The 141064-nt window shown below is 33.6% G+C and overlaps 15 protein-coding genes and 1 non-coding gene across 32 annotated transcripts; 9 read left to right on the forward strand and 7 right to left on the reverse strand.

Moving 5' to 3' along the window:
- Positions 1-243: 243 nt before the first annotated feature.
- LOC129874084 (plant UBX domain-containing protein 1) lies at positions 244-5740 on the forward strand. Its single transcript, XM_055949309.1, has 7 exons — positions 244-405; positions 1840-1936; positions 2057-2131; positions 2478-2545; positions 3236-3365; positions 3477-3581; positions 5347-5740. The coding sequence occupies exons 1-7, from the start codon at positions 328-330 to the stop codon at positions 5547-5549; spliced, it is 756 nt and encodes a 251-aa protein (XP_055805284.1). The 5' UTR covers positions 244-327; the 3' UTR covers positions 5550-5740.
- Positions 5741-8507: 2767 nt separating this feature from the next.
- On the forward strand, positions 8508-16432 carry LOC129872032 (glucose-6-phosphate 1-dehydrogenase, cytoplasmic isoform). 5 transcript variants are annotated; one of them, XM_055946877.1, is made up of 17 exons: positions 8508-8528; positions 9106-9326; positions 9644-9863; positions 10113-10198; positions 10508-10562; positions 10640-10826; positions 11479-11636; positions 11722-11790; positions 12471-12529; positions 13209-13245; positions 13900-13971; positions 14259-14406; positions 14562-14657; positions 15393-15463; positions 15744-15859; positions 15969-16014; positions 16100-16432. In XM_055946877.1, exons 3-17 carry the CDS (start codon positions 9696-9698, stop codon positions 16265-16267), a joined length of 1536 nt encoding a protein of 511 aa, XP_055802852.1. In that variant the 5' UTR covers positions 8508-8528; positions 9106-9326; positions 9644-9695; the 3' UTR covers positions 16268-16432. The 5 variants fall into 5 exon arrangements, with proteins under 5 accessions (XP_055802852.1, XP_055802849.1, XP_055802851.1 ...); XM_055946874.1 differs by lacking the exon at positions 8508-8528 and adding an exon at positions 8553-8788; XM_055946876.1 differs by lacking the exon at positions 8508-8528 and adding an exon at positions 8553-8683.
- Positions 16433-19124: 2692 nt separating this feature from the next.
- Positions 19125-23277, forward strand: LOC129873127 (F-box protein SKIP14). Its single transcript, XM_055948150.1, has 2 exons — positions 19125-20721; positions 21559-23277. Exons 1-2 carry the CDS (start codon positions 19792-19794, stop codon positions 22126-22128), a joined length of 1500 nt encoding a protein of 499 aa, XP_055804125.1. The 5' UTR covers positions 19125-19791; the 3' UTR covers positions 22129-23277.
- Positions 23278-27430: 4153 nt separating this feature from the next.
- LOC129874940 (ankyrin repeat-containing protein ITN1-like) lies at positions 27431-31365 on the forward strand. The gene is made up of 3 exons (XM_055950334.1): positions 27431-27515; positions 27996-28826; positions 29849-31365. Exons 2-3 carry the CDS (start codon positions 28116-28118, stop codon positions 31142-31144), a joined length of 2007 nt encoding a protein of 668 aa, XP_055806309.1. The 5' UTR covers positions 27431-27515; positions 27996-28115; the 3' UTR covers positions 31145-31365.
- Positions 31366-47230: 15865 nt separating this feature from the next.
- LOC129874110 (lysine histidine transporter 1-like) lies at positions 47231-51427 on the forward strand. Its single transcript, XM_055949339.1, has 8 exons — positions 47231-47569; positions 48836-48993; positions 49114-49506; positions 49592-49985; positions 50088-50193; positions 50797-50888; positions 50965-51033; positions 51114-51427. The coding sequence occupies exons 1-8, from the start codon at positions 47531-47533 to the stop codon at positions 51210-51212; spliced, it is 1350 nt and encodes a 449-aa protein (XP_055805314.1). The 5' UTR covers positions 47231-47530; the 3' UTR covers positions 51213-51427.
- A 6023-nt stretch (positions 51428-57450) lies between these two features.
- On the forward strand, positions 57451-59306 carry LOC129874158 (lysine histidine transporter 1-like). Its single transcript, XM_055949403.1, has 7 exons — positions 57451-57518; positions 57617-58003; positions 58098-58491; positions 58575-58680; positions 58780-58871; positions 58948-59016; positions 59110-59306. Exons 1-7 carry the CDS (start codon positions 57466-57468, stop codon positions 59206-59208), a joined length of 1200 nt encoding a protein of 399 aa, XP_055805378.1. The 5' UTR covers positions 57451-57465; the 3' UTR covers positions 59209-59306.
- A 997-nt stretch (positions 59307-60303) lies between these two features.
- LOC129874064 (lysine histidine transporter 1-like) lies at positions 60304-62855 on the forward strand. 2 transcript variants are annotated; one of them, XM_055949289.1, is made up of 8 exons: positions 60304-60313; positions 60929-61067; positions 61212-61598; positions 61678-62071; positions 62170-62275; positions 62365-62456; positions 62579-62647; positions 62725-62855. In XM_055949289.1, the coding sequence occupies exons 1-8, from the start codon at positions 60307-60309 to the stop codon at positions 62821-62823; spliced, it is 1293 nt and encodes a 430-aa protein (XP_055805264.1). In that variant the 5' UTR covers positions 60304-60306; the 3' UTR covers positions 62824-62855. The 2 variants fall into 2 exon arrangements, with proteins under 2 accessions (XP_055805264.1, XP_055805263.1); XM_055949288.1 differs by lacking the exon at positions 60304-60313 and adding an exon at positions 60480-60509 and having other exon boundaries at positions 60910-61067.
- Positions 62856-63345: 490 nt separating this feature from the next.
- On the reverse strand, positions 63346-78083 carry LOC129872122 (transcription factor GTE8). 11 transcript variants are annotated; one of them, XM_055947005.1, is made up of 18 exons: positions 77715-78083; positions 72700-73975; positions 72548-72596; positions 72318-72449; positions 71219-71286; positions 71039-71102; positions 70560-70640; positions 70318-70433; positions 70160-70226; positions 69924-70054; positions 69086-69833; positions 68596-68708; positions 66723-67706; positions 66417-66530; positions 66022-66178; positions 64601-64726; positions 64200-64434; positions 63346-63633 (listed from the first exon to the last, which is right to left on the reverse strand). In XM_055947005.1, the coding sequence occupies exons 2-11, from the start codon at positions 73915-73917 to the stop codon at positions 69564-69566; spliced, it is 2196 nt and encodes a 731-aa protein (XP_055802980.1). In that variant the 5' UTR covers positions 73918-73975; positions 77715-78083; the 3' UTR covers positions 63346-63633; positions 64200-64434; positions 64601-64726; positions 66022-66178; positions 66417-66530; positions 66723-67706; positions 68596-68708; positions 69086-69563. The 11 variants fall into 11 exon arrangements, with proteins under 11 accessions (XP_055802980.1, XP_055802979.1, XP_055802983.1 ...); XM_055947004.1 differs by lacking the exon at positions 63346-63633 and having other exon boundaries at positions 63635-64434; positions 66723-66912; positions 67629-67706; XM_055947008.1 differs by lacking the exon at positions 63346-63633 and adding an exon at positions 63635-63976.
- A 10585-nt stretch (positions 78084-88668) lies between these two features.
- Positions 88669-88881, forward strand: LOC129875407 (small nucleolar RNA U3). The gene has a single exon (XR_008763194.1). It is a non-coding gene; the product is annotated as a small nucleolar RNA U3 (small nucleolar RNA).
- An 11789-nt stretch (positions 88882-100670) lies between these two features.
- On the reverse strand, positions 100671-103816 carry LOC129875078 (uncharacterized). 2 transcript variants are annotated; one of them, XM_055950509.1, is made up of 2 exons: positions 103733-103816; positions 100671-102254 (listed from the first exon to the last, which is right to left on the reverse strand). In XM_055950509.1, the coding sequence occupies exon 2, from the start codon at positions 101870-101872 to the stop codon at positions 101003-101005; it is 870 nt and encodes a 289-aa protein (XP_055806484.1). In that variant the 5' UTR covers positions 101873-102254; positions 103733-103816; the 3' UTR covers positions 100671-101002. The 2 variants fall into 2 exon arrangements, with proteins under 2 accessions (XP_055806484.1, XP_055806485.1); XM_055950510.1 differs by having other exon boundaries at positions 100671-102241; positions 103733-103814.
- Positions 103817-106160: 2344 nt separating this feature from the next.
- Positions 106161-110866, reverse strand: LOC129873095 (cytochrome c1-2, heme protein, mitochondrial). Its single transcript, XM_055948100.1, has 8 exons — positions 110704-110866; positions 110345-110419; positions 109441-109661; positions 108430-108709; positions 108254-108325; positions 106869-106985; positions 106691-106756; positions 106161-106610 (listed from the first exon to the last, which is right to left on the reverse strand). The coding sequence occupies exons 2-8, from the start codon at positions 110402-110404 to the stop codon at positions 106494-106496; spliced, it is 933 nt and encodes a 310-aa protein (XP_055804075.1). The 5' UTR covers positions 110405-110419; positions 110704-110866; the 3' UTR covers positions 106161-106493.
- A 1372-nt stretch (positions 110867-112238) lies between these two features.
- Positions 112239-115113, forward strand: LOC129872447 (kelch repeat-containing protein At3g27220-like). Its single transcript, XM_055947436.1, has 7 exons — positions 112239-112600; positions 112670-112861; positions 112948-113177; positions 113671-113841; positions 114133-114238; positions 114408-114614; positions 114787-115113. Exons 1-7 carry the CDS (start codon positions 112406-112408, stop codon positions 114952-114954), a joined length of 1269 nt encoding a protein of 422 aa, XP_055803411.1. The 5' UTR covers positions 112239-112405; the 3' UTR covers positions 114955-115113.
- Positions 115114-115426: 313 nt separating this feature from the next.
- On the reverse strand, positions 115427-121146 carry LOC129872445 (COP9 signalosome complex subunit 3). The gene is made up of 11 exons (XM_055947435.1): positions 120845-121146; positions 120245-120360; positions 119906-120152; positions 119054-119111; positions 118838-118927; positions 118329-118394; positions 117123-117212; positions 116801-116959; positions 116596-116717; positions 115952-116024; positions 115427-115858 (listed from the first exon to the last, which is right to left on the reverse strand). Exons 1-11 carry the CDS (start codon positions 121039-121041, stop codon positions 115790-115792), a joined length of 1287 nt encoding a protein of 428 aa, XP_055803410.1. The 5' UTR covers positions 121042-121146; the 3' UTR covers positions 115427-115789.
- Positions 121147-122221: 1075 nt separating this feature from the next.
- Positions 122222-128914, reverse strand: LOC129873830 (sister chromatid cohesion 1 protein 2). The gene is made up of 13 exons (XM_055949019.1): positions 128567-128914; positions 126850-127135; positions 126672-126709; positions 126526-126569; positions 125818-125876; positions 125189-125745; positions 124810-124921; positions 124186-124322; positions 123616-124109; positions 123399-123435; positions 123273-123294; positions 123006-123123; positions 122222-122703 (listed from the first exon to the last, which is right to left on the reverse strand). Exons 1-13 carry the CDS (start codon positions 128688-128690, stop codon positions 122581-122583), a joined length of 2151 nt encoding a protein of 716 aa, XP_055804994.1. The 5' UTR covers positions 128691-128914; the 3' UTR covers positions 122222-122580.
- Positions 128915-130653: 1739 nt separating this feature from the next.
- LOC129872177 (transcription termination factor MTERF5, chloroplastic) lies at positions 130654-134005 on the reverse strand. Its single transcript, XM_055947063.1, has 4 exons — positions 133638-134005; positions 132691-132740; positions 132344-132559; positions 130654-132195 (listed from the first exon to the last, which is right to left on the reverse strand). Exons 1-4 carry the CDS (start codon positions 133715-133717, stop codon positions 131087-131089), a joined length of 1455 nt encoding a protein of 484 aa, XP_055803038.1. The 5' UTR covers positions 133718-134005; the 3' UTR covers positions 130654-131086.
- Positions 134006-134289: 284 nt separating this feature from the next.
- On the reverse strand, positions 134290-139303 carry LOC129872176 (uncharacterized). Its single transcript, XM_055947062.1, has 4 exons — positions 138703-139303; positions 136782-137057; positions 136226-136363; positions 134290-136029 (listed from the first exon to the last, which is right to left on the reverse strand). The coding sequence occupies exons 1-4, from the start codon at positions 139030-139032 to the stop codon at positions 134500-134502; spliced, it is 2274 nt and encodes a 757-aa protein (XP_055803037.1). The 5' UTR covers positions 139033-139303; the 3' UTR covers positions 134290-134499.
- Positions 139304-141064: the final 1761 nt, after the last annotated feature.

Consider the following 141064-nt stretch of genomic DNA (forward strand, 5'->3'; position numbering starts at 1 on the left):
TTAATTTTACATAGTCGTTCACTCAGTTTTTAAAATTAAAGTTAATAAAAAAAATTGTATATAATTAATGTATAATCTATATATATTGACTTGAAAATAAATAGTTGCGGAAAGATCCGTTACTTTGTGCTCCAGTCTGACAACAATGAAACTGGGCCGGGCTTATATAATCAAGCCCATTAGCCCGTATCCCTCATTCGGATTTATTATTTAAGCCCATTAGCCCCACCCACCGAATCCCGGTGAAGAGAAGTAGAAATATATACATAGCTGTAATCTCAAAAGAGGAAAGAGCAGAGGCGAATTCGTGAGTTGCTTCTGTGGGTAATGATAGTTGATTCTGCACAAGCTATAAAGCGCCAGAAATTCACCGCCGTTGATCCAATGGAGTTGGAATCAGCTAAGGTATTCATTTTAATTTCATCTTTCTTCTGTTGTTTCAATAAAGATTCGCTTCTTGTGTCTTACGGTACGGGTTCGATTGAACTTCTTGTTTGTACCCTTTCCCCCTTTTTGTGTAATTGGGATACTGATTGGAGTATCCAGATCAGTACGCACGTTTTGGCTATTTTCTTGTTTTTCTTTCTTCAGAATCTTTTGGAAAGAAGTTTGTATAAAGAATTAGTCCAGTTAAAGCAATATTTCCAGTAAAAATCTGAACATAAGAAAGGCACCAGTTGTATCTACTACTTGTTAATCTTTAAACCCTAAATGCATTCCATTGTTTTAGAGTTGCTGTGTATGAGAATTATTGTTAGAAGATCAGTAGATGCATATTATGTGATCATTTGTCTATCTGTCTCTGGGTGCACACACATAACAATTAAAGTATGCCCTACTTTTCATTTTCTCTGGTATTATATTGAGCAAATCAAGCATACAAGTGTGAAATTCGGGCATGTGATTGTTGCACTTCTCTTTTGTTCTATATATGTAATACACCCCTTATTAAAAAAATATCAGACTAGTGAGACATTTAGCTATCTATGAGGCCCTAGATATATGGTCTCCAGGGTTGAAATTCAATGATTTTTTTTTGGAGTTCCAAGTATACTAAGTGTTTGAATACTTGGAAGGATTTTCAAATGTAGAGTCCCCGGTGGTTTCATTGCTGAAAATGAATAGGATTTCGAAGAGTCAACCTTGGTAGGGAAATAGACTACATTCCTCTATTCCTCCCTATCCTAGTTATGAAGGAACAGCCTGAAACAATGTGATAGTTAGAAGAGGAACAACTAATAGTTTAACTTCTTAACAATCAAAAAGACAGTAGAGATGTGTTTAGGCCATAAAACTTCCGAAATAAATTGTTAAGATACTAACTTGAGACATTGGTAATAGTCTGACTTGTGTCTAGTGGGAAAAAAGGGCAATTGGGTGCACCAAACATCTGCAGAGTTCAGGGGCTGGGCCTCTCCCCAAGGAGGTGTCAGTGGTTGATACCATGGCTTGAACCCGTGACATGTAGGTCAAATGGAGACAGCTTTACTGTTGCACCATGAATCCTCTTCATTTTACAGGAAAACAAAGTAAAATATTAAATTAAAAAATAAACTGCTCAGGGGGGAGAGCATAGATTAGCAGTTCCTTAAAATTATTGAACTTGTAGAAGCACCGTCCACAATGTGTTATAGTAAAATCTAACTTGCAGCTGTAAAGGTAAAGAATGATAAACAAATCCCACAATGTATTTACATTTTGTAAATACATTCGACTTTACTTCAGCTACATCCTCGTAAGCTAAAATCGTGGAAAGCTCTGTCTGTTACTCAAGCATGGAAATACTTTTTTTTGGGGGGTAGTGAATTGTAACTTTTTTGTTTTATTGGGTAAATTCAGGCGAAGCTTGCTGCTGCAAAAGAAAAGTTTGGACGTGAAATCCGTGTATTTGAAACAGCAACAGCTTCTTCAGCGCCTCCTGATGTTTCCTGCAATGGTACTTCCTACTTGATATAGACAGTATCACTAATACAACTTCCTAAACACGAGTCTATTATCTGTTTTTCATATATGCTCATTTTATTTTGCTGTGGCCCTTCCCAATCGTCTTCTGCAGTGTCAGAGGAGCCCGAAGACTTCTATGAGTTCACACCGGAGGATTATTATCGACTTTTGGGAACAAAAAAAGAAGGTCAGATACACTTGTTAGTGTAGACTTTCAGATTAAAAATGACTTCAAGTATTTGCTAAAGTGACATTTCTAGTTGACCTGACCTCTAACAGAATAATAAAGAAACATGTCAATTAGTTGTCTGTCGAGTTAATTGACAAATTACACTAAAACTCCAGACACTATTATTTTTCTTATTTTCTTGCAGTATATTCAGTCTCTTCCCCATTTTTACCTTCTTCAATGGTTCTTTCCTTTCCTTCTGACTGTTCTTGTTTATTATTATAGATCTGCGGAAAAGTATACAGGTGTTTGGTTATTTTATGATGCTGCTTATTCTAACTGGTATTGGGGAAAATTTTAACAGAGAAGCACTTGAAGACAAAGAAAATTCGTGAGGCAGAAGAAGCTGCACGCAGAGCAAGGATAACTAAGGTTTTCAGTCGATCCTTCCCTCCAGATGATCCTTTCACTTATATCAAGTCTGAATATTTTTGGTGTTAGATTTTGTAAATTAAGTTTTCATCATTATTGTTAAAGTCACGCTTGGAATCTGAACGTTCGTGTAGCTGAGCTGCTGAGGCTGAATGTGTCATCTTACTCAGGCAGTTCTTTAGTGCTTAAATAAGGCTCTAAAGCGTGCCCGTCCCTGTGGGCTCTATCTTGGAGAGGGCGCGGTAATAAACAATAAATGCAGCTGGCGAAATGATACATTAATGGCTTAGAAAATATTGTGAATAAATAATCAGTGATTATGAAGAGGAAATTTAAAATTTGCTGAAGAAAGCTAGGCAGAAAGATTTAATTGTAACTTAAAACTACTATTTATCTGAGTTGGATGTTGAAAATGAATTTCGAACTTAATTGACATGATTTTTGATCCATATGTTCACTCAATTGCAGTTTTTTCAAAATTTCTTTCCCCATACAACTTCTTGCCCTTGTACTGATTTTTCTTCATCATACACGTGTTTTCTGATTTCTTTCTTCATCTGCACCTTCCTTCGGGGCATTGCCTTTGATTTCAGCTTTGCGCTTAAAGCCCCAGGGGACCTTGACACTTCTCAATGCCTTTGCATTTGACATTATTGATTGTTATGTCACATGTCGGTCTGTGTTTTTCAGGCTGTAATTAGATTACGGTTTCCGGATAATTATATATTGGAGGCCACATTTCATCCATCAGAGACGATCCAGAGTTTACTTGACCTTCTTGTAAAAGTGATTGCTCACCCTGAACTGCCTTTCTATATCTGTAAGAGTATCCTAAACATTTGTTACATTTTACTTTTTCCTATATTGTACCCGCAAGAGCAGTTTATAATTATCGTGTTGCCGAAGATTTAATGCTTGTACGTCATTTCAGATACTACTCCTCCTAAGAAGCAAATAAAAGATGTATCTCAGGATTTCTATTCTGCTGGATTTATTCCTGGTGCTGTTGTCTATTTCTCTTACGATCTACCCAAAGGTTAGTGCAAACTGTTGACTGTCTGAATCCTCTGCTCTTTTGTAACTTTAATTTTTGAAACCTCTGTTATATATTTGGGCATTGAACCTGCAATGACTTGCATACTTAATATACTTCAGTGGTGATTTAATGATGTTGAATGTTTTTGGTGATCCTTCTAAGAAAACCTTGTGACAGGAAGGTGTGAGGGGCTAAAGTACCTTTAACTTAAGAGAATCTTTCTCCTTGATATGATGAATATACTTCTACTTAGTCCTTGCTCTTTTTACAGGGAAGGTTTGTATATTTGTTAATCAATAACTTGCTATGTCATATCTTTTCATCTCTGGAATCCTGAATCTCATATTGATTGCAACTGTCAGCCTGTAGATGCTCATGTCCATGCTCTTTTCGCATACTTATTTATGTCATTTCTTATCTGATGGATAAACATCCATGTGGGTACATGTATTAACCTATGAATATATGTAAGACACCACAAATTTTTGCTTTACCCGTGCACCAACAGGCACTTGTTGTGCTAGATAGTGGTTGTCCATTTGGAAATAGGAGGCTAGAGACTGATGTGTGCTCACATTCATTTTGCGATCAAGTAAACAACCCTTTGAGAGAGCAGCAAAAGAAGTTCCTTCCAACAATCTTTGTTTTTCATTTAACTTGTCTTTGGTCTTTAGGCTTTTAGCATGCCTTTTCATTTCCAAAAATTCTGTACACAATAAGCACATAAGGTCGCTATGCTTGGTCAAGCTTACATAAGCATTAAGTGCAAGAGCTAGCTCTTAGGTGGCGACAATTTTCTGAGAGGCTGAACTTGGTTTTTGAGCTTCCCTTGCGTCTTTATGCTGTTAGCATGCTTTCTTATTTCCAAAAATTTGTGTACACAATAAGCACATAAGGTCACTATGATTGGTTAAGCTACGCAAGCGTTTAAGTGCAAGAGCTAACTCAACGGCAACAATAATTTTCAAGAGGCTGAACTTGGTCTCTACCAAGACGACAGTTCATAGAAGCACAAGCTTTTGAGAGTGTCCAGGAATGTGAGGTGTGGCTCTACTATGACACTTAAATTAGATTCTATTTCCACATTATGGAGGGGATTCTCTTTTCGCCAAAATGGAGATTATTTTTGCTGGTTTTAGTGTACAGGAATAATGGAACAGGAGAAGTTTGTTGATCAGTAATAATGGTAGGTTGGAGTTGTTAGATGTAAATGGTTTTAGGTTGGGTGACAGTTGAGGTTATCTTCTCTCTTTCTTCTCCTTTTACTGGGGTTGTGGGAGGCATGCAGTATGTTGCATGGCTGGGATTTGTGCTCTTGAGGAACTCTAGAATCAAAGGTTTTAGTGTAATTTATAATTTTTTGTGTACTTTCCTCCTGCATGTCTACTCCATGGAGAAAGACAGCATGGTTTTAAGTAAACTTAATTTTCTTTCTTCATTTGTTCCTTTCTTATGATCAAGTCCACGGCATAGGTTCAGGTATAATTTCCATGTGGATACAGTCATTGTTTATGAATATCTCACTTTGAAGGATATGCCCAAAGTACCCATACCGGCAGTATCCACTGGCAGCTATCTACTGCTGAATGTTCTTCTGCTCTTTTTTTTTTGTTGTTGTGTATATATGCCCCAGTTTTAATGGATCTTCTGCTGGCCTTATTCTATTTTATTTTTTTTGAGTTCTTTTTTTCCGGTTATGCCCTCACCTGTCTCTTAGTTATGTAATTAGTAAAATTGATCATATGGGTGGCTCGTCTATTCTCAGGTGATGATGGTGCTGCAGCATCAGGATCCTATCTTCAAGAAGAGGTCATGTCTTTGCAAGGATTGGATTCTATGATAAAGAAGATGGAGCCTGGTGAACCTAGCAGAGATGAATCTCCGACAAGCAACCCCCCTGCTTCGGTACCAGATCAAAAGCCTGCTGCTGATAAGAAGAAAATTAAGCCGAAGTGGTTGAAACTGTAATATGGTTGATCTTAGGGTTATACTATACTCTAATCCGGTGTTATCTGTAATCTTTTGCTTGTTCTGTATGTAATCACTTGTCACTTTGCTTCAGAAGGATTGTCACTTGCTGGAGTTGTATGCCAAAATAGGAGGTTTGAACTTGGAAATATGTTGTTCCTCATTCAAATATAGATTGAAAATCAACTTTAGATAGTATGTCTTTTACTTGATCTGTCGATAACCAAATATAAGCTTTTTACAGTGCATTACTTCATACGTCTAGCAAGAAGGAATTAGAGAAATTAATCAACTGTTAGGTTCAAAGTCAAGTAATCATTCATAACTTTGTTGATAATTTGATATTAATTAGAAGGTAAAGCTGGTTTAGAATTTAGAAGACATTTCCAGTTTCAAAGTCAAGTGGTCTCCCCTTTGTTGACGATTTCTATTAAAAAGAAAATCTCCACAAAATCTCCTTAATCTATATAGTGTATGTGGAGAATTCCTCGGTCAAAAAATAAGCTGCCTCTGGGTGTGTTTGGTACCGAGGAAAATGTTTTCTTGGAAAACAAATTGGTTTCTAACTTATTTTTTTATGTTTGATTGGTAAGTATCAAATATTTTTCAAAAAATATTTTCTATCATTTGGTTAGTCAATAAAAATATTTTTTTAGAAAATATCTTTTATTTTTGGCTAGAGAGTAGAAAATATTTTTTTAAAAAATAGTTTCTGACATGAAAATCAATCCCAGTAATTGATTCGGGATCCGACCCCGACACTCGATTTGGAACCCAACTCGATTTTCAACCAAAGATTCGAATTTCAAATTTAGACTCGATCCCGACTTTCGAACTGAAATTTGACCACATCCGACTCCACACCTAACTTTCAAATAATTTAATTTTTTTAAAAAATAGTTTTTAATTTTTTTTGGGGAGTGGGGGCAGGGGGTCGTGGTAGGTATAGGGTGAAAAAAAAGATTGAAAATTTGAGATATTTTTTAAAAATAATTTTTTTTTGTGGGAGGGGAAGATGGGGTGGGGGATGGTAAGGGGTCGGGGCGGAGGTGGGGTAAAAAAATGAAATTTTTGAATTTTTGAAATATTTTTCAAAAAAATAGTTTTAAATTTTTTGGGGGGATAGGGTGGTCGGGGTAGAGATGGGGTAAAAAAAATGAAAATTTCAAAATGTGAAATATTTTTTTAAAATAAATTTTAAAATTTTAATTTTTTTTTCTGGAATGGGATCATGGTAGGAGTGGAGTAAGAAGAAAACATTGTAATTTGAAGTTTAAGAAAAGTTTTGGAAAATGTTTTCCTTAGTTTTTGGATACAACAACAACAACCCAGTGATATCCCACAACGTGGGTCTGCGGAGGGTAAAATATACTAAGACCTTACTCCTACCAAGCTAGGACGGCTGTTTCCGAGAGGTCTTCGGCTCAAAAGAAGCATAAAAAGAGGTCAGATATGGCTAAGAAGTTCAAAACGATATGGGAAAGCAAATAACAAATAACGAATAACGCAAATAACGAAAGCGACACATATAAAATAAAGTAATCAAAGTACATAAAGTAATAGAAAGATAATAACAGAAGTCAGAGCACAAGAAATTATAGTGCGCTAATGCGTCTACTAATACGGAAGAATAACGAGACTATGTACTAGCATTCTACCCTAATATGGGTCCTCCACACCCTCTTATCTAAGGTCATGTCCTCGGTAAGCTGTAACTGCGCCATGTCCTGTCTAATCACCTCTTCCCAATATTTCTTCGGGCTACCGCTACCTCTTCTGAAATCATTCATGGCGGACCTCTCACACCTCCGCACTAGGGCATCTGTGTCTCTCCTCTTCACATGCTCAAACCATCTTAGTCTCATTTTCCGCATCTTGTCTTCCACCGAGGTCACTCCTACCTTGTCCCGAATAGCCTCATTTCTAATCTTGTCGCTCCTGATATGCCTACACATCCATCTCAACATTCTCATCTCGGCAACTTTCATCTTCTGAACGTGAGAGACCTTAACTGGCCAACACTCCGCCCTATATAACATAGCCGGTCTAGCCACCACTTTGTAGAACTTGCCTTTAAATTGTGGTGACACCTTCTTGTCACATAGCACACCGGAAGCGAGCCTCCAGTTCATCCACCCTGTTCCAATACGGTGGGTGACATCATCGTCAATCTCACCGCTGCCTTGCATGATAGGCCCAAGGTACTTGAAACTACTTTTCTTTTGGATGACTTGGTCACTAAAAGACACTTTCCTTAAATTTAAGAAAAATAAATTGATTTAGAAAATATTTTTCAAAACATTTAAGCCAATCAAACATGAGAAAATTAAAAAACATTCATACCAAACACACCCTCTATCGTGCTCAATATGAGGAATTAAAGATTTGCTTCGACATTAAAATCAGATCTGTACTGACACAATGTCTTCAAATCTCCCCAATTATTTTATTGTAGGGCTAGAAAATGAGAGCTATATATTCAATCTTACAGACAAATGGGTGACCCAACGGTGACATCAATTATTATACTTCCTCTTTTTTAATGACAAAGTTAAAAAACATTTTAGTACATTTTACCTATTTTTATTTTAAGAGTATAATATTTTAAATTTTTCTTTAAATTCCATTAAATTAAAATTAAATAAATAATTTAAAATAAAAAAAAACTTTTTTATTAAAAATATATATTTTAAACTGTAGTAAAGAATTTATCGAAAAAAACTCCTAATTATACTCCATTTTGTTGTATTATCAAACAAAATGGAACACCATAGTGCCGACTTTAAATGTTCTTTTTAAAATTAATTATGTAATTGGAATAAAAGTCATAAACTGGTCTAGAGTGGTGTCGTACTGTTCTCAGTAAAATATCTTTTTAGTTTCTGTCAAACCTTGGAAACATCGAATGGTCTACCCACTCTGGACTCTCTCCGGTCTTGATTATCGCGTTTCAATCAATTGACACGTTTACTAATAGTAGTTGAGTAATTACAATAATTAATTTTGTTTACTGTTCCAAATTAGATGTGAAAAAATGTAAAACGGAGAATGGCGTTAAAAAAGTGGTTGGTCGGAAATTAAACGACTACGGCGGCTCCCTAAGTTCGTATGCAAGTCAAAGAAGGTGGTAGTAGGTGAAGGGCATTTCCATAATATTACCCCTAAAAAATCTTTACTAAAATCACCAAAAACATCGTTTTGCCTATTGCCTTTTTTTTTCCCACTCATAATTTCTTCAGGTTTGATCCAACCCCTTTTCTGTTTACTGCTTTCTCTCCTTTTCAATACCTAAAAGTTGGTTTCTTGTCGCTGTTCTGCTCACCTTTATGCGATCTTGTTAGTTTATTGGTTGCTTAATTTCGTTTAAAACTTGTTAATTTTATTGAATCTTTCGCTTTCTTGGTAGAGTAAAGTTAGCAAAGTTGATTACTTTATGCAGACTCCGTAAATCTTGTTAACTTCCCAATTTTCAGAATCTTTTATGTTAGTGATGGAATGAATACTGTTGTTTTAATCACTACTCACAGTGTTTGGTTTATTGATTATTGATTTATAGATCACAACTCACAAGTTTGGATTGAGTTCAAGCTGGTTGTGGGGGCTTAAGGATGGCGGCATCATGGTGCATTGAGAAAAGGGGTTCTGTTAGGAATGATTCATTTAGAGACAATGATAATTTACCTGAAACTGGGTGTCTTTCTAAAAAATCTTTACTAAAATCACCAAAAACATCGTTTTGCCTATTGCCTTTTTTTTTCCCACTCATAATTTCTTCAGGTTTGATCCAACCCCTTTTCTGTTTACTGCTTTCTCTCCTTTTCAATACCTAAAAGTTGGTTTCTTGTCGCTGTTCTGCTCACCTTTATGCGATCTTGTTAGTTTATTGGTTGCTTAATTTCGTTTAAAACTTGTTAATTTTATTGAATCTTTCGCTTTCTTGGTAGAGTAAAGTTAGCAAAGTTGATTACTTTATGCAGACTCCGTAAATCTTGTTAACTTCCCAATTTTCAGAATCTTTTATGTTAGTGATGGAATGAATACTGTTGTTTTAATCACTACTCACAGTGTTTGGTTTATTGATTATTGATTTATAGATCACAACTCACAAGTTTGGATTGAGTTCAAGCTGGTTGTGGGGGCTTAAGGATGGCGGCATCATGGTGCATTGAGAAAAGGGGTTCTGTTAGGAATGATTCATTTAGAGACAATGATAATTTACCTGAAACTGGGTGTCTTTCTATTATTGTTCTTGGTGCTTCTGGTGATCTTGCCAAGAAGAAAACTTTTCCTGCACTCTTCAACCTCTATCGGCAGGTGCAATTCACACCTCATTACTTTTGCTCCTAATTAGGTTGACATTTGGTGTTTGCTTTTTGTGGTAATCTGATTCCCCCTCCCCCCCTCCCTTGAAGTTCCTTCATCTCTTATGATAAAGCTATATCTATAACCTAATCATAAAAAATAATAATCTAACTAATCAAACCTAGTTATACTACTAGTTAAAAGTTTATGGAGTTCATTCGAGTAATAGGCTAACTCTGGCATTGGGCTGTGAATTCTCAGGGATTTCTGCAATCCAATGAAGTTCACATTTTTGGTTATGCAAGGACAAAAATTTCTGATGGTGACTTGAGAAACCGTATCCGTGGGTGAGTACCATATCTGTTTCATCTTCATGTCTCAAATTCATGATGAAATACTTTGTTGTTCGCGTTGTCTCTATTGATGTCAATTTCATCTTCATGTTTTTTTCCAAAAAGAAAACAAAAATACTCGTATATTCATCTTAGTTTACCATGCACCCCTGACTTTTCCCCAAAAAGAAGGATTTTTTCATTGTAGTTCACCTGCTTTCTGATTAGAGTACTCATCCTTTTTATTTTTCGCTCTACTTCTGTTCACATCTCTTGCAAACCTGGAAAGAGTGCCTGGGGCTTAACACCCTTCTTTGATTGCAGGTATCTTTCTCAGGGTAGAGAAAATGAAGAAGAAGTATCAGAGTTTCTGCAACTGGTGAGTCGAAAGCTTTTTCATGTTCTTTTCACCATTTAACTGATGTTCTATTAGCTTACTCGTCATTGCTCTTTCAGATTAAATACGTCAGTGGTTCTTATGATTCTGGGGAGGGCTTTTCGTTACTGGACAAGGCGATATCTGAGCACGAAATTTCAAAAAACAGCACAGAAGGATCATCCAGAAGACTCTTCTACTTTGCTCTTCCTCCGTCAGTATATCCTTCTGTTTGCAGAATGATAAAAAGTTATTGTATGAACAAATGTATGTATTTCTTCTTATAATGAGTACAACTTTACTGATTACTAATGCAATCCTCAATCTTTTGGTCTTTCATCAGTAGGCTTCAAAGACTACTTTAAACATTTCTGCATGGTTATATTAGATATATGCTACTGTCCAAGTGTGAACAAAAATTCCGAACCTTCATTTCTGGATGGCTTTGTTTTTTGTTTTTTTAAATTTTTTTGTCCCTTTTCAGCTTGAAGAATTGTCATACAAAATTAATGATAGGTAATACATTCTTTAAACAGGAAGATCAGAGTTGGTGCTATCGTCATCTATAATTTTGTAGTAGTAAAATGGAGTGAATAAACTTGACTTGTGCAAGAAAGAAAATTCTCCTTTTCAACGAATAAATAATTCATTTTTGGTGAAAATTGGTAAACCCTTGTATTAAGTTTCCATTAGTTTGTGATTTTTACAGTTTACAACTTGGATGTTCTGTTAAATTTTTACATTCTAATTTTGATTTTGAGAAAAAAGAATTGCCAGCATACTGCATCTTACGTAAGATGTCCTCAACTCACTATACTTGGTCAGATTGCGAGCGAATAAGTAGCTGTTTTTTATTTTTGCTTGCAATGTTTTTGGATACTCAACAGAAATTGTTAAAGATTTTCTTGCACTATTCCAGCTGATCTTGGTGGTTGGACGCGCATTGTTGTTGAGAAGCCCTTTGGCAAGGATTTAGCTTCAGCTGAGCAACTAAGTTCCCAGATTGGAGAACTATTTGACGAGTCCCAAATTTATCGCATTGACCATTATTTGGGGAAGGAGTTGGTTCAGAATTTGGTACTTCCCAAAATACACTATTTTGTTGAGTATGAGTTCACATGAGTATGTGCATTTATCTCATATTGTATGAAATCTACTGCAGTTGGTGCTGCGTTTTGCAAATCGCTTCTTTTTACCGCTCTGGAATCGTGACAACATTGATAATATACAGGTATATTTCTCCTTCTAAGATACATGGTGCAATACTAATTTCTTGCAATATATAACCTATAAAGAAAATTAATGGAGTAGGACGATCTTCCACCTTTAAGGTTATATCAATCAATACTTGAACACCTACTCTTACTGCTCTTCTCATCAGTATCATATTTGAAATTATTACAAATTAAAACAAGTTAGATACTCATATCACACTGATAATGAAAAGACGAAAGGTTCATCTGCCTACAATGTAGGACAGGAGGCCTTCCTCTAACTTCTAGGCATATAACGAGATATATCTGCACCACTTAAGTTGTCAGATTTGCTTAGTTTGTTACTCAAGGGTCAAGTTCTTGAACTATTCGGAACTACCTCCAATTACATGGCTCTCACTAATCCTAATGAGGGAATAATCTGTTATGTAGAGTGAACACCTTACCTGGTGGTTAAGTGTCTTGTTACCATCTGATGTATGGAGAAGACCAACATGCTGATCCAATACGATGGCTGAGATCATGAAGCAAAATCTCGGTAGTCAATATTAGATCAATGCTTAGATATGGATATCAGCTAACTTAACACATTAGTTTCCTGTTGCCCTTTCTGTTTCTCGCTCCATGTTTGCTTAGAGTGTTTTAGTTGTTATGTTCTTCTCTTCCAAATGGTCACTTTGTTTCTCCACTTTTGCAGATTGTCTTTAGAGAGGACTTTGGAACTGAAGGTCGTGGTGGATATTTTGATGAATATGGGTATGCATATGGGCTATGTCTCCTAGATGAACTTCCATTTTTTTGTCTGTGTGCCTTTTCTTATTATTGGATTTTGAAGATATTCTGTCTCCAATGTAATCCTTTGAAATATAATAAAATTGAGTGCTAGATGATTGATGACTAGAGTAGTTGTCGATTGCCTATGAGCTCAGGTTAGAGGGTAGAATGACCTGCTGGAGGCAGAAAGAGAACAAAATTCCACCATAATATGTCGAAGGATGATCTCAAAATTTAGCTAGTCACTTAATTGGCACACTGTTCATATGGGTTGTGTCATGACGTGGATTACGGAGATGTGCTACTTGTTCTTTTGGAGAGTGGCATTGAGTTTGAACAACAAAACCATCCAAATCTACGCTGTTGGGTACAGACTATTCACAGGTTCCTCTGGATTTTAGCAGGTTTACTGATTTTTAATGCCAGTGGAAAGTGATTCGGTATTACCAGAAAGAAGGCATATCCAACTTCCAGTTGAACTTGCTCTTCTTTTTTTTTCTTCTTGAAAACAGTGGCTTCTGCTCCCCTAACTTGAAGGATCAGATATAGTCTTAGCAGATGTTCCTAAATGAAGCCTAGAAATTTCCTTCTCTGTACTTCACTAAGCTGCATTTTGGAAATTCTTGTAATAATTAACCTTATCTTTTCATCCATTTTGCAGGATTATACGTGACATTATTCAGAACCATCTATTGCAGGTGACCTATAATTATTCTGACTTTAAAGCTAATAAGTGCTATCTACCTTTTTATTTTTATTTTGTACTCCTATAATATTGGCCTGAGATGAGTTTAAATGTAGTAACATGGTCGTTGAGGGTTCATATAGCAGACTCCAAACTTGTTTGGGATTGGGGCGTAGTAGTCGTTTTTGAATCATCATATCAATACCTTTGTTAGGTAGAAACTCAAAATGTGGGGTTTACTATACTTCACAGGTTCTCTCCTGGAAGCACATTACAACGAGCCAGTTCTTGATTATGTCTCAGGATTGTGGTAAAACCAATGCCTGCCCATATATTAAGATCTGGAAAATCCATCAACATATTAAACTTTTGATAGATACAACTATTTCCTTGCCCGTAGGAACTACGAGATCACCCCAAGGACGCCTTCGGCATCCAGGGGTCACGGACCGCCAGACAAAAAGGGACCACTAGCCTAGAGAATCAAATAGGGAATAGGCCCTAAGTTCACCCGCTTGCCCGAAGATGAAGGGGAATGTATTAATTCAAAACATCGGGGGTCGGGGTGGGGGTGCTGATTTTCTATTTCTTTAATCATTGAACAGTTGAACTCTGCACTATGCTTGGGTATGTTAATTCTTACCATTAGTGACCTTCCCAACTGCAGGTCCTTTGCCTTGTTGCCATGGAGAAGCCTGTTTCTCAGAAGCCCGAACACATCCGGGATGAGAAAGTTAAGGTATGTATCAGGTTAACACTGCAACAGACTCAATGTGATTGCTTGATTCTTTGTAGGATTAATAAGATAAGATAAATCACTGTTACTACACTTATCTCTTTCTTCTTTCCATCTGAGCATTAGTTAGCTGAATCTGAGGTCTACCAGGAACTAAAAATAAATATGGGAAAAATCAATACTCCATTCCACAGAATTGTGCAGGAATTAAAATAAATGACTTGAAGAATCAATACTCCATTATCACAGAATTGTGCGTGTTTGACTTATTTGTTTTCTTATCCATGCAGGTTCTTCAATCAATGCTTCCCATTAAAGATGAAGAAGTTGTTCTTGGACAATATGAAGGCTATAAGGATGACCCAACGGTTCCTGACAACTCAAATACTCCTACTTTTGCAACTATGGTTTTACGCATACACAATGAAAGATGGGAAGGTTAGATAAGAATTTCACAAGTTTAAAACTAGCATTTTAATGTTTGATCTCAGCCGTAGACTGCTTTTTTATCTGTTGTTTCAGAGATATACTTTGGCTACTCCTTTTTATCTGTATCTTGGGTATCTTATGTATATGTGGCTTACCTGCTGCAGGTGTTCCCTTTATAATGAAGGCTGGAAAAGCACTAAATTCAAGAAAGGCAGAAATACGAGTGCAGTTTAAGGATGTTCCTGGTGATATATTTAGATGTATGTGTCAGGATCTTTTTCTAAGGATACCATCATTTTTGTCCTTCTTTCTAATATTTTTCTTAGATGTTTGATTGTTAGCCATGTTACAAAGACTATCAAATTTCATCACTTATACTAGCAAATTGCATCACCACTAGCATGTATCAATTTACTTTAGCCAGAAACAGAGTTACTTCTGGTTGATATGTGGAGGATATCTCAAGAAGTGATGCAAACTTGGGTTACTGTTCTTTTTTTCATATAGTAATCACCTGCTCTTTGATTTCATTCGTGAAGCATGTCATTTGATTATGAGAGGTAGTTGAAACTTAAAAGATGAACTCTCTTCTGTTGACGATATATATGCATGAAAGTCGGAAGCTTTTCCACTTGAATAGTTCCTTCCAGTATTTCCACAAAGGGAGCTTATCTTAAAAAGTGTTTCTACAAAGGGCTGGAGCTCTAGGTTAGTCGTCAAGGAGGCTGCAAAGACAATAGTATCTCAAGCTCGGGATAGAACTTTGATGTTCATAGGTTAAATCGTAGTTGCTGCTTTTAATTCTACCAATTGAAGTTCAGCATTGCTAGGCCATTTAATACCATGATTTCATTTTTGGTTTTCGATCAATTCTTTATGCATTATATGAAACTTCACCTACTTGGTCATCTGTTCCCTTTATGACTTTATGCTGCGTATCCGATTTTCAGTCAAGTTCAATGATGGAAAAATACCTTTTGTGACATATTAAACAGGTCAAAAGCAGGGGAGAAACGAGTTTGTGATACGCCTCCAACCTAAAGAAGCCATGTACATGAAGCTTACAGTAAGAATGATTCTCTGCTACTTGTTCTGTTCAAGCTACTATAGTTTTATTATTCATCAAATAGTTTCTGAGCTGTCATGGCCATGAAGTGTTCAAATTACAATGTAAGATATATTGAGACCGAGAGGAGGAGCCACTATTTTGTTCATTATCTTAATTTAAGAGAATAGGGAGGTTCACCTATTTATTTATTTTTTATTCATTTCAAGAATAGAGAAGAAAAGGAATCCCTCTTCTGTTCATGCTCCTTGGTGACACATCTTTTGTTTCTCTTGTGCAGGTCAAGAAGCCTGGGCTTGAAATGTCAACCGTTCAAAGTGAATTAGACCTGTCATATGGGCATCGTTACCAAGGGGTTGCTATTCCAGAGGCTTATGAACGTCTGATTCTCGACACGTATGCTTCTCAGCCTTTGTGTATTTCCTTAGTTTTGACTTGTTTGGTTCTTGCATTACACATACTGACAGATAACATAGTGTGCTAACAATATTTTCTTATTTCACAGAATAAGAGGGGATCAGCAACATTTTGTGCGCAGGGATGAGCTCAAGGTATGTAGTGCATTTTCTTTTTTGGTATATATTGTACCCGTTGCATAAACACGATTGGTGATATCTCTTATTCTGTTAAATATAGGCGGCTTGGGAGATTTTTACCCCTCTTTTGCATAGAATTGACAATGGAGAGGTGAAGCCAATTTCATACAAGCCAGGCAGCAGAGGCCCTGCTGAAGCAGATGAGTTGTTGCGAAATGCCGGTTACGTTCAAACTCACGGCTATATATGGATCCCTCCCACACTATAAGTTTGCAAAATTATTGCAGATGAGTGTTACCTTGTCACTTTTGCCATGTAGTATCCTGCCTATGTGCAAACTCATCGAGAAGTAACAAATAATCGGTGTATCACAAATATATTTGCATGTAATAATCTCATCTTTTTTAAGCTAATAAATGAGAGTATCTGAATATTCCTTGGGTTTTTCCTAATAGTGAATAAAGACCCCCCCCCCCCCCTTAAAACAAGTTAAGTGTTCATGACACATTATACATCTAAACGTACTCGTGTAGCCTAGCGATATTAAACTAAAAATGTGAAGTGAGGATTCATATTACTAACTCTAACTAGTTTGGTATAGAGACATAGTCGTTCTAATAGGTTGATAACAATAATTCTTTTGAATCCTAAAAATTGGACATAATGGATTTAAATGGCTCATATAGTTGACAGAATTGTAATTTGGTACTAAAACGTAGTTAATGAACATAGTGTGTAAACGGTATCATAATAAGCAGCATTCTGTCACCTTTTCAACTCTCTAAAGACAGTGACCATTACGCTAAATGGTCCAAGAGGCGTAAGGAATCCATATTTGTTTTCAAGACCATTTGTCAGTTTCATTTCCATCCCTTTTTCTCCAAAAGTAGTTTTGTGAACTACTCCATTAAGAAAGCATGTGTTGTGAGTGGTAGAATTGTCAAGGAAAGAACATCTTGGAAGCCAAGTTTTTACCCCACATGTCACTAGTGTAGAGAATGAATATTCCATTATTTTTTTTTTAAAAAAAGATCTTTTATGATAACTTTGATCTTCTTCTTACCATAGATTCCCTAGGCATCAATTCCTAAAAGAAAATAAAAGTATTCCTGAGTCAATAACTTTGAACGTGTTTGGTATATTTCTCTTGTTTTTTATTATTTTGTAGCATGTCAATTGTCAAAAAAATTACCCTTCCGACATAAAACAAGGCCTTATATTAAATTGGTATGTGAATTACACGGAGATGTGATAATGACGAATATAAGAGATAATTAGTGTAAAATTACCAACTAAATTGTTAATGCCAATGTCTTTGAGAAGAAAATAATTATCATATTGGTCCCCTACAACATATATAATATATTTAGGTGATAGAATAGCATACACCTTTACAAATAATTTGAAATGGATGAGAAAACGACTAAATAGAAAATTTGTTTAGAGAGAAAGGTGAATGAGACATGATTGGATCTTTTCTTAGATGTATAAAAAACTTCTTCGCCAAGAAATTGCCCCCTTTTAATAATCAAACTAATCATTTTTTTTAGTAATTTTTTCAAGTTCAATTTCAAATCTTCAGTCGTATAACTTAATAAGCGCCACTTTAGAACCATCCAACAACCAAAATAACTAAATTATGTTTAATTGAAATCATAATTGTGAAAATGTTACTTTGGAAGCAATTCAAGTAATTGGATTATTTATGGAGTAAAAATTCAATATTTAAGCGATCAAGGAAACAACCTTCAATTGAAAACTTCAAGTGTCATCGATTCTCCCGAGAGGTCACAATTGCCGCGAGCAAAGATATTAATGACGAGGAAGGCTTTTTTGTTATGCTACTAATACTTGCTCTGCTATTCTGCCCAAGCCTGGCTGAGGAAGAGTTACGGGGCGTAAAACAAAAAAATACGCCGATAAGGCATACTATGTGTAATGATTCCCCCATTCACGATAAATAAAAAGATAAAAAACATTAAATCACACAAATAAGGAAACAATCTTTTCAATTTAATTTATTTTTCAATCATGTTATAATTATAAAAAATAATTGAAAAAATTGAGAAAATTAAAAGAGCTGACTAAAATCAAAATCGAAAAAAATCGATGTTAGGTTGGTTTGATTTAGACCTACATAATTGGCTTAGTTAATTCTTAAAGAAAAACCAAACCAAATCGACTTACGTACACCCCTAGTTAAAAGTTTGGCGCATTTATGTCATTGCCGTTTGAGAAAAAACTCATTCATGCCATTATTTTTAAATCTGATTTTACAAAATTACTTTTTACACATGGCCAATTATAATTCAGCAGCGTAATAATAATAATAATAATAATAATAATAATAATAATAATAATAATAATAATAATAATAATAATTATTATTATTATTATTATTATTATTATTATTAAAAAGTTAAAGTTCTAAAATCATTTGTGAAATTAAAAAAAAAATCCATCCGTATTAAAAAAAAAAAAAACTGCTATGATTTGTGTTTATGTTGTTGTTTTTGACAATGGATCTTTGTTTCCTAGTGTTTTTTGAATTTATGTTCAAAATTTTGAGTTGTGAAAAAAATTCTGAAATTATAGAATGATGAAGTTTTGAAACTTTGAAAAAATTTCAAGCGGTCTTGTTGAGTTAGATTGAATTTAAGCTCAAAAGATATTAGAGAAGCTACTCTTAAAATTTGAGGTGATTTAGTGAAGAATTGAGGAAGTTGGAAATTTGCGAGTTCTAGGTATGGTGTTCTTGAGGAAGAAGGAGCAAAAAAGAGTAAATTTAATCTAAAACCTCAATTGAAAATTGTTAAAAGTTGTTTGGAGTCTTGTTGAGTTATGTTGACCTTTTTTTGTAAAAAAAAAACTAATGACATGATTGATTTATAATTGACCATGTGTAAAAAAAAAAATTGAATTTTTTTTGGTGTAATAAAGAATAAAAATAAATATAGTAGGGGAATATGTATAAAAGGGTAATTTACCCAATTTTAATACCATATATCAAAGTTTTACCAAGCAAAGTAAAACCCGGATGAAAAATCCAGGCCCAAATAAAGCCAATGCCTAACCTAATTTATATATACGGATGTAATTGAAGTAACACAAAAGATCCAAGTCTCTCGCGCTACATCAATCTCTACCAATCGACACCTATAGTTTGGAGAGACACATATACAAAAACAAAAACACACACTCTCTCTCTCCTCTTTCACCAAAATTAATGATTGTCGATTAGAGAGAGTATGTAGATACAAGAATACCGATACATATACCTAGAGAGAGACACACTGTATAGGTTTTATTGTACATAACTGCGCCACTCTGATAATTTCCATTTTCTTTCTTTCTTTCTTTCTTTCTTTCTTGGGTTTGTTAGATTTCTTTTATCATCACCGCCCTCCTCTGATTCTTATTCTTGTTGAATCTCTCTCTCTCTCTCTCTCACACACACAATAGTTTCCATATAATCCTATTAGATTTGTGTAATACACCGTAAATATGTTTCTGTAGTAGCTGGGTATTTGTTCTTTCTATTGATTACTGTTAAATATCGGAATGTGGGGTTCGATTGGGGTGAATTTTGCTTGATCGATTGGAACAATTTGGGGAATTTTGGTTGACCCTTTTCGGCCCTTCACAGGGAACCCTGTGAAATCTTTGGGTGCTTTTGTTTTAGTCTGCATTCGAGAATTGAGGGTTTTCTTGTTCAATACGTTCTGCGCCTAGGGCACGGCTTTTTTTTTTCTTCTTCTTGGGGTATTGGGTTAATATTTAGAGTAGACGGTTATGGCCTTGAATCGAGAAGAACGATTTTTAGCTGGGACCGAGTTTGATAATAGGTATTTCGACAAGGAATGCCCTAATCAGAATCATTATCGATTTGGTGATTTTTGGGGTTTGAATCGTGAAATCGACAAATTTCATGATTACAAATCTGGAAAAAGTGAGATGGTTTCTGATGATAGTACTGATTTTTGGGATTTGAATTGTGAAGAGGGCAACTTTCAAGACCACATACATGAAAACACAAAGATGGGTTCTGATGATATTGTTGATCTGTTGCCACAGGATCCTTTTGATATGGATATTAGTACCAAAATCACTGGTTGGTTAGAGGGTATTAACAAGGATTTTGGGTTAAAAGATCTTGGTTTCTGTACAGATGAGATTGAGGTTGATGTTCAATTGTATCCGAAATTTAATATTGTTCTAAAAGGGGCTATGCGAATTCACCAGGATGTAGGGGTCCCTAAAATAGGTGAAAACTCCTATATGTCTGAGATTGATGTAGGAGAGGGATTGCATGATTCCTTTGGTTGTATGGATGTTGAGATGGAGGAGGTTATAAATTCCAGGTATTGGGCTTTTGGAGATGCAGCTCATGAAGATCAGTCGGGCATGAATGATCATTGTGATGGGGATGAAGGCGCTCGTTCAGATGCGTTGTATTTGGCCCTTAATTATCTTGGCTTGAGGGACCTTCTTTCTATTGAAGGGGTTTGCAAAGATTTAAGAGATGTGGTGCGCAGTGATCCACTTCTGTGGAGAAATATTCACGTTGATCATCCATTGAGTAATAAGATCACTGATGATATTCTTATAAAGTTGACGGACAGGGCTCAAGGCCATCTTCATTCTCTGAGTCTTGTGCACTGCCCAAGGATCACTGATAGTAGTTTGAATTGTGTGCTTGAAAGGAATTCTAGCCTGAAAAAGGTCAGCTATTCTCTTTTGCTGCTTATCTAACTATGTTTGTTACTTAAGCTCATTCTAATTTCTTATAAGATGTTATCATGTGTTACTGAAAATAGACTTACCATGATTTGTTTTGTCTGATGATGAATGTAAGACTTGCATAGCATACGGGTTTGGTATTCTTGTTATTGCGCTATTACTTGTTGTACTCTCACCTTATTTGCCTCACTTAGTAACTTTTCAAGGGGTTAGTTTTGTTGTTCAAAAATGTTATTGATTGGACTTGGCTAAATGTGACAGTATTTCAGTTGCAATAGTAGCTAACCCTATCTGAAAAGGTGGATATCAGGATCCTTCACTGTTGAATTCCTTTGTTTCTTCCCTTTTGAGTGCTCATGCTACTATAAAACATGTATTGCTGAAAAATAAAACATGCATTGCTGAAAAATAAAACATGCATTGCTGAAATTATTAAGTGAAATTCTGTATTGGAAAACAAGAGAATTGGTGTAGTGAAAAGACCTAATTAACCTTATATTACTGCAATGAGCCAATGGCAATTCTTGACTTTTAGATTAGACCAATAGATTCTTGGAGGTTGGGATATATTCATAAATTTTATTGGTATAGATTATGCACAGAAATTTAATGGGCTGTGACAGAAATAATGAGGCATCATGTCTATCATTTCCCTAGTTTACCAATCAAAATATGCTATGCCTTTTCAGGAAGTTCATCAAAGTATGTGAATGTCTAGTATATTCTTCATTGCCTAGTTTTTTTTTTAAAAAAATAATGTTTCATTTGTTTATTCTTATTATATTTTTTGATGTCATGTATTTACTTTCATCAATGCAGCTTAGTGTCCCAGGATGTGGGAGACTCACAGCTGATGGTATTCTCTGGAACTTAAAGCTCTTAAAGTTTGCAGGAAAACCCAAACTTAAGTACCTTGGGGTTAATGGATTATTTGGTATGACACACCAACACTTTGAAGAGTTCAAGGTCTTGTTAGGTGTCGATAGCAGCAAGCTTCTATCTACTCGTAAACCACGGTTTCTCCAAGGTGGCCAGTTATCTGTGTCTTCTGATGATGATTACACTATTGATATTGAAATATGCCCGAAATGCGAGCAGCTTAGAGTAGTCTATGATTGCCCCTCAGAGAGTTGCCAAAAGAAGAAATCTACTGCTCAGTTGTGCAGAGCTTGTACTATCTGCATTAAACGTTGTATCAACTGTGGGCGGTGCTTAAATAATTGTGAGTATGAGGAATTATTCAATTTCGACTTGGTTTGTTTAGATTGCTGTAGGGATTGCTATAGGGAATTTTTGGATCACCAAGAGAGGCAAGAGAGAATTACTGTTCCACTGGAAAATCCTGTTCCTCATAAGCAGACAAGCTGCCATTTCTTCTTTTGTGGCTAGAACATGCAGTAGGCAATGCTTCTTTTGCCTATAAGCATCAAATCAAAAGGAGTCCTTGAGTATTTTATAATTACTGGCTATCTCCTACCAGGCAGGGTTTTGTAAGTAATGATAGTGAAGTGAAGGAAGTGCGGGCAGGGTGGGGCTCGCAGAGGGTTCGACTCCTTACACAACTCACACAATAGTGACACACTGGGTGTTGAGATTGAGAGAGCGGTGAAATTGTATGTGTTTGAATACAACTATTCCCACTAGGCGATTGAGAGGAGGAAGTTCAGTGAATGGTGAATAACTACATTTATGGCTGAAATATAGCCGGGTTGTGCTGTATGATGTCCCCAATTGTGTTTGTATTTGGACTAGGCCATCAATCGCCAGCTAGATCCACAGATCCAGAAAGTAAACACCACTTCTTGGTGAAGCGAAGGAAGAAATTTGGCATCAATGTTGAGGTGGAGGGAAACACACCTTCCGTTGGTGCGTTAGCAATTAAGAACAAGGGAAAAAAATGTTGAGGTGGTATGCATTTGCTTCCTGTTCCTGTGTATTCTATATCGTTATTGTAGAACTGAATTATCTGCTGTTGCTAGTGAAGTTTTCATCATCAGAGCCACCCGTAATGCACTCATCTTCAAATCCTTCAAGAGAAGGGTGAGGAGAGTACTGTGGCTTTTTCCAGAAGATCATATTTGATCTTTGAGTGATCTCTCATGCTTGAAATCAGATCCACTAGTGTCAATACCAAAACTTGGCACAGTTCTTGCATGCGTATCTTCCCACATAACCTGCAACTACACGCCGTCACTCCATGCTTCCTCTTGCAGTGGTTTTGAAGTGTTCTGAAGTCCTTCAATGGCTTTGCTCGTCAGTGGTTGATATTGTTCTTAGAGCCTGGAGCACAGCAGTGTGAGTGATCATATGTTATCTGTAAGCATAGTTTATATAGTTCTGGGTTATCCCAAACCATATTACAGAAAATTTGTTTGCTTATAACAAAAAAAGGAGTGCTGTAGCTGATGTGCATGTATTTTTCAAAGGCCTAGTAACATATGCTTCTGTAATCAGTTACGGCTTATGAAGCAGTTGGTAGTCCAACATTTTGACTTCCCGGTTACTGAATACTAATACTATATTGCTATTGCAAGTCCAGTGATTCTTCTTGCTTGGATTTTCAGTTATAAGTATAAAATCTCCAACTGACCATATAAGAATAAGATTTGCTTGCAATTAAAGATAAGAAAGATCATGATTTGCTTGCAATTACTTAATAACTGATTTGATTGTGTAAAGAAGTAGAACAACTGTTTCAATGCTGTACTGCCCCCTAACGCAACCCATACAGAGGCAGAATTTATTGAACTATGTTTGGTCATCAACTCTACTGGAAAAAGGCAGAATTTAAGAAGAGTTGCAAATGGTGTGGGCTTTTGATTTAGGCCCATAGGAAAAGAAAGAACAAACAAGAAATCCCTAGGATGCCCAAATATATTGATATACTGGGAGTGAATTAATATGGGACAAAATCATTTTTCCCCGAACTTTTAACAATAATCAATTTTCCCTCTTATTCTAATTAATTTTTTAAAATGCCTATTTTACTTTTTGTATTATCAACCTTTATCTTTTTATTTTTTACTTATTTAAAATCATAATTTTTTTTATTCTAGGTAACAAATTTTTTATTAAAAACAAAAATTATTTTATCTATTCTAAAAAACTAAAGTAAAAAAATCCTAATTGAATATATAAATTATTGACGTTCTATAATAAAATAAATGAGTAGAGTAAAAAGTGAATATTTTAATAATAATCAAAACTCTAATGTATACTATTTATCTTTCTTAATCTAAGTATCTATAGATTTTTATTTAAACACATTAAAATTATAAGTAATTATTATTTTAATATTACATGTATTTAATATGTATATGTATATAAATGCATGTTCCAATTCTCTCTTATTCTTAAATGTCTGAATAGATAAATGATTTTTATTTGTCAATAATGAAGTATTTTTTAAATTAAAAAATAAAAAATTACTTACAATACAAATAGATAATCTTTTAATTTTTTTATAGGATATACCTTTATTTTTATTAATATTTTTGTATTAATTTTGAAATATATTTAAAAGCTATTATATTATCTATTATTTTTATTTGTATAAATAGTTTCTGGAAGATAGAAAATCAAGGACAAAACAGATATTTTATGGAAAAAGTTGGGGGGAAGCGTTTGATTTTTAAACCAAACTTCGGAGAATGATTTTGACCCAATTAATATTACTAGTTCACAATGCATCCATATTTTTGGTTGATTAAAGTTGATTAAGTATGAGTTTTCATCAAAGTCACAAAATTAATGTTATTATCGCTTTGATGAGTAAGAATTTTTTTGGCACCTACATTCGCTATACAATTCTGTGCAAGAAGGAGTATTTTGGTTTGAATACCAGTTATGATGGATTAGTTATGGCGGAATAAGTTATGATGAAATTAGTTATGGCGGAATAAATTGTGATGAGATTATTTTTTATTGAGTGTTTGGTTTGTTGCGTTCAAAATAATATGCATTATATAAATTTTAGAATAAATTATTTGTTTATAAAAATACCCTTTATGAATGTGAAAAGAGATATTTTTGTCATTTACTTTATCTCGGAATAAGTTATCTCGAAATTACTATACCACTCAAAGGGAAGAATAACTTATCCCAGTACTAATTATTAATCCTAAGATAAGTTATACCACACTTTGTAACCAAACAAACAATTGAAGGTTACTAAAAATTTATTCCAAAACTATTTTACCTTATTCACTACAACAAACGACACTTAGATTGGATACTTGGATTTTTCCAAGCAATTTCTTTGAAATCTTGTGGGGATTAGGTTAGGTGAGTATATAATCCTTATATATATTAGCTAGCCAGTAGTGTTTATGCCACATTGCACTACTAGTGCATATAAATAAATATAATTGGAAATGAAACATTCCATATATATATTTATATGATGTTGAACATTGCGGTGATATGCACTACATATATAACTTTCTTAGCTATCCCTACAGCTACTTGGTGGGCCGCAGTAACATTAATTTGTCGTTGCATTACATGTGAAAGGGTTGCTGCTATATATATAGATGATGTATTTTTGGTGTCAAGAAGATCCAGCAACTATACATATACTACTACTAATTTATTAGAATACATCATCGGCCCGTCAAATTCTTTCATTTTCATTTAGATATTTGAACTAAGATTACGATTTATTAGACACCTAAACCAAGCTAAAGTGTTCCTATTACTCTATTAGATATGATTCTCACTCTTTTTTAAAAAAAAATATGTAAGAATCTATCAGGTGAATAATTTACAGCAAGAAGAGAATAAAAAGCTATCAATTTTTTTTTAATTAACTGTAGTGTGCTCGTTTGGTCAAACTATATAAAATAATGAATTGTTGTTACTTGTTCGCCCAAAAATGGGAAAAAGACGGACATTAATGGCGCAAAAGATAGTTCATTCATTTTTAGGAAAGTGTCTGTTTTGGTGTATGTTTTTAGAGAGGATCCGTTTTAGTACGTTGTGTCAAAAAAATGTCTGTTTTGATGTTGATCTCCACTCTATTCTCTTGATCAGATTCCACTAATGAAACTACATTGGACATGTTGTCATAGCTCTAACATAACCTTTTGATGGTGGACATGCCTTAAGTTCTGCTTTCCATTCTTTTTCCATGCTATGATTTTGCTTTCTAACTGAACATATGGAAAAAGGAGTTGTGAAATTCAACAGTGGACGGAAAAGGACTTGAAATTGGAAAAAAGTAGTATAAGCACTGAGCTAAATTTTGGGCAATCACATGCATTATTATTACTTGTAGAACCATATAAGTATCTTTTTCCTTCAGGAAAAAAGCTATATTAAAAAGCTGCTTTTTCACATGGGCATATCTCTTCTTTTTTAGAGTTTTGATAGGTATTGCTATTTGCTGGTCCCTCTCTTTGTTCACTTGTCTCAATTCTCACTTTGGCTATCAAGATTCACAGGTTAATGTCTCCCATATTAATGTATTATCAGTTGATGGTAAGAATTACTATTGCAAAGTGTATCGAAGCATTTATATATTACTTATTGATTATCAACAAAGCGAATCATTGATTCTTAATTCTTATTCATTTGGGGCTATTTCTATCCTAAGATAAACCGTTTCGCTCCTAGATTGGAGAATAAGCTAACTGTTTCAAATGAAATAATGATTTTAATTCCAAATCTTGGACTTAATTCATGTTCAAAAGTAGCAATTGTGAGGTGTAATTGGAATTTTCGAAGGTTTCTTTCTATATAAATCATCTTTCACTGTGTGATTATCCCAAAAGTTAATTTACAGATTCCTATTCATTTTAACTGCGTAAAATTTGCCCAAAAGAAAAGTAAAAGAGAACCTAATATCAACTTTGTATGCAAAGGGAAACTACTTTTGGTTAATGGGTCACCTTGTCTAGTAATCAAATAAAATTCACCTTTTTTTTTAAAAAAGACCACAAATAAAAAAAAGACAGATCATCCAACAATTAATGCCACAAGCTCAATTTTAGTGCATTGATTATATAAATTATGTACTACTCCCTTTGGTCCAATATAAAAGAATTATTGACATTTTTTTATTTTCCAAAATAAATAAATTTTTCAAAGTTGAAGAATGTATTTTTTTTCTAGAATTTTTCATTCCTTTTAATGAGATTTTCAACTACTTTTAAATCCTAACTAATGACTATCTCAACTTTTTAAAAAGAGTTTGGGAAAAATTTAAAGAGTAATATTGACAAATTACTCCTTAATTACTGTTTTAAAATATTTTTTTTAAGAAGTGTGTCACATTTTAATAGTTTATGTATATTGGACTAAAGCAACTATCAATGTCGAAGACAAATAAGGAAAGAGAGTGTAAAATTTGGAAAGAAATCTTTGAAATTTACTCATCTTAATTACTGTATTAATTACTGCACTAATCTTGTTTATATAAATATTAAATATTACATGCATGGAAGAAGTTAAAAAAGGGGCATGACTTTGGGATATATTACCAATTTACCACAGTTCCGCAGAATCAATTTTGGCGCCTTCATTTTACTTCTGCATGCTGTTTCTGATTTAACAGCTTTTTCACTCGATTGAAAAAGATCTATCACATTCAATATTTGTATCAAATTAATAAACATAAAAGTTAACATATATCATCTCATTAAATTATATGCATTTTAATTTAATTTATGACGTTTAATGTAAATTATTTGATGTGATATACAAAAATTAGGTGTACATAAATACATGAATCTCTCTTCTCTCTGAACATTTTGATTGTAAGAAGCCATTTCTTAGTGGTAAGCAAATTTCCTTTTTAGTAGACAAATGATGGGCTCAATCTTTCTTCTCTCTCATCAGTATCAATCTTTTCTGGTTTTGTCTTCTCTTTTTTATAACTAAATCATGTTTTTCCATGTGTTTCTCCTGTCATTCTTCACATTTTTGTACCATTTTCTTTGATTGTTTAGTTGTTATTTCAGTATCCTTGAAGGTACTTCAACTATTGATTATTGTGTCTACTCTAAGCTTTAACATGACTTATTATTTGAGTAATATCTCTACACTTGTTTGAGTATATATTAATTCTTCTCTTTTGAGTACATATTTTTCTGGCCGATATACAAAGATTATATATAATATTATGTATGCACAAGCTATTTTTAGTATCACAGTAGGGATTATTATCTTTAAGTGTAGATGTTTTGTGGGTCAAGTTACTTTATGTCATTCATTCCTATCTCTTTGCGGTTGTTAACTGTGAAGTTTTCTTGTTGCAGAATCTTTAATTTTCCCTCTGGAAGTGGTTGAAAAGAGCGGTTTGGTAAAAAAAAATTCACTTGGAAAAATTTGAGCTTTGTTGCTCAAGTTCTCTGTATACTCATAATCTATTTGTTAAAATGCCTCCAACGTATTTTCCTCTTCGGTGGGAAAGCACAGGAGATCAATGGTGGTATGCTTCACCAATTGATTATGCAGCTGCTAATGGTCATTATGATTTGGTCCGTGAGCTTCTTCGATTAGACGGAAATCACCTTATTAAGCTCACTTCACTGCGTAGGATTCGGAGGCTTGAGTCTGTTTGGGATGATGAAGAACAGTTTGATGATGTGGCTAGATGCCGCTCTCAAGTTGCAAGAAAATTGATGCTTGAATGTGACACCAAGAAAGGGAAAAATTCACTTCTTAAAGCTGGCTATGGTGGGTGGCTTTTATATACTGCTGCCTCTGCTGGAGACCTGGCTTTTGTTCAAGAATTGCTTGAAAGAAACCCACTTCTTGTGTTTGGAGAAGGGGAATATGGTGTCACTGATGTATTATATGCTGCTGCTAGGAGTAAAAGTTGTGATCTTTTTAAGGTTCTGTTTGATTTTGCTATCACTCCGAGGTTTCTGCCACGCGATGGTGGTGAGATGGATAAACACATTGGTGAGGTTCCATCTGCTTATAAGTGGGAAATGATGAATAGAGCAATTCATGCTGCTGCTAGAGGAGGTAATCTGCAGGTACTGAAGGAGCTTCTTGCTGACTGCTGTGATGATATCTTAGCTTATAGAGACATTCAGGGTGCAACACCCTTGCATGCAGCTGCTGGCAAGGGGCAGGTTGAGGTATGACTTGCTTGCTTACCAGTTTGAGCCTTTTGCATTGTTTGTTTACCAGTTTGAGCATTTTGGAGACCTCTTTGAGTCTAGGTGCATTCTAGTTGCCAAGAACGTCTAATGATTGGTTCGAAGAATGTATTGGGATTCAATCAATTGCGGATGATATAACTAGTAAATACATTCCTCCCCACGTCAATATATTTTACTTGTTTAGGAGGAGTTATGCTCGCTTGTTTTTCTAGTACAAGTAGCTATTGGGCTTGCTATGACTTTATGCTAGCGTTTGAATCAAGGGTTTGGTACTTGTAAGTTTGTTCTTTTGTTCATCATATATCTATGAGAAGAATCGGATATTAAATTTAGAGGTCTACATGTCAATTAATCTAAAGCAATTTCTTTCTCAGCCAGCATTTTTCTACTACTGAGTACTGGCTGTATGAGGCTCTTGTACTAGCTATTGGAGGTTAGCAGAATGTGGTAGAACTTTGCTAATCATCTGTTTTCGCTTGTTTCTCAAGTCTTAGATAATGTCTACGTTAAAAAGTTCTCCTGTTCAGAATCTCTTTGCAAACTTTCCATAGCTTGCCCACTTCTAATTTGAGATGGGAATATAACTGAGATATTTGATTGTGTACTTGATCTATACTTAAGAGGTGAGATAATTAACTTTTCTTTTCATAGATGTTTGTTTATCACCTGATCTGAGACTTTGGAAATACTCTGGTCAGGATTTACTCGTCTATATTTTTTAAAACAGAAAAACAAAATGAATCAGCTGGATTTTTGGATACTATTATTATCTAGTAATAAATGGTTGATCTCTGATTTGATGTTACCTCCTTTTTCTATGTTTCTCGTGTTGAAGATTACCTCGAACAAGCTTAGATGTTGTAAACTGTTGTGATCTCGAAATCTAAAGTATCTGAAAGAGATAATATTAATGTTAGCAGTTAGGATAGTATTTTTGCAGTTCCTTAATTCAGTCTGATTTTATTTTGTGCCTTATATCATTCTGTTAATGGTTGCAGGTCGTCCAACATCTTATAAAAAGTTTTGATATTATCAACTCCACGGATAATCAAGGCAACACTGCATTACATATTGCTGCTTCTAGGGGCCAATTAGCTGTTGTTGAAGCTTTAATTGTTGCATCAAGCTCATTGGTCTATTTGAGAAACAATGCCGGAGAAACATTTCTCCATGTTGCCATTACTGGTTTCCAAACTCCTTGTTTCCGCAGATTGGACCATCAAATCCAGCTCATGAAGCAATTAGTTTGTGGAAAGTTCTTCAACATTGAAGAAATTGTTAATGCTGAAAATAAGGATGGTAGAACCGCACTCCATTTGGCTGTCATTGGAAATATTCATTCTGAACTTGTGGAATTACTAATGAATGTCCGCTCTGTTAATGTCAATACTCGTGATAAGGATGGAATGACAGCACTTGATATCCTTAGGCAAAGGCCACATTCTGCTTCATCGGAACTCCTCACAAAACAGTTGATCTCTGCTGGGGGAATTTTTAGTCAACACGATCATTCAGCAAGGAGAGTAGTAGCATCCCATTTAAAAATGCAACATGTAGGTAGCAGTCCTGGCACTTCCTTCAGATTCTCTGACACCGAAATCTTCTTATACACGGGCATTGAGCATGATGGCAATGAAAGTGCAGAGCTGAGCACCTCAACTGAACAGAGTCAACACAATGTGAACACTGAAAACGATTGTCCCAGAAATGAGGGTAAAACCAATTCTGCAAATAATGCTGCACAAAGGCTGAAACGCTTTTTCCATTGGCCAAAAATAAGGAAAGGAGATACTCAGAGGCTCAAGAAATTGGCAGATCAAAGTTCTGCTAGAAATTCAGAAGCTGCACCAGTTCCTCTTCGACAGAGATTCTCCAAGCCGTCCTCTCTTCCAAACAACAAGCGGACACTCTCTGTTAGAAGTAACCTTCCAAGTCCAACAGCTAAAAAGAAACTTGCTTCAGGGCTAGTAAATGGTGTCATGCTGGCCATTCCACATCTTAATGTCCGTCGTAGATCATCTTGCTCTAGTTCATTCTCAATATCATCGGTGTCTTCACACACTTCGTTGGACCAACAAAAGGCCACCCAAATTGAGAATGAGCTTGCTAAACCTTCTTCTTCTAATCACGTACGAGCAAAATCATCAGATTCGATATACAAACAAATCACAGGAAACAAGAGTTTGGTGAACCAGTACTTGTGTTTTGGTGCTTCAGAACAAACTGTCAAAGCCACTTCAAGTGAGCTGAGGCCATATGAAATTTACGAGCGTTCTGTTCTATCCACGGCCTGATCTTCTAGATTGCAGTTTAAGATCCGAAGGAATTCTGGTCTATATAATCAGAAATGGAAATGATGGTGATGGCTCATACAATGGACTCCAATAATTTGGCAGGTCAAGTGAGCTCTTAGTTCAACTCATCTACATGCCCCCATAGTTTAATAGCCTACTAAGATTTCCAAGAAGTAGAAGAAATGTAAATTTGTTTGATGTTTTATTTACATTTTGTAACACTTCCGTCTGTTGTAACTTAAAGAACTTGGGAACTAATTTGTCAAGCTTTCTTAGTTTTAGTTGCGTGCAAGTTTTCCTTGAAGAAGGATGTATAATAAAATATGCTTTTAGTGAGTTTAAGCAGAAAGTTTACGAGATTATGTCATTACTGAAACTAACAGTGTTGTCAATCCTTAAGATTGAAGTGTCAATGACCTTGAAAATATGTGGTTTTGAACTTTTTTGACCTCTGCTTGCTCCGTGGCAAACCTTCGTAGACTTGTTAAATTTGAAGTTTTTGCCTAGCCAGCCGTCAAAAGTTCAACACCATCCACCTTTGAGGCCATTCTCGTAAATCACCCACTTTTTGGTTTGCTTTATGTTCATTAAAATAAGGAAAAAATTATCTTTTTGACAATCTAGTTTACAAAATATGCCGTATACAGTGGATTGAACCAGAATTTTTATTCAGGAGTTCAAAGAATACAGAAGAAGCTCAGATAGTAATGCAAGTGTGCGGTACATGTAGTAGGTCCTCAGCATGTTCTTTGTACAAGCAGCCATAGGTATTTCATTGGTTCAAAAAAGTAAACATCAAACTAATCAAAGATATTGAGAACAAAACACGTTGATAAATTTTTTTTTAGTGGATCGGTTATATTACATAAGTTAAATCCTAAAGCACGTGAAAATTAAAGGATGAAAAAGGGAGCGAGATAGGGAAGAAAAATATTTACTTTAATCCGTTAAATTTAACTTATTTTATCATACCGCACTAAGTATTTCTTCCTACTTTTACCCTGCTCCATCGAGCATTCTTAAATTTTTTTGTGATTTTTATAATTTTATTTTGTAATGTTTTACTTTATTTTGCACTTTTTTAAAAATATTAAATTAGTATCAATTCAATCACATATTACTATGAAAATCGTCAAGATTCTCTAAAAGTGTGTAAGAATAGAGTTACTAATATTATAATTCATATTTAGAAGATATTTGGCATCGTCAATTTTTTTAATTCATATATACTTCAATTTACTAGGTTAATCATCATTTGTGAAAAAAGACAAATAACGAATAAATCAATCGTCAATTTTTTTAATTCATATATACTTCAATTTACTAGGTTAATCATCATTTGTGAAAAAAGACAAATAACGAATAAATCAAATAGATTTAGTTTTTTCTAAAATAGAATTGAAAAAACAGAAAAGAAACTCCATGAATTCTATTAAATTGATATTGTTAAAAGGATATTGACGATTTTTAAGTTTCTTCATTACTTACATCTAATTTACCTTTTTTTTCCAAAAAATATTATATTTCTATCTCAATTTCAAGTTTAATATAATTCTTCATTTTTTGAAAGAGTTTATTCAAGTTTGTACATGAAAAAAAGAGTTATGTTGAAATAAAATGAATAATAGATATAAGAAGACTAAAAAATAAAGAGAAAATTATGTGGATAAACAAATATATATTAGTTAATTAGCTTATATAACTATAGTTTGAATTGATTATGGCTCGCGGCAAACATCTAACTGTAATTACAGTTTGACTTTTGTATAATTCGCGCGATTTATACAAACGTTGTGCGCGAATCAAATTGTATAGGAAAATATACAAACACTACAAATTGTATAGCGAATTATATAAACATTATGCATGAATTTTATAGTAAAATATACAAATGTTATACAAAAACTGCGAATTGTATAGCGAATTATACAAACATATACAAATATTATGCGAATTATACAAACGCTGCTATAACTATAACTACAAATTGTAATTAGCAAACTATAGCTACAGAGCATAATTAAAGTATTTTGGAGTGGCTATATGCGAAAATTTCCCAAAACAAAAGATTCAAGCCCAAAATTGAGCCCAACTAATAGTCCGTTTGGATTGACTTATAAGTTACTTATAAGCGTAAGCAGTTTTTCAACTTAGAAGTTACTTAAAATAAGTCTATCCAAACAGGCTCTAAGTCTTTACTATGAGACTTTCCATTTTCCAAAGCATTTAAAAGGGGAAAAAACTTATTGTGCGTGAGACTTGATCCACTAAGCTAAGCTTCTCACTTGTTCTCAAGGGGTTCATTTTAATATATGTACTCATAAAATCAAAATTTGACCTTGTATATATAGTGTAACTTTTCGACAAAGGAAGTTCGGGTGAATTCCCTGGGCTCCACATAAATCTGCCCCTGGCTATATAGGTAATATATAATTTATATCAAAATACATATTCTATGCATGCCTATACCCAACATATACGGTCGAAATAAATAGATAACGTATAATTGATCATGTTGGTAAACTAGATGGCCGAAGTATACATGTACGTAAGTTTCCCTTACGGTTGAGGGCGTAAAAGAAGGTCCTCTGATAAATGGGCTAAATATTTGGGCTGAACTATGTTTTTTGTTTATCTTGATAGTCAATTCCAAAGAAATAGGATTTCGTTCTCTAGTAAATTTAGTTTATAGGATTTCATATTTACAAACTAATTTCAAGCAGGTTATTATTAAAAAAAATTCTAAATGATCGAAATTGTCCTTAAAATTAAAAAAAAATAGATATCAATACAAGATATTTAGGCTTCATTTGTTTGCACTTAATGGAGGTCTAAATCTTAATCATTCATATTCAACTCATTAAGTGCGTTTGATTTTAGGTCTAAATCTGAAACATTCAGACTCAGCCCATTAAGTCCATTTGTTTCTTTTTGTTTAAAAAGCCTCTTAATGGATCTGAACGAATCAGATCTGTAGGAGTGTCTTAACAACATTCAGAGCTATTAAAACGTCATAAAAAATAATGTGCCTTGGCTCTCTCCTTCTTTGCACGACTTTGCTCTCAGTGCTACAAATTTTCTTCCTCTTTTTTCTCAATCAAACACCAATTTCTTCCTTTAAACTGGTAAGTTTTCATAATCTTTACAAGTATTTCTTTAATATTAACAATTTTTATAGGGTGTATTGATGTTTGTCAAGAACTCTTGTTGCAATAATATTTTTGGTGTATTGATGTTTATTAAGGTTTCTGAGTGAAAAAACACTAACTATGATTAAAAACAATAACTATATATACATATTTGAGGTTTCTTATTAGAATTCGGTCTTAGGCCATTAATTTTATTGTGACTCTTTGATTATCAAATTCACTTTTGAGATTACACTACATATATTATCGTTGTTGAATTATGTACATACTTGAGGTGTTTTATTAAAATTTTATTTTAGGCCTCTAATTTTATTAAGACTTTGTATGATTAAACTCTCCGTGAGATTAAACTAGATATATTATTATTATTGAACTATGTATATACTTGAGGTCTTTTATTAGAATTTATTTCATGCCACTAATTTTATTGAGACTCTTTAATCTTCAAACTCTCAAACTCGCTCTGGTATGATCAAAGTCACTTGTGAGATTACACTAGATATATTATTATTAATATTATATTTTAATCTCCCAATACATGTGAATCAGAGATTAGTAAAAAGAAGAAATACAATAACATACTACAACTAGATTAGTTTTTGCTTTATGAAGATTTTTTTCTTCGTTTTTGATCTTTTTAATCATCTTGATTGTCTTTATTTAATTATTTTTTATTGCATATGTTATATTTATTATATATTATATTTTAGCTATGGAACAATCTAGCAAAAATTCAAGAGTGATTTGGAAGAATTTAAAGATAGATAAGACTTTTTTAGAAAATTGTATTCGAGAAATATCCTTAAGAGGGAGACTTGAAAGTAGTTTGAAGTCAGACTCATGGAATAAGGTTAAAATAGTTATGGAAACCTCTTATGGCTTTATTATTAATTGTTATGATTATCTAAAAGAAAAATATCAAGCTTGGTTTTCAATAACTAAAAAGGCTGGCAATATTTATGATCCAACAACTAATACTATTCTGATGTCTAATAATGAGTGGAATGAGTACATAAATGCTAATATTATTTAATAATTTTTTTCTTCATTTTGCTATAAAAAAGGTTTGATGTTCCTCTTAAAAGTATGATCTCTTCTATTTGAATATAATATTTAATTTCATATGCACATTTAGATATTGAAAACAAACAATCTTAATCATTCGGTGTTCAGATGTAGAAACTACATCTTAATATTCATATGTATATTCGGATCTAGTCATCTAGATCTTAATGGACATCTTAATATTCAAATGTTTATTCAGATTCAGACGTTTGAATCTTAATGAAAACGAATGTCTTAGTTACGCGATACTGCAAACGTTTGACTTGGACCTAAAATGTCAAAGTTAAAATTTGCCATTATCTTTGTCTGGAAAAATGCAGTTGTGATACACGTAATATATTATTTATAGTTTGAAGGCAAGTATTTAAAATTTAGGCAAATTATTGTAGAGTATATATTTATGATCTTTTGATTATTAGAATATTGCAAACTGTTGAATGTGACAATGTGAATGGAATTTAGAGAAATTGTATTATTTGCACTACTTTTAGAATTTAGAAACAATGTAGAAAAGATTGTATTACAATTTTTTCTAAGCGAATCAATTGCAGAGTAAAATTCTGTGATTAAGTTGCGTCTAAGCTTATCTAAGTTTCATGGAAAATTCTTAGTTGACTCCAGGGAAGACTAACAAGTTTTAAAAGTCCACAATTGTGATTTGTGAGCCTCCTTTGTACTACTTAATTCCTACGTGACTGGGTTGCGCGTTTTGTTTTTCTTTATCATATTTCTTATTCTTAATTTTCTATTTCTAAATGGTAATTGTTTCTTTTGCTTCAGTTTTCTTCTTTATCTTCTTGTTGTTAGTGCTAGGTTTTGCTTTTCTTGAGTTGATGATCCATAGAAAATAATCTCTCTATTTGTTTATGGTAGGGATAAGGTGTGCCCACACTATCGTCTCCAGATCCCACTTATGAAACTTATTATTGTTGTTGTTGATATTCACATTTTAAGAGTTAAACAAAAAAAAATTATTCTATATGTCTTTTAAATATTTTAAAATTCAATTTTTTTGACTTATCGTACTTTTTTGTAATTTCTAAATATATAATTTTATTTCAAAAAAACTTAAAAATTCTATATATGTCTAAATTTACAATCAAAATTAAAAAATTTAACTCTCAAAATCTGATAACAATAAATAAATTGGGAAAGAGAAGGGAGTAATATCTATTACTTCAAAAAAGGAATAATAAAAATTTACTAGTAAATATATATTTATTTACTAGTGAAGAAGGTTTAAATGTACACCTAATACCTCTAGCCCTGCCGGTCTGCTCTTAATACCTACCACCTTGTGTTAGTGTGTGAACATTTTAACATTTTATTAAATTGCAATTTTAGCAATTGTCCATTGATGACATTTAATGTCATCTTTATTATTCTTTCTTTAGTGCATAAAAATGTCTTTCATTATCATCTTTATTTAGTGCAAGACTAAATCATTCCATTATGTATTTTTAATTTAATTATCACTAATAAGTGGTGCACTAAATCATATTATTATGTATTTTTAATTTAATTATCACTAATAAGTGGTGCACTAAATCATAATGGTGCACTAAATCATAATGGTACACTAAATGATGATAATGATGGCATTCTATTATTTTTTCATCTTTGTATGATTTTCTCTCCTATAAATAGAGAGGTCTTCTTTGTTTTGAAAGGCAAGAAAAGAATAAGATGAGAAAAAATTGAGAGAGTTAAGTTTATATAAAAAAGAGAGTTCTTATTAGTTGAAGGGAGGTGTTCTTTGTGTAGAGCTTTAAACTCAACTCTTGTCCAGAGTTTGTTGAGTTACATTTTTGTGATAAGGCTGTTGTATCCTGAAGGGGACAAGTCAAGAGGACTACTGCTGGACCAGTGAAACGATTTACTGCAGTGGGCTTGAATCTCCTTAAAGAGAGCGAGATATCCGCGCCTCAGCCAAGAAGTGAAGTTAATTTCTTCATTTTATTTTTTAATTGTAATTTGTAATCTTATAATTTCACCAACAATTTTAAGGAGATTCAATATGGCTACAATTGAAAAATCCGCGGATATCAAGATGGGAGATCTAAACAAACCATTTCGGTTTAATGGTAATCATTTCAAGAGATGGAAGGATAAAGTACTTTTCTACTTAAGTCTTCTCAATGTTTCATATGTGTTAACTCAAAAAAATCCTAATAAAGTTGACATCCTCTCCATGGATAATGATGAACTTATTTCTCATCAAGAGAAAGTGGAAAAGTACAATAATGATTCCTACAAGTGTCGGTATTATATTCTGAATTGTCTATCTGATAATTTTTATGATTATTATGATAGAACTTACTCTAGTGCAAAGAAAATATGGAAAGCATTGCAGAGTAAATATGATACCGAAGAAGCTGGAGCGAAAAAATATGCTGCTAGTCGATTTTTTCGTTTCCAAATGGTGGATGATAAATCAGTGATAGACCAAGCTCAAGATTTTATAATGATCGTTGGAGAGCTCAGGTCCGAGGAAGTCAAAATTGGAGACAACCTTATTGTTTGTGGCATAATATACAAACTTCCACCTTCATGGAAGGAGTTTCAAAAAACTATGCGCCACAAACAAAAGGAAACCTCTCTTGAGACTTTGATCATGAAAATCCGCATGGAAGAGGAGGCAAGGGGCCAAGATGCACTTTTACAAAATGAAGAGAGCAACATCACAACGAAGGTAAATTTAGTTACTTCAAAATAAATTACTCCTGAATCTAACAAAAATACCTCTTTGAAGCCTAAGAAGAAAAAGTTCAAGAAAAATAATGGTAGACTTCCCAAGAAAAATAATGGTGAAAATAGCCAAGCACAAAATCAACAAGTTTATGATAAAGGACCGTGCTTTGTCTGTGGCAAGAGTGGGCATATTGCTCGATTTTGCAGATACCGGAAACGTGGTCCTATACCTCAGGCAAACGTTACCGAAGAACCTTTTGTGGCAATGATTACAGACATAAACATGGTTGAGAATGTTGATGGATGGTGGGCTGATTCTGGTGCAAACCGTCATGTCTGTTATGACAAAGATTGGTTTAAAAAATATACTCCTTTTGGAGAGCCCAAAACCATCATGCTCGGTGATTCTCATACTACTCAAGTGCTTGGAACGGGAGATGTCGAATTGTGTTTTACCTCTGGAAGGATATTAACTTTGAAAGGTGTACTTTATACTCCTTCCATGAGAAAAAACTTGATGTCTAGTTTTCTTCTTAATAAAGCAGGCTTTAAACAAATTATTGAATCTGATCAATATGTAATTGTGAAAAAAGGTATTTTTGTGGGAAAGGGGTATGCTTGTGATGGGATGTTTAAACTGAATGTTGAAATGAATAAAATTTCTACTTCTGTTTACATGCTTTCTTCTACTAATTTTTGGCATGCTCGTTTGTGTCATATTAATGATCGTTATGTTGGAATCATGAGTAATTTAGAATTAATCCCAGTGATTAAAAAGAATTTTGAAAAGTGTGAAGCTTGTAGTAAAGCAAAAATCACTAAAAGGCCTCATTTTAAAGTTGAAAGAAAAACTGATTTATTAGAATTAGTTCACACTGATATTTGTGAACTTGGAGGAATTTTAACTCGTGGAGGAAATAAATATTTAATCACTTTCATTGATGATTTTTCTAAGTTTACATATGTTACTTAATGAAAAATAAAAGTGATGCTTTTGAAAATTTTAAATTTTTTCTCCATGAGGTTGAAAATCAGTTTGGAAAGAAAATAAAAAGAATTAGAAGTGATAGAGGTCGTGAATATGAGTCAAATGAGTTTAATTCTTTTGTTAAATCATTGGGAATAATTCATGAAACTACTCCTCCTTATTCACCTTCATCTAATGATGTAGCGGAAAGGAAAAATAGAACTTTGGTTGAATTGACTAATGCTATGCTTATTGAGTCAAATGCACCTTTGAATTTTTGGGGTGAAGCTATTTTGACTGCGTGTTATGTGTTAAATCGAGTGCCTCATAAAAAGACTAAACTAACACCTTTTGAGTTGTGGAAAGGTCATAAGCCAAAATTGGGATATCTAAGAGTTTGGGGTTGTCTAGCCTTTGTGAGGCTAATGGATCCCAAAGTTAATAAATTGGGTAAGAAAGTTACTACTTGTGCTTTTCTTGGTTATGCTTCAAATAGTACAGCCTATAAATTTTTTAATCTTGAAGATAATATTGTAATAGAATCAGGTGATGCTATTTTTCATGAAAATAAATTTCCTTTTGATTCTAAAAATAGTGGGGGTCAAAGAATTGAACAAAATATTTTATCACTACCTAGTTCTTCTTCTTCCATTTTAAAAAATAAAGAAATTGATGATTTTGAGTTAAGAAGAAGTAAAAGAGCTAGAGTAGAAAAAGATTTTGGGCCTGATTTTTATGTTTTTAATGTTGGAGATGACCCTTTCACTTTACAAGAAGCTTTATCTTCGTATGATTCTATTTTTTGGAAAGAGGCTGTAAATGATGAAATGAAATCACTAATTTCTAATAAAACTTGGAAGTTAGTTGATTTACCACCAGGTTGTAAAACAATTGGTTGCAAATGGGTCTTACGAAAAAAGTTAAAACCAGATGGATCAATCGATAAATATAAGGCTAGACTAGTTGCTAAAGGGTTTAAGCAACTAGAAGGCCTAGAGTTTTTTGATACTTTTTCTCCGGTTACAAGAATTACATCCATTAGACTTTTAATTGCTATGGCTGCAATTTTTGATTTGCATATTCATCAAATGGATGTAAAAACTGCTTTTTTAAATGGAGAACTTAATGAAGAAATTTATATGGAACAACCTGAAGGTTTTGTTGAAGCAGGCCAAGAAAGCAAAGTATGTAAACTTACTAAATCCCTATATGGCTTGAAACAGGCACCAAAGCAATGGCATGAAAAGTTTGATTCCTGCATGATTGAAAATGATTTTAAAATAAATGAGTGTGATAAGTGCATATATCATAAGTCTTGGAATAATACACATGTTATTATTTGCCTATATGTTGATGATTTATTGATCTTTGGCTCGAATATGAATGTTATTGATAATACTAAGAACATTCTTAGAAGCCATTTTGATATGAAAGATCTTGGTGAGGCAAATTTTATTCTGGGAATAAAAATTACTAGAACATGTGATGGAATTTTCCTTGACCAGTCACATTATGTTGAGAAAATTTTAAAAAAATATAACTTTCTTGATTGCAAGCATATTTTAACTCCTTTTGATTCAAGTGTACACTTGTTTCCTGTTCAAAGTGAAATTGATGTGATAAATCAAAAGGAATATGCTAGCGTAATTGGAAGTTTGAGATATGTGACTGATTGCACTAGGCCTGATATTGCATATGCAGTAGGAGTACTTAGCAGGTTTACTAGCAAGCCAGGTAATGAACATTGGCATGCTATAACAAGAGTTATGAGATATTTAATTGGAACAAAAACTTGTGGTTTGTTCTATAAAAAATATCCTGCTGTAATTGAAGGCTTTTCTGATGCAGATTGGAACACTCTAGCAGGTGATTCCTGTTCTACCACTGGTTACATTTTTACATTGGGTGGTGGTGCTGTTTGTTGGAAATCAAAAAAACAAACTATAATTGCTAACTCTACCATGGAGGCTGAACTAATTGCTTTAGCTTCAGCTAGTGAGGAAGCGAATTGGTTAAGAGATTTATTATTTCAAATACCTTATTTTGAAAAACCAATTCCTCCAATTTTAATTCATTGTGATAGCACTGCAGCAATTGGTAGAGTTCAAAATCGTTATTACAACGGTAAATCCAGACCTATAAGGAGGAAACACAGTAATGTAAGATCATATTTGACAAGTGGTACCATTAATGTTGATTATGTCAAATCTTGTGAAAATCTTGCAGATCCTCTTACTAAGGCCTTAACAAGAGAAAAGGTCTGGAACACATCGAGGGGGATGGGATTGAAGCCTATAAATACATGAGTCATATATGAGGAAACCCAACTTGGAGACTAGAGATCCTATAACCAGGTTTAATGGGAAAAACGAATCATATGATGACTTGTTGTGAAAAAAATGCACTATTTTTATTCCCTCCCTATGATGTGAGTGCATTGTTTCTTGTAGTGAATTGAGGAGGTTGAGTTTAAAAAACTCTTAATGAAAATCTGTAGCCCGTATGGGTGGAGTGTTAAATTTACAGGAGCACTCTTGATAGATTTCACCTATGTGAGTATGGAAGTAGGCCGCTTCCTATGAGAATTAGACTTATTCTCAAAAGCACTCATAAAACCGGGATAGCACAAGGCCGTAATGTGCTGGCTTATAAAGCTCGTGACAATACCTTGATTACTATGTGTGAGCAGTAATATTTTATGTCCCTTAAGCAGTCATAGTTCAAGTCTGAGACCACTACGACTCTGGAGTAAAAGTTATTGTTTCACTAAGTGGAGGTTCAATGCAGAGCACACCTTCATTATGTATAGTAATCTTCCTTCAGCTGATAAACTCTCTTATACAATATTAAAATGAGTGGGGGATTGTTAGTGTGTGAACATTTTAACATTTTATTAAATTGCAATTTTAGCAATTGTCCATTGATGACATTTAATGTCATCTTTATTATTCTTTCTTTAGTGCATAAAAATGTCTTTCATTATCATCTTTATTTAGTGCAAGACTAAATCATTCCATTATGTATTTTTAATTTAATTATCACTAATAAGTGGTGCACTAAATCATATTATTATGTATTTTTAATTTAATTATCACTAATAAGTGGTGCACTAAATCATAATGGTGCACTAAATCATAATGGTACACTAAATGATGATAATGATGGCATTCTATTATTTTTTCATCTTTGTATGATTTTCTCTCCTATAAATAGAGAGGTCTTCTTTGTTTTGAAAGGCAAGAAAAGAATAAGATGAAAAAAAATTGAGAGAGTTAAGTTTATATAAAAAAGAGAGTTCTTATTAGTTGAAGGGAGGTGTTCTTTGTGTAGAGCTTTAAACTCAACTCTTGTCCAGAGTTTGTTGAGTTACATTTTTGTGATAAGGCTGTTGTATCCTGGAGGGGACAAGTCAAGAGGACTACTGCTGGACCAGTGAAACGATTTACTGCAGTGGGCTTGAATCTCCTTAAAGAGAGCGAGATATCCGCGCCTCAGCCAAGAAGTGAAGTTAATTTCTTCATTTTATTTTTTAATTGTAATTTGTAATCTTATAATTTCACCAACACCTTGTACTTGTTTAAGGATATATCAAACCAAAAAGGAAAAATTACATGGATAAATAAATATAAATTAATTAATTAGTTAATATAACTATAGTTTAATTAAATTATTATTTTTTATTAACTTATAAAATCATAATTACATGGCCCACATTCATAATTTGTATAACTCGACTCTTAATTGTATAAATTCATAATTTGTATAATTTGGTTCCTAATTTTATAAACCCAAAATTTTCCTAAATTTATAAATACAAATTTTATATATTATTTTCCTATTTGTATATTTACAACAAATTATACAAATAAAAATATCCATAACAAAACCATTTGTGAAATTTCCTCACACTAATCTCAAAGCCTACATTTTTCATATTTCTTTATTTTCTCTCTTCTATTTTTTTGTTTTAAAAAAAATTATAACTAGTTATACCAGAGTAGTATCAAGAATGAGACAAGTAGATAAAATAAAAATATGAAGCCGTTTGCTACACTCACACTGATCTGTCAACGATATAATAGAGGAACATGGAAATGACGTCAAACATAGTTAATACATACAATCAAATTGCTTTCTTTCTTATTCGTTCAAATTGCCCTACAATGAGTAATAACTTATTATAAATGTTTTTGTTAACTGTAGAAATGACGAAGCAAATTATAAAAAAAGTCAAAATAGGCGTATATTTCGGGCAGGGCTGCTGTCAATATCTTTGATAAGACAATTCCTCTAGTCTAAAGTTAATTTTGGCGTTATCACGTTATCTTGACTTTGACTAGTCTAAATTCATTTGTGCTGGTACTCAATAATTTACTTTTTTAAAAGCCAAAAATTATATTTTCACTGTTTCAATTTATTTATACTCGACACAAAATTTAAAAATTTTTATATTTATAAATTAAAAATATGTCATTTATAAGTTAAGATTAAATAATTATTAAAAGGAAAAAAATTATTCTCTTTGAGCATATTAAATAAAAAATAAGACAAATAAATGAATAGCAATGGTATACAACTTTGGACCTAACGGAGCTCCCAGTGGACATTGCCTTTCCGGGAAAGTGTTATTTCGGCCCCTTTGGTGTTTTCTTAGTCAATTTCCGTTATTAATTTTTCATGAACATAAATGCAATTAACAAAATGTGTTTCAAAAAATAAAGGGTAGTCCGATGCACTAAAGCTCTCGTTATGCGCGGGGTCTGGGGAAGGGCCTGACCACAAGGATCTATTGTACGCAGCCTTACCTTGCATTTCTGCCAGAGGCTGTTTCCAAGGCTTGAACCCATGACCTTCTGGTCACATGACATCAACTTTACCAGTTACTCAAAAAATAAAAAACAATATGTTATTAGGAAAAGGATATTTTTAATCCAAAAGTAGCAGCAATATGATCATTTTTTACCAAAGTGTTAATTGTAGTTTTGTAAATGTATTTTTGAATCAAAGTATTGTCAAAAAACATATTTTCAGATCAAACTATTAACAGATGACATATTTATTCAATTAGATATAATTTAAGAGCATTTTAAACTATTATTCGTTATTTCAAGCAAAACTTTCGCAAAACTATTTGTTCTAAAACTAAATATAAAAATGCACCCCAACCAAAATATTAATTAGTGAAATCAGAAATTCTGATAATTTGAATCAAATGCATGAATGTTATGACACCTACACATTGCATATGCATCGCAAAACTTCATTTAAGTCACCTTTATTGTTACATGAAAAATCTTTCTTATATACATGGATTCAATTATTTATATATTTACAATGTTCTTTTTACCCTATTTACACATGTAATAATTGTTTGATAAAGAAATTTAATTGAACTCCTTTCAAACCATCTATTAAAAACATTTTTTTTTCTGAAGTCGGCTGTCAATCTGAATGAATTTGGTTGGGTTTTTTTGAAGTACACTTGGAGATATGGAGAAAGAAAATAAAAAATTACTTTTAAATATTATATTATTGATTTGCCTAATTCAAGATTTTACCTAATATTATACAAAATAAAAAAGCAACTGCAACCCAAACGTAAGCCATTATTTGTAAATGCAACTTCTAGGAAAATTCAACCTATAGAGTATGGACGCACGCAATTTTCCACATTTATGTTTCATACTACACCCTCTTTTCTTTTAGATTTCGACTTTAGAAGTTGACCATATAAAATTGCTACCTAATATGAATAAGCAAAATAGCAATGGAAGAAGGGAGATTGTGTTTTTGGTCCCTTAAATATCGGCAAGCTCGGAGTTTAGTCCATGTAATATCTCGTTAAATTTATTGAACCTTCAATTATTTAAAAATATGCACTTTTGATCGTTCTTTCTATCAATTTTCACAAAATAGTGACCGTCACATCATTTAATCACTCAAATTTTATGTTAAGTTTGTGATGTCATTTCATATCTGAAGGCAATATATATAATTCTACAAACGGTCTAAGCATTACATATTTCATATATAATAACACATATTTTAAATACTTAAACATCAGGTGTGCTTAGTTATACAATACAAGATCAACATGAATTTTGGTACAGTAATGAGATTGCTTTATTCTTAATGAGATGTCCCGGATTCGAGCCCTTATATTAATAGTTATGGGAATAAACAATATTATCCCATGAAAAAGTTATACTATCGTGTATTTTATTTTACGAATCTTATATATTTTTTAAAATACGCTTCTCCAATAAAGGTGATCATATTGTTAAAATAATTTTTATAATCAACTGCAAAAATCACATCTCCTGAAAGTGGGAAAAACAAAATATCTTATTTAGTTGCCCTTATTCCAGGGAGTTATTACGTCAAATAAACTATCTTCAAAGAAATAGGAAGTCAACAAGAAGCACATGTTGAATTATCAAAAATGCCAACTTTAATGCCGTCATGTGTGTACATTTTGAGTCTACTTTAAAATTCGTATGCTTTGAATTTAGATGTCATCATCACCACTAAAAAGTTATATCTTTAGTCAAATTCAAAGAAAAAACGAAACTAATTGAGTATATTGTAAGTAATACAATATTTTATTATAATAATTAAATTTTCTTTAAAGTCAGTTTAAGGGAAATACTACCTTAAAATCAATAGTAATGCGATGTTAAGGATAAAATAAAAGGCTTGAGCATGAAGCATTCTTTCATTTAATTAATAAATGTAGAGGTAGGATATCGTGTATACGACAAACACTTAAAAGTTGACTATCAGAAATAGATAATGGTAATTGATACGAAAGTAATGCCAAAAGATTAAAAGTGGGTGTTTGGATTTAATTAATTTTTAGTTTTTAAGTTTTTTGTTTTTTTTAGTTTTGAAAGTATTTAAAAAAACACAAAAAGTACTTTTTTAAGGCTAAAAAAAATATTTAAAAAGCCAAGCAATTTAAAATAAATCAATCCAAATATGTCCGTAGATATATTTCAATTTACTTTACAGTTGAAGGTCAGAAGAAGATACGGCGCATATTTGTATCTTCTATTAACTTTTCATAATAAGTGAGCTTCATGGAAGAAATATTTATGTAAGCTTTTATCATTTCTGTCTGACTTATTATCCCAATTAGGATGAGTTGTCATTTTCCTTTTGATAGTTTATTAGTCAGATAAGGTTATCATATGTAGTAATATTTAGCCGTGGTTAAGTGAAAGAGCGTATATATCTGCAAATACCTATTATAAAAATCTATTAGTTTGGTGTAAATTAACATACTGTTGTGAGTAAATTGTAGTCATAATTATATACCATTTCTCATCCTTTTGGCTAAGGTTAAGTCCGTCAAATATCAGTCGAACTATTAAATTTCCCCATGAACATGTAGTAAGACAGTATAAAAAACAGAGGCTCTTATATCATTTTTGCAACAAGCCTAGAATGATCATGATAAATACAGCTGAAAAACTTTAACATGTGAATATTTCTCATATCATGTGTTAGATATTAATGTGACCGCCTGATAATTTTTAAAAAAAATAGCCATATCGTCGTGAACACCACTTTACATGTTCCTCACTTCTTTAAAATATTTCAATAAACATATTGAGATGAAAGGAGGTAATGTTTGTTCTCTAAAATATGTATAATGATTAATAAATGAAAAACAACAACTAAGCTCTTATTTTTCTGCTGCAAAAAGATCTTTTAAATATTTGGAGATCAAATTTTTGTATACTCTGTCTTTTGAATTTTATAAAATTTAATAGTTTCTATATCTTTTTGTCAAAATTTCATTTGCCTATAAAAATATTCAAACTTACCTTACTTTCAGATAATTAATTATTTCCATGTTAGATGTGTATATCTCAGTCATTACTGAAATTGTGTATGAACACATGAATTTCTCCTTCATTATTAGTGAATTAATAACTCGTATATTTTATCTTTTGAAGTCATTCATATCAATAAGTTAGTTAGTTATATATATATATTTTTAAACACACAATATATTATGTAACACAGAGTTGCAGGCCGGAGAATACAAAGAGTAATGCAGTTCGAGTTCGTGGAATTTTCCTTAGGATACTACAGCTAATCTGAAAGCAACTTTAGAGTCAAAACAATTGTTCTTTTGAGTATAAGCAAATAGCAATGAGACTGATGGCAACTTGTAGAGTATATAGTATAAAATTCATCGCCTAATTCGTTGATGACTATATTTTTGTACAAAATTCAAAGTCAAACAAAACGTCATTGTCAATCTCTTACTTGTTGGGTCCAAGCTGGGGTTTAAAAATAGATACTAGGACTGATAATCCATAATAATTTTCACAGCTAAGAGCTTATGTAGTTTTTTTTGTTTATAAAAGAGAGACAGCTTCGATATTTTTTCGAAGTCCTCTATATTCATTCTACTCTTAATTTTCTGTCCTCATTTTCTTCCCTTTTTAATTTCTTTGGTCGTTTAATTACTCCAATTAAACACACAAGTCACAATTTGTGGCCATGGGAACTCAAGCTCCATCAAGTTACGACGACTCCAAGGTAACTCTCTCTCTCTTCTAGTTTCTTTGTGTATCTCTGTGCATGAATTTAACGTATATACACAGATAATATCAAAGTGTATTATGACTGTTAATTTTCCTCATCTTTTAGGTACTTGTTCCCATTTTCTTACCAACAATTGCTTGTAACTATATAGTATTGTTTAATTACTTCGTACATGTCAGTTGTATATAAAAGTTAAACTCTATATTATGTGGATATCAAGAATTTCCATGAATGTTGTGTGAGATGTGCTAAATATTTGAAATGCTTTGTTGAGTTTTAGATCTCGAAAAATAACATGTCTCTTATTCCAAAAAGGAAAAAAAAAACCTGTCTCTTGTTCCAAAAAAATAAAATGAAGAAGAAGAACCTGTCTCTCTCGTTTCTGTGTTCATTTAATTCTATTTAATTTGGTTCATGAGAAAACTATGAATTTACCTAGCTCTTTCTTGTTTGTTTGGTGGTCTAGAATCAATCTTGAACAAGTCAAACTAATATTATTGGATCCTATATAAAAAAATAATAATTAGGATCATTAAATTCAGTTTAAACGTTGCATGTGCGTACATCACGTTAGGTCAGTAGGTTACTTTCAAAGGATTTTAATTACTTATTAATTGACAAACGGTGAATTCACGGCAACTTGCTATAGAGCAAGTCGTCTGAAGTTTTCAGTTGACTTTCATACTATACAAATCTGAAACTATTAGTACTACCTCTTTTTAATTACCAGTGAGTCACATGGATTATTGATTTAAAATCCTTTTTTAAAAAAATTTCACAGCTTTACACCAAGTTGCACGTTGATTTGAATCTGAAACCATTTAATTTTATTTTTTTATCCTATCAAGTTACTTAATTTTTTAGGTTACCAAATTAGCTTACTAAAGACAATTACCTGATAATCGCTTTGACTTGTAGTGCGAAAATAATTATGTTAGTGTATACAAGTTAAACCTTTTGAAACAATCAAAATTGGGGTAAATTTTAAGAAGGATCTGTTTTACGCGAGGATTGAAATATTTGGGACAGACCATTACTGCATGATAGAAATGTATTCGTATAAGGTGTTTAAACCAAACTAATAAATAGATGGCAAGTGTTAGAACATACACAACTATCAAACTATAATATTTTTACTTTATTAAATAACTAAACTATAATAAGTTGTACTATTGGATTGTTTATCATCTTCATCATGTTTCAGATAGTATTAATTTGTTAATTTCACTTAAAATTGGATTTATTATGAAATGACTGCAGGTAGATACAAGAACAGAAGAAGAGAAAGCAATCGACGCGTGGCTTCCCATTACTTCTTCTAGGAATGCAAAATGGTGGTATTCAGCTTTTCACAATGTTACTGCTATGGTTGGTGCTGGTGTCCTCAGTCTTCCTTATGCCATGGCGGAGCTTGGATGGTACAATACTCATGTTTTACTAACATATAAAGGTTACATATATCATTAGTGCACAGAAAGTAAACTCAATTATTATACATATTGTTACTGAAATGAATTTAATTTTGGACGTAATTTCAGGGGACCTGGCGTAACTGTGATGATACTATCTTGGATTATCACTTTATACACTCTATGGCAAATGGTTGAAATGCACGAAATGGTTCCAGGGAAACGTTTCGATAGATATCATGAGTTGGGGCAACATGCTTTTGGGGAAAAGCTTGGACTATGGATTGTTGTACCCCAACAACTAATTGTCGAAGTTGGTGTTGACATTGTTTATATGGTCACCGGAGGAAAATCACTCCAGAAGGTCCACGAATTGGTTTGCAAACATGAAGACGGTTGTGCACAAATCAAACTTTCATACTTCATCATGATATTTGCCTCTGTCCATTTTGTGCTCTCTCATCTTCCCAATTTCAATTCCATAGCTGGTGTGTCTTTGGCTGCAGCTGTTATGTCCTTAAGGTAAAGACATTTTGCTTATTTTCTTACGTCTTTTAAATGTCGATAGTGTTATTAACTTTTTGCATATATGTATGTGATGATGAAGTTACTCAACAATTGCTTGGGGGGCATCAGTTAAGAAAGGTGTACAACCTAATGTGGATTATGGGTACAAAGCTCACAGCACGGCAGGAACCATTTTTGATTTTCTCAGCGGATTGGGAGAAGTGGCTTTTGCATATGCGGGTCATAATGTGGTGTTGGAGATTCAAGCTACAATCCCTTCAACACCTGACAAACCTTCGAAAGTACCTATGTGGAGGGGAGTTGTTGTTGCTTACATAATTGTGGCGCTCTGTTACTTCCCTGTTGCTTTTATTGGATACTGGATGTTTGGAAATGCAGTGGATGACAACATTCTCATCTCTTTGAACAAACCTACATGGCTCATTGTCATGGCTAACATGTTTGTCGTAGTCCATGTTATTGGAAGCTATCAGGTACCATGTTCTGATCTAAGTTGCAAAAGTTAACTTACATTTAATTAATGCGTTCCATTTGCCTAACGAAACATTTTTTTTTTTTATCTTATGATGTTGTAGATTTATGCAATGCCAGTGTTTGACATGATTGAAACCGTGCTTGTTAAGAAACTTAGGTTCAGACCTACTTGGTACTTGCGATTTGTTACCAGAAACATCTATGTTGGTAAGTCATGACTTGTCTTCATTTAATTCATCGCATACTATAAAACTTTTTCCCAAATTGGTACACGCCAATTCCATTTCGCTCGATTGAAAGAGCCATCAATCACTATGATCTCTTTCTTAGAAAAGAAATTTCGTAAATTCTGCCTTTTTTTCTCCCACTCTTTCTGTTGGTCGTATCCACTCATTGGGACTACAGTGTAGCCTATTTTTTTTGGCATACTTGAGTTCCTCGCTAAAGTATACCCCTACAAACTTCCCTAAGGATCGAAACCACATTCGTAGGCCGACAATTTTTCTGGATAGGTCGAACTATTGGAAGAAACTAGAAAAGGAAGACCGAGTGGGATCAAAGAAACTAGCGGGCTGATCACTAAATAGATACAAATAGGTGCAAATTCTGACATCACCACAGAAAACTTGGTTCTTTCGCTCCTTGCTGGCGGAGCGGCATACCTGAAAAAAGAAAGAAATAGGAACGACGGAACGAAGAACGGAACTGGCGTGATAGCAGAAAAATTGTTGATTTGAATTCTTTTTGAAATCTCGTTTTTTTCTTGTTTAAGTACAAACCTTGTAACAAATGCTTTTGGTCTTATTGCAGCTTTCACAATGTTTGTTGGAATCACCTTCCCTTTCTTTGGTGGCCTTCTTGGATTCTTTGGAGGATTTGCTTTTGCCCCAACAACATATTTTGTAAGTGAAAATAGAAAGGTTTTTTCCCACTCTAATCTCTTTGTAGTGCAGAGTACTTACTTTTTTGTTTCTTCAGCTGCCTTGCATCATGTGGCTAGCAATCTACAAGCCAAGGAGATGGAGTCTTTCTTGGATGGCTAATTGGGTAAGTGCATTTTTCAATTGTGTGATTCTGCATTTTGTACACAATTAAAAATGCCTGACTAATATGTTCTTTTATGACAGATTTGCATAATTTTTGGAGTTCTGTTGATGGTTTTAGCACCAATTGGTGGATTGAGATCCATCATAGTACAAGCAAAGACCTACAAATTTTACAATTAGGAGAAGTTTTTTTATGATTCAAGTGCAAGAATATTACGATGATTAATTATGCCATCTGATTAAATTTAGATAGAAGTATGTTTGGCAAAGGAATTTCTGGCAAGATATATACTGCCTTGGTGTGTTTTGGCTTAAAAACATTTTAGAGTATAGTTTTTCTTCGTATGTAAAGATATGATTAATTTTCTGGTGGTGTTCATTGTCAAGACTCGAAACATCTCTGCGTGTCTCTGTTTCACTTTACTTTCTAATAAACAAACCATGTTTAACCATTTACCATATAATGTAGGCATTCAAGATCCTCGCACCCATGTCGGATTTTCCAAAAAATGCGCTACTATTTCTGGAGAATTCCACACCCATCCATCAATCTATACTATATTAAAAGCATGAAGACTGTTAAAATGTTGATCGGACTTCTTATCCTTCATTAAAAGACTGCACTTTAGATAAAATCGTCTTTTCACTATTTTTGTTAATTTATTAGTATTGTAGTTTCAGATGATCAACTCAATTTTAAAGGTGAAAAGGCCAAAAAGAAGTTGGGAGTATATATCAACATACTGAAACCCTGCATTATAAATGATACTATGACAGAGGTACATTATTATTTATAGAATCAATTAATTTGTCAAGTTGAATAACCTATTCAAATCAATACAATCAATTAAAAGTTTTATAATTAAATATTCTATTCATAAAGCCATTTAATATTGAATATAATTGTAATATTATATATAATTATTCAAATTGTGTGCAACTAATCGCCCTATGTTTGAAATAATTTGTTGTAAAAATAATGAAGACATGATGAAGTTGTTACGGAATTGCAAAGAGAAACGTAGAATCACGATTTTGTGGATGTATTTCAAGCTAAGTTCTATTGGTTTAAATCATAATATGGTTTGATGTATCAGTTCAAAAAAGTTCACTTTCGATTTTAGTGGCAAAATTCTAACTTTATGTTCTTTGTTGTGACTTCTCAATTTCTTATGATGCTCTTTAATTATTTTTTTCCTTTCTATTTTTGTGTTGCTTATGATATATCACGTAATTTAATGGAGATCAACTTAAAATTTTAAATTTCACTTAAATAATAATTATTGATATTGATTAGTGGATGTAATAATACTGGTGGTGATAATAGAAAATAACGAATAATGGTGATGACAGTTGATTTTGGTGATTGACGGTAGTAATGATTGTGGTTGGGCTAAGAATGATGGTTGTGGATGGTAGGTGGTGGTAATTGACGATGTTGATAGTTGTGGGTGGTGGGTGAATGTATCTGGAGCAGCGCTGAAATGTATCTTTGTAAAATATGTAACAACGGATGTCAAAATAAATATCACCCAATGATTTGAAACCAACAACATCGAAAGGGAAGGATAAAAATATATAACTATACTTCTTTTTCAATGTTCTGTACAAATTACACAAAAAAAAAATATAGATCCAGTGTAATTTAAAATATTCGTAAAATTAAAATCTGATCAATTAAAAACACATGAAAAATATCATAAAACACGAACACAAACATAAAATTTAATTAAAATAGCAAAAAAAATAATTAGAAAACATACACCAAATTGTCATTTTAGGGTGATGCTTTAGCAAATAATCTAAATTGTTGGATTAAAAAATAAGTAGAATATGTTAGGATTCAACAATCAATATCACTTTAGATTCAATAATTTAAACAACATAATAATAAGATTCAATTATTTTTCTTATTTTTGTAAACTCCGTGTCAAATTAAAATCAGACAACTAAATAAAACGAATATAATACTATTTATGAGATTTTTAAAATTATGTACTCATTAAAATAAAATATGCTCACTAAACACAACATACACCAAGAACATTATCTATAAAACTTTTATATGAAATGCAAATAAAATAAATTGTTGTCTTAAGTATTAACATAACTATAAGTACAATATTTTCTTATCAACGTAGCACACATGCAAAGAAAATATTTAGACAATATAGTCTTTTTCTGTTTATTAATATTTAAAAATAATAATTTAATTATTTTTCTAATATTTAGACCACTTTCAATTACTTTTAGGTTTAGAACTCTTTGTATATATAGAAAGAGAAACATCAAATTATTGAAAAAAATAAATGAGTTACTTACGGTGATCAGTTAAAACACTTGCTTTAGACTTGAAAGTCTAAAATACTATAAAATCAACTTGACTAATATTTTTAATAATTTGAAGTCAATTATAAATATGCCACTTTAAGATTTTATTTATAGAATTTTTATAATTTAGACTTGAAAGTCTAAAATACTATAAAATCAACTTGACTAATATTTTTAATAATTTGAAGTCAATTATAAATATGCCACTTTAAGATTTTATTTATAGAATTTTTATAATTTAAATATAACAAAAAAGAAGGTGAAAGACTTTCAGTTACTTTAGGATTCCTACCTATATAATGGGAGTATGACTAAAAGTTAAAGAAATCTTATTAAATAATGTGTTTAAGTTATACCTCAAATTAAAAACAAAGTGTAACTTTTTTAAAATGATAAATGTTGACCATATTTAGCTAGACGAATAAAGGAAGAAATCATGTCACATCTGATTTATTTACTCGACAATTCATTCGGTAACTTTACGGTCGTCAAAAAAGCCCCAAAAAGCATCAAACATTTCCCATTCCTTTAATACTTTTGGCTCTCGAGAGTCTCTTTGTAGGATACTTGACCAAAGTGTGACCTGTTAGCCATAAAGATGGATCTTCATAGAGAATACTCCGCCTCTCATTTCTTTTTTGGTCGCTCACTGCAGCTTCGAATTTTGCTGTGCCGGTGCACAAAGCAAGCACACATGAACTCTCGAATAATTGTCAAATTAAATATTATTCTAATATTTAAGTACTTTGAAATCAATTAAAGTTATAAATATTAATTTTTTTACTTATGTTGAACTCCTAATATTTAATACTTTAAAATTAACTAAAATTTTGCTTTTTAATTTTTTTTCTTATTTGAATTATATTAAAAACTCTAATATTTGAGACTTTAAAATAACTTACAATTTTTGTTAATCTATAGTAATTATTTCTTTATTAAACTAACTAATCGTCATTAAAATATATAAAAGAAGTCCAATTACTCACAAGCGTGTACAAGAAAAAAATATTGAATGATCTTAATTCATTTTTGCTTAAAACTTACGTTAATTTCCTTCTTTTTAATTATATAATTCGACAAAGGACAAATACTAAACATGGACATCATATTTTGAGTTTTTTTCCTCCAATTAATAGAGTGTTCTTTTTATTCACACTTTTTTTAGTCAATTTCGTTAAAATTACACTATTATAAAATTATAAAATTATTATAGACAAGTGAGGCTTGTTCAGATGGTTGATAACCTCCATTTTCGATAGACATTTGATTAAAAAAGAAAAAAAAAATTAACTAGCATAAAGAAGTCATGTCGAAATATTATAAAGAACATGTGAAAGCATGCTAAAAAAAAGAGAACTACAATAAAAATAACACGATAATCAAAGTGCAAGAAACATAGATAATAACAGGCATCAAACATTATAGATTTTAAAATCAATTAAGATTTTAATTTTAAATCTTTCAAACAATATTTATTGTCCTAATATTTAAGAATTAAAAATCGAACAAGATTCAATTTTATATAAATTATTGTCTTATCTGAAAATGATAAACAGCTAAAACGACAAAAAATAACATAAACAATAAATTATTTATAAAAAAAAGACCACGTGAAACACAATAGACAATAACTTATTTGAGATAAATATTTTTTTATATTATTTAAATATATGTCAATTATTGTAATTTTAATAATTTTATTCTTCTTGAATATCATTTTATTAATGGACAATTTGACGTTATGCACATGTGCAAAGCGTACATTAAATTAATATTTCTAAAAAGTTCGAGTAATATAGATCAAAATGTAAAACATGCAATTAAATATCAACAACACAATAATGACGTCTTAATCTCAAACTAGTTGTTAGAGAAAACAGGGGATTCTTCGGGTAGAACTGAACTTGTTAACCAAATCTACATCAAGCTACACACATCCAATTAAGTTGAGCGGGGACAATTGGTTCTGTAGCGTTTTATAAGAATTTTTTTTACTTTTATATTTTTTATTTAAAAAATTTGATAGGTAAGTAATGTAGCTTATGAAACTTTTAGGACTTACCCCCACCCCCCCCACCCCCCACCCCACCCCCACCCCTTTATTTTAAAGCATTGTCCAATATACCGGGAAAAAAAGAAGAAGAAGAAGTAATGTCCTTCAAATTTTTACTAATTCCCACCTATCATAAATATTCAAACGCTATAAAATTCTCTCTAACTCAAGGAGTTGTTTTATACCTCATTTATTCCATGTTTAAGCTGATAGAGGTAAATTCAATATTTAAATTTGATCAGTTCAAATTTTAAAATTTTTAGTATATTGAATTTGTTATAGTCTCAAACTTATGGATTCAAATTTAATAATTTAATAATTTATATATATATATTAGTAGATTTTACATGTATATCTAATTTCTAGCCTTATAAGCAACTTACTTAATTCTAGCCATTGGCTATAAGACTGAACTTGTGACTAATTGAGCTGGTTCCTATCTCAAAATACTTACTCCGGCCGTGTTATTAAACGGGACAAAAAAATCAAGACAACCGCTTGTGGAGCATTTCTCCTCGTACCTTTTTTTTTTTTAATAGTAAAAATCAAAATAAATGTGCAATAAATAATCAAATAAAGAAGAGAAATGCTTATTACTCACTTGAATGTAAAAAATACTCCCTCCGTCCAATAATACTTGTACACTTTTGATTTTGCATACTTCTTAAGAAATCATAAATAAAATGGTAATTTTACCATATCACCCTTTGAATATAATAAATATAATGTCTTGAAAAATGTAATAGGGAAATGACTATAATTAATGATGAGGGTAAATTAGGAACTAAGAGTGAAATTATCTCTTGATTTCATAAATTGAACATCTATTTTTAGTATAGTAGACAAGTAAATATGGACAGAGAGAATATTTCCTTCGGACCACTTTACTTGTCATATTTATTAAAAATAAATAGTCCATAATATTTGTCATTTTAGAAAATTAAGAAATAATTAGTTATTCGTTTTCACCTTTATCGTTAGTCAAAATATGAAGAGATATTAATGTAATACAAAAGAAAAAATATTAAATTGAGAAGAGTAATAAATAAGGATAATTTAGTTAAATTACTCTATACTTAAATATATTTTTTAAAAGATGTGCAAAATAAAACATGATAAGTAAAATAGATGGGGGAGTAAAAGAAAATAAAAAGAGCAAAGAAAGAAAAAGAGCCATTTAAGGAAAAGATGTAAATAACATTAATATAAGGGTATTTTACTTAATTCTCAAAAAACTCAATTACAATTTAATATAATGAGAGAATGGGGAGGAAAAAGGTACCAAAAAGTAGTTTTTAAAAAGACAGAAAATCTTGGAGGAAAAAAGTACAGAAAAGGAAGGAATTGGGAAAGGTTTTAGGAAAAAAGATTAATAAATGACAGAAGAAATAATTTAAATCCTTGCTGGTGACAATTCACTTTCCTTTTGCCCAACATTATATAGTATGTATTTATTCTTATTCTAAATTGGATAAGTAGAATCACAGATTACCAATGTCATATTACTATAATAGAGTAATTCTTATCTTCCTAACTTGGAATAACAATTAATGCATTGATATGATATTTACAGTTTTGGTTATCTAATAAATAAGTTTCCATTGAGGTAAAAGATAAGACATCAGTAGAGAAACATATTAGGAAAGACTATTAAGTTTTTCTTTTAACACATTTTCCATACAAGTGCACCAAAACAGTGTATAAAAGAAAGGTTATTCTTCTATCAATTTGTGTTTTCCCCTGAGGAACCAACTTTCAAGCTTTCGTCATACAACAATATGGTATATTGTAATTTCCTTACTTTTTGATTATTTCATATTGCAAACAATGTTAACTACATGTCCAGAATATGTGTATCTCAGTAATTCATATGTAAATATCAATTGCGTAAGTTTTGTTTGTTCAATTCATTTTTGGAAAATGAGGCTATAATTTAAATGACAGACTGATGAAAGAACTGCAGAACAAAATGCAATTGACGAATGGCTTCCCGTAACTTCTTCTAGGAATGCAAAATGGTGGTACTCGACATTCCATAATGTTACGGCTATGGTTGGAGCCGGTGTCCTCAGTCTTCCTTATGCTATGTCTCAGCTAGGGTGGTACGTGTTAATTTTAGATCGAGATTTATATGGCAGTAATTAAAAAATAGAGTAGAATGTAACTTGGTTCATTTGTTTTGGATGTAATTTTATTTTAGGGGACCTGGTGTAACGGTGCTGGTGATATCTTGGATTATAACTTTGTATACTTTATGGCAAATGGTTGAGATGCACGAAATGGTTCCAGGGAAACGTTTCGATAGATATCATGAGTTGGGGCAGTATGCTTTTGGGGAAAAGCTTGGACTATGGATTGTGGTGCCCCAACAGGTAATTGTCGAAGTTGGTGTTGACATTGTTTATATGGTGACTGGGGGAAGATCACTCATGAAGGTCCATGATTTATTGTGCAAACACAGTTGTACAAATTGGAAACTTTCATACTTCATCATGATATTTGCCTCTGTCCATTTTGTGCTGTCTCATCTTCCCAACTTAAATTCCATATCTGCTGTTTCTTTGGCTGCTGCTGTCATGTCCTTAAGGTATCGAAAACTATTAGTACATTTTCCTTTCTTAATTCCCATTAATATTTAAATCCTGTCTTCCTGACTATTGTCTATATGACAATTGATTTAGTTACTCAACAATTGGGTGGGCGGCTTCGGTTAAGAAGGGCGTGCAGCCGGATGTGAACTATGAGTTCATCGCTAAAACCAATATGGGAGTAGTATTCAACTTTTTCAGCGCGTTGGGAGATGTGGCTTTTGCTTACGCAGGTCACAATGTGGTGTTAGAGATTCAAGCTACAATCCCTTCAACGCCAGAGAAGCCTTCCAAAGGACCCATGTGGAGGGGTGTCGTAGTTGCTTACATCGTTGTGGCTGTTTGTTATTTCCCTGTTGCTATTGTTGGTTATTGGGTGTTTGGGAATTCGGTGGAAGAAAACATTCTCATCTCATTGAACAAACCTACATGGCTCATTGTCATGGCTAACATATTTGTCGTCATCCATGTTATTGGAAGCTATCAGGTGCGTGTCTCAATTAGATATGTTTATTATGTTACTATATAATATCGAGCCTAACAACAATTGTTGATCGTGTGATGTTGTAGATCTATGCAATGCCAGTTTTTGACATGCTTGAGACTCTGCTTGTCAAGAAACTCAGGTTCAGGCCTAGTTGGTACTTGCGATTTGTTACCAGAAGCATCTATGTTGGTAAGAACTTAAAGCTGTGTACTGAATGAAGTTTAACACTAGTGTTGCTCTGAGTTCCAAGTTTTATTAATCTGTATGATGTTTCTGGTCTTATTGCAGCTTTCACAATGTTCGTTGGAATCGCCATTCCTTTCTTTAGTGGGCTTTTGGGATTCTTTGGAGGATTTGCTTTTGCCCCAACAACATATTTTGTAAGTAATTTTCTCCAAATCTTGTACTAGTGCTATTTCATTTGTGCCTTTTTAACTCTCTCTGTTTGTTCTACAGCTTCCTTGCATCATGTGGCTTTCAATCTATAAACCAAAGAGATTCAGTCTCTCTTGGATTGCTAACTGGGTAAGAATGATACAAATTTAGTCCTTAACATTTTAAATTTCCTTGTTCTGATTTATGATGAAAACTAATTAAAATCGATGTTTATGATGACAGGTTTGCATAATTTTGGGAGTTCTATTGATGATTTTTGCACCAATTGGCGCCTTAAGATCCATCATCTTAAAAGCAAAGTCCTATGAATTTTTCAGTTAGGGAAGATGTAATTTGTTTCTTGGATTAAAGTTTGTTTTATCCTAAATTAATGAATTCTTAGCAACGATGCCTTTGTGTGTTTTGGCTTACTACTTTTTACGGTATAGGTCTCTATGTATGTTGAAACCAAGGCGCCTCTGTTCTCTGTATTTCGTCAAGTACATATCTAAATAAGAGACATTTGTTTTATTTAAAATTTAAAGGTCAAGATTATATTATATTAACAAGTATCATAATCATATTTAAGTCAACCAATTTTGAAAAACTACTCACCAAATTCTCCAAGAAAAAGATATTCCCTACAAATTTTGATATCTATTTATATAAAAAGTTTCATCTTATATTTTTATATTCAAATATTAAAATTGTAGAACATGAATCTAACAACGTTTTTATTTAACGTGATAACTAATAATCTTCAAAAACATTTTGTCTTTAAAACAATTTCTTTTATTTCACAAAAAAAAAAGAAGATAAAAGAATATTTTGTAAAAGTATATTTCCCCCTTTCAAATAAAGTAGCCACACTTTCTCCTTTAACTTTGGAATAGTTTTGGTATTTCACGTTTAATTCTAATAACCTCTCGTCTTTCTATTTTTATTTTCATTGTCTGTTCTTTTATTTTATGATTTTTGTCAACATTGAAAATTCTTCACCTCTTTTTTTGTTTCTTAACATATATAATGTCTCAAGAACAAAGTTTACTAGCACAAAAAATTGTTTAGTTGATTTTCACCTTAAATATCGTACAATTTAATATTTAAATATAAAAATATAAGATGGAATTAATGATATTAATGAAAATTAAAATTCCCAAGGAATATTAATGATAAATATTGACATGATTTGTTTAACTGCTAGTAACGGTTAGAACTTAGAAATAAACTCTTGTTATTTGTAATAACATGATTATTGTGACACATTGATGATTGAATGTAGACATTTATTTTCACACTAAATATTTTGAGAATGAATCTGAACATATACTTAGTCAATGATAGCAACACTTTCTTTTAGAGATACATTCTCATTTAATTAAGTCAATTTGATGTGAACCTTTGGTAATTAAAACAAGGCATATGTGTGGCCTAGAGGAAATGGAGAGTGTGTTTTTACGGAAAATGCGAGACATTCGGATTTTAAACACAAAAAATTATGTTCAATAAATTTCCCATAACCTGTGTTTTATGGTTAAAACTTGAGAATTCACAATCACAACTGGTTGCAATCTTCATAACTTCCATCACATTACAAAATCAGTCACGACAATATGCCAGCCTCATCATCAGACAAAAATGCGGTATACTTGAGATCATTTACAACTGGTTGTAAATTGTGTATGTTTCTGTAATTATTACTCCCTCCATCCTAATTTATGTGTCAGCTTGCGGGTTTCTAGATTCTATCTTCGATCATAAATTCTTCACATATTTTGAATTATCAATTATTGTGACTTAATAGTATGTTTTACATAGTTTACAAATATACAAATTTCATTTCAAAAAAATTAAAGATTTCATGAGCAAAGTTAAATTGTTTGACTCTCAACAAACAAACGAAAAGTGACACATAAATTGGGACCGAAGGGAGTATTATTAATGGAAATTATTTTGTGACACATCTTTGTACATGGATTGATATTGTTTAATTTATAACATTATGTTTGGATTTCTTGGTTGAATTGAATGGGGCTATGACAGGCTGATGGAAGATCTGAAGAACAAAGGAAGATAGATGAATGGCTTCCCATTACTTCTTCTAGGAATGCAAAATGGTGGTATTCAGCATTTCACAATGTTACTGCTATGGTTGGTGCTGGTGTCCTAGGTCTCCCTTATGCCATGTCAGAGCTCGGATGGTACGTATATCCATCTCTATCTTAGGGTGTGCGATGAATTAACACCTTTTGTTTCAATGGACTAATAACAATACAGAGTAAACCATGCATGGTGCAGAATATCTCGTTTCTTGATTTGTGAAATGAGTTTGGTCGTAATTGCAGGGGACCTGGTGTAGCAGTGTTGTTTGTATCTTGGGTTATAACCTTATACACTCTATGGCAAATGGTTGAGATGCATGAAATGGTTCCAGGGAAACGTTTCGATAGGTATCATGAACTTGGGCAGCATGTTTTTGGTAAAAAGCTCGGCCTATATATCGTGGTGCCTCAACAATTGGTTGTTGAAGTTGGCCTTGACATTGTTTATATGGTGACCGGAGGAAAATCATTCCAAAAGATACACGATTTAGTCTGCACTAGCAATTGCGTAGATATCAGACTGACCTATTACATCATGATGTTTGCCTCTGTCCATTTCGTGCTCTCTCATCTTCCCAATTTCAATGCCATTTCTGGTGTCTCTTTGATAGCAGCTATCATGTCTTTAAGGTATCAAAATAATTACCTGTTTTAGCTTATTGTTCTTTTGATCCATTGATATTTAAGACCTTAATTATGTCTTCAACAGTTACTGTATAATTGCTTGGGTGGCTTCAATTGAAAAGGGTGTGCAACCGGATGTGGATTATGGGTACAGGGCTAAAAACACAGGGGAAGGTATTTTCAATTTTTTCAGTGGATTGGGAGAAGTGGCTTTTGCATACGCGGGTCATAATGTGGTGTTGGAGATTCAAGCTACGATCCCTTCAACACCTGAGAAGCCTTCTAAAGGACCTATGTGGAAGGGAGTACTTGTTGCTTACATTGTTGTGGCTATATGCTATTTCCCAGTTGCACTTATCGGCTATTATACATTTGGGAATGCAGTATCAGACAACATTCTCATCTCCTTGAACAAACCTACTTGGCTCATTGTCCTTGCTAATGCCTTTGTTGTTATCCACATCATTGGGAGCTATCAGGTGTGACTTGAAACATTCTTGTCCATTAGACGTTTCGTGCTTGCCTTTATTTGAATGAATGCAGAAACTAATGTGCTTCATCTGTGCTATTATTGTAGCTCTATGCAATACCGGTGTTTGACATGGTTGAGACTTACCTTGTAAAGAAACGTAGGTTCAAACCAACATGGTACTTGAGATTTATTTCCAGAAACCTTTATGTTGGTAAGTTAGCCGCCTTCATTTGTTGTCCCATACAATAAAAAATTGACGTAGAAGCAACTACATTTGTAATGTGTTTGGTCTTATTGCAGCATTCACAATGATAGTTGGAATCATCTTCCCTTTCTTTGGGGGACTTCTTGGATTCTTTGGAGGATTTGCTTTTGCCCCAACAACCTATTTCGTAAGTTTCCTTTTTTCTCTTACTATTTCTTCTGTTTCCCTTGTCTGTGGCATAGCTAGGTGGACGTAAGGGGTCCAACTGATTGCCTGCCCTAAGACTAATTTTTGTTCCGCCTTCTTTAGCTCCCTTGCATCATGTGGCTTTCAATCTACAAACCAAAGAAATGGGGCCTATCTTGGACTACTAACTGGGTATGGTATATTCTCAATTTTCTGATTCTGCATTATTTAAGCTTAAAACTGCACCTAATTGGTGAATAAAAATTCAGATATGCATAATACTGGGAGTTCTGTTGACTGTTTTAGCACCAATCGGCGGCTTAAGAAGCATCATTATACAAGCCAAGGACTACACATTTTTCTCTTAGGATTCCATAGCTCGGGAGAATCTCTTATATCATTCAAATCCAAGAAAATGTGGCGTTTCTTCTAGTGTGCAATGATGTAAACTACAACAACATCATTTTACTGCCAAAAGCATTTTCAACTGTATCTCCCTTTCCTTCTTTCTAATCAAACATCTACCATTTCTTGTATCGCTTTTCATGAATGTGTTTTCTTCCTTTCTACTTATGTGAGTTTTATCCGCCTCAGCAAGGCAACGTTCAACGTTAAGATGACATTACTAAATTAGTTATGCGTAAAGTTAAAGCTGATAATTTTTCAATATTTATAAATAAAAAAAATTACATTTCTTTCGATCTCATGCACAACTAAATATAGAAAATCTAATTCCATAATTGCCTCAATAAGATGATACTTAAATATTTATCTCACGCGCTAAAAACTAAGTTGTCGTATTAACGTTTTAATAACTTTAATTTAGTTCTAATTTGAACATTCTATCTTGGCCGTTGGGTCCCCACCTTTTACCAAATTTTGTAGTCTCCTAACAAATTGAATCCTTGTGATTAAATACTAGATACATCATTATGCTAGCTCCTTCCAAATTGTTACATCATAATTCTCATCAATAATATAAAATGGAAAAGCATGTCAAAACGCTCGAGACAAACAACTCCGAGGTTGTTGGCCTGATTTGTGATTTGACAAATAAATACCTAATAGAAAGACCTCTATGTACATTTATTGTGCTTGATATGACATTGTTATCCATAATACGTAGAAGACATAAAGTACATTGTCCAATGGAGTCATTTGAACATTAGACATAATACCTGGAAAAAAAACACATGAATTATTTAAATTTTCAAATACATCTTGATTAATCTATCAACTAAAAGAATAGAAAGTAGAGTTGTTTTGAAGTACCTTCAAAAACCAAAAATAAAAATAAAAATAAAAATCAATCAACTAAAAAAATAGAAACTAGAAATTAAGCCAAAGTTTTTGTACTATTTGCAACTTATAAGTGATAATTATGTAGTCTATGGACATATGTTGGAACAGCACAAATGGAAATTAGACATATACTCCATAGTGTGTCGGCAAATACAACGCTTTTCAATCTTGTTTCCTTTTTGAGTTTTAAACTTTTCTGCTATAGCAGCAGCTTATGACCTGCAACAGCTATACAGATGCTTAGGATATTTAGGTAAGATGAAATTCCTCTATAGATAAGAGCAGTGTGTGTAACTCAACGACATTAAAATCAGCCACGACAAGTTGATGATCGTGCACAAAAAATGCTTTCTCAAAATTTTACCTTACAAGCCATTATCCCGAAACAACAAAGAAAAAATCACACTCCAGATGTCATATTTGGACCTGTCAGCAAACTTACCAAATTATAGATCAACCAACAACTTATGGCTGAGAAGCTCATCTCCACAATAAGGCGACACGATCTTTCTGAACTGCCTGTGATAAATTTATGTCAAAGAGCTCACACTGAATTGGCATTTCCATTTCGTAGAAAGGATTCTTCAAGACGTAATCAGTGTATAATTCGTAGATATACTTCAAGAGGGGCTCCATATGCAGCATTCCAGGTTCACATACCACAAAGAATTTAGTTCCTGCAATTAAATCAATACAATCCTTCAATTAGTTGGAATATCACCTTATGAGTATGCATTTCAGCAATTTAAGAAGCATTTCAGTAATATATCCAATATCTAGGGCCATGTATAGAAAAATGTCAAGTGTTATAGGGGAGTTGATAAAGAATACCAGTGTACATACACGAAAAGAGCAGTTGCCAATGGTTTTCACTTCATCATGGGTGACGTCACCCAATTTTATAGTTTTTTTAATCTGTTTTGGTGTAGCGGCTGAAAAATGAAGAAGAAGGTACTCTGACCTGTAAAACTGATGAATAGACACAATTGAATAAGGGAAATGAGAACCACATGATTTGTTTGTCTATGTCAAGAATAACGAAAAGAATTTCACCATATGCTTCTAAATGAGATCTTCTACATAGATAGTACTTTAATATAAAATGAAATATTACACGCAATGTTACATAACATATGTGCTGTAGACCTTACCGCTAGGGATAAAGCCTTTCTTTCATAACCAAGTGAAACTGTCTAAGGTGAGGATACAAGACTGATGGGTACAGAATTCGGTGGTACTTTTTATTGATCACAAATCGCTTGTTATCGCACTGTACTCCTTTTGCAAGATCAGCTCTTAGATGAGAAAAATCAAATGATAAAGGGGGAAATGAAATGTCGGATTGAATCACCGAAACAGTGCTACGACGAATAGATATGAATGACGAAATGAGGTCTTCCCCCCTTACCTTAGTCAAACTGGCATGAAGCTTACCTGAGGACTTAGGAAAATGAAAGAAAGAAAAGCGAGGTCAAAATTAGCAAAGCTCAATTGAAGCACACTTTTAGTATATATACTTCAACTCATTTGATTATATTGGACTCAACTACGATAATGTGGTAGAATGTAGTACATTAGAAAGAAACTGCTGTAGTTTGTTGTACCCTTGCATAAAGGCAAGAATTGAGGCAAAATCATTAATAGAAAAAAAGGGCAGCCCGGTGCACTAAAGCTCCCGCTATGCGCAGGGTCCGGGGAAGGACCCGACCACAAGAATCTATTGTACGCAGTCTTACCTTGCATTTCTGCCAGAGGTTGTTTCCAAGGCCAAAATCATTCATAGAAGTTTATCAATATTCTCGATAACTAATTGGATTTGAAAAACTAACATGACATTATGATTGTTGTCGAAACAATAACATAGATCACACTGAACTTCAATTGGTTCTTTAAGTACACATGTTACATTAATTATGGTTTCACTGAAACTATTTATCAATGCTATCGATCTTTATATTCATCATTGCTGGCTTAAGACTGATGTCTAAAAACCATATTGTGTATGGATTCACAAACTGTAGCTTGAAGTAAATTTGACTTCAAATATAAACTAAAAAGAGTTATTAAAAAAATTATACATAAAGAGGTCTAGAAGAAGCACACACAAAAAAAGAATCAAAGGCATATAGTTTTATTTTTACCCAAGGTTATAAGGGATAGCAAGAGAAGTATTGACATGCAACAAAAAGCTGCATCGATTTTTCATATGCTCCTTACATGTTAAAATGATTTTTCAGATTCTAAATGATATGCACTCAATTTACCTCCTCTGTTTAAGGCCAAATTGCAATCAATCCAGGCCTTCAGCCAGAGTTCTCCTTCGGGCTTCATTACAAGTGTCATCAGTCAACACTATGTTTCTGCAATTTGCATACTAATAGATATTTTTCTGAGAGCAACCTTCTCGATGAGCACCTCAACCTGAATAAGTATAGATAAGGATGCTCAATTCTCACGTCAGTGAACAAATATTCAAATAAATTACATTTCATCTCCCAAAACAATCAAAATTTTAGTTATATAAGATATCAAAAAGGATTTGAACTTGCGATCGATTTGTTAACAACTGAATGCTCTACTCCAATCTATCACTGAGCTACTGAAGAATAATGGGCCCAAAGTAAGAAAAACAATGCTGGAATCTCTATTTAAACCAAACCTTGTGATTATCGAATAGCCTTTCTTGCGCTGCTGAATATTCGAGAATACCTAGTAGGCGAAAATCGATTTCAAGTCCAAAATCTAGATTAAATGAGTTCACTTTATCAATCACCTGCAGGCAAAAATAAATAAATAAATAATTAAAAAGACACTCAGATGAAGAAACGGTAGAAGACATGGATGGATGCAGGAGTATCAGAGAAATTCTAAAGAAAACAATGAAAATAGTAAGCAAACGATGAAAAGAAATAATTGAAGAGAACATTGGATCAAAGCAAAACGTGAAAAGAAGATCACCATGTACCTTATGACTCTTTTCAGAATAACTATTAAATATTCTCTGAGATACTCAATCAAGCAGATCATAATGAACCCTTCAAGAAGTATCCTTTATTTATTTTCCAAGCTCCAATATTTCCTTGCACAATGTACATTTCCACTGGAAAATATATGGTCATACGCCAAAAGTTCAATGCTCCCAAGATTCCTAATACCTGATTGAAATAAGGAAATGCCGTTGCTATTATTTTTGTCGATATAACATATAGAGTCCGAAAACATAACCAGAATAGGTTCAACTGAAGAGCTGGCAATGCCGGATGTTTAATGGTGTAGAACTTTTAAGAATCTGTTCTCAGGGTACTTCTTAGTTGCCCATTTTTCAACAAATGTGACTATTGGCTGGCTACATACCTAAGGAAACGAGCACTTTCTCTGTGTTAAAGTTAAAATTTTCATAAACTAAGTAAAGGGGGGAAGGAAAATACTCAAATTTTAATTTTATCTGATACCCTCCAACCAGATGAAGGACTATGCAGGCATTGGCAAAACAAGCCAAAACAGCTCGTAGAAACCTGCCAAGGGGTTCCCTGATGTGTCGTTCTTAAAGGCTACATATCCGGAGCAACCACAGCACGTGGTAATAACTATAGCGCTTATTTCTTTATGGTCTGATTTTCTGGTGGAGGCGATTTTAGTGTATCCTTCACTCCATCAAAAAGAACAGCTTTAATATTAGGAGAAACATCAGCATTTCATAGAAGAGGATAAAAGCAACGCGAAACCGAATTCTACAAATTTCTCAAACATATTCCACTCTCAATGAAGTCTACGACAAAATACACTTCGACATGTTATTAGGAGTTATATTTGAAAACTGAAAGCAAAGAACAGCTTGGTGAAGATTAGTCAGGACTCCAACTTCACTAACCAGCGAGCATAATAGAGATGGGTTGGAGATGGTCTTATCATACGTAGTCATGCTCTGAGTCAGGATCATTAACTTTACCTACCACATCAATTACAATTTGCTAAATTTTTAGATAAAAAGTGTCATTGTCTAAAGTACTTCTACAATTGTATAAAGTACTTCTACAAATGACAAAATAATGGATTACCTTCTTGGTCATCTCAACAAGAAGATAATTAGTGCTATTTATGTAATTAAATAATGAACACTTGCAAAAGTCAATAACCTTTAATAGTAGAGTTCACAGTTTAGATAAGTCAAATATATTATAGTCTAAAATTCACAATTTTTTGCTAAATCCACTATGTAGATCAATCTGAATAAACACACACACAAAACATTACTATCCTCCTTTATGCTAAATAGTTTACATAATAAAGAAAAACAAGCACATTTAACTCTTATTCTTGACAAGACTTTTGCTTCAAGGATTTCTGTATAGTGATTTTCAAGCAATTTTGCTCAACATAAGAAAATCTGTATCATTATTATTGATGAACAAGAAACTTGTATTAATATCATGGAACTTGTCTTTTTATACTTGATTTGCTTATTGGATATTCTGCTTTTGATGTTAAACCAGAAATAACGACCTCCTTTCCTATTTCATTTGGATAAAAAAGTAGACTTTGACAGCTTCAAATACTATATGAAAAGCAACTCCTTGATTATACTATATGTAGTCACACATAATAATGATGTATAAAAGCACAAGTATAACAACATATGATCTTGCACGAGACAACTGAAAGCAGAGGCAGATAAACATCACAATCTTAAAGAACCACATATTCCCATTACCACAATACTCTTCCTTCGTATAAATCAATCCACATAAACTTTTCTAATTGAAATTCAAAACAATAAAAGAGGCATTTCAAACCTTAATGACTTGCTCTAAAATGACATTAAGATAAAGTTGTCAAACCTGCCAAGCATTAACAGTGCGTTGAGAATCATGTAACCATGAATGCTTGCACGCGAACAATGTCATGTGGATGATGGTACTTTAACTGTGTTATGTATCTCCATGGTTCTTCCCTTCAGGTCCAAAAAAATAGCCCCAAAATCTTAGTGCTAAATCGACAGACACATGTATTTCTATAAATCACAGTTTGAATTAGGAGTCGTCAAGTGTTGTAAGGTAAGAATTCAATGTCGAATTGAAAGAATGAGTGAGGGAGAGAAAACACATGGAGATGGAGGAAATTGAAAGAGTAATCCTTGAAGTCCGAAGAAAAATAAAAAGCATGGAAAAGGGATTGATTAAGGCCGAAAAAGATAAGCTAAAAGAAGGAATTCAGTGCTGAAGAACATTGAAGAGCAATCAGCCATGAAATTTGTGAATGAACCAGAAGACAATTAGGGCAAACATTAAGATAGCTTAACAAAAACTACAAAAATCATTAAAAACTTACCAAAAAACTGCAAGCCCAGACGATGAGTAAAGCGAAGAGAGTCCATGTTTATCGAAAAGCACTGATTGTTCTAGAAGAAAGATCTTAGTTCTAGAATTATGAAAAGAGCTGAAGCGAGTTTGAGAGAATCGTACAAAGAAGATTTTTTTGTGGAGGCGCAAAATGACGATATTGCCCTTGGTCGTCCAGGCTTCACATTTCTATATAATAGGCTATTAAAATGCAAAGCTGAAAATCAGTAAAGGTGAAACAGCAGAGGACTTCCACACAATTCTTTTTTCTTCTTTTCTCACATCCAATTACAAACTGAAATGCCAAATCAACACTTCCCATATTTGCTTGTTCTGTTCTTCTTCTTCTTTTTTTTCTAATTTTGTTTTTGGCTTTCAATGTGGAAGAGGGATTCATGTTCGTTAAGACCTATTACATATTTCTGAAAACTATGATACAGCAACACGGTGTGGCAGAGGGTAATAGCTTAATCAATTTCACCTTCCTCAACATCAATAGGATCACTTGGGACAGTAGCCGGTTCACATTCTTCCTCATCATCATCCACCTTCATGTACAACCCAAGTTGCTCCAAGGGATTACTGCCTCCAAATTTGAAGCTACCTAACCCATCCTGGGAATGATCCGGACTGGTCTCATCTACCGAGCTGTGTAACTGCTCAGAAGGGACTGCAGTCAGCATCTCCAAATCCTCAAGAAACTTTGAATTTTCATTAATCTCTACGGTCTTTTCCATCTGCACAAACCAATGGAAGTTCCGTTTGATATTTTAGCTGAAGTACATGAAGCACTTGACCTTTTACGACATGATATATTTTCTACTCACCTGGAGTAATGCCTGTCTTGCTGCTTCTCTATCGAGCTCTCTCCTCCTCTTAACCTCAGCTGCAGCTTCCACTTCTGCACGTCTTTGAGCTTCTTCAGCAGCTTTGGCTTCTGCTTGCAGCTTAGCTTTTGCTGATCATGGAAATTAACATTATCAGGCTTCCAATTCACATAAAAAAGATTTTTCTTCCAAGTTGAATATTTGGGAGTTTGGGGGGGGGGGAGGAGGGGGGGTACCTTTCCTCCTCTGCATCTCAAGTTCCTCCCTTTCACGACGAAGTTTCTCCGGATCGCCCTTCTCAACCTTTATAGCAAAATTACAGGATGGAACAACACGCTGGTCAAAATAAACGAGAAAGGCAGTAGCATGCCTATAACAAGCAAAAGATACTCACCTCAACAAGTGTCTTCTCTCGAGCTTTTAAAATTGTATCCGCAAATCTGTTCTTCAGGAGAGCAGCCCTATAGAGCTTTCCAGGGGAGACCCTCCTCTCACTAAACTCACTCTCCTCTAATGTAATACAACACATGAACCCACAAATTAATAGAGGCAAAAGGAAATAAACCAATTTCATTTTACGTTACCTTTTATCTTTAACAATAAATACAGAAAAAAACTTTTCACTTCTCAACTCACCATCTTGATATGCTTCTGACTCAACAGAGAATGGCATTTGCTGAGAACTTTGTTCCAGCTGGTCCATGCCGCTGATAGACTCTGGAGATTAAACAAGGAGTGAAATAGCAACATCTATGACGTCTAGGGATAGACATAACAAAACAACTTGACTACAGGATCTCTGACCACCAGACAGAGCTAAAATATTTAATAACCTAACGCTTGATTCCTGAGGTATATTCGCTTAGATGGGTTAGCTCTCTTTCAGCTCTATACAAGCTCTATTCAGGAGAAAATAGATCCCCTAAAACCATTCCACGAAACCACTAATCACCACACTTCACAAACCTTAAAGGTATTCCGCAGAATTATGCACTTCCTACATTTCAGATAAGTGCTCAGTTTCAAATAAAAGGATAACCATCAACAGAATTCTCTACTATAGTAAATCAGAAGAGAAATACTTATCAAGAAATCATAATCAGAAAAGAACTCACGATTTCCATCAGCTAAACTATTGCCAACTTCCTTTCCATCTGCCTTTACTGGTGAACTGTGATCCTGTGGTCAAACACCGGCACAAAAAGATGTGTTAGGTTTCCAAATACTCTATAGCAGGTCCGATGGCAATAAACACCATGACGGTTTATTTAGATACTATTGTGATCTCTCTTCACCTTCTCAGCATGATCAGATGTTCTTTGAGTTTCAGACTCATCATCAGAAGAGCTCCTAGAATCTGAATCTGGATGGAAGGGAGATGCAAGAACAAGTTAAGACAGCATTGGAAATTCTAAGTTCTAACAATGAGTAAAGCAATCCCTACTAAAACAACAGTTACAAGTAGCTTTATATTGAGAGATAACACTACACTTGTATGGATGGACACAATATTTGGAACACCAAGTATTTTATCATATAAATAGATTAAAAATAAAATAAAGAATAAATTCAATTCAAGAAGCACAGTACAAACGATGATCATAACTTCAAGCTAAATGTAGAGAAAAATCTATGAACTTCATGAATGCAGTAAATGCGGGGCCACAAGCATCCCCTTTTTTAGCAATCATGCAACATTAGCAGCCAGGGTCGTTAGTAAATTGGCAAACCACTTGACTGGAAATTGACGGGTACTCAAAAGAAAAGGAAAGAGAAAGTAAGTAATAGGTGTTCTGAGCAAGTAGTGTTGATTATGACAAGCTTGGCTTAGTAGATTTCTCCAAAAGTATTAACGATGCAGCGACCGAAATAGTTCCCTTTCAGAAAATTCTAACACTAGTAGAAATGCCTATGCTTTATTCTTCTGAAGGTGGGAAAAAAGATAAAACTAAATAAACGGATTATTCATCCAAATTTAAGTTTGAAACTCATGTAATTAAGAATGCTCACTGTGTAGAGCAGTGAAGAACTAGGAAAGGAGATATTAGATCAACAACAGAAAATTTGAAATAAAATAGTTTAGGTTATTTTAAAAAGAACAATTCAGAATGTACAAGATTCATCAAACTACAACAATTTAGAATGTTAAAGATTTCCAGTAAATAAAAATTTGAAGGAAGAAGAGCACATCCCCCAAGATGGTAATAAATAGTCCCATGACTTGATGGCTTTAAAATTCATCTTACCAGCCCTAGAAGATAAGACAAGGAAGACATGCTATGAATGGGATAAGTCACCAGAAAGCAGATTATTGAACAAGTAGGATGCACTACAAGAATGTCCAACAGAAACAAAGCGAAGAGTATCAATGAGTCAACAACCAATCTGAATTACCATTTGGACCCCCTGTATTTATACGTTCATCTCTTTTGGGATCTGTATCTTTTTCAATCTCAAGTGAAGGATAACTGGAGACAGGAGGCTCATTTCCACCAATATCAACCTCCTCGTCAGCATGGTCATTATCTGTATATTTCCAGTATTTAGAAGGAAAATCGTTGAAGTTTGAAATCTATCACCAAACAACATATAGCGCGCATGAAATCAAAAGAGTGAGTAAGAACCTCCTTCTAGATGCATGGATGAATTACTAAGCCCCAATTCATTTGGCAGCTGAAAAAACGATAAGAGAAAACAATAATTCATTAACATCAAACACTGGTGGAGAGTCCATTCTACATTGTATCTGAAGATGTATTATTTGATTGTAAACTACCTCTATCTCACAAGGTTCAGCTTTTGCATTGCCTTTTTGTTTCTCTTGCAAAAACTTATCTAGAAGCTCCCGTAACCTGAACAAAGTATCATCGGAGAGAACATCAATGTCGATCTCAATGTCATCTTCTCCATCTTCTCCAGTTGACATTCCATTTGAACTCTGTTCCTTTAAAAACTCAATGATGTTGTCAGGCAGATCACCAAGTGAAGCTTCTAGTTCACCACCTAGTTTATGTTTCTCTTCATCAGTCATCTTGCATTTAGGAGGTTCTGGCATAACTACATGCTGCGATGGAGACAATCTCCTCTTCTTTGAAGCAGTTCCATTTTCTTCATGCAAGCCTGATTTTTCTTCCACTAATTCAGCATGGTTTGCAGGCAGCTTTTTCTCAATAGTTTTCCATCTCAGTTCAAAAAATTTGCTCATCTCACCAGCCATGAAATTGACAATATTACCAGGGGGGTTGTAGGTCAATGCATTAGAAAACGTCAGTCTCACATCAGCAAGAAACTCCAGTGGACTCGAGTAAGCACCTGAAGTCAGCCTCTTCTTTATCGTCCCCAAATCCATTGGGTGTTTAATGACAGTGAAATAGTCGGGAATATTCAATTTAACTATGTCAACAGGTTCATTAAACACACCAGCATGCTGATGCGACAACAATTTTTTCAACAAGTTCTCACACTGTTTCATCAATGTTGCATTTGAACTGGATGGTACTGAAGCAGGCTTAACAGATTTAAACCTGCCTGACACCTCCCTGCTTAGGCCTCGTGTCTTCTGAGCAAGAGGGTTTGACTTTTTTCCAAACCCAGGGTTTCCTGCAGATTTCTTCTTGATTGATAAAGGAAGCCCTTTCTGTGCATTGCTACAGCTAACAATATCACTAGAAGATGAAACTGCAACTACACTTGTCCTATTAAACTCAACTTTCTTCTGAAGAATTCTAATTTGTTCAAGATCAGATCTCAACTGCAGAACCAAGTTTTTCCTCTCAGATGGTGACAGCTTGAATAACGGTATAACTTGGATGGGCACAGCAAAACCATCATGTGAAGAAGAATTTATATTTATCCATCTCTGCTGAGGAGCAATTGAATGTCCTGAAGCAGCAATTCTAGCATCGAATCTCCCTGAACTGCCAGAGCCCTCCGATCCATAATTAGCGGCAAAACCAGTGGAACTACCTCCACGCAACTTATCTTTCCTGGCCATCCACCAGCCTGCAGAATAGGTACTACTTGGCCTCAGCAAAAAATGGATTTTCTCCAACCTATCACAAAAGAACAGATATTCTCAGGAAGTCAATCCAGAAACCAGCCATAAAAAACAAAAGAGCTACATTGGCAGGAATTCCTAGGATATATAAGAAGATCTCCACGGGTAGAATGTAACTATTAAAACATTTCGAATAAAGTTCAATTCAGAAATTTTCAGTTTTACGGTTTAGTCCCAGACTCCCAGTTAACAAAATTTCATCTTTCCTCTTATAACCTCATTGCTAGCTGTCCCATGTGATATCAGTGTGCTGTGAGGTAGTTACATAACCTTTATCACTTTTAAATCCTTATTTGCACAATATGTTGTGCATGAATGAAATTAATTGAGCACTCTTATTATTTTTTCTCTCCCTTTGCTACTTGGTTTGTTCAATTTTGTTCTCAAAAGTCATTTACTTCTCTTGTAATTTATTTGATCTTTGAGCTCTCATTGCAAATTAGCACTGGAGCTTCTAAATATTAACCGGGGCAAAAAACCCGAAACTCAAACAAATCAACCATGAAAGGCTTGAATTAAAATTTCAAGCTTTTGTGATTGAGAGAAAGAAGAGGTCCAAGCTGCTGGAAACTGCTCACTATAATTTAGTTGGGGTTGATTTCTCATATCATGGTCACTCAACTAATAGTTATTATCTCATAAATCACCTTTCCTCTTGATTCCATTTTTTTTCATCAAAGAAAGTGACTTTCTGAGATAATAACTATTAGTTAAGTGACCATCTGAGAAATCAACTCCATTTAGTTGTCTGCTCTCTTTTGCCGTTGTGCTGGTTCAGGACATTTTGGAAGGAAATCGGAAGAAGATGTTTATCACGGAATGGACTACTCTGCTTATTAAGATGGAGGCTAATGGGAGTGCTGAAAGCTCTCCTCCTGCTTGGATCATAGTTTCTCAAGGAACTTTGATGATAAATAAGGCAGATCCTTTGTTGGCAGGAGTATAAGCTTGACTCTCTCCAATAATCACACCTGAATATAGAAGACTGAATGGTCTCCGCTCAACTGCTTCAAATGTGCAGAAGGGAGAGAGCCAAGAGACACAACCTACCATTTTCAGCTTTTTATTTATGAAGATGCTCACATGGATCATATTTCATGGTTAAGATGTGATTTCCTTTGTGGATGTATTATTTATTAAAAATACTGTTAGGATAATTATGATGGTGATCAGGATTATGATATCACTTGCTCCTAGAATGATGATCATTAGGACTAAAACAAGAAATCTAATAAGTGCAGGTTAGTTACTAAGCTAAATTAGAAATTAGCATCTAGTCTACCCATTACATCGCTAAAACTCGTGCTTCAATTGTTCTTCGCACAAAAAGCCCCAGCAAGTACTTGTTGCTTTTCTACATTATTTCTCTTTTCATAACATTTAACTATAACCGCTCCTTGCAAAATATGTTTTGTTAGGTATCATGGTCCAGGGAATGCTATTTGATACAGGATTCATCAGAAGGGCACCTGTATATCCTAGCCATTAAGAAGGAATAGAGAAGCATTTAGTGTCCTTCATTAGTCGAGGAAGGCAGAAAATAGGTTCAAGTTCGTGATAAGAGGATGTGGCATACCTAGGTTTCTACAAGCCCTGCCAATTCTAGAGAAAGCAGAGGAGTACGTAGTCATGGATTTAACAAAGGGGCGGCCAAGTCAGAGGGTAACACCATCTTTGTGATTGTAGATTGTCATAGCATACATGCTCGTATTTTCTCATTGACACACTCTTCACTGTTTTCCAAGTTGCTAGAATATTCTCAGACAATAACCTGCATGGACTACTCACAACATCATCCCTGCAGACAAGATCTTTTCAAAAGGAACCTTTTTATCGAATGCAGGTCAAACAACAACACTTGTTCTACCCTTCACAAATAGATGGATAGCCCAAGGAAGTCGACAGCTGCCTAAAGACCTATATGAGATAAATGAATGTCCACAACTCTGCTCAAAGGAATAATTAGGAGCCATCTGCTTAGATTACAACCCAATAGGCAGACATCGGTAGCTATCAGAAGGACCCTTAAACTACCCAAAGTACCTTGGACTTTATCACAGCTACTACGAGCTTCAAATACTGTTGAAATCCAAAACACATATGGTCTTTCATGCATCACAACTTCAAAAGGAGATCGGTGATCCCATTGTTGCTATACTCGAGCTAATACTCTGCATTTTCTTTTTTCTTATAAGTGAGCTAACAGTGTGTGCTTCTAATGGACATCCATAAGTGAAGCCCATAGACATACTCAATCAAGATTTGTCAACAAGGAATATGCTGCAACAATGCAAGTCTGGTTAACAGAGAGCTACATTGAGTGGTGAATCTAGGGTATCTAGAACATGGGTGCACCACTAAAAAAGACGGGAAAAATGCATTTAGTGGCAATTGATCTCTAGTCCTCTAAATAAATAACTCAACCTTCAACCAAGTGAACCATTTAGTCTTCTTGCAGCATGGGCGTCAGCAGATAATATTATACTAAATTTTAGAAAATATATACATAACATACTTGGTATTACGGGGAGACCACGGGGTAACGTGCCCCAAATTTTCCCTATAAATTCGCCCCTGGCTACATTGGAGGATTCCAATTTCCATCTTTTTTTCATCCCCCATTTCCCAATTTCAAGCTTTGAGGTCAAGGTAGAACTGAAGGCGCAGGGAAAGCAATGGAGTGTTGAAGCGCTCAAAGAACAGTATGTATTCATTGTGGAAGTTAGGAATGAAGATAAATTTCTAAACTTCCATATTTTGTCATTACCCTTTTTTAAAAAAAAAAAACTTTTATGCTATTACCTCGTCTTCATTTATCCATGTAAGGAAAATGAGCCCCAAGGGCTTAGGGATTTGGTTTATAAGCATCTAGGAGTTTGGTTTAACAATACTGCACGAGATGTATTGCAGGCACTTGTCATGAGTTCCAACCTGGTTGCTGAACCAAGTCTAGTTTTCAAGTCGAGACAGGTAGAGGGGCAACCCCATTTTCACTGAGTTTTGAGATACAAATTCCATTTAAAAAAATATTGGTTCTAAGAAGAATAGCCAGACTATTGACCCTGGTCTGGTAGCTTCATACGTTTATCAAGTCCTTCTGAGAACTTAGGGATAACAGCCCATTATCATTGTTTTTTGGCAACCTCCTATTCAAGGTCAAGGTCGATATTTTCAGGGTCATGTCTAGCCTTAATGGGAGCTCAGGTCCTCCAGAATCCACATACCTCCAAGGGAGAGCATTCCTCCTTTTGAGACCTATCTCTATTGAAATTTTAGATTCTTCCACACATAATTGATGGATGCTGCCACAACCACTATCACACATTGGCTGCTCGGAATTGTGATGCGAGGTAGTACTTCAGCTATGTTTTCAATTGTGAATCCCCAAGCTCATGATTGGTGGAGGAAACTAGTTATTCTTCACTAATCAAGATAATTAATATTAAATTGCAAGTACATTCAAGACCAATAGTTTTTCTTTCGCTCACTATGTTCGCATTAATTCCATGGTAAATGAAACCTTACTCAGAATTATAACAACTTCATCATGTAAAGCTCTAACATATGGGTAATACAAAAATTGAATATATATACACCTAATCAATATGCATAATTCATTCAAGAACAAAGCCAATTACACAGAGTCCTCATTATTTTCACAGCTTTAATTTGAGTGAACTCGCCATAGGAAAACTAAAAGTAGTTAACAAGATTCGCTTGGTAATATGAATTACCTTCGCTTAATCAGCTCCCGATCCCCAGCGGCAACGCCCAATTACACCAATACTAAATGATTCGAAGAAATAAAGAGGAAAATTCAAGAAGGAGAAGCAGGAAAAGTTTTCGGAAATATCAAAAACAGCAAACCCTAGAATTGATGAATTTAGCCCAATTTCATCTCCAAACAGCGTCTCTAGTGCAATTCTTGCGAACCTTCCAATGAAAATTCAGAAATTATAGGCAAACCGCAGAGATCACAGGGGAATCTGAAAGCCTCGAAGCATCACTTCGTCTTCAGAATACTAGAAAGAGCAGATGACTTTTTTTTTTCTTTTTCTTTTTTTGCTTCTTTTTTTTTTTTCTGTTAAGAGTAAAGAATACAGGTTTCTCGAAACGCTAACTTCTTTAAATAGAGAGAATTGTTTGACTTTTATAAGGACTTTGTGCTAAATCTCAACCGTTAAATTTGTGGCGGCTAATCCAACGGATGATATTATTATGTACTTCCGTACTAAAGAGCTGGATCTGACGGATGAGGTGGAAGGGTACTTCAGTACTAAGATCTGGATCCTTAATTTAATGATTTTTGTAAATTAGGTATATGCAAATTAAAAAATCTCAATCTATTAGGATTAGGGGTGTGCAAAAATTAAATCGATCGATAAATCAAATTAAAAAAATATTATTGAATTATTATTATTGGGTTATAGGTTTAATAAATTTTTAATAATTTTATAAATAAATAATTGGGTTATTGATTCGATATTGATTTTTTAATATTGGATTATAGGATGAATTGATAACTAGGGTTGTGCATTCGATTTTGTGTTATTCGGTTTTGATTTTTTGACTTTCGATTTTGAAAAAGTATAATCCAATTTAAATCAAAAAAAATTGATTTGGTTCGTTTAATTTTTTTCGGTTCGCTTATTCAATCATGTCAATAATTTATAGCATGGTTAAAGTTATATTTACATGCTAAAAAACTAAAAATTACAGAAAAAGTAATAATATTAAATCTCTTAAATATATGGTACCTAAATTATTTAAAATATGTACCTATTAAATACAAAATACTGATTTGACAAAAATCATGTTTTCCACCTTCTTTGGGCACGTGAAAAATCCGAAAAAAAAATTTTTGTTGTTTTTTTTCTGAAAAAAGAGTTACAATTTTCTTCCTCCATTGACATTTGGCACTATAAACTACTTAAAAGATTTTTTTTAATATTTTTGAAATTAACAACTTAATCAAAAAAAGAAAAACACCCCACCCCCTACCAGTCATCTTCTTCACCATATTTTAATTTTCAAGCTTTTTCCATTTTGTTTCCAGCACTTTTTTTCTTTTTTAAATTTTGTTGATTTCTTTTCAATCTTTATTAGAAAAAATCTGAATCAACTATTAAATTTCTATGAAGAAAGAACAAAGAAGAAAACAAAATTTTTAGGCATCGGAGTGAAGAAAATTAGCCTATATCCAAAATGGGAAGTGCCTAAAATCACTCAAGAAGAAAAATGTGAATGAAAATCACATATTTACAGAAACCCAATGAGACAAAAACTACAACTTTATCACTAAATTTTGCTCATTTTGATGGTACTCAATGCTGAAAAAGACAGACAATCCAACAGTGATAAGTAAGAAAATGCCATTAAACCACTCGAAGAAGAAGACCCCAAATGAAGCAAAAATAGAAATCAGACCTTTACAGAAGCTTGAGGTTATTTTCTTGGTGGAACTTTTTTGACCAATTCAATGAGAAGATGGGTGAGATTAATTCTCAAAAAGAAAGGAACCCAATTGGGGAAATAGCAAGAAAATCATGCCTAGAGCTTCAATACACAGATCGGAAAGAAGATGAAGAAGAAAGGGGGTTGGGTAGCGTGGGTACGGATAGGATATGGCATTTTTATTTTCACTTTTTTTAATTAAAAAATATATAAAGAAAATGTATTTGAAATAATTTGAAACATAAAATCATTTTTCTATTATTTTTGGTGCCCTGGTGCCACTTGTCATCTTTTAATTAGTCATTTTTGTCAGTGTATTACACACTTCATATTTTTTTGCTGATTATCAAAAATATTTAATAGGAACAACTTTTAAATAGTTAAAAGTTTTCAATAAGTACTAGTGTTAGTTGGAATGTCTAAGTAAAATATGCAGATAATTTTAAGGAATCATCGATGACTTAAGCGCCTTTCTAATTTAAGTTATATTTAAAACTTTAAAACACAATAACTTAAATTATACCAATATATGTCCAAACATAAAATATAAATTAAATCATAATGAAACTTTCAATGAAACTAACTCCAGTTTAAAAAATTTTTAATCTAATACCTATAATTTAAAAAAATAAGAATGGCCGGTGAATTGGGCTTAGTTCCAATACAGTAAATTACTAACCCTAATCAAAATTATATAACTAAAAAAAGGAGATGAAATTGGTTAATTATAACTTTGATTCTTAACATAAATATTATAGTATATATATATATATATAATTAGATTTTTTTTTCGTTTTTCAATTTTTATTTTTCTAAATCTGAAATCAAACCAAAAAAAGTAAATTTTTAATTTGAAACCAAACCAAAAAACCAATTCAAATTAAAATTCGATTTATTTTGGTTTGGTTTTTTGGTTTATTCCAAATAATGCACACCCCTACCGATAACCCAATAAGACAGTAATAATTTACTACTTTACCCCTACATAAAATTATTTATTATTATTAATACCTTATAGGTTACTGAATTTATCATTTAGACTTCAATTCACATTTTTATGCTAGTTCTTTTATTTGTGTTGCACTTGTATAGTTCTTATTCATGTTAGTTACTATTATTTTTATTTTATGAACATTCTATAAACCTATATTACTATCTTATTCGCGCTAAATTGTTGAAAAAGTCATATAATTGTTTAGTGAGCATTTTCATGTTTGTTAACTGAAAATCGAACTGTTAAAATAATTAATTTTAAAAATTAGTCAAATTGACTCTAAAAAGTATAACATAAATTAAAACGAAATGAGTATACTTTAGAAATTAAAAGAAACATTTCTACTCGTAGATTTTTTATAACTTTACCAACTATGATTCTTATCTATGAAAGCAATCATATAATGCGATGATTGATTTTTCTTTCATTTTTCTACCCTTAAATATGCTAGAAAGACAAGCTTCATAGAATAAAAAGTATTATACATATATACGAATATACATTTAATTAAATGAAACCAATTCATATGGACTTTATTTTTCATCAACTATATTATAAGCAATGAGAAAGAAAAGTGAATCAATTATATATGAGAAGACGAAATTAGCGCCGGAGTCAATTCTATAGAAATTGATTAAATCAAGGATTGGATTATTAAGTGGGATTAGTGATTAATTGAGATTAATTAAGTTAATTAGATCACTATGTGAGCCCCACAACATGTGGCTAAATTTGAATGGTACATGGATGATAATGGGACACATGTCAAGGGCTGGAGAAATGTCACTCCAAGGGGAGGCATATAAATTCATGAAATATGAGTCATATATTTCATTTTTCAGATTTAATAAAGTAAACTAAGAGGGAGAAGCTCTCATCTTCACCAAATAGAGAAAGAGAGAGTTATGGCAACCACCTAGAAAGCACGGTCAGCTTCCTCCTTCCCCCACCTTCTATATAATTAATTGGTGAATTACAATCCAATTGAAGCAAAGAGAATAGATATTACACAACCATGGCAACTCACGACCATGGCTGAGCAAGTTTGAGCTCACAAATTTGATACCAAAAATTAAGCTTCTAAGGTGTTCCAACCATTTTGGGGTGATTAGCAACATGACTTTGATCATTGGGGCAGCAAGAATACTTATCATTTTAATCCACAGATTTCAGCAAATTAAGGAGTCAAGTTGTTAAGGTAAGATCTAATCTTTTTCTACATGTTTTAGAGGATTTGAACATGTTAAAAGCTCCCGCTATGCGCGTGGTCCGGGAAAGGGCTTGATCACAAGTGAGAAATTATGCACGTTGATGTTGAAGTGTTGTTGAAGCCATGTACGGCCTGTTTTTATTTAGAAATGGTGAATCAATTTTAATTAACATTTTGGTTGTTGTTGTCATAGATTATATGATGAGGATGAAGAAATTTGATGGTTAGAGTTGAAATCATTTTTGTTTGATTAGTGGGCTGTTTTGAGTGTGTTATCGTTCTTGTTGAATGGAGGGATTAAGAGTTAAAATTTGTATTATGTTGATTGTAAATAATGGGCTGCTTTAATCCAGAAATGATGGAATTAATCATAACTACTGTTGATGTTATTGTTGTGGCTGATTATATAATAAAAATGGAATACTTTGATATTTCAAGGTGGAGTTGTAATTATTTTAAGGGCTGGTTGTAACATGTGGTGGTTTGTGTTGAATTGAAGGATTAAGTATAGTTACGATTATGCATTGTATGGTTATAATTATTGGGCTGTTATAAATCGTTTTGATAGTGTGGTGGTTGTGACCTATTAGGAGTAATTCAATAGCATCGTAGTCGTTGTGTTGATGATTATCGAAAGTCAAATGTTATGTGGGTTGTTCGGAGTATTCTTGAATCTCGTCTTGACTAGTCTGAACATGGCATTTGAACGTGTGATTGTTGATGCTACTTGATTGTTATATGGCTGGCTTGGATGTGAAGAGAGTGAGCAATATAAGGGAGGTGCTTTCCAATTATCTAGAAATAACATACTAACGATAAAGTACGTTTTATGCCTTTCCATAGCTTACCCATAGTGCTTAACGTCTTAATATAGGTTGTGACACTACGGGCAGCGTATACGTATTGTGTTACGGATAAGCATTGAAGGTATGTAAAGCCTATCCCTTTTTTCTTTTGGCTTGCCTTAGATGTAAGTGCTGGATGATATGAGCTTTAGGGTAATTCCGTTCATAAGTTCAGAATATGATTTATGATTCTTATTCACTTTTTGATGTTAGAACTCTTGGAATAGTCGAGCTACTGCCTTCGAGTCTTCTATATGATTGGATAGTAATTGATACATAAAAGTTCATATTTTTTTAAAGGCTCTATAATGACTAATGTCTTTAACTATCATAAGTTGTCTTGTATTAATTTGATATATGTCTATGATCCCTGAGACTTTACTTAATATGGTTCATAATAATAGTTAGAGAACTTAACATAACTATCGTTTTGATACTCTAGTGTTAGCTTATTTTACTCGAAATTCTATAGAAACTAATTAAATCAAGGCAATATGGAGATCTAATTAAAATATATATAGAATACAAAAAAAAAGGAGTTACCCTCTCCATGTCAATATAATTATAGCTTTAGCTAAAAACCACTCATCACTTTCAAAGTTTAAGACTGAATTTTAATTACTATTTCTAACTATACTTTTAATATTAGAAAAATAATGCACAATATCTAAGAGGAACCCATTAATATAAGGGAAACTTACATAAATATACAATATTAAGAAAATATTTACCATTTATAGTAATAAAAAAATAATTTCACTGAACACTTATAATACATTTATAATACAGTTTTAATACATATTGTAGAGAACTATTTATAAAACATATATAATACAAGTTTTATAAATGGATAATACATTTATCACATATTTTAATAGACTTATAATATATTATGTTAGTTTTTTACCACACAAACATAATATATATTTTAAAACACTTATAATACATTTATATTGTATGAATAATTCACTTTTAATACAAGTGTAGATTTATCATAATAATGTTATATATTGCTATAAATGGTAATAAATAAAAAAATATCGCTAAAATCAGTAATTAATTTTTAAAAAGCATTCAATCAAGTAATTTTTCCTTAATATAATTTCATTAAATAAAGTCAACTTATAAATTATCTGCTATATTTATTATTTTCTTAATAGTGTAAAATAAATTAAAATATATAAAAAAAAATTCAAAACAACAACAAATTTGGTTTGCTATACTTTCAATATTTATTGAAATAGCTATATTTTGATTTTCTATGGAGCTGATTTATGTATTTTTTTCTTTGATTTAACTTAATAGAATACAACTAAGAAATTACAAATTAGAGAAAATCTTTCAAATTAGGTTAAATCAAAGAAAAAATACATAAATCAGTCCAATAGCAAACCAAAATATAATTATTTTCAATAAATATTGAAAGTTTAGTTAAGAGGGCCTATTAAATGCTAAAATATTATTGTTTAGAGATTTTTTTCCTTAAAATAATAGCTAAAATGGGACGTAGTGACTAAGTGGTTGTTTGGCTTAGCTTATAAGCTTAAAGCGAAAGCTGCTTTAGATGCTAAGTCAAATATGTCCAATTATTTTTTGGACTTATTTTAGACATTAAATAACTTTAAAATTGATTAGTAAAACACTCAAAAAAATTAAAAACAACTTATAAACTGTTGCCAATCCAACCAGGCTCTAATTACGATCATAATTTGTGTCTCTACACGGGCCTAGATTGGGAAAACCAAATAATACACATGGGCCAGACAGCCGCATATTGGCCCACCCACACCAAGGATGACTTCAAGGCCCAATATATTGGTATTAGGCTTTTTAAAAAGGAAAATTTCAAAACAGCAATATGTTAGTATTTAATAGGATTCTCTAACTATATTTTAATATTTATTGAAAATGATAATAATTTGACTTGCTATTTCACACTTTTTGTATTTTTTTCTTTGTTTTCTACTTAATAGAATACAAGTAATTAAAAACTGATTGAAGAAAATTATGGGAGAGTATCTTTCAAATATGGTAAATATTAATTACGTTACTTATTAGGAGATTCAAATATGTGAATTCAATTATTAGTTTTCTCTCTTCCTCCATTAAGGAGATTCAGTATTCTTCCTCATCCTCCATTAAGGATCTTCAATTCTTGTGTAAATGCGATTCGTTTGTTAAAATTTGTGGCTACAAAAAGGAGATCGATCCGGAAAACACAACAAGCATGCTTAAAGAAAATGAATATAACTTGAGAAATGATACATAAAACAAAAAGATGGTCTGATGATAAAAAATTGGATCATAGTTCAGAAAAGATATAAAAATGAAATAAAATACAAAGCACGTTAAATGAAATACAACTATACTAGCCTATAAAATATTCAGAAATGATACAAAAAATGCAATGAAATGCAAATTAGGTAAAATGGAATACAGATCTACTTGTCTATAAATATTCAGAAAGGATCTTTAAGAAATTTATTAAATCATGTATAATTAAATTCTGCATAACTAAATTCTACATTACTAATACCTGTATAACTAAACACTGCATTACTAATACCTGCATAACTCTAACCAACAACCAAACTGGACCTGATAATTTAGGTATGAAACTCATGCTCTCAATAATTTAGGTATGAAACTCAAAAAAAGAGGAATAATTCAAATGTGTTTAATGAACAATATTTAAACAAAAATAACTTTTAACCAAAAACATGTGACACAAGCCTTTCTCCACACAAAACAAACATGGAGCTTGATATCAAAATTGGAAGATTTGAATCCAATACAAATACTTCACATCGAACAAAATTTGAAGATTTCAGATTTTGAACATTTCACATTCAAATTCAGTGTATTTCACAATCAAAATCAGTTGAAATCATTGAATTTGCTTGAATTACTAAACTATTGGAGACATATACCATCTAAACTAGTTTTTGTTACATAATTCAAATTCAGTAGATTTTGGTCAAATTCATATTAAAATTAAGTGAATTTTCAAATTGTTAATGTTGAATTTGTTTATAACTGAACTTTTACATGAATTATTATTGTAACATTCAACTATAGTTATAATTAATTTTTTTTCCGGACCAATTCATGTTGCAATTTAGTTGAAGGGACCATGACAGAATTTTATACAATTGCCCACAAAATTCAAACGGACTGCTAGAACTAAAAATTTAATTGAATGGTGAATAAATCGTAAGAATTTTACAAACAGTATCATAAGTGAAATAGCTAGGATCACCGATGAAAATAATTTCTCAATATTATTCACTATTGAAAATTCAGTTTTGTAAGAAGAAGAATTCCAATTTATAGGTTCAATTAAAAATTTGAAACAACCAAATCGATTAGTTTGAAATGATATTTTAAGAAGTCGAGCTAATCCAAACTTTATTGTTTGAATTTGGATTGCTATCTCTTAAATTTGAAATTGAGAATTCAAAGTGAACTTTTTCCTATTTAATTTGAATGGTTAGAACGTCCATCCCTAACTATTACTCAGTTATTTAAGCTAAGATATCACAACTCCATTTTTCATAGTAGTGAGAATGCCAAGATACTTTGTACTATATATTTATTGAGATAAAATTAAGATTCTTATCACATAAACTTTTGAATGACAAAGGGGACAGAAAAATTGTGTTGGGAGATTTGGAACATACAGGAAGGAGTCACGATTTTGGGGGTTGTAGGAGTATTACGGTCGATGAGGTTAAGGATGTTGTTCGTAGGATGCGCTGGGGAAGAGCGACCGGACCTGACGAGATCTCTAGAGAATTTTGGAAGAGTGCGGGCTCGGTAGGTTTGGAATGGCTGACTAGGTTATTTAATGTCATCTTTACGACGGCAACGATGCCCGTAGAATGGAGATCGAGCATCATGATCCCGCTTTACAAAAATAAAGGGGATAGCCAGAGCTGTGACAACTATAGAGGTATTAAGCTTCTAAGCCATACTATGAAAGTGTGGGAAAGAGTGGTAGAGATGAGGGTGAGGAGAGGCGTGTCTATTTCAGAGAACCAGTTCGGATTTATGCCGGGACGCTCAACTACAGAAGCCATCCACCTTATGAGGAGACTAATGGAGCAATATAGGGAGAGGAAGAGAGACTTGCATATGGTGTTCATCGACTTGGAAAAGGCTTACGATAAAGTCCCACGAGAGATACTATGGAGATGTTTTGAGGCTAAAGGTGTACCTGTAGCGTACATAAGGGTGATCAAGGACATGTACGAGGGTGCCAAAACCAGGGTAAGGACAGTAGGAGGGGATTCAGAACACTTCCCAGTTATGATGGGGTTGCATCAAGGATCAGCTCTTAGCCCGTTCCTATTTGCCTTGGTGATGGATGGATTGACGCGACAAATTCAAGGTGAGGTGCCATGGTGTATGCTTTTTGCGGACGACATAGTCCTCATCGATGAGACTCATAGCGGAGTTAACGCTAAACTGGAAGATTGGAGACGCACCTTGGAGTCTAAGGGGTTTAAGCTGAGTAAGACCAAGACAGAGTACCTAGAGTGCAAGTTCAGTGAGACACCTCAAGAGGTTGGCGCGGAAGTTAGGCTCGGGGACCAAGCCATCTAAAAGAGAAGTAGTTTTAAGTACCTTGGTTCTATCATGCAAGACAGCGGAGAGATCGACGAGGATGTCACACACCGTATTGGGGCAGGATGGATGAAATGGAGGCTTGCCTCCAGTGTGTTATGTGACAAGAAGGTGCCACCACAACTTAAGGGCATGTTCTACAAAGTGGTCGTTAGACCAGCTATGTTATATGGGGCGGAGTGTTGGCCAGTTAAGGTCTCCCACGTGCAAAAGATGAAGGTTGCCGAGATGAGAATGTTGAGATGGATGTGTGGGCATACCAGGAGTGACAGGATTAGAAATGAGGCTATTCGAGAAAAGGTAGGAGTGGCCTCGGTGGAAGACAAGATGCGGGAAATGCGACTAAGATGGTTTGGACATGTGAAGAGCAGAGTCCCAGATGCACCGGTGCGGAGATGTGAGAGGCTGGCCATGGATGGTTTCAGAAGAGGTAGGGGTAGGCCGAAGAAATATTGGGGAGAGGTGATCAGACAAGACATGGCGTATTTACGACTTACCGAGGACATGACCCTAGATAGAAGGGTGTGGAGGACACACATTAGGGTAGAAGGCTAGTACATAGTGGTTTTATTCTCCCTTATTCATAGGCGTATTAACGCACTATGATTTCTTGTACTCTGCTGTATGTTATTTATGATATTTATGTTATTATCCAATAATAATATCTACTGTTTTTTGTGCTTTGATTATACTATTGTTTGGACCGTTTTCGTCATCTACTTATTTACTCTAATATTCTTGTCTGACCTTTTTCTATGCTTTTATTGAGCCGAGGGTCTTTTGGAAACAGCCGTCCTACATTGGTAGGAGTCAGGTTTGCGTACACTCTACCCTCCCAGACCCCACGATGTGGGATTTCACTGGGTTGTTGTTGTTGTTGTATTAGGTTTTCCTTTAAATTGTCCTTATTCCTTTCCCACAAGTAGGATGGAGTCGGGTAGAATTGAGAAAATTAACCCAATTTTTTTAGCAGAAAATTACACGATTTTATATGAAATAAATGTTAGAATCCCCTCCGACTTTATTCGTATATTAATTTCTTTACATTTTGAACATTCTTCTGCTCCTAAAAAATGTTCAAATTTCAAGGGAAAACGTTTGTCTTGAAAAACTAAAGAGGAAAACAATTCGTCAAAACTCGCCAAAGCCCCCTTTCTTTGCCCCTAAAAAGGAACTCCGGTGCAGTAGACTGCCGGAGAAGGAGACTAGGCTTTCTCTGTCACTAGTTGAGATATCATAGAAATCACCACTTGAGCTAAGATCGTTTTGGTTCAAGGTACATGCTGTAGGGAAAATTGGGAATTCAATGGAAAAATGTCATGGAGGCAGATTTTTTTTTGTTCTTGTGAAATTTATGCTCCTTGTCCTTCATCAAATACCTTTTTTCTTTTCCTTTAAACATAAATCAAAATCCCAGAGTAGATCTCTGTTTTCGTTACTAATTTTTTATCACTTTGCTAGAGAGGGAAATATAACTAGTTTGCGGTATGAGTCGTCCCACATCGGTGCCGCAACCCATCTGTCTGTTGTTTTTATAGTGAAAACTACAACTACATGTCACGACCTTACTTGAACAGGATCTGTTCTATAGGCTCGTACCACTGTATCCTTGATTCTCTAAGGAGACAGGAAACCAAGTCTGGTTGATGAAGCATGGCCATGTGACTAGAGCGTGATTAACAGCCTTCCATGGTTCCTTGAGCTGTGGAGCAGTAGATGATCGTTCTTGAACCTTGATGGTTTGAGATGGTCTCATGGCTGTCTGACAGACTTCTCAAGCTTTTTTGTGTTCCTCTTTCATTCTCGTCGTGCTAGCTTTCTATTTCACCACTGTTTGCTTCCATTATAGTAATAGTAATAATAATAAATAATAGTAATAGTATATTTTTTCACTAATAATAATTTTATCTTCAAAATCATGTTTTTGAAATTAGGTTGCTTACGTGTACTCAACTTTTTAATTAATGTTAATTATTTTTTGAGAAAAATAACAAAACAAAAAAGAAGATAAATGATTAAAAGAGAAGAAAACGTAGAAAACAAATGTTTCATTGGTTTGACGAAGAAAATGTTTCATTATTTTCAAATATTTTTCTACAAAAATATATATTCTATTTTAAAAATCAATGATAAGGAAGAGTAATAAAAAGATCTTTACTATAAATAAAAATAAGGCCTCCTTTTTAAAAATGACATGATATTTAAATTCAAATTTAAATGAAATTTGATTTGGAATAGGATTCTATCTTCTTAACCTCTCTTATATATATATATATATATATATAATAATCTTCATTATCTTTTCTTTATTGATCATTACCTTTGTTGATGAATTTATTTACTGTATAGTGTATTCTCCATTTTCAATATTTTTTTTATTTTAATATTTTTATTTTTTATTTGCAAATGAGTGATGATCGTATCACAAGCTAATTTTCTTGCTACTATATACAGTCTTGAATTGAAGTAAGTAATAATTTTTATTCTATTTTTTTTCGTTTGTTTTTTGATAAAATCAAATATATTTAATTACCTAAATTAAAAATGAAAACCACCTTTTATTGAGAATTTTAGTCAAGCATTTTATAAGATGGAAGGATCCCCTCATGTCTTTTGCTGCTTATAAAATGATTGGGTAACTGGTGATGACGAATAAGCTTCATGCATGAAACACCTATATTCCCTTGGAGGTCAAGAATTAAATAATTAGTTCTACCTACATTATTTGTGGTTTTTCTACGGGATACAAATATAATCATACAATTAAAATTAATTTTTTACATGTATGTATATGAAATTTCATGTATAATGGAAAGTTATCCATTATATACTTCTTTTGAAATTAGTTTTACATGCATATATAACTTTTTTTATAAATAATGAAGCAGTTTTAAGGATATGGAAACACCGAGCTTTTATGAGTTTATTATAATTAGTTCTTTGGTGTAACCATTTACAATAACCAAACAAGTGACAAATTTTGTACTGCTTCTTTAATATCAAACTCATTCTAATTTTCATTGTCAGGCATGATTTTTTTATAATAAACTTTGTGACATGCAGATGAAAGATATATAGTTCTGGTGAAAATAAGTTATGTTTGGTGGTGATATATGTATCTATTCATCCCAAAAGATAATAATAATTATAAGGGCAACAAGATAGTGAAAATGCGAAACTGATGCGCAGGCAATAAAAGGTTGTTTGTAATTTTAGGACAAAATTAATAAATATTATAATAGAAATTTTGAACTGCTAATAATAATAATTATAATAATAAAAAAAAAGAAATGAAGATAAATGAGAAAAAATAAAGAATGTAGGGGTAAAAATCAACTATCTTATTGATTCCAAATATTTCTCTTTATTCAATTATATAGCTTATAAAAAATATCATTATATTTAATAGATTAAAAATAAAAATTCATAGGCAAAGGAATTCTAAATAAATTCTTACTATTACATAAATTTATCATTTTCAGATACTGTAAAATAAATTTAATTATATTTAATTTAAATATTAGAATAAAATAAAAATATAATAATAATAATTAGTAATGGCTATTGTAATAGTAGCAAGAGTAATATTATTAATAATTATAATAATAGTAGTAGTAGCAATAACAATAAAAATAAAAATAATAATAATAATAATCTATATATATAATAAAGGAGAGTAGTTTGCAATGTAGTTAATCCCAGTGGTAAGCTATTGAAAAGTTAATAAATATTGTAATAAATTTTTTGAATTGAAAGATTAAAAGTATTCAAATTTTAAAATACGTTAGGTTTTTAAAAAATATTTTTTATTAGCTTAAAAATAGAAATCCGTAGGCAGAAGAATTCTAAATGAATTATGACAAAAAGATTTTCATTAAAAAAATTGATATAATATATAAATTCAAATTTAAATGAATTTTTTTATTAACTTAAAAATAGAAACCAATGAACTCTTACTATTTCATGACCTTATCATTTTCAAATATTGTAAAATAAATTTAAATATATTTGATTAAATATTAAATTAAAAATAAAATATAAAATAATAATAATGATGATGATAATAATAATTATAATAATTAGTTTTAGAAATAATAATAATAGCAAGAGTGATATTATTATTATTAATAATAGTAGTAATAGTAGTAGCATCAATAATAATAATAATAATAATCGATTTAGTAGTAGTAAAAATAATAATTAAAAAAAACAAAAAAACTAACAAACAAAAGAAATAAAGAAAGAAAAGAAGAAAATTGAGGAAAAAAAGAAAACGTGGGAAAAGGAGAAGTAGATAATGACGTTTATTTTTTATTATCTAGAGTTAACATTATATTTATCTTCTGTTATAGATGTAATAGAGAAATATGAAGTTTTTTCAGATCTGATTTGTATAAAGACCTTAAAAAATTGAAATTAATATTTAAAAAATAAAAAAAGTATAATGGAGAATCAAACTATATAAGGGAGATTTATCCGATTATTTGTACAATTTTTTTTTTTAATCATATTTTTTTGTCTTAATATATTTTTTTAAGCAGAAAAATAACTTTTTTTTTGGTAATTACAGAAAGATGAAAGATGACTCTCTCGAGAAACACTACATCACAATTACATATCTACTCTAATAGAAGGATTATAAAATAGATTTGGAGATTTTTTGAGTTTGATGGATTTTTCCGTTGATTTTGCTTGGAATAATATTTTTTTTATTGATTTGCATGTCATTTATTTTATACCACTAAATGATATTCTGTATTACTTCTTGAGTAGTTTCTTCATATAAAAAATAATTAATAGATTAAGCAAAAAAAATTTGGGTGCATACGAATAAGCTATAATGATGTATCTTAAAATATCGTGTATTTTGTTTAATATTATAACTTAGAGTATAATTAACATGATGTACATAAATTACACAGTATTTTTTTTTCATAAAATGAATTTATGATTTTTATTTTTTCCTTTAAAATTCATATTAAGAAATTTTCGTGTATTATGAAATTCTTTTTAATTTCTATGACAAAGTTAATATCGTTTTGAATTTGAATAAAAATAAATTTTGAATTAAATATGAGATAAAAATCTATTCGATAAAGGTGGAAGTGTTTAACTTGAATTTTAAATCATCACCACTTCTAACAGATTAGTTTATGTTGGATTCTTCTTTTATTTTATTTCTTTATATCATTTTTATTATGCATAACAAGACTTATCAATTCTGATTCTAAGTTATACAAAACTTACCTATTATAAAAATATATGTAGACAAATCGTCAATTAATATATCAATTTATATTTTGTGGTAATATGTAATTTAAAAATAAATAGTCAATCAACCAATAACTCTATTTATACTCTGTAGTAATACGAAGTTAAAATTTAAAATAAAATATAATAGATAAATTTAAGATGAGGAAATTATGTACAATGAAATAAAAGTTTAGAAATAAACTAAATTTCATAAATAAGAAAAATACATATTAATATTATATTAAAATAAATAATAAGTAAGGATATTGCATAAAGTAAGAAGTTGTTAAAAAATCACACAATAAATGTAAGGATATTAATTAATGAATAATGCAATAACCATGACAAAACTAGGAAACAAGTTATAAATTACAGTGTAAAAAAATTGAACGACAAGATTTTTTTTTTAGATGAGAGAAACCTTTTTGTCGCCAACACTCGAACCATTCTCCATATGTATGTAGGATTGAATTTGGTGACTTCTAGTTGTATATATGAGTTAGGATCAATTCCTAAGTATTTGAAGTGTATTAGATGTGTTTTAGGGTCATAAGGAATCTCTAATACCAAGTCGAATCCAAAGAATTTCTATCGGCTAAGTTTTCGTATGAGTTCGTATAAGGATCAACTTTAAACAACCATATCTCCTAGAATATAATGAATTAGGTGGCCTATAGCCTATCAAATTAAAGGTCTTTCAGTCTTCTTTCCAACGCCACCAAGATTGATTTTTTTGGAGTTCAGAGTAAAATGTTGTGCCAAGTCGACCAGACAGGTGCGCGACATGGACCTGTCGCGGACTTGGCCAGCTTTTCCAAAATTTTTTTGTCCAGAGAGGTGCGCGGACTTGCCCAATTTTTTCAGATTTTAGTAAGGGCAACTTGGACCATTCCTTATTATATATATATATATATATATACGATCTTGGACGCATTTTTAGGGCTAAATTCCGCCCCATATCAGTTTCTAAGGAGTTTTCTCTCCAAAAACATTGAGAGCAAGAATTAGAGAAGATAAGAAGAGTTAGGATTCAAGTTCTTCAAGTAAGGCCATCAAATCCTTGATTTGTTCTTCAAATCAAGTATGTAAGGCTACTCACAACGTTGGATTGATTTCATCCACGTGCCCTACATCTTCATTGATTCAAGTTGATTTGAGTTTTGAGATTTCATTAGTTGAGATCTTGGGTTATCTATAATTTCTATTGAATTTTTGTATATAAATTCATATGTATTAATGATGTACTTGAGTTGTGTTTTTGTTGAGAGTATGGATTCACGTATTCATTCACATGAACCCAAGATTAGATTTCATTTTTGTCATAATTTGTCTTGAGGTTGAGATTGATGATTTTTATGTAAATATTGCTTTCAAAGTGAGATGATGCATATTTTAATGAGTTTGATGAAATTGAACATAGAGTTAAATGAGGATTTTGGAGCAAGATGTTTGATGATGATGTGAATGATGGTGTGATTAAATTGAATCGGATTGTATAAGATTGGATTGGATCAGATTGTATATGATTGGATTGGATTGGATGGTGTGATTAGATTGAATCGGATTGTATATCATTGGATTGGATCAGATTGTGTATGATTGGATTGGATCGAATTGTATATGATTGAATTGAATCGGATTGTATATGATTGGATTGGATCGAATTATATATGATTGGATTTGATCGAATTGTATATGATTGGATTAGATCGTATTTGATCGAATTGTACATGATTGAATTAAATTGGATTGTACATGATTGGACTAGATTGTATATGATTGGTCTCTATCTAAACCACATTCTTACTTTAGACTTATGACACCTTGATTGAGTCTCTCTTATTTTTCTGATTTGAGATATTTGGACTTATATTATTCTACCTTAATGTATGTTTCATTCTGCCATATTACATATTCGTACATTTCAGGTACTGACGCCCATTTGGACTTGCATCGTTTCATGATATAGAGACAGATTTAAGAGATCATCAATAGGCGCACCGTTGAGGATCTGTTCACACTCAGCTTATTAGTGAGTCCTCCCCTACATTCGGAGATTACTACTTGTGTTATTCTTGCGATGAGTTTAGTCTTTTCATTCTGATTTGAGGTAGCCATGAACCTGTCATTGGCACCAATTAGATAGTAGTGATAGAGGCTTCATAGATTAGAAAGTGATGGATCGATTGAGCATTTTATTTCCTTGAATTGTTCTTGTCAGACTATTTGATGACAAAGATTGGAGTTAGACTCGTTGGCCCATGACCTTTCTTCCTTGAGCTAGATTGTTGATTTGAGTTGCCCACTTAATCACCTTTTTATTTTAAGTCTTCCGCTGATTGAATGAATGAATGGATCTGTGATCATGTCAAGTGGTTCGCTTGCGAGCCGGTAATGATTTCTGAGTGTCGGCCACGATTAGAGTACCCTCTCGAGACGTGACATTAGGAGTTACCCTATTATTTTGCGTCAATACAGATCTTTCTTCTTTAGGTTGGATCACGTAAAAATTAAGAAGTCCTAAATATATGAAAAACTAATGTTGCTTGGTTTTCTTTTTTCTTATGTACATTAAAAAGAATTTCTAAAATATATGATAAGAGAAATAAAGGACAATTATTTTGTTATTTTTTCAAGCGTGGTTCATCAGTTATTTCTTTTTACCTTTTCAGTTGTTTAATCTATTGACTGCTCATTGTAATTATTTAAACTTCAGGTAATTGTGGTATGATGTTGCTCAAACATTAGTAATTCTCAGGTTTTAAATTATCATTTATCAATTTTATTATTATGAGTTGTAGGATCAATCTCCACTCACAAATTTCGAATGTCAAAATTTTCATTTGTATTGATATGAAGTCGTATTATTTTAATTTTGATTTAAATCGTTTAATGTTTGTTTTAGGGAATCGAAGAAAAAATAATAGAATTTTTTGAAGTACACTAACATAACATTGACTACACATGAAGCACAAACAAAACCTATGAATAAGTAACAAGCAAATTTGTTTGAATGAAGTATGATCTTTAGTTTTTATACAACAGATAATAACATATTTTAGATACAATATATATTTATATTATTCAAATAAAATTATTTTAACATCAATTACTTGTAACACACACGTGTAAAACACATACACTAAAGTAGTATTATATAAAAAGTACGAAGGTCCTTAATAATATTGTTTGAATTTTTGACCCTTCATTAAAAAAATTTGTTTAGACAAATCGTCTTTTCACCATTTTTCTTCAATTGTTATATCATTATTTTAATGATATTAAATATGAATTATAATATAAATCCTAAAATAATTTGTCGTAAAATAATTGGCCAACTCCTAAATATCTGGTAGAATGTTTTGTTTATTAACGTATCCTAAAATAATAAAAATTTTCATGAATCCAAATTATATAAGGAGAGGTTTTGAACTAAATATGTCTTTGAATAATAAAATTGAGTCAATCAACGACTCCTTTCAACTCATTATGATCATGTCTAAGAATTTACACTTTTTTTCATTAATTTTTATTTTATAACTTAAACATATTGTTTGTGTATTATTTTTTCTAGGTTTTATTAGGAGTTTTAATGTTAAATTTTCTTTATCAGGGGTTTGAAATAAAATAATTTTTATATATTAAACACATGTGTTTGAATTTACTATTTTTACTTTCTTACTCTTTTTATTTTTATAGAAATCCACTTTTTTTTCTTTTGATCGATGTCCCTTTTAAGAAAACTTTCAATATAAATTAATAATTTTTTCTCTCGATACTAATTCGAAATCCGACTCTTGATTCTCAATTTGGGATTGACTCTTGTGCTCAATTCGAGACCCAACTCTCGAATCCCAAATTAGCTCGGGATCGAATCTTTATTTCAGTGTCGAATCCTGTGTATGCTTCAGATCGAATCCTGAATTAGGTGTCGGTGTAGGGACTTGAGTCAGGTGCCAGAATGATTTTCGAATCGGACATCAAAGTCGAGTTTTTGATCGAGAGTCAAAGCTAAATCATAAGTCAACTGTCGGGGTTTGGGTCCCTAATCGAGAGTCGAGGTATCAAGGTCGTGTCTTGATTCAGAAATTGAGTCATGAATCGGTTGTTAGGAACGAGTCCCCGTTAGGTGTCAGATCCTTTTTTCAAAGTCGAGTTCCAAATTGGGTGTTAGGATTGAATTTCAGTTCGGAAATCGAATGTCAAGGTCGGATCCTAAATCAATCGTTAGTGTCAAATGTCGAGGTCTAGTCTTGATTCGAAATTCAAGTGGGTTGAGAGTCGGGGTCATGTCTAATTTGAAAATTGGATCTTGGGTCGAGAGTCGAGCCTCGAGCCTTAGTCGAGAGTCTTGGTCAGGTCTCGCTTCAAAAGTTGGGTCCCACATTAGATATCGAGGTCGGGTCCTATTTCAGATGTCCAATCTCGATTTGAATATCGGGTTCCGAGTGAAGGAGTCAGAAGTCATGTCTTAGGTCCAGTGTCGGAGTTGGATCCCAATCGATCATCGAAGTCATGTCTAGGTTTAGATGTCGAGGTCAGAATTTTTCATAGAAACCATTTTCCTACATGTATTTTTACTCCTTAATTATTAGTATGGTGATGAGTTATAATATTTCTCTTTAAGTGCATTTTTTTCTTAAAAATGTCTTAGGTCGAGTGTCGGAGTTGGATCCCAATCGATCGTCGAGGTCGTGTCTAGGTTCAGATGTCGAGGTCAGATTTTTTCATGGAAAACATTTTCCTACATTTAATTTTACTCCTTAATTATTAGTATGGTGTTGAGTTATAATATTTCTCTTTAAGTGTATTTTTTTCTTAAAAAACTTTCGTTAATTTTAAAATTTTTATACTTAATAATATAATATTCACATAGTAATTTATATATATATATAAATTAAAATAATACACGTACAAAACACGTACATTTAACTAGTATATAAAAAGTTAAAAGGGTCATTTTGTTGAAAGATAAGTCAATAAGTAGGGACTCTAATGCTTGGAGAAATAAATTAAATTATCTAATAAATGAGGGTTGGTTTGGTGACAATAAAATTCATGTATTAATATTTTTTATATTCTTATTAATTCCACATTTTTATATTCTTGCATATATAATACATAGTTTTTACACAACTTAGGATGGTATACTTGTTTGTGCCGGCAAAAAAAAGAAGTTTATATATTGCTAATGATGAATGTAGTAAATGTATTATAATACCTTACGCTTGCAATCAAAGGAGCTCTAGTTAATTAATCCCTATTCTATCACTAGCAAAACATTTTATATATCTTCAGTAGAAATAAAAATAAAGGCATTATATTAGTTGCTGAAGAACATTAATAATGTTCTTTTTTTCTCTTTCTTAATTTGGTTGAAGCGCAGAATTTTAACAAAGAGGACATTGATTAATAAACAAAAAAAGAAAACAATTTCAAGCAGCTTGCTTACTCATGAAAATAGAATAATACGAAAAAAAAAGTACAAAGCAAAAGTTGAATGACGCGTAGCGTGGTTGTTCTCCAGCCAACAATGGAAAATCCAGTTATATCCACACGTGTTCCTTTTATTTCATCCTACTCCATCCCATTTTAATTTATTTATTCTATTTTAACTTGACATAATTTTTTATTTTTTTTTAAAAAATTAATTTTTATGAGCTTGAATTAAAAATATTTCAAATATATCAGAATGTTTTTTAATATTACAATCTTAAATCTGACATGTGAAAAATTAAAATTAAAGAGTTGTTAATAAAAAAAATGAAAATAATTTATCTTTTTTTTACAACTCTTTAATTTTAACAATTTGCACATGACATATTTAAAAACATAAAGTTAAAATAAAATATGGTATATTTAACCTACCCTTAGTTTACATCTTCAGGAAAAAAAAAACTACAAGAAATTCAAAGTGTATAAAATACATTTACACACCTGGGTAATTAATTAATTGACAAAATGTACACAAGTATTGTATTAATGTTTGATTACCAACTTATATTTGGCCTTGAGCACTCTAATAATTACTTGCAACTTATTTTGACTACTAAGTTATTCTGCCCATTCACATCAAATTAATGACACTTATTTTATTTCGAAAATTAAAATGGAATAAGGTACTATGGATAGAAAAATGAGGAATTCTGAAATCTACCACTTTACCTATGTGAAGAAATCCATGATTAAAAGGTACATTTAGTTGTTAATAATTCGTTCAGTGTTCATTATTTCTATTGAAACTCAATTAAATTTGAATTCATATCGAAATACTATTTCATATTGAAGGTAAAGTGTTCCATAGCAAAGAAGTGTTTATATTCAGAAAATAAATTCAAAAAGTCTAACTAAAAATAAAGGAGTACTTACTAGTATGTGACAACCCTAATCAATATCTCTTTTAAGTTGATCCTTTAATTTTCCTATCAACCAATTATGTTCAGCTTCTCTTTCGTTATGTGTAGTTTCAGCCTACTAGGTAATAAACAATCTCATTAATTGTTTAAGCTTATCAAGCAAAAGCAAACCTCTTTTTTAAGATACATAATATAAAGTGAGTGTTCTTATCCATAGTACTATAACTTAACAGAGATGTCATGATAAGAGGCTTAATACCCGTTTTGAACTCATAAACATCTGCTTCAGTAAAATATCTACACAAAAGAATATAAACTATTTTTTTGTCACATTATAATAATTAAATTTTAACTATTATAAAAGTAACAATATTTCATCCATTATAATAGTACTCATTAATGTCATAATACGTTGACCACTATCACAATAAAGGTAATTTTTTTTTTATTAATATAGCAGGTAAAATTAATTACTTTAATGTGACACATCTATTTAATATCTTTACTGTTATCAACTAATAATGAGTTAAATTACAATTGCTTTTATAAAAGACTCCTATGTCACTTTACTGTTATAAAGGTTCAAGGACCAAGGCACAAAAAAGAAAAAAACAGAAAATAAGATATATACAGTTTTGTGTTTACGTTTTATTAGGCAGGTTATCCTACAGGTGTCCATCCCTGACTAATGAAGCAGTCTAGTGATGTTACATGGTCTCTAGTTTCTATAAAGCATATAATGGACTTTTATAAACTCTGACAAATCAATCACCAATGTAATTACGACTTTTGTTGCAACCTGCTAGCTAGCTCTACTAATTAAAAACAATAAGTTACTTTAGTAGTTATCTTTAGTCTTACTCCTAGTTAGTATGTGAAAGGATCGATAAGGGAGAAACAAATTAAAAAAAATAAAATGAAGTATTAATATTCAATAGTCAATACGTCAATTTTTATCATGTGATATAACTATATAGTACCCACCCCATTTCAAAAAAATAAGCTCTTTTTTTTTTAGTTGTTTTAAAAAAAAAAGACTCTTTTCTTTTTTTATAACATCTTTCCACAATAAAATTAAAAAATATTTTTATACATTTGACATATCTTTAATTTAGAATAATAAAATTAATTTTTTTTTTTAAATATCGTGTCAAATTAAATCAAGTTATTTTTTTTAAAACGGAGAGAGTATATATCCGATGCATATTGTGCTTTGTACTCACTAATTTTCTTTGACCAAAAAGTTAGTCAGACGATTACTTTGAACAAACTAGGAGACAATATGGAGAGTAATGGGAAATTTCCTCTTTAGGTCTAGTGTGCATAGCAGCATAATTCACATTCTTGTTGTAAGCTCACTGTAGATTTTCTCTAGCATATATAATTTTTTTCCATTTTAATTTTGTACATGTTTAGTTTTATTTCTCAATTTGTTGTAGGTATTTGGGAGTCAATACATTTATTTGATATCAAAACAATGCAATGTGTGGGTGTGGATGAATTTTGCACTCCTCTATGGAAAATGATTAACCTAGCATTCAGAATTGATGTTTGGAAAACTGTAGAGTATGAAAAATTTGTCTCCAGTCCTGAAAACATTTAAAGATAAATGAAATGTTGGAAATGAGATGATATAATTATGGGATATAAGATGAAATTTTTTGTTGTTAAAAAACATTATTCGTGTTCGAACTGATTTCATCTGAAAGAACTTTGAAGTCTAGTAACAACAAATCCCTCAAGTTATACACACTTCGTTTGATATCAATTTCTTAGTTCTTCATTTCAACAAAATCCATTATATTCAATATTAAGTAAAGCTTCGAAAGAGAAGTACTTTATTAATTATTTTAAGTGTGTTTGGCATGGAATTTTTTAAACAAGTCTAAGAAGAGTGTACATGTAGTGTTTTCATTTAGTCAAGGTCTTCAAGTATGATTTGCTTTCCTTGCTCAACAATAAGTAGTTGTTGCATTGAAATTAAAGCTGAATAATAAGACTTGTACGTTTGTTATCAATTCCTAGTTTCCAGCAAGCCTTTTTTACATTTAGAAGTAGAGTTTTGAATTATAAGAAAATCTAGGCATCATTTTTGCACTAGATTTAATTATCTGCAAAAGCACAAATTTTAGGGATCATTATTTTTCTCACTTAGGGTTCCATATCATCATTTCCCATGACATATATAATAATAACATTACCTGATGTATAGCAATGCTAGAGGGAAATTGAAGTATTCTTCTTGCTAGATTGAATTACTATTGCGAAGGATTTATTTACCCTTCTAACGGCCCAAGCTAAGTGCAGCCTTAGCATCAAATCTCCATGCAAATCCCCCAAAGTCCATCTTCCATCCATCACAAGGCATTGTCCTTGCCTGCTTCACTTCTTTCCATGTATACACAATTCTTACTGTGCATGCAAAAACTGACAATAACAATAACGGTGCACTTTTTTTCTCCTTCACAACCAACCGCACCGTCATCTCCGGCGGCTCTCCTCCATCATCAACCGGATATATCATTCTCCGATACGCCAGATTCACCCACTTCACGCTTTCTAAACCGTCCGATATAAATCCTGGACACGTGTCACGCTGCAGATTCATCATCTTCTCCATGTCCGTACTTCCTAAGGCTGATAAATCAACCAAAGTACTGTTTGTTATACCGTCTACCATTACCAACGATTCCACAACTGTCGGAGATCGGATATCATCTGACGGATCCGGTGCACCGATTGATAAAATATTTTTATTCATCCATATAGATCGCTCTTGCACAAAAAAATTGATGGTTTTTGGGTAAGATCTGTTCTCCGGCGAACTTTTAATTCCTCCGCTACTTTCCGGCAGTAGCTGAAGAGTCACAACCGTTTGATGATCATCCAACACCAACGATCCATCACTTTTTTCTTTCTCTTCCTTTTTATTCTTGCACTTGTTGTTTTTCTTTACTCTAACGTACTTTCTCTTTGTTCTTCTTTTTCCAGCAACATCTACGTTGTGAGTTTCCGGCGTAGAGCCCGAGCCCGAAGAATTAGCTACGGGCTTAGGCGCAATAGGCCGGAATCTCAGCATGGTGTTGTTGATTATCTTGGTATCTTTGATGGTACCTGGGTATCCAGGGCGGGTCCAAGTATTGCCAACGTCCATTCGGGCTGTTGCAGAGTGGTTTATAGACAGAAATAATTTAGTTTTGCCGGATTGCCGAGACGATTATCATAGTTACAGGCACAGTTCGTAGGGTAAGGAAGCACCACGTGTCTAGAGTTAACCTTAAACAGTGAGAGATGTGATTGGTGGGAAGAGATCAAGTGGGTCCCATGAAAATAGAGTTGGTTTGCTTGGGGTGACAGTGAGAACCAATAAGGGTAAGTCACGTATAGAGAGCACTGAGGAAAAAAAAAGGCGACACGTTTGTACCTTTGATTCAAGCAAAGTGGGAATGCTTTTCTCGGAGGTTCCATTAATTGGACGCGTGTCTATTTGTTTGAATTCTTTTTGTATCACCGCTGGTTCGCCCTAGCAATATTATCTAACATAAATAAATAATTTTCAAGTTGATATTTATTTTTGGTACAAAGTATAAAGGAAATATGGTGATGCATATTTACAAATGAATGAATTTATAGAAAACTTGATTTCAATTCCTAGAGAACACAAATGCGAAGTGATTGTGTTTATAAAAACAAATAGAATGTGTCGATACAATAATGGACGAGTCAAAGAAAAAAACTGATTGGATTTATTAATTGTAATCAGATAATATTTATAATTAAAAAATATTAGATGTGTATAAGCTATTAGCTATGTTTTGAAGTGAAGAATATGGGTTAGCAAGAGGCAAGTGATGACAAGGCATGTTGGGGAAGTTGGAGATTGGCCGCGTGGATGGTTCAGATGAATATTAGGTCCCACCCAATGAAATATTAATAGGTTGGTCAAGGTTAGGTCACACAACAATGACAATTCAATAGAGAATCTGATGCCACCTTGCCTTTCCATTCATTTATCTTCTTATTATTATTATTATGATAGTGAGGTGCTTTCTTCCTACATATATACAAATTACTCTTGCTTTTCGTTTTTCTCTTTGTTAACCATTTAATAACTTATCTCTGCCAAATATATAAGCTTGGTTGAAAAATAAGGAATTTCAATTTATTGCTACTGATTGTATATTATATAAAACGAAAAATCAGACCGGCCCCTTCCGCCGTACCAACATGCTAAGGTGGAGCTACAATATTGTATTTATTTTAAGAATATTCATTGATAACATAGAAATTATTAACTTGTAAGCACACTGAAGGAGAATTGTCTTACGCATGGAAACTATTAATTCGTACAATTAAAATTGTTATATATAATGATTGATGAGACCTGGAAAACCATAGGAAGCGAAAAAGAAAGACAAAAAGCCTGGTAAAGTATTCGACCAAAGAATCAAATATATGACCCTAATATTATTTATTGAGTACTACTCCTCTATTTATATTTCCCATAATTCAAACTTACTAAAGTTTGATCTGTAAAGCTACAATTGATTCTCTGAGCCTGAAGCTAGCGGGGTACGTATTGAATCCCATTGATGTGGGGATGGGGAGAATTTGGACACTTTATATTGGTTTTGGGCAATCTTCCCTTATAAACTACCATTTGAGCCTGAGTTAGACTCAAAATTTATTGACAAAGATATATTTTTTATTAACAATGTAACTAGTTTGGGTTTCAGATAGTAATAACTAGATAATTTTCTAATGTGTTATATATAGTACTGGACTATAACACATTTTCTTATACTCTCTCCTCCCAATGGAAACAGAAAATTTAATTCAAATTCTAGGAGCATAAGATATATAATGGAAGACATGCAACAAGATAATTAATTGCTAAAGAGTATCTATTATACTGTTCCGATGATCTATTCTATCTTAGGTTGCTCCCTCCGATAAAAGAATGAATGGCAAAGTGATATGTTTGTTTGTGTATTTTGGAGAGAGATAATTTTACCTCAAGTTGATGGTTGTGTATATCATGAGTTGCTTCCTGCTGTCTCTTAGCTTGAGGATAATTATATGTCTAGTGATCATATAACTCTTCATTTGTCATGAGTTTTGAGGCAATTCTCAATTGGGTATATATTATATGCATACACATTCATATAGATAGATGCTTTCTCTCCTTTACATTACACATGGCATAATATTGTAGTTTCTAGAGGAATTGCCTTCCACATTATTATTATTACTACTACTGCTTCATCCCTTCTTTTTTATATTATAACGTTTACTTCATCTTTAATTTGAAACATTATATATATTAATCTAAATATTTTAGGTCCATCGTCAGATCTGCGCGCTTCTACACAAGCACAAACTTTAACAGATATATTCTCATTAATTTTTTTTTTGAAATAATAAATAAACTTTAATATGAAATTTCTCTCGACCGCTTTTGGAAAGTGAGACAATAAAATGAGAGGATCGATTGCTTCTATCTTCATATGCGACACCATGTGTCATATATTGTTCGAGTGCTTCTATGTGGTCCTCACTCCCAGCAATACTATTCCTTGGGGTCGTTTGGTTAGAAACAAGTTATTCTGAAATTAATTATCTCGAAATAAGCTATTCCATCATATATATATATGAGATAACTTATCTCATTATTAAGGTATAAATAATGGATAAATAATCCTAGGATTATCTAATATTTTTAACCAAATACAGGATAGAATAGTCCTACATTTTATCCTGTGATTATTATACCTTATGACTTATGTCTTGCAGCCTTAAAGTATAATTTAATTTGTTATAATAAAAAGAGGCTGCGATTGATATTCCTTCAATGAAAAATTATACCGCTTAATATAATTAAAAAAATTCACCATAACTAACAGGTTATTTATCATGTAGAAGTGGTAGAGCAATCATTCAATATTGGTGATGAGACATATAGGATTGCTAAATAGTCAATTGGTGTGAAGTATATATAACACTAAATTAAGTCAAAACTAATAATCGTATATAGTGGCGTACCCACAATTTATCTGTTTGAATGGATGTGTTTCTACTTGTTACGACACGTTGTATCCCCCAATGAGTTGGCATCTCTATGTTACTACTTCTTTTAGTTGTTGAAAGAAATTTATTAGTAATTTTTTTTGTCTTGAAATTGTATTGTGGAATGGACAGTGGACACCTATGTACTTGTCGTTTACAGAATCTAAGATAGGAAATCTAATTTTATATAAGATCAAATCTTGAGCACCAATAAACAACTCGTTTGCTTCAATAATTCACCTATATCCAATCAAAATATACAAGGACTTCAATTCTTCTTTGTTCCCCTTCTCATAGTATGATGTTAATGGAAAGGACACGTGGTGGACGCCAGATGGAATAGACAAGTTGAGGTTATGTGGAACATGGCCATTGGCTGGTTTCTAATTGGTTCAAAAGGCACAAGTTCTGTCCCCTTCTTTTCATAAAAATTACCAGAGGAGAAAAGAAAACGCAATTAGATTGGGATATTATGAGCCCGTTTGAATAGGCTTAAAAAAATAATTTTTATGTATGAAGTGTTTTTAGAACTTTGAAGTGCTAAAAGTTATTTTTATAAATAAACAGTTGAGTGTTTGGATAAAAGTGCTAAAATGAGGCAAATGATGTGAATTTTAGGGTTAAAAAAATAAAAAGGGTAGTTTGAGAATTTAGTTAAAATATAAGGGATATAAAAGTAATCTCCATGGTCAAAGAAAATGACTTTAAGCACTTAGAAAAAAAAAGGTTAGGAATCCTAATTTTTCATTTTAGACTGACTTTAAGAACTTTATGGCTTAAAGTTAGCATTAGACAAACACGTTCAAAAACTAAAAAAGGGTTATAAATTGATTTTGACCAACTTAAAGCCCATCCAAACGAGCTCTATACCTTACATCGTGCGTTGAATGTGGTCTCTTAATAACCTCTCTCCTTCAAGAGAGAAAAAATAGTGACATATAGTAAAGAAAATACTATTGTAGATGATAAAATTTGCCTCAGTATACAAGAATGTAATTCTACCAAGTTGCATGGCTAATTTATAAAATTGGTTACAGCCATTTCAAATTATGTCAAATACCACCACACCATTAACATAGGCAAGTTTTGGAGTTATTTATTAATACACTTCTTATCTAAAATTTACCATTTAGATTTAAGTCACTTTATTACACCGTATTTAGCTGACACACATTTTACCATTTTAGGCAAGAATTACAATCACGTTTATATCATATTATCTAACTAAGCAGAATTTCAATGACAAGGCGGCGAAAACACTCTTAATTGTCAGAGAAGAGTAGTGAATTATTCATAGTCACACACGTAAACTGCAAATCCGCCAACCAATAACAATAAACTTACTACTAAAATTCTTATGCGATTAATCGTATTGGTAACCCTTGGAATAGGATTTTAAGTGCAATAAAATTGTATGTTAAGTCACAAAACTATAAATCTGGAGAGTAAAGTTTCACAACAGCCAAATCGACAAAGCTCCACAAACACGGGTTACAACCTCAAAAACAACACGAGGATGTCTCCCCTATAAAAGTCAAACTTCAAAATTACACGGGCATCTTATTTTGATTTCGAATAGAAGAAAATTTTAGCCTGTTCGCTTTACCAAAAAACAGGCCATTCCAGAGTAAGACCTCAAACAACAAAAGCATTTTGAGAAAGATAATATTATTTGCCTGCTCCACAAAAACTCGAATAGGGGGAGTGTTCTAATTGACAACATCAAGGACCAGCTTCCGTGACTTGAGAACAGACCACCTCAAACGCCTGTAGTAAGCAGCTTGAAGTAGTGCAAGGGACAGTACAAATATCCACTTGAAGCCCATCTGTAGTGGAAATGCAAATATATCAGAAACTAACATATAGTAACAACACAAACATAGTGCAAATACCAAAAACAACAAACCAGCTTTCTCTCTTCCATCTCTGGTTCAGCAGCCCAAGTTAAAAATGACACCACATCTTTCCCCATCTACACAACAATACAAGGACAAATTAGCTTATTTATACTGAAACATAGTAGTGTAGCTCATGTCAACAAAACTACATGCATAGAACTCCAATCAAGTGACAAAGGGACCAACCTGAGCTTCTGTTGCAGGGACACCATCTTCATACTCAACAGCACCATCATTAAGCATTTTTGGCATTGCAATAGCTCCACCAGGGAAGTAAGGATTGTAGTGCAGTCCTTCACGAATCTATAGAATGGTTGTAGCTTGATAGATCAGTAAAACAGACAAGGAACGCCAGTATTGTGTGGACAAAAAATCTAGTAATCTAATTATCTTCGGCTAATAAAATGGTTGACTTTGATTAGATTATGCTCACAAACAACCACAACAATTAGGAAGGCCAAGTAAGCAAACCAACAAATGCGCCATGTAATGTTTCTAGAATGGAGATCCTAGATAGGATCATTTTAGGATCCCATGATTGGATCATACTAGTAGGACCGTACGATCCAAGCAACAACAACAACATACCCAGTGAGTACCGTAAGATCCAAGCAAATATACTAATCATAGTGGGACCGTAAGAGCCAAGCAAATATACAAACAAGTAGTATATTTCATATTTGAAAATATGAAAAGCTCACAACGAGCTTAAGAAAAAAAGTTGATAATATACCTGGGTTAGTTATTATAGAATAGGGTTTACTTGCACCTGTTGGTCTAGGAATTTGTTGCACAGCTCATACAAGTTAAGAAAATACAACAAAAGAATTTCATAAAGCTGACAAATTAGTAGGATACTAGGATCAATGTTACTGAGGGAAGTCTTAAGATCTACTGTCTGAATGGATCTAAAACAATCCTACAATCAGGATCATAAATTGTCATGTCATATTCAACATTATCCTATGCAACTATCAGTGATCCAACATACTCTGATTCTCTCACTTCTCGATTTCCACTAGTGATTTGGTTAAATGAATGAATTTGTGCTGTAGGATTGTTGATTTCAATTCAGGTCACAGTTTCAGACTACATAGAATAAGATGCCTATCAGTGACAAAACAGTTCACAAACCCTGTCCTCACAGCTGCAGTGTCGAACACATCATGATGAGGGCTGGAGACTTATCCTACTTTTCTTACATGTCATCATGTTCTTGTGTCATATGTTAGGGGTAATTTCTTTTCTGGACCACAACATAAGTACAGTAACAAAAAGAATAAAACAACTTCGAGACAAACATGAGAGGATACAAAGTGTTTTGAGAGAAACGTGAAGGAAAATTAATTCTACTTTACAAAGTTGTTCAGGCCATTTAGGCTACACAACCAGCTACATAATAAAGGGAAAAAGCATTTCATACTAAAAGGTCCACTGCCCCTCGGGGATTTCTTGATTATTAAAAGAAAAAAAATTCCATATTAGAAGTCGAAAACCAACAGTGCAGAAGGTATAAAGGCTTAAAGATACAAAATTAGAGTCTAAGATACACAAAGAACAATGATACATACCGAAACACCAGCAGGAGGATCACGATAGCCAGTTAGAAGAGCAAACACATAGTTTTGACCATTATGGCGTGCCTGAGAGACAGTATGTAAGCTAAATGGGGCAGATGACAGTAAATGATGACAGAAACAGAAAGGAGGTTCATCCTAAAAAAATGGAAACAGAAAGGAGGAAATACTTTTGTAATAAGACTTAAATCTGGAGGGTAGGCTCCCCCATTAGCAAATCTAGCAGCTGCTTCATTTGAATATGGCTGAGGAAAACGATCACTCAGTTTACCAGGACGAGTAAACATTTCACCCTCGTCATTAGGCCCATCCTCCACCTCAATCTCAGCTGCCATAGCCTTTACTTCCTCCTCTGTATATGCCACCCCGACCAAGTCACGATATGAAACAAGTGACATTGAATGACAAGATGCACATACTTGTTGATAAACCTGGTGACCACGGCGAATCCTGATTGCCAAAAGAGCACCCAAAATGATTCAACTAAAATAAGACTATACAGTTAGTTGAATTCTGTAAGCAGGTCTCGACCACTTTCTTTTTATCCCAGTCCCAGAAGTATAAATTTAAGCAATGCACAATATCTTTTTTTCTTTTGATAAGGTCATGTAAAATGTGGAATATCTTATCAGCTTAAAGATGCAAAGAGTTTCCATGTTCTATGTATTGGCATCTTAAAACTAAAGAGACAAGAAGTACATTTGTAAACCAAATGACAAGCAGCAATTTTCATAGTTGGTACTTGGGAATTAAATGATGCCACATCCAAAAATTTTGGCATTATTCCATATCATATATGAAGCTTCCATGTTTTTAGGCCAAACATGAGAAAGAAATAACACTTCATTTATAAAGGCCATTTCATGCAATGCAGATAAATGCAAACAGAATGTAGTGTTCTTTAAGTGATTGAGCTGTATAATTGTTGAAATGCACCTGGAAAAATTCCTCTACCATAAAATCAGCAGATATCCTGAAATCCTTATCTTTTTCTTTAAACTTTAAAGGAATGGAAGCATGCACTTCACAGAACATTCTTTATCACAAATACACGTAAAAGCCTGAAGTCTTTATCCTTTTTTCTGAAGGGACAAGGAAAGTGGGGGAGGGGGTGAATGAAAGCAGAGAACAAAAAGACAACAGAGAGCCATGGGGGAATAAGAGATTCAGGAGAAACTCACGAAGCATGATCATATGAACTAAGAATTCCTGCGTGAGGCCATGGATAGCTTGGACATTCCAATCCGTGTTCAGCCTCATCAGCAGATGCTACTGTCGCGAAACCTAAGAGTCCAGATACACCCGCTCCAATGAGTGCTAATGTTCTGAAGGACTTCATGCCCAGAGATCCAAATTCTTCTTGAGCTTTTTTGGAAACAAAGGGTGATAAAATTGGAGAGGCCTGCAAATTCATGTAGTTTTAATGAAAAAAATTTGTACAACTTGAAATTCATAGGACCCAAAGTCTTTCAACTAAATGAGTAACAATCACAATATTTCCCACATCAGATATGAGCTAAAGCACAGCTAGGTGATTTCTCAGACTAACTTTTGGCATATGGCCACAATAAGGATGTTAAGTGATCAGGAAGTACAACACTTTTACCTATATAACTGCAAACACAAGCAGGAAAATGCAGATCCCATTCACAAAAAACAATTAAATGCAGGCTCACAAAATGCTGATTCCTCTTTCCAATTTACATTGTCACAGAGAACTTTCCAGTTTGCTTGATTGAATATATTCGATACAATTTTAGTACACCAATTTCAATAGAACCCACTTCTACTAGTCTTAAAAATATTAAGCCTCTACTATAAATTACTCTTCTACGTACACAGAAATCAAATATGACCCAACATATTCTCGAACAAAAAATAAACAGCTTTGAAATGTGTTTCCAGTATAGCCAATGAAATGCATTTCAATACGAGACATCAGTGTGTACACAAAAAGGAGAACAAAAACATTTTGAAGAGATTAAGAAGGTAGGCACTTTGAAGGCAATAAATTCTCCGGATATACATAAAGCAATGACTCGGAGTATAAACAACGGCTAAGAAGAAAGCGATGTACAGCCATACCGTGGATTCAGATTGAAATTTCCGGCCTAATAACCGATGGACTGCTCTACCTCCCAACATAATTAGTCAATCCCTCTGTCAGAAAATCAGAAAAGTTAAAACAGGAAACATAACATAAAACATAACTCAACAGATTTGATTATTTTACACCAAGGTCAATACGCCTAAGAACGGACTACTAATTTAAGCTAACTCCTTCGACAGGTCCCTATTCCCCTAGCAAACAACTTTCTGAGATCTGCAAATTCCTTTTACTTAAAACAACGTCAACAAGTAAGGCGAATCCTAGGATGCTTTTCAAAATGAAACAAGCAACAGCTTCGAAGAAATTGAGGAGAGAAGAGGGAAAATAAGCTCACCGGAAAAGGACCGTAGAGAGGATTGATCGACGGCGATAGGACAAACAGCGCCTGAGAGATCCGGAAAACCAGACTAGTCTCAAAACTATTCAGAATATTCCAAGAGGAGGTTTTTCTCCAGCACGAGCTGTTCTATCTTTCTCGTTGGGCCTTCCGATAATAAATGGCGTTGGGCCCAAAGAAGAAGACAACCCAGCTTATTTAGTTGGACCTTTGGAGGATCAAAGAAAGTTGGCCCAAAGGAGAAGTAGAGTTTAACTGTGTAAACTTTTTGTAATTTTTACACTATATAGCCGTCACCCAAAATAATAGTTAACAAATATATACTTCTTATATATATTAAAATATAATATATAAAATAAAGTATTTAAAATGCAAATTCAGTAACATTACGAATGAGGTGGAGGTGAAGGTGAAGATCCATGCACAAGCATACCCTATGAGTTTAACTATGTCGCATATTGTATTTGAGTAGGGTGGTGAAGTGGGGACTCGCCTCCAAGGTACTGTGCGATAAGAACATGTCGCTACGGCTTAAAGGTAAGTCCTGTAGAGCGATAGATAGACCAATATTGTTGTATGGACAAAGTATTGATCAGTCAATAATGCACGTTAAAAAAATGAAGGTAGAAGAGATGAAGATACTCAGGTAGATGTGTGAATATAACAAGAGAGTTATAATTAGGATTGAGATTATATGGTGCAAGATGGGAGGAAGAAGTGCGCAAATACCTCATTAAGGAGTTGTGAGAGATTGATGGTGATAGAAGTAAAAAGCGGCAAAAGTAGGCCAACGAAAAGGAAAAATAATTTTATAGACTATGACACAACTTAGACTTACCCCGAATAAGAATATTTAGAAGTGAAATATTAAAATAGAATAAATGAGTGTTTTTGCGACTCGAGTAAGCCGCACTTGTTGTTTCGGGAGGGAGGGAGTATTTTATCTGGTTTCTACATATAGAAATATGAAGAAAAAAGAAAGTGATTGATAAATTCTATGGCAAGGAACAGGGGTGTCAAAATGAGCCCAAATATAGGTAACCCGTCTAAATTTTTATTGGTTGGACTCAAGATAATTTGTATTGAATTTAATCTCAACCTATTCAAGTCTTAACCATTTTAAAAGAATCTTCAATTGAGCTCAACTTAATCTCCAATTTCAATCCGTTTTAAGGCTCTTTATTTGCATTGATATAATGTATGTTCTCGTAATAAAGGTATGAATTACTATCTATTTTATATTTTTAAAAATTAATCCATCTATTTGTAAATTATTATTTTTATTTTCTTGAGTTGAAATTTAAATTGTAGTTAGAAAAGATAAATAATAATATATTAAAATTATTGAGATTAAGCGAGTCAAATTGGATGAGTCATAATTTTAACCCATTTGATCTCAAAATAAATTTGAACGGGTTATTAATCCAATCTAATTTTTATTTCAATCCATTTTAATATTTTTAATTCCAATCCAATCCGTCAATATTCATTTTTTCATCCAAAAGAAGAGGGAGGAGACCAGAAATAAACTTAAGGAAAAAAAAAAAAAGAGGGGCAGAAAACCAACGGCAAAGTGAAAAACCATTAGCAGCCGCGCTTCTTCCTCTTAAACAATCCTCCAACTAATAAACCTATCGTATATCAATGGCGCAAATGGGTATTCGTCCCTCAGCTTCTGTACTATTATTATCACAACAGAATGGTACGATCGACAGCAAAACACAGTTTTGCAAAACCCATCATTCTTCTTCTTGCATTTGTTGCTCTTCTTGGAATTTCCTTGACCCGAGATTTTCACTCCGCTTCTTCTTCTGCTTATGTTTCCGTTGCTACCACTTGGGCTCGTGACAAGTACCGTATTGTTTCTCCTAACCTCTCCAATCATTCTCTAAAGGTTAGTTAAGAAAGGATTTGGGATTGCTTTTAATATGCACGAGATTATGACCAATTTTGCATTTTGTAGATTCAGGATGTAGGAGGAAGTAATAGGGATCGTTACCCTGAGAGAGCGTTAGCCATGACCTATGCTGATTTGCCTGCTCCTGAATTGAAATGGGAACAGATGGCATCTGCACCTGTGCCTCGTTTGGATGGCTATTCTCTTCAGATTAAGGATTTGCTTTTCGTGTTTGCCGGATATGAAAACCTAGACCATGTAAACATCTCCCCCTTCTTAATTTTTTTGGTGGATTAATAGCTTGAAATCTAAGAAGTTAACTGATACTATGTATGCTTGTATAGGTGCATTCTCACGTTGATGTATACAATTTTTCAACAAATACATGGATTGAGAGTTTTCCAATCCCAACAGATATGGCAAATTCACATTTAGGGGTGGCTACTGATGGAAGATACATATATATAGTGACAGGACAATATGGTCCCCAATGCAGGGGACCTACAGCAAACACATTTGTTTTGGACACACAGACCAGAAAATGGGAAAGCTTGTCACCATTACCAGCACCAAGGTATGTGTCCTCACCACATCTCTCAGAAGTCTTTTGTAACATTAAACCTAGACTAGATTGTGTACCTTATTTCTTGTAAGAAGCACATATGAAAATGGGGTTTTTTGACAAACTCGGAGTTGTTGATGTAATATCAATTTCTCATACATCAAAATCCTCATCTGCTGAGGTTCCGGATTAGCATTGCCCCTAGACTTCGGTTTAGTGGTAAGGTGCAATATATAATGTCTGGGTTAGGCGCACGCCACGGTTTCAATTTCTGCTGCAGCAGACAAAGCCTGGTATATAAGTGGAAAAAGGCTAGAGGAACGCGCCCATTACCCATCAAGTTTCAAACTACGAGTCATTGGTCCTAAGGGATTTCACGGTTATAATTAAACTATAAAGGTTCTAGATTTTAGCATTACATCGTAGTGATAGCATATTGAAGTAATAAGTACCTTATGGATGAGTTTGATACACAAAACTAGAGTAATAACTAGGGTTTTTTCAGGTATGCACCAGCAACTCAGCTTTGGAAAGGCAGGCTCCATGTAATGGGTGGAAGCAAAGAGAATCGCCATACACCTGGAATAGATCATTGGAGTCTTGCAGTGGCAAATGGAAAAGCCTTAGAGAAGCAATGGCGCAAGGAAGTACCCATTCCTCGCGGAGGACCACATAGGTTTATCAGTTGTTCTTTCTTAAGCTGTAGCCCTTGTTCCATTTTACAATTATGAGGAGATTAAAAGTTAATATTATGTTGAAGGCCAAATGGTTCAAACTTGAGTAGTTTGAGAATGGTCATTAACATAAACTTTGGTAAATATCAATTCATACTGTCTTAACAGATCCATATGGGAAATTGTAAATATCAATTCATAGTCTTAACAGATCCATATGGGAAATTGTGTTCTCCTTTCTTCAAAAGTATATACCCAGTTCTGCGACCTCATCTTGAGGCTATTCCCTACAGGGCTTGTATTGCTGTTGGTGATCGGCTTTACGTAATTGGTGGTCAAGAGGGCGATTTCATGGCCAAACCTGGCTCCCCTATCTTTAAATGCTCACGAAGGTTCGAGGTATATGTTGCTATAGTTTTTATCTAGGCTCAGTTATCTGATTATTAAATCTTAAGCATTCTTGTTTCAGTTTGGTCAACTAAACTCAAGGTTCTGTCTTAACTTTCAATAGTCTTATCTAAAATTTCTTTTGGGGAAGTTACTATAATTTCTATGTTTGTGGCTTCAGGTGGTTTTTGGAGATGTTTATATGCTGGATGAAAGTATGAAATGGAAAGGGTTGCCTTCTATGCCAAAACCGGTTTCGCACATAGAATGTTCTTGGGTTATTGTAAATAATTCTATTGTTATTGTTGGAGGCACAACAGAGAAGCATCCAGTGACCAAAAGGATGATTTTAGTTGGAGAGGTGTTCCAGTTCAACCTAAATACACTGGTATTTACCTTTTCTTTTCACTCCAAACAATCATCAAAGTTGGCAATATCTCTGTCTTAAACTACGTAAAAGTACTTGTTTGCTGAATTTGAGTTACTGCACAACTTATTTTCTTTTTAACATTCTTGACTTCTGAGATTGTTTTTTTTTTTCTTTTTTACAATTTGTGCAGACATGGTCTGTCATCGGAAAGATGCCATATCGGGCGAAGACAACACAAGCAGGATTCTGGGATGGATGGTTGTATTTCACCTCTGGACAGCGGGATAGAGGACCAGATAATCCACAACCCAGGAAAGTAGTAGGAGATACGTGGAGAACCAAATTGATATTACACTGATAGGTTACTGATTCCTGCCGACCCCGTCGCTTTTCAATGATATTGAATGTCCAAGTCAAGTTCATTCCTTGTTTGCAAAGAAAAATATAGAATTCTCATATACTAGTTCTCTTCATTTTTCTTTTTAATTTTATTTAATGTCAATGTTAGGTTCATACACTAAGAGCAGTATGATTTAGGTGGCCTGTCACCATCTCCGACTTCCGTTTAAAGTTTGTCAAAAGAGTCTAGAATTCCACTTGTAGGGAAAGACGACAAAATCATGCACTAGCAGTATTCTTCAGTAAATCTAATTACTGAACATTACACATCTAGTGTTGCTTTTAGCATGTCGAGTTCTACACCTACTCAAGATTTTTATCCTCAAAATTATGGGGCAATACAATGTTGTTGACCATGCAAAGCATCTTATTTTGCCATTACATGCTCCGCTAACTAGGCGGGTATCCGCAAGACAAAAGAAACAAAAGAGTAGAAAGAAGGCTATCCATTCCCTTTTTGTAATAACCCAAAACTGGGATATATCTATCCATTCGAGGAACTTGCTTCTTTAAACAAATTTAACTAAAACACCAATGTACACTAAAGAGGATGAACATTATGATCCTCCTAGCCTCTTAACTGCAACTAGAAAGAGCAGTTGAACCTGCCCACACAAAACGAAAAGCAGAAGGGCAAATGGAACAAACATGATACCACTGATTGAACCAGGAGTTAACTACATCTATTTCCTTATCCATTTCTTGAGGTCAATGGACTAAAGTTTGCTTATATTTCAAATGAACATATCAGCATCATTTGCCATATTTACTCAGAAAACTGAACTTTGCTAGTCTCAGATAGTGAATTTCTGAGGAACACTGTCAAAATCATCAAAATCAAATCTTTGTCTCTCCCTACCAACCTACATAGCAGGTAAACACAAGTTAAATTAGTGAAAAATACATTTGTTCTATTTAGCAGTGTTAACGAAAGAGGACTTAGGCATAGTTTTTACCTTTCCTAGGTACATAGGGTCACATGACATAAGTTCATCCATAGAAGTCAACTTTTTCGACACCGCCATCAATCTGAAATAGAAAACATACATCATTGCAGTTTTTAGATATCCTTTCATAGAAATTGATAGAACAGTAACAATAAAAGCAGGATTCACATATTGTTGGTTCTTTAAAACATATGTACACGGAGAGATAGATATGTCAAGATTAAAGTAATGTGATACAGAACCCTATCCTTTACCCTCACTCTACTATCAATAAGTGATGCAAAGTTAAATTCTCAACCTATTTGTGTAAACATCTACTAAATTTCAATCTCACCCTCCCTTACCCACTGGTTTTATAGAAACACCTCCCTTATGTAGGTACAATTGGTGCAGATATCCAAATGCTGGAAGGAAATTGGCATCCTTTTGTGCATATCATCCATCTTTAGTACCATGTGCAGAAGTTCAAATTCATTCCAAATTTATTGGGAGATTGAGATTAAATGTAAATTCTTAAAAAGCCAATCAGTAGCTATAGTCACCACATTGGACAGAAAAATGATATCCTGATAACAAGAAAAATGTAGACTTCTGCAACTGAAATTACATTCTAGAATATCCATGTCCAATGACCGAAGCAACAAAAGTCTCACCTCTTAATTGATGAATCAATGTGTTCAATCATTCCACATGTTTTATACTGCTCAGGATCCTCCAGAAATCTAACCATACCATCCTTCTGATTGATCGTTGCATATATCTCACCATCTTCAATCTATAACCAAAAAAAATAAATCAACATTTCAAGATTCAAAGTTGGAAGACTTGCACAATCCAGTGGATTAAAAAGCAGGATACCATCTGAAGCACATGCATTTCTGCCTCTTTAGGGCCTCTTAGCTGGACGGTGTTAGCAATATCTTGGAGGGACAGAGTCAGGTACGTTTGAGTTAACCGCTGAATATTGCGCTTATACATAGAAGACACTACTTGCATCACTAATCCAAGATTATTATCCTGAAAAATAATGAAGATTATTATAACTTTCACAAAAGATGGACTAACATGGGAGTTTGGAGTTGAGAGACCGGATAAAAGAGCTTTCACTTTGCACCCACACTTTCATCTTAGCTGCTAGAAGATCAGGAAATGCACCAGTTTGACCTCAAGAAAAACTTACGCTTTCAAACTTCTCCCTGTTTGTTTGAACGAACGTTTCAAGCTCAGAGATTTTTCCAGTGCCATAACTGCTTGCCAACTCCAGGTACGGCTGCTCAAAAAGAAACAAATAAGTAGTTTATGTTATATTCCACAGATAAGGACCACACATTGCAGACAATTATCCTTGATGTGGCGTCTCTTCAATCTCCTCCCAATTAACAGATTCACTTTATATTAGAAAATATTGTTGGGATTTCAAAAACTTCCACCTGGTAACCTTATTTCTTCGCTGAGTACACTAAACAGATTTTGAGGAATCTAAACAGTGACTTTCCGATACATCAAGTTTCATACTTCTATTGTATTAAATCACCAAATGGTGCCAAAACATATGTAGTAATGTACACAAAGTACTCATGATCCCCTATCAAGCCTACCATATATCTCTACACAAAAATGCATTCTTTCTTTCACTTCTGTTAGATATTGATCTATTTCTTGTTTCATTATCATTTATGCAGTTTTATGCCTAGCCTACTAATGCAGTTTTATAACTCTAAACAGTGACTTTCAGATACATCAAGTTTTATACTTCTATTGTATTAAATCACCAAATGGTGCCAAAACATATGTAGTAATGTACACAAAGTACTCATGATCCCCTATCAAGCCTACCATATATCTCTACACAAAAATGCGTTCTTTCTTTCACTTCTATTAGATATTGATCTATTTCTTGTTTCATTATCATTTATGCAGTTTTATGCCTAGCCTACTAAAGCAGTTTTATGACTCTAAACAGTGACTTTCGGATACATCAAGTTTTATACTTCTATTGTATTAAATCACCAAATGGTGTGCCAAAACATATGTAGTAATGTACACAAAGTACTCATGATCCCCTATCAAGCCTACCATATATCTCTACACAAAAATGCGTCCTTCTTTCACTTCTATTAGATATTCATCTATTTCTTGTTTCATTATCATTTATGCAGTTTTATGCCTAGCCTACTAATACAAAATAATGCAATGTTTATATTATGAAACAACACTTGAATCAGTACAAGATTTCTAACATCAACATTGTAACGCCAACTGTGCATACTCAACTGAGCTTGCATTGTCACCAAATCATTTGAGGGAAAAGAATTCCTTTCATTTGGCTTTGGGCAAATCAGTCGGTGCTACTTGGAATCAATGTTTGCACAATTGAAATAATTACCTGAGAGAAATTCTTTAAGTTCCTTTGAGCCACGGAAGAAGTGTACTTTGGAAAACTGGTAGAGAACTGCCATCCGAAGCAAACCTCAATTTAATCAGGAGAATGAAAACCAGCAAGAATAAACATTGGAAACATGACTCGTCATATTCTTTTTTACTTTTTGCATATTTGTTGTTGTTGTTTGGGTGGGGGGTGGGGGTGGGGGTGGGGTGCATATTTACAAGCCAAAATCATATTAAAAAATTGGCTCTTTGTGGCTCAAACTAAACGAGTCCATGGATGATAATATCATATATATTGTAAAATAGGAAGGTTATACTGAGTGAAAGCTCAAGCCCCAGAAAAGTCTCACATAAATCTCACAAACTGCCCTCCAACAGAGACGTAACAACAAGATAGTGTATTGCTTAGGAGAATTATCACCAAAAGTATTTTTTTTTCTTTTTTTATGCAGCAGTTTCAAAATAAATTAACAGCAAAAGTAGTTAAAAAATGGTGGCAAAACACACCTGCCCAAGATGAATCAGTGAAACCAAAATGTACTTTTTGTAAGCTTCAACTGCTATTGCATCTAGACTAGACATAGGTGCCGTCACAACCTAGAAGCATAACAGTTAGAATCAGCACAAATTAACAGATATAGTCATATATAGTAACTTGCAAATAGGGAATAACAAAACCAAATACCAATAAAGGAAACATGGAATGAGAAAACAGTAATATACATTGTGCAAGAGTTCAATTGCTTTGCGGAACTGCTTTTGTCCGATGCAAACCATTCCCCTGGTAATATGTCAAAAATTATAAGACATGTCAACAAGTATAAGACACAAATCCAGAAAATCAAAAGAGTGACAGAAATATCATATATCAGTGAGTTTTAATTAAGAACATATTACAACAACAACAACATACCCAATGGAATCCCACTAAGTGGGGTCTGGGGAGGGTAGAGTGTACGCAGACCTTACCACTACCTCGAGGAGGTAGAGAGGCTGTTTCCGAAAGACCCTCGGCTCAAGTGCCTCAAATCCAAGTAACAGAATAGAAATTAATTAAGAAAATATTGAATTACTCAAATGTCATTCTAAAATTTGTGCATCACTTGTGATTCACTTTCCTTCTCCCCTATAGCTTCACCCTTATCATGACCCACTTCAAACTAAGGACCTTCACCAAAGGCAAGGTCAGCAAACAATTACATTTTTGAGGATGGGGCTGTTAAGAACTTTGTCTTTAGCTTGGAGAAGTAAACAATATCAAAAGTAAAAGGCAGATGTAGATAAATGTAATATACCAATACCATACGCTTTTGAACAAAATTAATTCTTTTGCCAGATAACTATAAAAGCAAATACTATATTCATTGGAGAGCAAAGTTTCTCCTATTTCTTGTTATTATAAAACACACTGATAGGAAAGCGTGACTTAATGAATTAAATATGTCTTGAACTATCCTATGTCCACAAAAAATATTCCAATTTTTTTAAAAAGGGATCACTAAGAGAAATGTTAGCAAGGGCACGAAACCACCACAACTGAAATAACTTCAAAGCTGAAAGTCCGAAACAACTGACCCGTAGTAACAATAGAGAAAAAAGTCCCGTGGCTGATCAATCTCATATATGTCATCCTCCAGCACAGAGAAGCCAGTTTTATAGCACTTTGCCAATAGACAAAGAAGAAGAAAATCGGCATGCAATGTTGTTAATTGCTCAGAGGAGGATTGCAGTTTACGAATAGCAGTCAGCATTGGAGCCACACCACGAATTGGAGTTTCCAGTAAGATAACTTGATCCTTAAACCTTTTACAAACAGAAATGACTGCAACCACAAATTGCAGACACGCTTCAATATAATTTAGACCATAAACAGGAATATTGACAAAAGCTATTCCAGAAATCAGAGCAAATTACATTTATTGGGCGCCAAATAGATTTGCTCTGCAGAACAAGAATTGATAAATCTAGCGACAGAAACAAGCAGTTCATTAACTTGCTCCTTTGCAACTGGGAATGACATGCATGCTTCCCTGTTAGTTAACAAACACAACCATATGAGTAATATACACTAGACAGAGTACAATAGACAACGCCCGCAGTATAGCTGCAAGCCTGTTACACAAATACTGGTCTCCATACTATGGATGGTTCAATTCTGCACATATATATATTTTTTTATATAGATTATGTAATCAACCACTCAATTAATCAACTATGCCTCAATCCCACATTTATTGGGGTTGACCATAACAATCCTATTTATCAATTAGTCCATGAAATCTTTCTTTTCTTTTTCATAATCACCATGGTGTCCGGGCTAACTTAACAGGTAACTCTGTCCAACAAAATTAGGGCAGATGGGGAAAAAGCACCTATTGATTTTGCCTCCACTGGGATTTTAACCCACGACGAACAAAATGGAATCATATGGCAGGTGATAAATAGAAACCCTAAGTTTTAGATTGTAAGTAAAGCGATAGTAGTAGTAACAGATGAGGATGAAAAGGAACTTACAGAATATAGAGGAAGCCTAGGGAGTGAATAGAAGGATCGAGTTCAGCTAGAGAAGAAAGCAATCGAGAGAAGTCGGAATGGAGTAGCTCTTCCGATTGTTTGAGAAAGTTGTGAAGCTGAGTTATGTCTGACGCATTGCTCGATAACCCTTGGATTTGAGCAACCAGCGATTCCATTGAATTCATGTTCAGATTCATCTCTTCCGACGGATCAGCGAAGAGATTGTGTAACCTGATTCTCTCACCTCTCCGATATGAGCTAAATAAGGGCTCAGGCTTCAACTGGGCCTCTAACAAAAATACTAAAAAGAAGCCAGTTTTATTTTTATTTTTCAACTAATCTAAACACGTAAAAACTTCCTTTATTTTAATTTATCTGACTAATTTGAATTGATAAGAAAATTAAAAAAATTATACTATGATATAACTGATTGGCACAAAATTTGAAAAGCTTGTGTCCTAATATGCCATATTATTTGTGTTAAATTTTTTTTGAAACTTGTGAACTATAATTAAACACGTGCCATAATATTTGTATGAAATAGCTCAATGATGGCATAATACAAAATATAATATTAATTATTTTTATATGTAAACACATATCATTCTTTTAAAATAAACTATCTTCTCCGTTTTATATTAGTTGATCATTTTTTTTATTTTACACCATACTTATAAATTCATAAATAAAATAGTCAATTTTATGAATTTACCATTTATCCATATTGATGGACATCAAAATAATTCCGTCCACATTAGTTGATCACTTTCCATTTTACACAGTTCAATATTACGAATTTCTATGAACATCAAGATAATATATAAAAAATATGCTTAATTGCATAACATAAGGCATATGAATATTCAAATAGATATCATTGAAATAGATACAAAAAAGGCAGTCCAGTGCACTAAAGCTCCCGCTATGCGCAGGGTCTGAGAAAGGGCCCGACCACAAGAGTCTATTATACGCAGCCTTACTTGCAGTTTTGAAACTTCTAAAATTTATTTAGGCTTTCAAAGAGTATTAATTGTAGGCGTAAAATTTTTTAAAATTAATTTTATTTTAATTAAATAAATAGACAAGTAATTTAAAATATATATTTTTAGTAAAACGATCAATTAATATGGAACGGAGACACTCAAATTAGAAGTTAGATCTTTCTAAAGATCACAAGTGATGCACATATTCTCAAGTGTTGCTGATTGTTTGATTAACATGCGTATGAGTTTACAACTTTTGTGGAGGATATTTTCAACATCTTCTAAGATCACCTCCATATATATATTTGGGAAAATTACGCCTATATATTTTTGGTATAATAATTATCTCATGAAGCACCTTTTCACAACTGGTTAAATTGGCCACCAGTACTAGTTAACCAAATATTGACAGTAAATTCAACTGACAAACTTGCATTCATAAGCTAGAAGGGTTGGTAGACATAATAATTTACAAATAACCTAAATTTACTAATGTAAAGGAGGAAGAGAAATTGTTGATTCACAACAAAATTCAACTTCTGCGTCTCTTCCTCCTTTTTACATCCTCAGCCTAGCAAAGAGAAGCCATGCTCCTCCCTCTTCCACTCTATATACCAAACATACAAAAAAAGCATATATGCATGTTGATCGGTTCATCTATTACTACTCTAACATAAGGCGCATGTGTCATGAGATTGTTTCCTGTGCCTACTATTTACCAACAGTTCTCTCTCTGTGAACATAATTATAGATTCAGGACTTTGAGTCAAAGCCGTCGGCTTCAAAGGTCTGCTTTAGTCTAGGGAGTTCTTGCAAAAGAATGTCACCATAGGCATCATCCTGCCGCGCATCTATCCAGCCTCCTGATTTCAGAACCTGCACGAGAATTAAGCATTGTAAACTAATACACAATGTATCTATGTGCATATTGCATTTAATCTAGATATGCACAAACAAATGCATAAAATAAAATTATGACGCATGTGTATGTGTCCATCCAATGGCATCCACTCTTACCACTAATCTTTGGTAAGCAATGCTTATAGGCCAAGAACACAGGCATGTAAGAATAGGTAGGTAGGTATAGTTGGATGTTTTTCAATAGGACCAAGGAAAATCCTATTTAAGCACCATAACCTAAAATTACCAGAAAGACGAAAGGAACATAGAAACAATACCAATATCTCGTAGAACACCCTTGCACTATTTCTCTTTGTTTTCCCCTTCAGAAGCAAAGACAAGTTAACAACTTCTACCTCCTCCTTCCCCTTCCCAGCAAGAAATCTTGCAACCTTTCTGCATGCAAGAAAGCAACAAATTGAATCTCCAGCAAAAAACAGAAGAACTGAATTTTCAGCAAGTTTCTGAGTCATAACCAAAAGATGCTATAGATATGGGGAAGGGGGATGGCAAAAATTGGGAATGAGATTCCTTATCCATCATACCTTGTTCTCAGGGAAAATTTACCTGCAACCAAGACAAAACTTATGAGAATGGCAATCCAACTGAAATAATATTGCACCACTAGAACATATCACTCCTCTACCCTCTAAAGCACAGTACTGTCTTACATTTTTCTGAGGTTTCCCCTTCAAATGAATTTATCTCCTGAGAAAAGAGGGCATTTGTAACAGTTAGCACTTAATAGCAATACTATAACTGATATGGACAACAGAATTCTTTTTTTTTCTTTCAAGAAAATCTAATAATCTTCACAATACACTTCCATAACTGAAAAACAATTTCCTTTACTTATGTCAGCAATTAGACTAGTCAATGACGTCATACCTCATCCATCAAATTCATTTCAAATTCTACATCCTCCACGGAAAGTGCTCCTTTCTCTGTGCATTCAGTTGAACTTGCTGGTTCTATGTGTGATCTAGAAGTTCCTTGCGTATCATGAAATCTCAATGAGCTTGAGCCAGTGACAGGTGTAGCAGGAGCAATAGGTGGTGCGTGTTCTACATCATATCTGAGTGTATCAGGAGATCCAGGTACACCCACATGTAGAGATGCCGCAGGAGCATTAGGTATTTGTTCTCCACATCTGAGGGTACCAGGAGATTCAGGTATGTAATCATGCAGAGATGTAGCAGGAGCAATAGGCATGTCCTCATGCAGAGATGCTGCAGGAGCAATAGGTATTTGTTCCCCAGATCTGAGTTTATAAGGAGACTCTGGTATGTCCTCACGCAGAGGAACTTCTACAGTTTCTAAAGGCCCATGCCTTGTTGATCTAATTTTGCGAATTGCAGATATAATATCAATCGAGAGATTACCTGCATTACCATGGTTGGTTAGTTAAATTTCCTAAAACACGGAAATGGCAGTGGCAACATCAAAAAGCTTACTCACAAGGAATAAGAGGCTCCTCAAAACTCTGAGGAAGTGACAAAATTTTATGTGCTTTCCATGCAAAATAACTGGAATGAGGGGCTTTCCTTCTCTTGCATACTAAGTCATTTGCATCATCAATCCAGTGCTTGAATACCCTACATGTTTGGATTGTGTCACATCGATCTCTTCTAATTACACAATGAACTGAACTGGACTAACTAAAAAAGGTTACAACAAGAAGAAGAATCAACAGAAACCCAAAAATGCCTGACAAGTGCATCCACAAAATCATTGTTGTCATACTAAACTAACAGGATACAATCTGAAAAATCTAATGTAGAACCGCATGACATAAACACAATAATATGAACAGTACAACTATGGACAGAGAGCATCCAAATGTTCAGACGCAACTCGAAACTCCACTGGCAATAGAAGTCCAGGTCTAAAGAAATGGAAAACTCTAGAAGAAATTATGACTATCCATTATTCTATATGCATAGCATACTGCTATTACTTCATCAGTTATGGTACTAATGAAACTACAGAATGAAAAGGTGCATTTCTCTGAGATCAATCCTGCATACGGATATCTAAGTTCAATGGACCTTGAATGGTTGAAAAAGATGAGAGGGATCATACTTATTTGGGATCACAATAGACTCATCAAATATGCACTTCCGCTTCCTTGAAATCCGAGTACGCTCCTTGGTAGCTGGGGTGCGAACAGATATGAAATCTGGTGAAGTAAATCCTGAATTGGAAGAAAGTGATGTTGGTTAAAAAAAAAGCAGTTGAAAGCATGATTTGCTTGAGTATCTGAAGGGACAAATTAGATTGTATCCAACAAGCAAAAAAATAAGAAGGGTCACACAAATTCCTTTTTTTTTTTGGGCTAGGTGTAGGGGAAAAGAGGAAAGGGGGGAGGTGTAGCTTATTCCATTCCCAGTAAGATTCAGCTGTTCAACTTATATGATAGTGAAAGCACAAGGTAATCCAGATAAGGATCGACCAGAATCACCTGAGATCTTGGTCTCTGGGCATACATCAATACAGAGGGACACTGATCGATCATCTTTAGTCTGATCCTTCCCTTTTCTAAAGGAAGATGCTTCAACATTTTTCTTTTGCTCAAAACCACAATGCTTTTCCACAAGAAATGATTCACCAAGGCCTGATGGTCCTTCATCATCTACATTCACTCCAACATCAGGGCATTTTAAGAGCTCAGTTGGCTGATGAATTTTATCAGATTGTTGATCAGTGTTGATTTCCGTTTCAGCTTCTGTGATAATCATCGGTTCTGCATGCTCTTCCAAAGATGACCACTTTCCATAAAGATGCTCCTCATTTACTAAGTTCCCAGCATTAGACTCTTTCATCTGCTCATCATCAGTCTGGTGATCAGCTTTCCTTTCAGAGGTCATCTGAATTTCAATGTCCCCAAAGGTCATAGGTTCAAAGCGCTCTTCCAAGGAGAATCTAGTCTCATTAAGGTTCCACAGAGCTTCCAAGTGGCCTGACCCAAGTGATGGGTGGAAGCCAAAATCTTTGTCCATCAGGTGAGGTGAATGTATGCTGTACCATGAAAAGTTAAATTCTTAGCACTAGCACTACATCTATTAACAGAGGTGTAGGATTAGTGCATACTCTCTAACTGGAGTGTGATTCGTGGTCAAAGACTCTGAATAAGAGACGTCTTCCTCATACTGTAAAAAGCAGCTTATATGTCATGTATACAAGAAAATTCATAGAAAGCAAAGGTTATTCTTCATGAGCAGCAGCCAGATTGAGAGATGGAGAGAGAAAGAGAAGTACTAGTAATTAAAGAGAAGTTCCAAGCAACCCATCTCATCCTTAGGAAAAAACTAATGAAGGTGACTGCTTAGGGCTCTAAGCTCATTCTTATTCAAGTACCATCAGAAATTTGAACAGCTTGATCAATCAAATTACTTCTTCAAATTAAACACAGCACCACTAATACTGTCCAGTACTTATTCAAAGAAAAGCAGTTAAGTGAAGCCATGATGTGTCTTGGCAAGTACAAATCCCGCTAACCAGTTTGTAGACAACAATTTACCAATCAATCAACTGATTCAATAATATGTGCTACACCAACCCTAAGGATCTAATATAACTCCAAAATTTTGTCCTCAATAGATAACATATAGCAAAGAGTTTAACAAGAACTACGAGACATGCAGGGAGCAGTAGTATATCTTGCTAAGCAGAGAAAAAGATATTTAGTGAACACAAAGCAGAAAGTGAGCTACACTGCCTTCTTTAGTCGGAAAAAGTTCCACATGCAGAGACATGCTTTTAAAAGACCAAAAAAATGATGATACATAAAACGATTACCTTGCTAGATAAGCCAAAAGCTGTTTGCTCATTTTCCCTAGCATCTGAAACCGAAAGCAGGAAGTTTTTTTTGGGGATACGTAACATAAAGCAGAAAAGTTAAAACCAAGTAACCGTGAATCAGAAGACACGAGGATGTACTGTACCTGAAAGCATGATTTCTTCACGGGATGCCACATGACCACTTGTGAAAACAGTTTGTTGCAAACCAAGATTGAAATGATCAACCCCAAACCAATAATCAAAAACATAAGGAAAAAGAAAAAGGAAAATATATGAATTGACACTCGATACCACACCACTCATGGCAAGTATTTATTTCACCTGTTTGCGTCTTGATCTTCCAAGACATCCAGATCAAAAGTATCCAGTTCAAATTTCTTTGGCCAGGTGATAAAGTGGGCAGGAGCACGCATACCCTCAATCCGTACAGCTGATAGTTTGCTAGTTGGTCTCTTGCGAGTTGAAAAATCACCAAGTTTAACAAGAACATTATTACAGTCATTGAAAAGATATTCCACTTTTTTCGAATATATTCTAACCACGCCCAGGAGCAGGTGACCTAAAATTCTGTATGTAACCACAGGAGCTTCATCCAGCAGAATTTTTTCTGAGCAAAGTAAAATGGCAGTAAAGCAAATTTAAATCACTCAAGTAATGAATAAAACTTTTAAAACCTATTTTTAGGTGCTGCAAATAAAAAAAAGGAATCAAACAAGATCATAAACAGAAATAAAAAGAAGATTCTAAGGCAATGAGCACTTCATCACGTACATGCACAGCAAAACATAAACATGTGAACTGAAATCAAGATTACAAATAACAACAACATACCCAATGTAATCTCACAAGTGGGGTCTGTGAACGGTAGTGTATACACATCCTTACCCCTACCTTATGGAGGCAGAATATTGTTTCCGATAACCCCCCAGAAAACAATTACCAATATTATCCAAGGAATTCACATAGACAACATTTAACGCCACCTATAATCACCCAAGTTTGCAGCAAACATTCATAATCAAACATAAAGCCAAACACCATTTTCCGTTGCTTGGATGACATGCTTATTTCCATGTAATTATATTTTACACAGTGTCTTGTGAATTCCGTGTTATAACTATAGCATTCGTTCATGGCCAAAACCCCAATTCCATTCTGTGATTAAATCACATTCTTCACCTAGTTAGTTTACCAACTGTAACTGACTGTCACGTCCAATGAGAGCTTGAGCATCCCAGTATTCTTTCTTCTCGTGGGGGACATTCTACTAGCAAAGAAAACTTCCTATAAGTGGTAGTATCTAGTTAGGGCTTTGTAGTAAAATTCTTTGCCGAAAGAGGTCTCCGCCTACCCAAGGAACTTTCGGATGTAATTGACAAGCAGTGGATTACAAAAATCTAATCACAAAATGTCTGGTTTTAGCACTCAAGTTGAGTACAACTCTCCATCCATCCAACTAAATGTGGAAATAGGAGGGCGAAAGCACTCTGTTGGGCCGACACTGACACTGAGAGATGAAAGCTAGGGGAATGAATGGGATTAGATACCCAAGTAGCCGTAAAGCTATAGTTGATGTAGGGATTGACATCTAACACAATGGAGACAAAAGGTAACTACTAGCTGCAATTTGGGACAAAAAGTAAATTATATGAACTGTGCATTCAACACCTATACAAAGAAATCCGCCAAACTCATGGCAGCAGCACTTCTATTTTTACAACTAAGTCAACAGAACACAACATTCCAATTAATGACATTGTGCTTAACATAGAAATCAGGGTTCACTAAAGGGTAAACAAACCTGGAATGTTAACACAACCTGCAGTCTATATATTACTGTGTCTTAATGTATCAAGAAAAGAAAGGAAATAAATGCAAATAGAAACAGCTTAGGAGAAAAGGGTTTACATGAAAAGAAGAAACATACTACACCATCGTAAAAAGACTAGTTTTTTTTTTTCTTCTAATAACTTTCTATGAATGAAAAGGGGCAAAGGAGAAAAGGAAACAAAAGTCAAAAGCAAAAGGGAAAACGCACCGACAGAAGAAGCGATGTTGGTCTGCTGAACTTGCTCCTTCTTGAGACGTTTATGACAATGAGCAGCAATCCAAATGGTGCCTAAAGGCCCCTTCTTTGAAAGAAGTAACTGTGAGTAAAACATGTTCTTTTTCTCTTTACCTATCTTTGTTTTTGTAAAAGAGAGAGACACAAATGCCTCACTCTACTTGATGAATTTTCTCTGTATGAGATGAATCAAAGTGTACGCTGTGGATTTCACAGAATTCATTCAAAAGAAGAGACACCGCTTGAAGAGAGGAGACAAGAGGAAGAGGAGGGAGTTTATAAATGGGGGAGAAGGATTGTCAGAGAAGTCTCCCAATTTTTTTTTAATATTTCCTTCATCTTTTTTCTAGTTTTGTTTTTAGTACTACTAACTCTCTTCCATATTTATTGATCACATTTTATTTTACATGATATTTAAAACAATTATAAAACAATATAATGATTAACTAATAGAAATTACTATTTTTTCGAAATATGTTGCTCTGTTTTTGGAATGTATTGGGAGACCAAATAATTACCAATAAATTTCTGTTCAATTCGAAAATATAAAGAGAGCTTATGTAACTGTTGATGCATACTTGGAAACTACTTGTGCTTGATAGAAGCACCGTTTCGTATATAAGAAACTGCTTCCTAAATAGTGTATCAGTTTTATCATAATAGCCTATAAATAAATCATTAAATTTTGAGCCAATTTCAAAATTCATAGGCACAAAATTGGCTTGTTCTGTCATTCAGTTAGAGTTAATCGTATGAATTTTGAAGAGAAAAAAAAAAGGAAGGATAAGCATGTAAAAGTGACGCTAATTCAAATATTTATTCCTTGGCCTGATTAATGTGCAGTAAATATTTTTTCTAAAAAAGACAGGTTTGTTGTTATCTATTTCTGGGGTTTCTCCAAAACGGTAATTTCCATGTACTGGGCTCTGACCCGATTCGGAAAAACACTTAATCCTTGCTTGCCAGCTCATTAACTTTGACTGCAAAACGTGTCACTTTGTGACACCCTTCACTTTCCACCACTGTCAATTCCATATTTATTTATTTTTCCCTCTGAATTTCGCGGTGAAATTTCGATTGAATTTAAATTGCGTATTATGACATATTTGAAAGTGGTGCTTTCAATAAATTTTTTTTTATATTTAGAACTTAAATTCAAGATTTTTAATTAAAGATGAAACGATCATGTCATTATACTACAACCCATGTTATAATCTAATTATTGTAATTTTGTTATTTTAGAAAAGGTAACTTATACACAGTCAGCGTTGGCTAATAAAATAAATCTAATTTTAAATTTAACTTAAAATTTATTTAATCTCAAATTTAGAATTATTGTATCTCAAATCTCAACTCTTCAAGTGATATAAATTAGTTCGCGACTATGTTCTTAAAATAATTTAGTCCTCGCACCAAGCACTCCAATCGATTTGGATATAAATTTTTCTTGAAAATAAACTAAAAACTATTATGTTAAATTAAAATACTTTTTGGCGTATATATCAAAATTTTCTGTTTTGAGTTTGAAGTTAAAATAATAAATCAGATAGAAAAAATGTACTTATTGAAATAATCTTCAAATTTTTTTGTATAAAAAGCACATTGTAGTCTCTATTTTATTTAGTTTTTTGCCTGATTTGATCATATATAATCTTTGGTATCTACTTTGTTCAACTAATTTAAGTTACGCTATGGTTCTAAGTTCAATAACATACTATCAGAAGCTTTTCTATTCTAACCTAAACTTCTAACCAAAAATAGAAAATTTTAAAATTTTTCCATCATGTGTTTTACTTTAAATTCCGACTTTGAAAGTGCTCCATATAAATTTAATGAATGAATATCATCTCTCGATGGTTTTAAATAGAATCAACATCATGAATAACAATATTTGGATTATCAAGTGAGCTATTATATGTTGAATAACAACAGCATACCCAATGTAGGCCTCGTTACATGATAATAGTGGAAAAATAAATATCCCATGATTAGTCCAAACAAACATATAGCTACCTGAACTAAACAGTTACTAAGAGTTGTTCCATTGTCTAGTCTAGGAATAATAGAAAACATAATTCTTGCAAAGCCCCTCACAAATAGTGTTAAAGATCCTGAATAACTACAAATAAATCCTGTCAACAAAACTTGTATCATATTCTAAAGGCCTATAAACACAACGAACCTCAGAGTACAAAATACAGATAAAATGCATTGCCTAAAAGCTACTCTACCAATATTTCCGATTAGTTTAGTCTATACAGTTGTACACCGGGCACAGGAGATGTCTACAGACTCAATAAGATTCCTCAAGAGGAGAGGAAGCAAATTTCCCTAGCATCCATTGAGACAACTTCGTAGAAACATAAGAGGAATACGGCTATCTTCACCTAGCAATAACTGAAAACCATAACTTTTGGCTTAATGAACTAAATGCTAAAATCTCCACACAGCCATTTATTGGCTGGTGACTTCCATCAGAGACATCACCTGTGGCTAATTATCTATTAGTTTCTTCAATTTTCTCTTCAAAGCCTTATTGAAAGCATCCTCTGACAGTGACAACAGCTGGTTCAGTAACAACCTTACACCTTTATCAGTCATAATAGCAAACCTTGGCTTGATTCTCTCTTCTAAACTATAACCAAAATACTGAGGAAACTTGACCAGTTCTGCTTTTGGATAACCCATGGTCATAAAGAATTCCCACTTTAATACCAACTTAGCCAAGCTGAAAGTATACAGAGCACCGTACCTTGAAATCATTGTGGCAATTTCCGTCATACTGAATTCCTTATCCTTGAAGAACTCAGTGACAGGCTTAATGTTAGCCTCAATGCTAAGACCAAAAGTTTGTGGACATCGGTAGAGAAGAACTCCAACATCAACCCCCATTGAACGGAAGTACTCAGTTGCAGGCCTTAGCTTGTCCTCCACGCTATAACTTATGATGTTTGGACATCTGGTTAGAACCTTGCTCACACTCTCAGCAGATAGACCCATTTCATAAAGAAAGTCCACTGTTGCTCTCAATTTAGGTCTACTGTAAGTGAGAAGTGCAGGAAAACGGTAGATTACTTTAGCCCATTGTTCTTTATCAACGCCCAGTTCTTCCAAAAATGTCATTGTTGGAATTAAATTATCTGAGAGACTAATTCCACATAGTTGAGGCCTTTTACTGAGAATGGTTGGGATCTGCGATCTCGGCACTCCAAGATCAAGGAGAAACTCAACTACTGGTTTGATTTTCCCCTCAAGACTATAGTAGGCAAAAGCGGGAAACTTTCGTGTTATTACTCTAATCCTTTCAATGTCCATACCCAGTTCAACAAGGTATAAAATATGTGGGGGAAGCTTTCCAGTGGGTCCGATGTCAGTCACTCGTGCCAGAGCCTTCAGTTTCTTGGAGTCGAGGACAGCACTAGGAGGTGAAGCTGGTGTGACAGGAAGAGGTACTTTTTCAACAGTTTCTTCTATTTTCTCCACCACAGGTGGGTTTGGAAAGCTCTCCACAACGTCCACCAGAATGCTTCCATATTCCTCGTGGAGGGCCTCAAGGTATGGTATGAGAGCATCCCTAATCTCAAGAGTTGTTAGTTCTCGTCCTGCAAATTAAAGGAAATTCACAATTTACAGATGAACTTAAACAGAAAACAGCACAGTGAATATGTACGTGCACATTCTGCAAATTCACATATGTACAAGCAAAGAAAGAGGGAGAAAGAACAGGGAATCAATTTGCTTAAACCAGACCTACGAGGTAGCGAGACTTGTGAACAGAATGTAGCCGAGAGACAAGGTGATCGATAAAAGACTCTGATCTGTTGATAGCTCTTGCTGCAAGAGCATTGCTTAAACCCTGTTTCTTCAGAAACAAGGTCAAGACAGCCTTTGCTTCTTCCTTTTCAGCAGCTACAAGGGTTGGGGGAACCACCCTTAAGCTAAAAGATCCGTCTCTCTCAGTTTCAGCTGTCAATCAAAGATAATGTACAAATATTATGGCAAAACCAATAGCAGCACTGTTAGGAAGATGTACAGTGATAGTTCCAAAACTCTACTGGAGGGTAACACAATTGATATTCCAGAATTTAGAAACTTACAATACTTCGCTGTGCAAAAGAAAACCTTCTGAGGAAACGACAGTTCAATCCTGAAGAAAGTTTAACTAATTATTTAACCCCGACTTAAAGAGAAGACGATATTCCACAAAATCACGAATTGAAACAACTACAACAACATACCCAGTGTGATCCCACAAGTGGGGTCTGGGAGGGTGGGTGTACACAAACCTTACCCTATCTTGAGTGAGGTAGAGAGGTTGTTTCCTATAGACCCTCAGCTCAAGAAAAACATTTTCAAAAATAGGTTTGACGAATACAAGTATGAAAATATTGTAGAAAAAACCACGAATTACATGTCTATAATCACGTCATATGCTTGTGCAGTGGTAAATAAGTGATGCCTAATTAACTTCTTCTATTCATATAGTCGGGAAAAAGAGGAGGCATATTTAAACTGGTATTATAATTCATATTATATTACACAACCAGTGAAATGTTTAGCTGTAAGAGGAATTGCCACAGAATAATCGTATTTATAAACAAACAAACAACTAAGAACAACTAGCCTCATTCTCAAGCAAGTTTGGGGTTCGGGGTAAATGAATCATCGATGTCTCCATTAAGTCCATCTCAGCACAATATTACCAAAAATCAAATAAAGTAAATATACTAACTTGATTCAAATTTAATCTCAACTAATTGGTATCGCCTATATATATCTCTAACAAGGCTAAAAGTATCATAGCATTGACCTAAAGTAAATCCGGCACAGCTCGTATTTCATAATCCAAGCATAAAGATAGCAGTACTGCCAAAGTAAGGCAATTGGAAAATATTTCGTACTAAAGCCAATGTTGTTATCTTCAAATTGAAAGTGGTCACATAGGTAACAGGTTACAGCACCTAAACATCAATTTCATATAGACCCACAAAGAAAAACCATTAAAAGACTGGAAATTTGTGATATTAGTCGAAGATAACGTTACCGATAAAGGGGTACCCGGGATGTTCTTGAAAGGGAGGCAAGCTTTGGGTTTGGGGTTCGTAGTTGCATAAAAGATATCATTTTGCAGCTGCTCAATGGTGTTGTTACTAGTGTGAAGCATTGATAAAACAAAGAAGTTGAAGTAAAAAATGGACTTGGAAATTGGGTGTGCGGGTGGGTGTATTTGAAGATTTTTGGGGAGGAGGCTTTTGGACCGCAGATGTGGTTTGTTCTCTAGTGCCAAACACAATCTTTGAAGCAGCAATAAGATGTTCCGGCATGTGGCACTGCACGTGACTAAGGTACTACTTTGTGAAATAAAAATATTTTATTTCCATCTAGGGTGTGTTTGGTACTAAGAAATATATTTTCCCAAAAAATTAATGATTTTACAATGAGGCAGGGGTGTAGAGGTGGTGGGTGTGGGAGCTATGTGAGGTGGGTGTGTTGGAAGGTAGGAAGGTTTGAAATGTTGCTGATGAACTTCTTTTCCAAAAAAATCATTTCCAAGTCATTTTCCTAGCTTTTATAAGAATTTCCTCAAATTCATCACTGTATAGAGTCTTTGTTTGTTAAAAGTAGTAGTGTGTTCTTGATGACAATGATAGTTTCATCATCTTGTTCTTACTTGTATCTCCGCGTTCACCCTGTAATTCCACTAGTAAAATCTTTGATCTTCTCAACCTTTCTTTTTCTCGTTAAAATGGCATTTACAAACGAAGTACTACAAGATGAAGTACTACAGATGCTACTGAGAGAAACTCTAGATAAGTAAGAATTCATCTAAGCATATGACAAAATGAAAGTAGCAAAGCTAATAACTATACATCTAAAATTTGTGCTTAATCACTGAGGAGTCTCTACTAGCGAAAAATAGCTTCTCTCGTCACAAGCTTTATTCCCCTCACCCAAAGCGCTGCCATCTCTGAACCACCCTCACACACAAAGTGCACTTCCTTGTTCTTGGCTGTGATCACCCTAAAGATTCCAGGAAGCTCAGCATCACCTTTCCTTTGCCTGATCTTCTGGAACCTCAAGCTTGGTCCAACTTCTGCCTCTCGGCATACAACATTACGCCTGCTCGATTTTCCCCAACGCAATATTCCAGCAGCTTCAACCATTGTAAGAACTTTCATATGTGGAGACCCCTTACCTCCCTTTATGTGCTTCTTCACCTGAGCACCAGTTAAGACCAACTTCCTAGCAAGTTCATCCAGTATCACCAGCTCTGCCTCGTTTTTATGCATCTTTCTAGCAAGAGAAAGTGCAGTTTCACCCATGGCGTTCTTGATATCACAATGTGCTCCGCAGGAGATTAAGAATTCACATGTGCGGTCATGTCCTTCCCTTGCTGCCAGCATGAGTGGGGTGTAACCATCCCCATTTGACATGTTTACGTCATAACCCCTGGTTGTTAGCAGCTTAACTGCATCCAAGTCACCACATCGAGCTGCACAATGCAGTGCATAGAAACCTACAGCATTTCGACTACCCTGTTCAAGAGCAAAGTCGAGCAGAACCTTTTCAAATCGATCGCGATTTTGATTTAGCGCACAGAGGGTAACAGCAGTCTCCCCAGACTTGTTGTGCAGCTTGACATTAGCCCCAGCATTAACAAGCAATCTGAAGCCGTCGACATGACCCTTTGCAGCAGTGATCATTACAGCAGAGAAACCTTGCTCATCTTGGCAATCCAGATCAATCTCTCCTCGTCCAATCAGAGCCTTCAAGGATAAAAGGTCCCTGGATCGAGCCACAAACAGTAATGGTGAAAAGACAGACATGTTGCTTGACTTGGGAACTTTTCCGCTCTGGATGACTTCCAGAATTGCACCCTGAAACCCAAGCTTCCATCGATTGGATGCAGCAATGGAGCTTGCAGATTCACCAGCTACATTAACCAAACCAAAATCAGCACCTGTTCTAGTCAATACTTTGAGGCAGTCTTCCCTCTTGAATCTTGCAGAGATCATTAAAGCTGTATCTCCTGTGTCCGTTCTTGCGTCCAGATCACAGCCAAAGTCAATCAAACATTTAAGAACGATTGAGAACCCAAGTCGGGCTGCCATGTGTATGGGGCGAAACTCAATTTTCCGGGTGGTTTTAACTGGAGATTCTGCATTAGCACCACATTTCAAAAGCACTGAAACTGCTCCTGCATTACCACAAAGAATAGCATGGTGGAGAAGAGTTCTTCCACTGTGAGATGTGCTGGGAACCAGCCGCTGAAGAAGCAATTGCAGAATAGAGCCACTTGCTTCAAAATACTCCACAGCACACCAAGTAATGGCATAGGGATCAGCTAATCCAGCACCTACTCGAAATTCTTCACCTGAAGCTGCATCCCAGGACCAGGCTCCAAGTTGCACTGGCCCATCAGATTTTGCGCCAGCCTTGAGAGTCCAAAAAGGGAGGGGAAAAGCCTAATTAGTCAATTGTTGAGTAAAACTAGAAATGGCTAAATATTCACTTTTTTAACACGGATAAATTCAAGAAGTCTGTTAATTGTTGAGTGTGTAATTTAAAGAAGTTGTGTTTCACGTGAGAAGCATATAGTCAATAACTAGGGGTCCATTTTGAGTTAATTACCTCAAGCAATAGACGAACTACAGACACTTGCCGACTGACAACAGCAGCCACAAGCGCTGTGCAGTCGACATTTGTATGCAGAGAAGGTTTGCTTGATTGGAGCAGCACACGATTTGTAGCGTCCACATTCACTCCAAGCTGCCACCAAGAAAGCAGCAATTTATCAAGATGTTAATAAAAATGCATACTTTAGCCATGGTTGTTTCCAAAAAGGAAACAAGATCAACACACAAATATCGTTCCCACCTACAAGTATATCAAGTAGCTAAAAATAAAAGAATCCACTTGAATTTGTGAATTAAAGGCAAAATAGCATCTAAGAGTTTCATCAAGGGGAGTAATGTAAAAAATGATGTCTCTAGCTTTTCTCTTATCATAAAAGTTTAATAGGTTCAACTTCTGTTGGAAACATCTGACTTAATCTTAGCAGAGACTTAATGTTAGCTTTTCTCTTATCGTAAATGTTTCATAGGTTCAACTTCTGTTGGAAACATCCGTCTTAGCAGTGATATTTTGCAGAAAAGTAGTATGTTAAATAGCTAGCTTAATTTTTCACCTTAAGGAGAGTGTCCACCACATTTACATATCCCCGGCAGCATGCAGTGAAGAAAGCATGTATAGCAATACGCGGTCGAATCAGGTCTGATCCCATGAGCACCTCCGCAATTCTTGCATGCCCATGACAGCTGGCCTCCAACAGAGCTTCCTCACAAGCCTGCTGAGATGCCCCAGCTTTAACTAACATCTCCAAGATCTCAAGGTGTCCCTCCCTCACAGCTGATGTGGATGGGAATCCCCTGAAAAGTTTATGGTTTACATCGGCTCCAGTACTCTGCAATTTTTTTTAAAAAAAATGTCATAGAGTATATTACTCTACAAGTTACTCGAAATGTATAGTTTGATTTGATGAGAAAAAGAAGATAGCGAAAATTCCATAGAATGAAATATAGAATCCTCACGGTTTACAAGGAATTTTATTCAGCTTGCTAAACGAAGAACTAAAAAAACCAAGAAAATATAAACCAGCAGCTATATAATTTGCAATAGCTCAGTTGTGCCTGGAGCTGACCATAGATAGAAATAGGATAAAATCTATGTTGTTCGGTTTCAGGACTAGTTGCTTGCACGCTCTTATATCCGTTAATTGAAAATGGGCCTATTTCTGCCAGTGAATAAGCAGCTGAATTCTTATTCCAACATTCTCCCTAATCCACCCGACAAATATTATTAACAATTTTCTTGTGATTAAACAATCACTTGTAAAGTGTTTTGAATTTTTCACATTTAAGACCGACTCTTATATTCCATTGTTAAAGACTTATAGTCCAGTAACGCATAAGGCATAAGGTTCATGTTTCTCAACATTTCAATTTTCAAATGACTTCAGCAAAGGCCTTTGCATCCTATTGTCTAATTTTATCCGTCATGCTTTGATACAACAATAAGGTTTACGAAGATTAAAAAATTTACTTCAAAATATGGACAACGAAATAGACCTCTAACAAACACCCCATATTAGTAATTAATTAAAGCAAGTTTCTTTGTATGGAAAAACTAGAGTAAGATTTTTTTTTCCTCCAAATATTCGTAAAATAACACCTATACTGCTGTTTGCTAACCGAAAAATAGGCAATTTTAAAACACAAGTTGCAGTGACAATAAGTAAGACAAGTATGGGGGGAGAAAGTGACATTTTTCTTAAAATTGAGAATAGTAGCTGACAATGACGTTAGGCAATATCAAACACAAAGTGTCCATTTGGATTGACGGTGTCTATTTGACTAATCAATTTAAAATTATTTTATACTTTAAATAAGTCTAAAAAATAATTAAGAATATTTAATTTAACTTATCTAAGCAGCTTATAGCCAAATTGGCTATAAATCAAGAAAATAGGTGACATTTTTTTAATAAAAGAAAATCAAGTAAAATAGCTTACTTTTTTGTTGATAGGTAAAAAATTCAAAGGATGACGGTAGAAAACAGGCGATAATATGGTCAAAAGTAGAAAAGAAAAAAAGACTAGGACCAAAAAGATATCAAATGCAGAAATAATAAAGGAAATTGTATAAGGAGAAAAACTTGATATTAACTACCAGCGTTTTCAGCTACTTTTGCAGTACGATAACGACACGCAGACCGGAACCGGAAAGATTTAGGTCTTATCCAGCAATATTCAAAATTCAAATTTCTTTATACCGGAGCATTAATTAGAGCATATCACCAGAATAGCTAGTCAAAGGACTCATAAATCATAACCAAAGAACAACATTTAATATTTCAGAAATAAAGTTGGAGAAGTTCCAGCTAAATATAAAGATGCTAGACGAACGAATAGTCAATGATCCAAAAGCAGAAGCTTACTCTGGCGTGAAGAAAAAATCAAAATCAATTCAAATCAAATAGGCAAAACACTGGAACGACAAAATACTATTACTAGTACTAATTGGAAAAGCAAAGTTGAGGTAAATTATTACCAGTAGTTTTCTCACTAGAGTAACATTTCCATTATGAGCGGCAAGGAACAAAGCCGTAACGTCGGTTTTGAACTCCTCGTAAACGATCCTAACTTCGTTCGGTAACTCGTCATGAGTCACGACCTCTGCTTTCCGAACCTTTAAGCACACATCGCCAACGAAATTAACGTCAACGAACGGATCGGCGATACATTCAAGCGCCAATGTCAGATCGTTTGAATGCGATGCTTCAAGAAGACGACGGGAAACTTCAGCCTCGTAGTTCACCGGAAAGACCTGTTTTCCGGCGAGGAAACCACCTCCGCCACCAGAATGGCCGAATACTGTCATTTTCCGACGAGAAGTTAATTACCTGTTTATCCTGTGTGTGTTTTTAACGTGCATCGGCGACAGAGCTAGAGGCAGAGTAGGAAGAAGCAGAGAGCAGTGAAAAGGAATGGAGCAGTGTGAGTTTTATTTGTTTAATAGACACGAAAATCGAGAGAGAGGAAACTTGAAAGAAGTGAGCGCCAGAGTTAAGGAGACTGAGTGAGGGTTAAGGAGGCAGTGTTATATTGGGCCTCACTTCACTCTTTCACCACGGTTAAAACATGGATCTTTTTCTTGTTGACCCACAACCCAACTAGTGGTAATTTAACATACGCTACATTTTTATATTTTATTGGATAAGCTGTTACTTTAAGTTATAATAGTAAAAAAGAAAATCAAATAAAAGAAAAAAAAATCAGGGGAAAAGTCCAAGTTGGCTCATCTACATGCCAATTTGCTTTAATTTCATTGCTAATTTTGGATCCCTTCATATCCTAATGGTTAGCAATTAATCTAATTTTTCTCCTGACATTAACAGAACTCTAGTATGAATTTTACGTGTCAAAATATTCAGAGAAAAAGTTTACACTTTACACATAGTAGACAACAATTTTTTACCATTTTCCAAAACTTTATATTGCAATATTTTCTCATCACAATTTAAATGATATTTACATTTTTAGTAAGTCTCAAAAGAATGATATTTTTTTATATTTGATAATTATATAACTTTAGGTTTACTATTAATCATGAGATGATTATAGATATAACTTATTTTGAACCGTATGTTAGTTATATTTATCAAAAGTTGAAATCCGTGCATCTGTTTGTGCAAGGATGGAGAATCTAGTGTGGGGCATGAATTTGTTGTAGGATTTTGGAGGTAAGTGAAAGAAGGGAGGGCATTATGGGGGACGGCAACTTTGATCTCATCGATAGCACGCAGGCAGGTAGCTGTAGGGACGGCTTTCATCCATCCAGCTATAGACTATGGCTAGGGCTGTTCACAGTTTTGATTAAAATCAAAATTAAATCGAAAATTTAATCAAATCGAATAAAAAAACTGACATTCAGTTTGGTTTGGTTTGGTTTGGTTTTAAATTTGAATAACCGATAATATTTGGTTTGGTTATGGTTATAGAAAAAAATAACCGAATAAATAACCGAACCAAACCGATAATTATATACTTAAAATTTATAATTATTTATATGTATAATATTAATTTTTCATAAATAATTAAAGATATTTTATACGTTTTAATTATTAATTTAATATTAATATACTTATTTTTAAGGCCCAACAATCCAAACCCAACTCTCAAGCCCAATTATAAATTCTAATAAACACTAAACAGCGGTCCAAGTCCAACAATCCAAGCCCATTAGCCCAACTCTCAAGCCCAATTCTAAATCTTAAATTCTAAATCCTAAATTTCTAATAAGCACTAAGCACTTGAGCAGCAGGCAGCAACATAAAGTAAAAGTTAAAACTTTAAAACCCTAGTATCTGTTTTCCTTTTACATTTTTGTTCCTCTCACGTTGGTTTCTCACAAAGTCACAGACTCACAGTCATAGACTAACAGTGAAGGCTCAAGAGCAACCTCAACTCCTCAATCCCAAGTATAAGATTGTCAAATTTTGAGAAGGTTTGTAAGGAGTTTTTCAAATTTTAAATTGATTTTAAGTTGTTTTCTTTTTTTTCTGAATGTTTAAGTTGTTTCATTTTCTGTTTTGAACCTTTGTGGGTCGTGAGGAAAAAAGAGCTTCATAAGAATTTGAAGAATGTAGAGAGAGAATATTTGAATTATCTCGGCTAGTCATAAACCGAATAACCGAATCAAACCGAACCAAACCGACAATAACCAAACCCGTGGTTATTAGTTTACTTGGTTTGGTTATGGTTTTAGACATTTAATAACGGATTAAATTGGTTTGGTTATGGTTTTAATCAATAACCGATCCAAACCGAACCATGAACACCCCTAACTATGGCAATTGGCAACCGTTTCCCGCAGTCGATTGGAAACCAGAAATATAATTTATTAAATTGTT

The sequence above is a fragment of the Solanum dulcamara genome, chromosome 11, assembly GCF_947179165.1.
Source record: "Solanum dulcamara chromosome 11, daSolDulc1.2, whole genome shotgun sequence".
Lineage (NCBI taxonomy): Eukaryota > Viridiplantae > Streptophyta > Magnoliopsida > Solanales > Solanaceae > Solanum > Solanum dulcamara.

Bases quoted from the DNA above. Each gene is read 5' to 3' on its own strand.
- LOC129874084 (XM_055949309.1), top strand. From the start codon at position 328: ATGATAGTTGATTCTGCACAAGCTATAAAGCGCCAGAAATTCACCGCC. The intron at 1,937-2,056 runs GTACTTCCTACT...CGTCTTCTGCAG, and splicing joins TCCTGATGTTTCCTGCAATG to TGTCAGAGGAGCCCGAAGAC. The intron at 2,546-3,235 runs GTTTTCAGTCGA...TGTGTTTTTCAG, and splicing joins GCAGAGCAAGGATAACTAAG to GCTGTAATTAGATTACGGTT.
- LOC129872032 (XM_055946877.1), top strand. From the start codon at position 9,696: ATGGCGGCATCATGGTGCATTGAGAAAAGGGGTTCTGTTAGGAATGAT. The intron at 12,530-13,208 runs GTATGCATATGG...TCCATTTTGCAG, and splicing joins GGATATTTTGATGAATATGG to GATTATACGTGACATTATTC. The intron at 13,972-14,258 runs GTATGTATCAGG...TTATCCATGCAG, and splicing joins TCCGGGATGAGAAAGTTAAG to GTTCTTCAATCAATGCTTCC.
- LOC129873127 (XM_055948150.1), top strand. From the start codon at position 19,792: ATGGCCTTGAATCGAGAAGAACGATTTTTAGCTGGGACCGAGTTTGAT. The intron at 20,722-21,558 runs GTCAGCTATTCT...TCATCAATGCAG, and splicing joins GGAATTCTAGCCTGAAAAAG to CTTAGTGTCCCAGGATGTGG.
- LOC129874940 (XM_055950334.1), top strand. From the start codon at position 28,116: ATGCCTCCAACGTATTTTCCTCTTCGGTGGGAAAGCACAGGAGATCAA. The intron at 28,827-29,848 runs GTATGACTTGCT...TAATGGTTGCAG, and splicing joins CTGGCAAGGGGCAGGTTGAG to GTCGTCCAACATCTTATAAA.
- LOC129874110 (XM_055949339.1), top strand. From the start codon at position 47,531: ATGGGAACTCAAGCTCCATCAAGTTACGACGACTCCAAG. The intron at 49,507-49,591 runs GTAAAGACATTT...GTGATGATGAAG, and splicing joins GCAGCTGTTATGTCCTTAAG to TTACTCAACAATTGCTTGGG. The intron at 51,034-51,113 runs GTAAGTGCATTT...CTTTTATGACAG, and splicing joins TTTCTTGGATGGCTAATTGG to ATTTGCATAATTTTTGGAGT.
- LOC129874158 (XM_055949403.1), top strand. From the start codon at position 57,466: ATGGTTGGAGCCGGTGTCCTCAGTCTTCCTTATGCTATGTCTCAGCTA. The intron at 58,004-58,097 runs GTATCGAAAACT...CAATTGATTTAG, and splicing joins GCTGCTGTCATGTCCTTAAG to TTACTCAACAATTGGGTGGG. The intron at 58,492-58,574 runs GTGCGTGTCTCA...GTGATGTTGTAG, and splicing joins ATGTTATTGGAAGCTATCAG to ATCTATGCAATGCCAGTTTT.
- LOC129874064 (XM_055949288.1), top strand. From the start codon at position 60,480: ATGCCAGCCTCATCATCAGACAAAAATGCG. The intron at 62,457-62,578 runs GTAAGTTTCCTT...CGCCTTCTTTAG, and splicing joins TTGCCCCAACAACCTATTTC to CTCCCTTGCATCATGTGGCT. The intron at 62,648-62,724 runs GTATGGTATATT...ATAAAAATTCAG, and splicing joins TATCTTGGACTACTAACTGG to ATATGCATAATACTGGGAGT.
- LOC129872122 (XM_055947005.1), bottom strand. From the start codon at position 73,917: ATGGCCAGGAAAGATAAGTTGCGTGGAGGTAGTTCCACTGGTTTTGCC. The intron at 70,434-70,559 runs GTGAGTTGAGAA...GTATTACATTAG, and splicing joins GTCAGAAGCATATCAAGATG to AGGAGAGTGAGTTTAGTGAG. The intron at 69,834-69,923 runs GTGAGTAGAAAA...TGGTTTGTGCAG, and splicing joins CAAGACAGGCATTACTCCAG to ATGGAAAAGACCGTAGAGAT.
- LOC129875078 (XM_055950509.1), bottom strand. From the start codon at position 101,872: ATGGACGTTGGCAATACTTGGACCCGCCCTGGATACCCAGGTACCATC.
- LOC129873095 (XM_055948100.1), bottom strand. From the start codon at position 110,404: ATGTTGGGAGGTAGAGCAGTCCATCGGTTATTAGGCCGGAAATTTCAA. The intron at 108,710-109,440 runs GTGAGTTTCTCC...TTTGGCAATCAG, and splicing joins AGTTCATATGATCATGCTTC to GATTCGCCGTGGTCACCAGG. The intron at 106,757-106,868 runs GTTGGTCCCTTT...ATTGTTGTGTAG, and splicing joins TCCCTGCAACAGAAGCTCAG to ATGGGGAAAGATGTGGTGTC.
- LOC129872447 (XM_055947436.1), top strand. From the start codon at position 112,406: ATGGTACGATCGACAGCAAAACACAGTTTTGCAAAACCCATCATTCTT. The intron at 112,601-112,669 runs GTTAGTTAAGAA...TGCATTTTGTAG, and splicing joins TCTCCAATCATTCTCTAAAG to ATTCAGGATGTAGGAGGAAG. The intron at 114,239-114,407 runs GTATATGTTGCT...TTGTGGCTTCAG, and splicing joins AATGCTCACGAAGGTTCGAG to GTGGTTTTTGGAGATGTTTA.
- LOC129872445 (XM_055947435.1), bottom strand. From the start codon at position 121,041: ATGAATCTGAACATGAATTCAATGGAATCGCTGGTTGCTCAAATCCAA. The intron at 118,395-118,837 runs GTGTGTTTTGCC...TTCGGATGGCAG, and splicing joins CACTGATTCATCTTGGGCAG to TTCTCTACCAGTTTTCCAAA. The intron at 117,213-118,328 runs GTAATTATTTCA...CTTTTTGAGCAG, and splicing joins ACTTAAAGAATTTCTCTCAG to CCGTACCTGGAGTTGGCAAG.
- LOC129873830 (XM_055949019.1), bottom strand. From the start codon at position 128,690: ATGTTTTACTCACAGTTACTTCTTTCAAAGAAGGGGCCTTTAGGCACC. The intron at 126,570-126,671 runs GTACAGTACATC...TTTCGGTTTCAG, and splicing joins TGAAGAAATCATGCTTTCAG to ATGCTAGGGAAAATGAGCAA. The intron at 125,877-126,525 runs GTAATCGTTTTA...TGCTTTTTACAG, and splicing joins CTTTTGGCTTATCTAGCAAG to TATGAGGAAGACGTCTCTTA.
- LOC129872177 (XM_055947063.1), bottom strand. From the start codon at position 133,717: ATGATATCTTTTATGCAACTACGAACCCCAAACCCAAAGCTTGCCTCC. The intron at 132,560-132,690 runs GTAAGTTTCTAA...TTTGATTGACAG, and splicing joins CTTTTGCACAGCGAAGTATT to CTGAAACTGAGAGAGACGGA. The intron at 132,196-132,343 runs GTCTGGTTTAAG...TTTAATTTGCAG, and splicing joins CAAGTCTCGCTACCTCGTAG to GACGAGAACTAACAACTCTT.
- LOC129872176 (XM_055947062.1), bottom strand. From the start codon at position 139,032: ATGACAGTATTCGGCCATTCTGGTGGCGGAGGTGGTTTCCTCGCCGGA. The intron at 137,058-138,702 runs GTAATAATTTAC...AAAAAATTGCAG, and splicing joins CTCTAGTGAGAAAACTACTG to AGTACTGGAGCCGATGTAAA. The intron at 136,364-136,781 runs GTGAAAAATTAA...TCTTGGTGGCAG, and splicing joins TGGTGGACACTCTCCTTAAG to CTTGGAGTGAATGTGGACGC.